The sequence below is a fragment of the Cnephaeus nilssonii genome (assembly GCF_951640355.1).
Source record: "Cnephaeus nilssonii genome assembly, chromosome: 6".
Lineage (NCBI taxonomy): Eukaryota > Metazoa > Chordata > Mammalia > Chiroptera > Vespertilionidae > Cnephaeus > Cnephaeus nilssonii.
Window position 1 is genome coordinate 28782961 of NC_137077.1, and position 144179 is coordinate 28927139.

General features: G+C 40.3%; 1 protein-coding gene across 2 annotated transcripts; it reads left to right on the top strand.

Annotated features, from left to right (window-relative positions):
* Nucleotides 1-947: 947 nt before the first annotated feature.
* Nucleotides 948-99615, top strand: AEBP2 (AE binding protein 2). Of its 2 annotated transcripts, none has more exons than XM_079775592.1 (9): nucleotides 948-1214; nucleotides 58794-59001; nucleotides 67658-67765; nucleotides 76813-76999; nucleotides 79878-80002; nucleotides 84115-84182; nucleotides 91856-91969; nucleotides 96325-96351; nucleotides 96871-99615. In XM_079775592.1, exons 2-9 carry the CDS (start codon nucleotides 58810-58812, stop codon nucleotides 96914-96916), a joined length of 867 nt encoding a protein of 288 aa, XP_079631718.1. In that variant the 5' UTR covers nucleotides 948-1214; nucleotides 58794-58809; the 3' UTR covers nucleotides 96917-99615. The 2 variants fall into 2 exon arrangements, with proteins under 2 accessions (XP_079631718.1, XP_079631717.1); XM_079775591.1 differs by lacking the exon at nucleotides 948-1214 and adding an exon at nucleotides 37061-37897.
* The last annotated feature ends 44564 nt before the right edge of the window (nucleotides 99616-144179 follow it).

Below are 144179 nucleotides of genomic sequence, written 5' to 3' on the forward strand. Positions count from 1 at the left end.
AACAAAAAACAAAACTTGACTCAGTATTTCTAGATGACTTTTTTTTTTAAATATATATATTTTTTCTTATTGATTTTAGAGAGGAAGTGAGAGGGAGAGAGAGAAACATCAATGATGAGAGAGTATTATTGATCAGCTGCCTCCTGGATGCCCTCTACTGGGGATCAAGACCGCAACCCGGGCATGTGCCCTTGGCAGGAATCGAACCCAGGACCTTCCAGTCCGCAGTCCAACACTATCCACTGAGCCAAACCAGCTAGGCTAGATGACTTTCTTGACTGCGTCATCCCTCTTGGCATGAAACACCCTCCTTTGTGTCCTTCCCAGCCTTAGCTTCTCCCCTATCAGGGCACATGGTAACCTTGTGAGTTCAGCAACTGCATGTATCACCCTTGTAGTCCCACCGCCTAGCCGAGTGCTTTGCACACAGTGAATCTTCACTGAAGGAGTAAGGACGTAATAAATGTGGTTTTTTTAGTAATCGAATTTGATTATCTCCCTCTGCCCCAAGGCTACAGGAATGTGGGGTCACAGATAGGGAAAGAGAACAACTTTCTAAAAGTCTGACCCTAGATTTAAGAGAACAACACATTCAAGTGGGAAGGTGAGACCCACCAAGCTCCTCCTGCTCCAGGTAGAGCACTGATCCCGGCGCCATCAAGATAATCTTGTCTTTTCCTATCTTCACAACAAGGCCGAAAGGGAAGTACTGAACCTCCTTCAGGGTGTGCCTGGATGGCTCTTTAGACTGGGGGTGGAAGCTGTGATGAGCCATCGCTCCTGTGATTAGGTCACATTTATAAGGAAAAGAGAGATTATCTAGATGGGCCTGATCTCCCTAATGAGCCTTTTGAAATCGTGGCTCCTTCTCTGCTGAGGAGCCGGAGAGATCAGAGAGGTCTCCTGTTGGAAGGACTCAGGGCCACGCTATTGGTGGTTTGAAGATAGAGAGGCCACGTAAGAAGGACTGTAAGTGGCCTGTAGGAGCAGAGAGCCGCCCCGGGCTGACAGCCAGCAAGAAACTGCAGCCCTTGTTCCCACAGCGACAAGGACCTGAACTCTGCCAGCGGCGTGAATGAGCTTGAAGGAGAATCTTCCTCAGAGCCTCCAGCTGAGAGCCAGCCCGGCTGGTAACCTTGAGTCTGGCCTTGTGAGACCTGAGACTCACAAGGAGGACTCAGTGGAGCCCACCAGGACGTCTCACCTACAGAACTGTGAGTTAATACCTGGGGGTTGTTTTGAGCCAGTAGATTACTAATACCAGGAATAGAATTCTAAATACAAGACTCAAAGTTTAGTATTTAAGTTTTTGGGGAGGACTTGATCAATCAGTTACCTATTCTTTAAAAATAATTCTTTATTGTTGAAAGTATTACATATGTCTCCTTTTCCCCCTGCATTGACATCAGTTACCTATTGAATTCACTATAAAACTGCAAAAGAGAACCCTTTATCCCCCCACAACTCTAAAAAGGAGGGGCGGGGGGGAGAGAGAGAGTGAGAGAGAATGCTTCCAAGTTAAATGATTCTCTTCTACTAACTTAAGAAAACAACAAGACCCTTTGCCCCCGAGGCAGGATGCCTGTTTACTACTCCGCTGCTCTCTGGCAACACTGTTCAATTTCTCATAATCAATATATTCTTCCATTTCCTCTTGCCTTCCAAGTGAGCCTTTCACCCTATGCTTTCCGAGCCCCGAATTAACCAGAGGACACTCCTGAGGAATCCTACAGCGCCTGAGACACATTTCAGCACCTGACAGCTAACCTTAGTGGGTCAGCTTGTCCTTATTGCATAGGGCCTTTTAATTAAGAGAATAACCAAATTCTGAGCTATTAATGTGAGATTAATAATCGATTTCTTGTTGTTGCTGCTGGAATTACAGTAGGAACTCACGACCCAGCACTTGCTTCTGTCATATTCCAGCAACGGTGCTTAACCGTCCAAAAAAAAAAAAAGAACAAACTCAACTTGGGGTTGTGAACACCCAATGTAATATACAGATGACGTATTATAGAATCGTACACCTGGGAGCTATATAACTTTATTCACCAATGTCACCCCAATAAATGTAATAAAAAAGAAAACAATGAATTCAAATGATGACCCAAATCTGTTTACAGCAGTGGTGACACTGACATTATACATATGTCTTAAATGATGTGAATGTGAATCTATTCCAAAAGTCTCCTTTTGGCAGCAGCAGGAACATCACCGGGTGTTAGATGGTGGGGTCAGACTGGACTTGGGTTCAGCAACCTTGGTACTTGGGTTCTGGCTAGGAAAACATTCAGAGCCAAGACTCAAACTATAAGAGAACATTTATTTGGAAAATCACAGAGGTAGAAGAAATAATTTGTAGAAGAAATGGGCTTAGGAAACAAGTTATAAAGGTAAAGGAAGAACCCTTGGAGCTTAGAAGTGAGGAAGGTAAAGATGATGGGGGGGAGTGAGCGGGGGGGGGGGGGGGGCGGAATGGGGGGGAGGTGTGGGCATGCTCCCAAGAGAGAGAACAAACTGGGTCCTCTGTCCTAAGGGTTTTAAGGATGGAGATTTTAGGTGCGGTCCCTGGGGAAGATCCCAATAGAATATTCAGCAGCTTTCCAGGTGTGTCCTTTCAGGGTTGGGGTCTCCCCTGATTGATTGGTGGGTGCCAGGGCAGGGGGTCATTATTCAATGCAGCCGGTTCTCAGGTCAGCCATGGGTTGCTGGTCTGGTTTTACTGCTTCTCTGGGCCTGGAGCTGAAATACAACTGAGGCCTAGATGTTATCTCTAAGGAGGAAAGGTCTAGGCATTCAGACCGCATGACCAAAGATATGCTAGGGGAGGAAAGGTCACCCTGGGGACAAGGTCCCACCCTACAATTGTCCGTTGCTAGGCACCCTGGGCTTTCCACCCTGGTACAGAACCTGACCCTTTGTCCTTGCTCTACTCCTGTCTGTTAACTGCCTACCACACTTTGAGAACCCACCGTGTCTCCAGCAATGTGCTCTGTGTTGTACAGGGTATGTGAGACACAGTTCCAGCACGACACATTCTGTTAGTACTGCTGCAGCACGGGGGACACGCACAGCTTCGTTACTTTTCTGTACCACCCGCTCCAGTTGTACAACCCCGGGCCCTCCCTTTCTCCCTTCCTACCAGAGACCAGTTCTTCAGCAGGGAGAGCGGCATGACTCAGACAGTAGTCCCTGCTGACAGTTTACCCAACCATCTGCCTCCCCTCAGACAAGCTTCTCCCAGAGTTTCCTCATGTGATTATAAAGAAAGTGGGAAAGTGACCCACCCAGGTCTGGACCTGGCCCTAAGGAGACTCTCAAAATGGTAGTTCCCTTTTCCTCCTTCCCATCCGCCTAAGGCTGTGAACGAGGGAATGTGTGTTCAGGAAGTTGGACTCCAAATTCAAACATTTGGTAGACTAAATGATACTGAGTAAAAGGGAAACTAGACACTTAGGAAAAGAATGCCTTTTTTGCAGAAACATAGCTTTTGGGTTGTTTAATGATTGTGTAGGTTCCATGGAACTACATATTCTGTTCAGGACAGAGACCATGTGATTTCTCTAGAGAGAGAGGGCCATGAAAAGATGATTTCTCTACCAAATTCTTATTTTTCCCTCTAGAGATTACACCCCACCTAAAACATCCTGCCTTTGCTAGCTGTTTCTGCTGCCTGCTAAATCTTGCCTACAAAAATGTTAAACAAGTTACATGTTAATGAATCCCAGTCTTGCTGGATGGGAAGGTGAGAATAGCATGAGTTATAACATGGCTTTGAAACTCTGGTTGTATAGCAGTTAAATCGATCAATCAATCAATCTCTGGATGTTTGTGGTTCCCAATGGTCACCTGCTATTCTAACAAGGAAATAGACTCATTAATGTGGAGACAGATTTGGAAATTAGAGGAAAAGCTCAAGGATTTTTTTCTACCCTTACCATCTAACTTACGTGAAATACAGTAATGGGATTTAAATGAAGAATCTATGCCAACTCAGTTTTTTGAACTCTGGTGCCAACGAGGCCAGGGGCTTGCCCCAAGGGGGCCAGGAGATTCAAACAGGTAAATTTCCTCGCATCATCAACACCCCTAATTCTGCTGTGCCTTCTCAAAAATGAATGCTGTAAATTCCCAATGACTTTTAAGGAGGCAGTGTAGACAGAGCCTTTTCAACACTCCTGAGCAAAGTGTGTCTGTGTATTTTTTTAATGTATCAGTAGCATCATCCTTATATTCAAGGGGTTGCTCTATCTTTTTTTTTTTTTTTTAAGGTTCTGCTTTATTGAGCAGGTCAGTGTAAAACTAGGAAAACGGGTTGCTCTATCTTAAAAAATAAACTTGAGAAACTTAAATTAAGTGGATAATGTTGAAGTTCATGTTCAAAGGCAACATGCCTCTTGACAAAGGAGACTTGGGACACATAAGAGCCTCACATTTGTGCTTTAGATCCTGATTTCCTTCTAGGTCACAGGTCTCTCTTCCCTTGCCAACCTCATACATAATCCAGTGACATCCGCTTTTGGTGAAAGCTTGATTGATTTCTTCTCTTTCAAAAGCAATCACGAGAATGAAGCAATTCAACTTAATAACACACAGTAGAAAGAAAACAGCTCTGTTTGTGTTTTAGTCCTACCTCAGAAAGATCATGTGGCTTTTGCATAATTTTAAAGAATTTTATGACAATAGTTATGTGGTGGGTTGTTTTTTGTTTGTTTGTCTGTTTGTTTTTGTAAACTATTAATTGAATCAATCTGTCCAAATATCTCACAATTTATGAAGTTAAAGTGTTCTTAAGTAATTGAATAAGAGGGTTCTTAGTAGGATATTAAAGGGCATTTCAAGTGAATAAGGACAGCATTGTAGACATAACTTATGACTTGGGCTCATCTTACAACCTAATGTCATATTCCTTTCTAACTGATATAGAACAATAAATTATCACTCATTTTAATCAGCAAAGATTAATAAACTTCCCGAAATGTGCCTTTAAATTTTTAATTAACTTCCTCATTTAGATGTTCTTACTAATCGACCTGCACATATACTCCGTAACTAGTTCTTCCTTGTCTTTATTAATCTGCCTGTGTTATACATGTTATAAGAATATGGAAATATTTGTTGTATACGAAGTGGAGCCAAATACATAAAATCTACATTTTATTTCTGAGTCTAATTTTACTCCAAGTTTTAGAAGTTTGAATTTGGGGTTTTCCTACACGGGAAACCCCTAAGTAGTTCTTAACTCTGAGCTACTTCACATCACTTTACCAATAAATATAATCCATCCATTTAGGTAGAAAGTTAAAAAAATGTTAAGAGGTATTTTGGACCTTCTAGTGGGTGTGTAGCTGGAGAGGATGTAGAGCAACAGAAACTCAATTCATGCATTGCTGGTGGGAATACAAAGTGGTCCAGCCACTTTGGAAGATGTTTGGCTGTTTCTTATAAAAGTCAACACACTTTTACCATATGATCCAGCAGCTATGCTCCTTGGTATTTACCCCAATGAAGTGGGAATTCATGTCCACATAAAACTGCACATGAGTGTTATAGCTGCTTTATTCAGAATTGTCAAAACTTGGAAGCACCCTGCTCAGTGTGGCTCAGATGTTTGAAGCATTGTCCCTTACACTAAAAGGTGGCAGGTTCTATTCCTGATCAGGGCACATACCCAGTTTGCTGGTCCAATCGATATTTCCCTCCCCTCCCCTCCCCTCTCCTCCCCTCCTTTCTCTTCTCCTCCCCTCCCCTTCCTTCCCCTCCTTTCCTCTCCCCTCCCCATCCTTCCCCTCCCCTCCCTTCCCCTCCCCTTCCCTCCCCTCCCTACCCTTCCCCTCCCCTCCCTTCCCCTCCCCTCCCCTCCCCTCCCTACCCTTCCCCTCCTATCCCCTCCCCTCCCCTTCCCTCCCATCCCCTCCCCTCCCCTCCTCTGTCCTCCCCTCCCTTCTCCTGTCCTCCCCTCTCCTCTAAGAATCAATTTTAAAAAACAAAACACAGCAACACTTGTTAGCAACCATAGATGTCCTTCAGTAGGTGAATGGAGAAATAAACTGAGGTACATCCAGACAATGGAATAGTACTTAGCACTAAAAAAAAAAATGCTTTCAAGTCATGAAAAGATGGGAAAAATCTTAAATGATTTCTACTAAGTGAAAGAAACAAATCTGAAAGGGCTACATACAGTATAATTCCAATTATGTGATATTCTAGAAAAGGCAAAACAAGGGAGACAGTAAAAAAGGTCAGTGGTTCTCTGTGGTCTCGGTGGCAGAGCGAGATGACGAAGGGGACAGCATTGCTGGGCAAGCGCCGCAACAAGAGGCACGCGCTGGGCCAGGGCCACTGGGGCTTGAAGGCCTACCACCTTCAGAAGCCCACCTGCGGCAAGTGGGCTGCCCACCGAGCGCAAGAGGAAGTATAACTGGCCCAGCCAGTGTGGCTCAGTGGTAAAGCGTTGACCTTTGAACCTGGAGGTCACCATTTGATTCCCAGTCAGGGCACATGCCCGGGTTTCGGGCTTGATCCCCAGTGTGGGGCGTGCAGGAGGCAGCTGATCAATGATTCTCATCATTGATGTTTCTATCTCTCCCTCTCCCTTCTCTCTGAAATCAATAAAAACATATTAAAAAACAAAAAAGAAGGTCTCTGCTTAATTCCTAGCTCCACTACTCTTAGCGGCATGCTTTGGAGCCGGTTACTTAACTTCTTTTTGACTCAGTTTATATACATCTATAAAATAAATACAATAATATATAGAGAGTGGGCAAAATTAGGTTTACAGTTGTAGTATAAATAAATAATACAATAATTAATAAATAATAATACCAGAATAAACTCCATATTTACCATACTCACAAATGTAAACCTACTTTTGCCAACCCTTGTAAACTCCTTCACAAGATTGTTGTACGGAACTAGAGTATGTAAAACACTTACTGTAGTGGCTGACCTACAGCTGTGCTAAGTAAATATTAGCTGTTGTTAGTAGTAGTAGTTATTCAGCAAACAGTAGTTCTACTTGCATAAAAAATATTAGGTTTTATTTACCAGTTCAAAATTGCATGTCAATTCAGAAAGAAAATGTAAGTCATTCTGAAGGAGACTCCAGATAGAAGATATATCTAATAAAAAAGACATTTGTTTTCAGTTGTCCTATCCAATAGGACTAACCATTCAGAAGTTCAAAAGAATGTAATAAAGAAAAATCTGAGTCACAATAACAAGATAGCCTCTAAAATGCCTAGAAATAAACTTAACAAGAAATATAAAATATCACTGCAGGAAGTAAAAGAAGGTTTAAACAAGTGGGGAGACATACCCTACTCCTAAATTGAAATACACCAGTTTGTGCGATGAAATCAGCCTATGAATTCAATGCAAGTCCTCATTATTTCTCATAAGAATTCTTTTTTAAAAAAATATATTTTATTGATTTTTTACAGAGAGGAAGAGAGAGGGATAGAGAGTTAGAAACATCGATGAGAGAGAAACATCGATCAGCTGCCTCTTGCACACCCCCTACTGGGGATGTGCCCGCAACCAAGGTACATGCCCTTGACCAGAATCGAACCTGGGACCCTTGAGTCCGCAGGCCGACGCTCTATCCACTGAGCCAAACCGGTTTCAGCATCATAAGGATTCTTTATGATTATTCACACGCTGACTCTAAAATTTATTTGGTGGAATAAATGACAGTGAATAGAAAAGCAATTTTAGACAAGGAAGATGGGTAAGGAAGGTTTGCCCTGTTAGATATTGAAACAGTCTGGTACTACAGTCATTAAAACTATAAAGGGATTGGTATTGGGTATAACAAAATACAGCCACAAAGCACAACAGCATCCAGGAAGAGGGAGCCTTTGAAATGGATAAAGAAAGGGTACTGCCCAGCGGCGGTGGTTCAGTGGTTGAGCATTGACCTATGAACCAGGAGGTCATGGTTCAATTCCCGGTCAGGGCATATGCCCATGTTGTGGGCTCAATCCCCAGTGTGGAGTGTGCAAGAGGCAGCCGATAAATGATTCTCTCTCATCATGTTTTTATCTCTCCCTCTCTTTTCCTCTCTGAAATCAATAATTTATATATATATAAAAGAAAGGGTGGGCATAGTTTTATAGCTCATTTCTTTTTAGTTCTAAATAATATTCCATTGTCTGGATGTACCAGTTTATTTACCCATTCACCTACTGAACAACATCTTGGTTGTTTCCAAGTTTGTACAATTATGAATAAAGTTGCTATGAATATAATATTGAAGGAAAAATATCTTTCTCACACTGTTCCCTAAATAAATTCCAGATGGATTAATGATCAAAAAGTTAAAATCTTACAGAGCAGGAAATATAAATTACTCATGAGAAAAAAAATGTTTGAAACAGATAACATTTTTTGAGCCTATCAGATTGGCAAAGATCCAAACATTTGATAAAACACTCTTGTGAGTTTGTGGGAAACACACAGAAACTCTTTCATTTTGCTGATAAGAGTACAAATTGATACAACCTCTGTAGAGGCAATTTGGTGGCATCTATAGAAATGACAAAGGCACATTTATCCTAAATATATACATGTATACATGTGAAATGGCAGACATTGTAACAATATGGTTTGCAATAACTGCAAAAGATTAGAAAAAAATGCTTAAACTTAAATGTCCATTGACAAGAAACTGGGAATATAAATAATGGCACATCCATAGTGTCAATGTAAGAATCGTCCAAACCTGTAGAGAATTTTTATGAGTTTATTTGAGCTAAACTGACAATATATTCTGGAGAGAAAGATCTCAAATACTTCAGAGAATAACAGTTTTGCAGTTGATTTTATGCAGTTGAAATTAAGAAGGGGATGTAAGGAAGACTGCATGAAGGTGGGAGAAAATAAGGCAGGGATTAGGTTACAGGATGACTAAAATTTGCTCTTTGAGGGCAGTTATGTCTAAAAAGGAGAACGAAGTCTGAAGGAGTGATTCACACATTACAAGACAGGAACTGAAAAGAGGCATTTCAAAGGTGTGTTAACCTAGATGCACAGAAACAATGGACAAGGCTTGCTTAAGGCAAAGATAAACCTTTGACTAAAAAGTTATAGGCCTGGCCTGTGACTACCCACCATGACCTGTGCAGTTAGGAATTTATGATTTATTACAGCACTCCCTTTTCATCACAATAGCATAGACCTACCAAGTGGATTGAGAAAAACTTAAAATGCTGATACAGAAATATCTCCAAGATATATATCCTATTTTTTTTTTTTGGTTAAATTTTAATAGACTATTTTTTAGAGCAGTCTTAGGTTCACAGCAGAATTGGGTGGAAAATACAGGGAGTTTATATATACCCCCTTTCCCTGCACATGCACAGCGTTGCCCACTATTCAGCACTGCTGTGGTACATTTGTTTCTCAATGAACCCATATTGAAAACCTGTGGTTTATATTATGCTTTGCTCTTGGTGTTGTACATTCTGTGGATTTGGACAAGTATACAATGACATGCATTCACCATTATAGTATCATACACTATAGTTTCACTGCCTTAAAGTCTCCTGTGCTCTGTCTATTCATCCCTCCTTCCCTCCTCTAACCCCTGGGAACCACTGAATTTTTTAGAATGTCCCATAGTTAGAATCATACAGTATAGAGCCTTTTCAGATTTGCTTCTTTCCCTTACTAATATGCACTTAATTTTCCTTTATGTCTTTTCATGATTCTATAGCTCATTTCCTTTGAGTACTAAATAATATTCCATTGTCTGGATATAACACAGTCTATCTACCCACCTACCTATTGAATGACATCTTGGTTGTTTCCAGGTCTGGATAATTATGAATAAAGTTGATATAAAACATGCCTATGTAGGTTTTTGTGTAGATATAAATTTTCTACGCATTTGGGTAAATACTAAGGAGCACGATACTGTATTTATTATCTGGTAAGAGTATGTTTAATTTTGTCTTCCAAAGTGTCTGTACCATTTTGCATTCCCACCAGCAATGGATGAGAGTTTCTGTTGCTCCACATTTTTGCCAGCATTTGGTGTTGTCATTGTTTTGGATTTTAGTCATTCTAATAGGTATACAGTGGTATCTCATTGTTGTTTTAATTTATAATTTCCAAATGATATATGATGATAAACATCTTTTCATATGTGTACCTGCCATCTGTATAATTGTCTGGTAAGATGTCTATTCAAGCCTTTCATGCGGTTTTTAATCAGGTTGTTCATTTTCTTAATGTGAAGGTATTTTCCCCCTGACATCAAGTATATGGTGTCTTTTCCAACACCAATCGATTCTCTGGCACCAACTGAGTGTCCAACAAATCGGTTGACTTCTGGCACTATCTACCTGGAGCCAGTCTCAGATCCCACAAGTGAAAAGGCTCAGTCTCAGAAGTCTGCCTTCACTTCAGATGCCAACTACTAATGAGATGCCCACCTGTAGAGGGCCGCCTGGGAAGGCACATGGGCATTTTCCTTAAATTGTCAGCTGAGTCCGAGATGACTGGCAGAGCCGCGGCTCGGATACACATTTTCCCAAGATGGCGGAAAGTGTAATCAGCTTGGCCTTCATATCAGCCCAGGTGTCGGCAGGGGCGGGACTAGATATGTAAATCCAGGCATGCTAGGGCCTACTTAAGAATGCAAATAAGTCGGTGATACTTCCTGGTATTGGGGGTATAAAATAAATGCGCTTGGAGGGGTCAGAGTCCTTGTCATGCTGCCTCTCCATCAGAGAGGATGGCGTCCCACCCAGCTCCCAGTTTTTAAATCTATTTTTGCGTCTTTCTTTCTTTCTATTATTTCTCAATCCCTGGCTGCCTCCACTTAGAACCGGTTCATTCATCTTTTTCCATGCTGGACGCGGAAAAGGGAGATCCCCACCACGTCTGGCCCCCGCCGCATCTGCCCCCCCACCCCCGCACCCACCTACCCACACTTTTGCTAGATAACTACATCTTAGGGGTTCCCACGAACCCCTCTCAGGTTCATTCATTTGCTGGAATGGCTCACAGAACTCAGGAGAACTCACAGACTTATGTCTTTTGCAAATATTTTCTCCCAGTCTGTGGCTTGTCTTTTCTTTTGTCAGTGTTTGGTGTTGTCATTGTTTTGGATTTTAGTCATTCTAATAGGTATACAGTGGTATCTCATTGTTGTTTTAATTTATAATTTCCAAATGATATATGATGATAAACATCTTTTCATATGCGTACCTGCCATCTGTATAACTTGTCTGGTAAGATGTCTATTCAAGCCATCTTTTTTTTCTCTTTCTCTCCCTTGTTTCCTCTCTCCCTCCCTTCTCTCTCCCCAAAACCAACCAATAAATTTTTTCACTGAGCAGACTTCTTTATTTTTTAAATGAAGAATAGCATTGCTGTTTTTTTCATGGATTGTGCCTCTGGTGCTATGTCTTTTTATCCAAGGTCACTAGGTTTTCTCCTATGTCATCTTCTCGGAGTTTGATACTTGTGCATTTTACATTTAGGTCTTCTCCAGTTGAGTTAATTTTGTGAAGGGTCTGTGTCTGTATTCTTCTTCTTTTTTTTTAATGTGGAGAGTCAGTTGTTCCAGCCTTTGCTCCTTTGTCAAATTATATATATTTTTAGTTTAAAAATGTAAGTCATGGCCCTGGCTAGGTGGTTCAGTTGGTTAGAGCATTGTCGAGATACACCAAAGCTGTGGGTATGATCCTTGGTCAGGGCACATACAAGAAGCAACCAAGGAATGCATAAATAAGAGGAATAACAAATTGGGTTTTTTTTTTTCTTCTCTTTCTCTCCCTTGTTTCCTCTCTCCCTCCCTTCTTCTCTCTCCCCAAAACCAACCAATATTTTTTTTAAAAAGTAAGACAAATGGATATTTTGCTATGTTACTCTTTGTATAAAAATGAAGATTAGTATTTAGAGAATATATACATGTAGTTACTTAAGTATCAAATGTCTGCTAAAGAACAAAATTCCATAAGTAAATCTGAAGATCTAATTGGCTTTATGAAGTGATTCATGAGTCGAACAGACTTCCATTTAGCAACTAGAAGGGCACTCTGAGGAGTTGTACAAAATGGAAGATTTTCATCATGTCGAGGTAAGAAACGTCCAAACCCATAGAGAACTTTTATGCGTTTATTTGAGCCAAACTAACAACAATTGCTGGGAAGCAAAATTTCAATGGATTGAGAAAATGCTCCAGAGAATGGCAGTTTGCTGGTAGATTAGGGAGGTGGGAGAAAGCAAAGCAGGTAAATCTCTGAACTTGGATACAAAGTAAAATGGAGAGGTAAATGCTTCTTTTACATTGGTGGGTGTAAGATAATTAACACGTCTAGCACAGAGATGGTATTTGGCAACAAGATAAGATCTAGTGGGAGATTGTGCCCGAAGGGGTCTGGGAAAAGGGGGTTACTCTGACATTCCAGAGGCATGTTACCTAGATGCAAAAAGACAATAGGAAGGCTCAGATAAGGTAAAGATTGACCTTTGTCAGGGAAGATACCGACCTAGGACATGACTACCCATCATGACTCACTTTTAGTTGGGAATTTTTATGTTCAGACCATCCTATGTGGTTACTTTCCGTCTCTGAGTTTTTAGGGCCCGCCATTCAGGTCTCCCCTGAGCTTGTCTCCCCTTTTTTTCATTCACAATAGGCAACAATAGGGTGGAATAAGAAGTTAGAAGAGTGGGTATTTCAGACAAGGACACCTTCCCTTAGACAGCAGGGAGTCTTATCAGGAAGATTACCCCACAGTGTTGACCAGAAAATTCCAACCTGGTTAGTTTAAAAATTCCAGTCCTGGGTGAGCCCAAAACTGAAATTAGGCCTCATTAACTTTTGGTTTGGTGACATGGGTTAGACAAATTGACTCCACTTTGACCTGTTGTTTCTTTTTCTGCACGTCTCCAAAAAAAAAGAAGGTATACATTTTTTTAGCAAAGACAAAAAAACACACAACACAACAAAATAAAAATAAACTTAAGATATTAGTTGCTCTGGAGCTTGGTCAGTGTGGTTCAGTGGTTGAGTGTCAACCTATGAACCAGGAGGTCATGGTTCCACTCCTGGTCAGGGCCCAGGCACAGGTCGCAGGCTCGATTCCCAGTAGGGGATGTACAGGAGGCAGCCAATCAATGATTCTCATCATTGATGTTTCTATCTCTCTCTCCCTGTCCCTTCCTCTTCAATCAATAAAAATAAAAAAAAATATATGTTAGTTGCTTTGGAAAGGAAAACTGGGCAGCTGAGGGGTAGGGTAGAAAGCCTTTTCCATGTACCCTTCCTTGGTTTGGAATAATGTCAATAAATTACCTATACTGTCAAAAGACAAAAGGAAAACAATTTAGTCATGAGTTTGATGTTCTTTACACAAGGGAGGATAGTCTATGAATTGGGGAAATGCAGTGTCCTGTACACAGCTGGCACTCTTTCCGAGGGATGTTGGACAAGAGCGAGTTTTAGCGTTTTATAGAATGTCAGGAAAGGCAACAGGGGAAATGAAGTGTGATGATTGGCTAGCTGGACAGGATTTCCTTATAAGGCCAGCAGGTCCTATTTTCTAGAAAGATAAGCTAGCTATCTGGAGGATTGTGATTGGTGTATGTTTTTTGACAGGTGTTTCCCTAAGTGCAGGCTGACTCAGGTTTAGATTTGTGATGTGGGCCAGGCCACTGGGGTGGCCTCCATTTGGTGGGTTCCAGTATACAAATTAACTTAATCAATACAAAACAACAACAACAAAACACCCAGGAAATATAAAATATGCAAAAATTTTAAAGTTTTATGTGTTTCTGTTTTAGGAGATATATTTTATGGATGTTGAAGCAAATATGTATATATTCTTTCTACCTGGAATAGAGTTTGGCATAGGATGAGGAGAAAATAGGCAAGGGAAATAAGACATCCCCAAAAGAATCCAACTTGACTATAAAAGCTAGCAGTCTCCAACCAATAAGCTAATTCTCAATTAGCTTATTTAATTTTGCAATACAAAAGCAAAAAATAAAATAAATCTGGTATCATTTAATCTACCTGCATTGTTATTTCTCTGGCAGGTGGTTGCAAAATCATATTAGTTCAGTTATAAAACTTTGCATTGTATTAGGCACAGCTATTCCCCTTGGGTTCTAATTAAACAAGTTGGAATCAACTTTCTGCCTACAGCATTTGTGCTAAAAATATATATATATATAAAAATCCCATTGCGTTATTCCACATACCCTTGGAAAATTTAAAAAAAAAGAGAGAGAGAATAAACAGTTTCTCTGAAAGGGTTAAATTTAGAAAAAAAATTTAAGCCCACTGGAAAATGGCTTCCACATTCCAAAGGATGAGGAAGGAAAACTATGAAATCATTTTGAATGGATTTGTTCAGCAGGGGAAGAGCTAGCTCATTTTCCACGTGAGCTGCCAAGTTCACCAGCCGTGGGGGGTGGGGGGGGGTGGAGAGGATGATTTTACTCTTACTTTCTTACCTCACATACTTGCTTAAACTGCAGTCTTATGGAAATGAAAATCCCATTTGGAGATCAGATTCTTCAGATGGATTTAATTTATGTACCATTTGACCAAGTCAATCAGACCAGACTTAGTAGATGGTTTTTTTCATCAAAATGTTGTAGGCTTAGCTTAGGAATCTTTTTAGTAAGTTACAGAGAGTCCGTTTAGCACATGCTGCCTTTAATTGAAGCTTTCTACCTAATTATATGTGGGCTGTATTAACATTTTCTACTGAGCAATAGTCCTATCACCTCTTTAAAAGCAAATTTTCTGAATCATTATCAGATTTTGCCTTCTAAAATCTAGAGTTTCCACCAGATTCATTGGTACCTAACTATGCTCAAGGGAACTGATTTCAGCCTGTGGCTTGTTTGTGTGGTTGTCAGAAATGTGCAAGAATGGAGCAGACCAGGGCAAGGCATCTGTACAATTAGAACCGCTCTTCTCAGGGATCAGGCTCTGTCTCACTCTAAGATAAGGCCGAGTGTCCTACCTTCACTGCTAAGCTTCCTTTTTCTTACTGTTTGAGAACATAAACAAATTAAGTTACTGTACCTTGCAGCGCTGAAGCCTGTTGGATTTAAGAGACAGCATGCACCCCCACATGTAAATGTGCACCTGGGATTAACTCCCTTCAAGGGAAGGTGGAGGAAAGCAGCCTCCTGATACCTCATTATGTCAGAGGTTAAGAAACCCTCAGAGGGCCGGACCTCCTGGCCAGCCCAGGGGTGTGGATGTGTTGGAGGCGAAACAGCACCAGGTGCTCGACCCAGGGAGTCAGAAGGGGCCTTGGTTCAGCAACCTCGGTACTTGAGTTCTGCCTAAGAAAGAATTTAGAGTCAAAACTCAAACTATACAAGAAAGTTTATTTAGAAAGTCACAGGAAAAAAAAAGAAGAAGAAGAAGAAGAAAAGGTGGGGCAGGAGGAAGAAATTAAAAAAAAAAAAAAAAAGGAAGTCACAGATGTAGAAGTGATCTGTAGAAGAAATGGGCCCAGGAAACAAGTTTTACAGAGGCAAAAGCAGGACCTTGGAGCTTAGGAGGAAGAGCGAGGCCAGGAAAATGGCCTGGGGGGAGGGGGCGGGGAAGGCACGGGCAGGCTCCATAGAGAGAGCTGCACTGGGACCTCTCTTGAGGGTGTTTTTCTGGAGGTCTCAGAGGGAGGATCTCAGTGGAATATTCCGCAGCTTTCCAGGTGTGTGCTTTCAGGGCCATGGTCTCCTCTCATTAGTTGGCACCAGGCAGGAGGGTCATTAGTCAATGCAGCTGGTCCTGATGTCGGCCGTGGCGTCTCTTGTCCGGTTTTGCTGCATTTCTGAGCCTGGGGCTGAAACACGGCTGAGGCCTAGATGCGTTTTATGCAGGTCGGAATCTCATTGTCATGGGAGCTTAATGCTTAAGGGCTATTCTCCCGGCCCCTTGTTCTTCCCCCTCTAAGGGAGGTCTAACCCGCATAATTAGCAACATGCCAGGGGAGGAAAGGTCAGGGGAGGGTCTGAACCACACGGCCAGTGATATGGAAGGTCAGCGGTGTAAAGGGCAGGACCAGAGATGTGCTAGGGGAGGAAAAACCACCCTGGGAGGTGAGGATCTTGTTTTCCCAGGTTTGCCCGTTGCTGGGCGCCCGGGCCTTCCACCCTGGTGACCTCTACCTGGCCCTTCGTCCTTGCTCTGCTCACGTCTGTCTGACTGCCTACCACAGATGGAATGGATTCAGATATTTGAGACAGAACCTGCATCATGTCTGGTTGTGTACAGGTATGTTCTCTAGCTGAGAGAGCCAATGAGAACTCCCCCACTCTCTCCATAGCCTCCTGGTACCCCTAGGAATTGCTTCTCTCGTTTCTAAGCTTTATCTATCCCTTTCTCCAACCAAAAAGAGATTTCTGAAATTTTTGACCCTACAAATCCTAGCACCTAGTAGGTGTTCAGAAAATATTTGTGGAGTAAATACCAATACTACAACGTTATGGCCATAGGGGACGTGTTTGCCAGACTGTTGGAAATTATCTGAACTGTTTCTGCCTACATGGATCTTAATAGCTAAGACTTCTGAGACAGGAAGTGTCTTGAAGGCCGCTCATTGAGGTGAGTTTGAAGAGACCTGTCATTGTTATGTCAATACGCATAGATAGCTGTTTTTGAGGCAGAGGAGGGAAAGGTTAACATGCTTTTCAAGTGCTAAAGTGCATAATTTGTTATGGGCAAACTAACTTTTGTTACTTAAACTAAAGTTAACTTCCATATCAATGACAGAGGAGTTGATGATGACAACAATGATTAGGTTCACTGAAAGCTCTCAGGAATGCTAACAGATGTGAAAAGCGGGCTATTTTGCTGACAAAAGTACTGGCAAGGCTGTTAGAAAATAATTAGAGGTCAGTGTGTGGGAGCGTGAACTACAATTTGGAAGTGGGTCTTCTAAAGCTGTTTAAGTCCGCTAAACAAACATATTTCATAAAACACAAGAGAAATCATCTTAGGATCTAGTGTTCATTAGCTCAAGTGTTAAAATAACTACTGTAACCCGGACAGTGTGGCTCAGTTGATTGAATGTTGTCCTGTGAACCAGGAGGTCAGGGTTCAATTTCTGGTCTTGTTACATACCCGAGTTTCGGGCTCAATCCCCAGTAGGGGATGTGCAGGAGGCGGCCGATTGATGTTTCTCACTCATGGATGTTTCTATCTTTCTCCCTCTCCCTGAAATCAATAAAAACATATTTTTAAAAAAATTACTACAGTATACAGCTGGCCCTGGCCACAGTTGGTTAGAGAGTCATCCAGATACACCAAGGTTGTGGATTCATTCTCGGTCAGGGCACATGCAAGAAATCAACCAATGGAATCAACCAGTGAATGCATAAATAAGTGGAACAACAAAAATCTCCATTTTCTATCGCTCTCTCCCTCTCTCCCTTCTTCTCTCTCTCAAATCAGTAAATAAGAATAAAATATATACAGCCCAGCCAGTGTGGCTCAATGGTTGAGCTTCGACCTATGAATCAGGAGGTCACAGTTCGATTCCCGGTCATGGCACATGCCCGGGTTGTGGACTCAATCCCCGGTAGGGAGCGTGCAGGAGGCAGCCGATCAATGATTCTCTCTCATCATTATGTTTTTCTCTCTCTCTCCCTCTCCCTTACTCTCTGAAATTAATACAAATATTTTTAAAATATATTTATTGATTTTTACAGGGAGGAAGGGAGAGGGATAGAGAGCTAGAAACATCGATGAGAGAGAAACATCAATCAGCTGCCTCCTGCACAACCTCTTGCTGGGATGTGCCCACAACCGAGGTACATGCCCTTGGCCAGAATCGAACCTGGGACCCTTCAGTCCGCAGGCCGAAGCTCTATCCACTGAGCCAAACCAGTCAGGGCAATACAAATATTTTTAATTAAAATATAACAACATAAAAACGTACAGCTTATTTGAGAATTAATGTTAATTTGAGAGTTCACAATATTAGAGATTGGTCAAGGGAGAGGATATAGCTCACCATCAGCATGGGAACCCCCTGGCCAGGCAGTGTGCCCTGACTGATGGACCCCATCTTAAACAGACTCAGGCTGCCCAGATATCCTCCTGGACTAGAGAAGGATAAAATACAAAGAGAGGATTTCTTCTTCTGCCTTTAGTCTTACCTCTTACAGAGCCAGAGGGGCCTGTGGGTGAAAAAGGGATGCTGTAATAAATCATAAATTCTATATTTTTTATTGATTTCAGAGAGGAAGAGTGAGATAGAAACAAAAATGATGAGAATCATTGATTGGCTGCCTCCTGCATGCCCCCTACTGGGGATCGAGTCCACATGCCAGGCATTTGTCCTTGACTAGAATCGAACCAGAGATCCTTCAGTCTACAGGCTGACATTCTATCCACTGAGCCAAATCGGGTGAGGGCAAATCATAAATTCTTTTTTAAAAAATATATTTTATTGATTTTTTACAGAGAGGAAGGGAGAGGGATAGAGAGTTAGAAACATCGAGGAGAGAGAAACATCGATCAGCTGCCTCCTGCACACTCCCCACTGGGAATGTTCCCGCAACCAAGGTACATTCCCCTGATCGGAATCGAACCTGGGACCTTTCAGTCCACAGGCCGACGCTCTATCCACTGAGCCAAACCGGTTAGGACCAAATCATAAATTCTTAACTGGGTAGGTCATCATGCCCTATGACTTAATTTTTTTAAATCCTCACCCAAAGATATTTTTTCCATTGATTTTTAGAGAGAGTGGAAGGGAGAGGGAGAGAGAGAGAAACATTGATGTGAGAGACATCCATCGGCTGCCTCCTGCACAGGCCTTGACCAGGGCCTAGCCCACAACTTACATAAGTGCAGACTGCTCTATCCACAGAGCCAAACCAGCTAGGGCCCTACAACTTTTTAGTCAAAGGTTTATCTTAAGCAAGCCCTGTCCATTGTTGGTGTGCATCAAGGTCACACCCTTTTTTCCCCCTCAATATCATGGCATTATTTTATTTTTCAATTACAGTTGACATTCAATATTATTTTATATTCGTTTCAGGTATACATATGTGGGCGAAAAGGGCCATGTGCTAACCTGACAAGTTCAGGGAAGGCCTGCTTGGCAGCATTTCAAATTCAGAGACTTAAAGTAACCACAAAGGATGGTCTGAAATTAAAACTTTTTAATTAAAAGCAGTTTATGGCAGGCAGTCAAGTCCTAGGCTAGTACCTCCCCTGACAAAAGTCAGTCTTTACCTTAACTAAGCCTGTCTATTGTCTTTTGCATCTATGACAACATACCTTTGGAATGTCAGGGTGACTTCCCTTTTTCCAGACCTCTCAGGGAGCAGCCAATGCACCAGAGCAGAGCTACAAATCCTCTCGCGTTATTTTTGTCCTATTAATTGTTGACGATTAACTATGCTGTATCCACCTATGTAAAAGATGCATCATTTTACTTTTTACCCAGTCCCAGAGGTTTCCCACTTTGCTTTCTCCCGCCTCGCTAATCTATCACCAGTGAATTTCATGTAACCCACTTACACATCTTTTTTTATTGTAATGTATAAAATAAGGTGCAAAACTGCCATTCTCTGGAGAATCCTCTCAATGCATTGAGAGTTTGCTTCCCAGCCATTGTCAACAGTTTGGCTCAAATAAACTCACAAAAATTCTTTACAGGTTGGGCCCTGTGGTTCATTTGTTAAGCGTTGACCCAGAAGGTCATGGTTGAATTCCCGGTCAAGGCACATGCCAGGGTTGTCAGCTCAATCCCCGGTGGCGGGTGTGTGTGTGTGTGTGTGTGTGTGTGTGTGTGTGTAGGAGGCATCAAACCAATGATTCTCTCTCATCATTGATGTTTCTAACTTTCTCTCTCTATCCCTTCCTCTCTCTGAAATCAATAAAAACATATTTTTAAAAATTCTTTACAGGTTTGAATGTTTCATAATATATATTACATACATATATATATTATATACATATATGTGTATATGTGTATATATATGTATATACATATATATATATATACATACACACACACACACACACACACACTGAGTGACCAGATTATTATGATCTCTGAACGCATAATAATCTGGCCATTCAGTGTACTTCTCTTGAGTACCTAATTTATTTGCTATCAAAGATACTATAAATAGTGCACCTGATCGGTTTCCCCTTTGCACTGGCTGATAGAAAGCTCAGGGCAAATAGGTGGTTGATCTCCAGCAAAAGTCTAGAATTACTTTTGGTACTCATTTGAGATACAAATACACTGAGTGGCCAGATTTTTATGCTTTCAGAGATCATAATAATCTGGCCACTCAGTGTATGTGTGTGTGAACACACACACATACACTGAGTGGCCAGATTATTATACACACACACACACACACACACACACACACATATAAAATGTACCATGTTAACAATTTTATTTTTTAAAATATATTTTTATTGATTTCAGAGAGGAAGGGAGAGGGAGAGATAGAAACATTAATGATGAGAGAGAATCATTGATCGGTTGCCTCCTGCACATCCCCTACTGGGGATCGAGCCTGCAACCCAGGCATGTGCATTGACTGGGAATTGAACTATGACCTCCTGGTTCATAGGTTGACGCTCAACCACTGAGCCATGCCAGCTGGGCTGAATGTTTCTTATGTTGACACAGCATAGTGGTTAGACAATTATGTAATTTACAAAGTGATTCCCCCCAACAATTCTAGTACCTACCCGGCACCTTACATAGTTATTACAATATTATTGACTATATTTCCTATGCTGCACTTTACATCCCTGGGGAAGGTTAACACCTTGTCTTTTTATTATTAGTATCTTTTTTTAAAAAAACCCACCTTTTGAAATTCCTTTTTTCAGACCCCTCCTAAGATGTGACCACCCTCAAGAGAGCATGTAATCTTGTTAACTCTCCTGTAGTCCAATCCCTGCCTTGCTTTCACCCTCCTTTCTGCAATCTTCCCTTTGTCTCCTTAATTTCAAATACGTAAAAGAAACTGCAGAGCATGGTAATGGGTTTTTGGTGAGCCCTTCTCTGTGGGCTTCTCATAGCGCACCCATGCCAGAGTAAATGACAGCCTGGAGCCATGGCCCGGCCTCCCAATCTGAGGGTTGGGAGCACAGTGTGGGAAAAATAAAAAACACACACTGCAGAACTCATATTCTGGAGAGTATTTGAAATATTTAAAAAAAAAATTTTTTTTATTTCAGAGAGAGGAAGGGAATTAATCCATGTAAAGCTCGTAGAACATGCCTGGCATAAGTAAAAACTGAATAAATGCTTGTTATTATTATTAATCATCATCATTTCAAGTCCTGCCAGATCTGAGACCTCCACCACTGCTGAAACGTCTCCTAAAGAAAATATATTTATTAAATTTCTATTGAGCATGTGTAGGGAAACTAGCATTTATTTGTTTTTTAAAATTTGTTTTTATTGATTTTAGAGAAAGAGGAAGGGAGAGGGAGAGGGAGAGAGACACTGCCTCCGATGGGGCCCCAAACCTGGGCAACAGCCCTGAGCGGACATGGAACCTACATGGTGAAGGGAAACTAGCACTAACTATGTTATTTTTAATTTTCTTTTTTTTTTAAATTGAGTATGTGTCATTCTTTTTTAAAAACATTTTTATTGATTTCAGAGAGCAAGGGAGAAAGAGAGATAGAAGTATCAATGATGAAAGAGAATCACTGATTGGCTGCCTCCTGCATGCCCACATTGGAGATGGAGCCAGCAACCCAGGCATGTGCCCTAACAGGGAATCGACTCTGTGACTTCCTGATTCATAGGTTGATGCTCAAGCACTGAGCCACACTGACCAGGCACTTTATAATTTTCATTATTATTTTTTAAATTTATTGATTTTAGAGAAAGCGGGGAAAGAAGGGGGAGGGGGTGGGGGAGGAGAGAGAGAGAGAGAGAGAAGCATTAATTTATTGTTTTACTTATTTATGCATCCATTAATTGGTTCTTGTATGTGCCCTGACTAGGGATTAAAACCTTGGCATATCAGAATGATGTTCCAACTAACTAGGGCTTTTAATTTTTTTTAATTTAGAAAGCACTTCTATATATTCCTACTCTTTTACTCCTCACAAGAAAGTCACCATTATTACCCACATTTTTGAGATGGGAAAACAGACTCCACAAGACCAAGTGAGGTAAAGCCCAACGTTTCCTGGCAACTGCTGGCTTGGATTTGAAAAACTCTACCTGTCTCTAAATCTGGTACCTATTTCACATCACCCAGGTGTGAGGGGTCATAAATCCCTGCTGTTCAGGCGGTGCACGTTCTGCACATGCCCAGGCCACTGCCTGCCCAGCCTTTGCCCTCCACAGGGCTGTGTCTGTCCTCAGGGAGTGCCTTTCTGAAGTCACACACAGGTTTTCTATGGACTCTCCACAGACCTGGGAATCTTACATCTTGTGCCAAAATTCAAGTCACCTATGAACACTGTCATCAAGATTGCATGTTTCCATGACCAGTGTGGTTTAGTGGTTAGCGTGTTGGCCGTGCACCGAAAGGTCATGGTTCAGTTCCTGGTCAAGGGCATGGATCCGCGTTGCAGTACCTGGGTTCTTGGTTCCATCCCCAGCACTGGTCTGGATTTCTCTTTCTCTCTCTCTTCCTGCCCCTCCCTTCCTTCCACTATCTAAAAATCAATGGACAAAGTCTCCTAGGGTGAAGATTAACAACAACAAAAGATGGCATGTTTTGATTTCCAACGTTTTTATGAGAGGGAATCTCAAACTGAGTGGGTTTTCGGGATGTGCTGAATGGCACACGTGAAGTGCCTGAGATTTTCAGGGAAAAGGGCAGAGACTAGGATAAGGTGAGAGAGATGCCTAGGACCAAAATTTAGGGAAATGTCACTCTCACATGAACCAGAGAGTGCTGCCTCCTTCTGTTTTCTGTTCCTGGCTTCTCACCTCACCCTCATCCTGGCCCTGCCCGTAAACATTGAATAGCTCAGGATATATGTGTGGGTACAGAAGAGATGGTAGGAAAGTGGTTTGAGGCCAAGTCATAAAGAACCTTCAGAGTCATCCCTGAGAGTTTGTATGTGATATCATGGTGTTTCTCAAAGTGTGGTGTTGAAATCATCTTTTTATTTTTATTTATTTTTATTTTTAAAAAATATATTTTATTGATATTTTACAGAGAGGAAGGGAGAGAGATAGAGAGCTAGAAACATCGATGAGAGAGAAACATCAATCAGCTGCCTCCTGCATACCCCCTACTGGGGATGTGCCCGCAACCAAGGTACATGCCCTAGACCGGAATCGAACCTGGGACCTTTCAGTCCGAAGGCTGATGCTCTATCCACTGAGCCAAACCGGTTTTGGCTAATCTTTTTATTTTTATTTATTTTTTAACTTTAGATAGGACTTAACACCCGTGACATCACAATAAGATATGGAAAATGTGATTGCTCTAAAGTAGCAGTTATTAATATTGTCATCAGTATTAATTTCTAAAAGAATTAGAAAGGCCTTTTCTATAGAGAATACATTAGCTTGGTTGAGTCTTCTTCCTCTTTGCCTTCAGGAAAGGCATAAATAAGATAATGCTGAAAATTTTTAGTAAAGCCATTGTGAGGTCTGGAATTTTCTTTAATATATTGCAGCAAATACATTGTGATGTTGTGTGTGTACCATTTGGATTAATCTATCACCCAGATGCTGCCAGCATTCTGATCCAGAAGGGACAAGCCAGTAACAACTAAATGCAAGGCCAAATTCTTGTTGGGTCTGGTTTTTAAAAATTAACTGTGAAATCCACTTTGGGGACAAATGTGGAAATTTGAGTACAGACTGAGCATTAGAGGATATTAGGGGATTACTAAGTGTGTAATGGTATTGTAATCATGGGGAAATGTACTTAGGTTGTGAGAAGTGCGTACTAAAGTATTAATGGGTGGCCTGGCTGGCATGGCTCCATGGTTGAGCGCTGACCTATGAACCAGGAGGTCGATTCCCAGTTAGGCCACAGACCCGGTTGTGGGCTCTGGGCAAGATCTCCAGTGGTGGGCATGCATGCAGGAGGCAGCCGATCAATGATTCTCCCATCATTGATGTTTCTATCTCTTTCTCTCTCTTCCTTCCTCTCTGAAATCAATAAAAATATATTTAAAATATTTAAAGGTGAAATGTCATGATGTGTCTAACTATATAATATATGAGCAAATATGATAAAATATTAAGACATTAAGTCTTGGCGATGAGTATATGGGTATTCATTATACTACTCTTTTTTCTTTTTCTTTTTTAAAATATATTTTATTGATTTTTTTACAGAGAGGAAGAGAGAGGGATAGAGAGTTAGAAACATCGATGAGAGAGAAACATCGATCAGTTGCCTCTTGCACACCCCCTACTGGGGATGTGCCCGCAACCAAGGTAAATGCCCTTGACTGGAATCGAACCTGGGACCCTTGAGTCTGCAGGCCGACGCTCTATCCACTGAGCCAAACCGGTTTCGGCTACTCTTTTTTCTTTATGTATAAAAATGTTCATAATGAAAAGCTAAAGAAAGGAAACAAGAATGCACAGTCCAGGGGTGGTGGTTTTCTGACACTCAAGCTTTTACAAATGCTTCTGTCACCAGTATCTTGATCAACACTGACACACTTTAATTTGCTTACTAAATGTGAGAAATGGGTTTTACTGGTAAAAAATGTGGCCTGTTGACCAACATGATGAATGCTAGAAGTCAGGCTTTTTCCTAACAAAATGAAACATACAGAGATTTGTGATTATCTAAAAATATCCCAGAGACTGCCAGCTCCTGCATATGCGTGTAGGAATCCCCAGAGGCCCTTAGCAATGATGGCCTGGGCTAAATCCTACAAGGGACCTCTGGCCGAGAACACTGGAAGCTCCTGGATGACTGACCCAGTTCTCCCTCCAGATGTAATCTTGGCTTTCAGTTAAAGAGAAATTTTTTTTTGGCTACTTGTATCTACCAAAAAGAACCTAAAAGTTGTGCATACCCAAATTGGCTCAGGTTAGTTTGCAAGATAGGACTTACACATACTAGGTTCTCAATATTTGCATATTACTTCCATTCCCCAGTTTTGCACTTTCTGTTGTTGTAAATAATCTGATATATATGGTGTCTTCTTAGCTATCTTTTCAAAACAGCAATGTCCCACTACTCTCTTTTACTTACCGTATACTCCAGCTAAACAGATAATTCAATAGTTGGCTAGATCATCTAAATAATTCCCCCATACAATTTCCCTTTATTTGAAATGAAATATTGGACATAATGTAAACACTAATGAACACCATGATGTCCTTGAAGACCCATTCTGTTCATATTTCTCAGAAGTTGATGTCAAGGATGCATGTTTCATTTTCCTTCTTATTATATGTGTCTAGGAAAATCACATCGTGTTTTCCTTAAATCTCACACTCACAGTACTTTTGACACCAGATGTGTGAACCAATTTTCCAACACCGGCTGAGTGTCTTACAATTCAGTTCAGTTCTGATACTACCTATCTGGAATTAGAGTCATATCCCACAGGTTAAGGGCTCAGTCTCACAAGATTGTCCCTCCACTTCACATGCCAATCATAGGTACTTCTGATCTATGGGCTGTAAACCAGACTTCCCAAACCCCCCCATCAGGTTCAATAATTTACTAGAACCGTTCACAGAAATCAGAAGAATATTACCGGAGGGAGGTGTTTACCAACCTGGGAGCTCTCTAATCTCCATAGTTATAGTTCTGGACTTTGACGGAGGCTTCATCACTTGGGCCTGATCAATTATTTACTTAATCTTCAGCCCCTCTCCCCTCTCTGGAGGATGGGGGTGGGGGCTGAAAATTCCAAGCTTCTAGTAATCATGGCTTGGTCTTTCTGCTCACCAGCCCCCGTACTGAAGCTATCCAGGAGCCTACCCAGAGAGTCCCTTCCTTAAAAGATGCTCCTATCACCCAGGAAATTCCAAGTGATTTAGGAATTCGAAGGAACCAGGGTCAAAGACCATATATAAAAACAAAAGAAGTTCCTAGCATCTTTTTTTTTTTTCTTAAATATATTTCTATTGATTTCAGAGAGGAAGGGAGAAGGAGAGATAGAAACATCAATGATGAGAGAGAATCATTGATAGGCTGCCTCTTGCACATTCCACACTGGGGATTGAGCCTGCAACCTGGGCATGTGCCCCGACTGGGAATCGAACTCTGACCTCCTGTTCATAGGTCAGCACTCAATCACTGATGCCAGCTGGGCCCTAGCATCTTTATTGCTTGGGAAATTATCAGGAACCAGGGATGAAAAACAAAATTTATATTTATTATATTATGATATCACGATAAGATATGGAAAATGTAATTGCTCTAAAGTAGCAGTTATTAACACTGTCATCAGATCATCTGTGGGACTACATATACATACATGTATATGATTGCTTATGTAAATGGACCAGAACCTACAGCATTTCAAATGCACATTGATAGTTCTTTTTGATATAAATACAATTCTCTAATACAAATGATTCAATAAAGTCCTGCTTTTACTTTCCTTTCTACCCATTTTACATTCCATTGTCCACTCTCCTGCTTCCGTCTTTAACTTTTTTGGTTCTTTGCCCTTTTGACTTACCCTTCTGGAAACACCCTGATGCTGGAGCAATTCAGTCTGCCTGTCACAGACTTCTACAGGTCTGCAAGCATCTTCATCATCCCACCAAATGAGAATGTAAAGATCCCGCAGCCTGGACAATGCCAATCAATTTTGGCATGAATTCCAGGCTAAGCTAGGACAGTTATAATTCTATCCCCAAGTTATTTGGGGTAAGATTCAGAGAGTTTAGTCAGTTTCTTTAAGGCGAAAGATTTGAGCAAGAGCTGTATTCAAAATATTCAATGACTGGAATGGTATGGGCTCTGGCCATTCAGAATGGTTGCAAACCATGTCACAGTACAAGGGGCCTGGAGGTACCTGGTATGCCTTCTTTTAAATATATGTAAGTATTTATTGATTTCAGAGAGGAAGGGAGAGGGAGAGAGAGACACAAACATCAATGATGAGAGAGATCATTGATTGACTGCCTCCTGCATGCCCTACACTGGGGATAGAACCTACAACCTGGGCATGTGCCCTGACCAGGAATCAAACCGTGACCTCTTGGTTCATAGGTCGACACTCAACCACTGAGCCTCTCTGGCTGGGTCTCATATGCCTTTTGTTGTTCTGGTAGTTGCTGGATCATGGGGAGAACCAGGAGGACCAAAGGATTTGGTAACTTTTAGTTTTTTAAAATCTGTATGTGAAACTTGAAAGCTCTGGTCAGCCATACTCCCTGCCATATGTATTGCATCTGTTATAATTTACTTTAAAATACTTCCTTATAAACCGTGTCATGTGCTTGTGTGTAAATTAACTTTAATCTACACTCTCAGGAAGGTTAGTTATCATTAGAGTTACCTATTAGGAATTCACACTCTAGGGGTGGTTAGTTATAATTTGAAGTACCCTAATCAGAAATCCATACTCCCCAGGTGGCTACTTAAGCATTTCAAAGATCTTCATTGAAATTTACACCAGGAGATCCATTAATTAGCATAAGGGATATTAGAAATACATTTTCATTAGTGAAATAAATGGTGTTCCAGATACATGGCTAGCTAAAAAGATTTCACAGCCCTATCACTCCTGTGAAAAGAGATCCAAGAGTACCTGACCAGAGTGTAAATTCCATGAGAGCAGGGATTTTATTGGCTTTACTCATAACTATAGACCCAGTGCGAAGAACAGGGCCTGACACATCATAGACACTAATATATCCTTTATATGACGAATAAGTTGCTGGAAAGCCCAGTAACCTACTACTTCCTAGGCCTGTTTTATTTGATTCTGTGTTGTCCACCTCTCCCCATTACCTTCTGTTCCATCTACTGACAGACCAGAACAGTTGGGCTGGTTATGCTGTCAGAGTGAACCTCTCATACAAGATATCGGTAGGCATGCTTGAGGACGGAGAGTGAGAATTTTCTGAAACATGAGTAGGTTATACGACTTTCTGCTCACTTGCTAAAAAAAGTTTATATATTTGAAAGAGTTTGGACTCAGTCTTTTTTTTTTTTTAAATATATTTTATTGATTTTTTACAGAGAGGAAGGGAGAGGGATAGAGAGCTAGAAACATCGATGAGAGAGAAACATCGACCAGCTGCCTCCTGCACACCCCCTACCAGGGATGTGCCCGCAACCAATGTACATGCCCTTGACTGGAATCGAACCTGGGACCCTTCAGTCCACAGACCGACGCTCTATCCACTGAGCCAAACCGGTTCGGCTGGACTCAGTCTTGTTTTCCTTGTAATCTACCACCTGATATTAATGTTGGAGGAGAGTATGCTTCTATCTAGTCGAATCAATGGATATTTTTGGTATTTGCTAAAAGGATCTACCAGCTGCTGAAGGGCCAAATAGACTGAAGTCAATTTGCAATACATGGGAAAACTGTGAGACAGAAACATAAGATTTTTCACATTGGTACCAGTATAAATTAAGGGTCCTGTACATCAAGGAGGCTCAGTTTTCTCTGGCAGTGTGGTAGATGAATCCGAGAGCGATCAGAATCTGAATGGATGCTATTTACCAGGAAGACCTTATAGAGAAAGAAGACAGTTGGCTAAGAACATAGACTTGAAAAACAACATTTAAAAAACAGGGAGATCAGGAAGAAACCATGAAAGATATGAACAGTCTATATGAGTTTGGCATCAGAGAAATAAGAGAGGAGAGGAAAAAACGCAGCCAAGCATGCAATGCAGAATTTAGTCTGAGACTTATTTTCATTGTAATGTGATAGTAAGATCAAAACTGAGTATCTTCTACATTTGGCAATTAATTATATTACAGAAAGTAATTAAAAAAATTATATCCAGGAGGGCTGGCTATACTTTTGTAGTGAAGTATACGGGAAGTATACTTTTGAGACAGTGTACGGGAAGTGAAAAAGTGGAAAAAACAAGTATAGTTTATATATTTAGCAGGTTGGAGGAATATGGAATACGTTTATTTTATAAGGATGGAAAGACTTGATTATGTTCATGAACTGAAAAGGAGCCATTATACAGGGTGGGATTGAAGACACAGAAGAGGCCTGGCTATGCCGGGCTTCTTGTCCCAGCATTAAGAAGGGTTCAGCAATCTGGAGAAAGGCTGTGCGTAGATTAAGTAAGAGTCCAAAGACGAAAGATAATTTTGAAAGGCATTGGGGGTCAGAGGAGCTTCAGCTAAAGGAGCTACAGTTCCAGTTCTTAGTCCTTAGTTCCCCTTGTCTCAGGACCCCTGCTTTTTATTAACACAATTTGTCCTAAGGCAAGATGGAGATAATACACTTCAAAGGGTAGGGTACATTGTCAGAATAGGGAATAGCCTACAGCTGTTTAGGTGTTTGGCCAACAGGAGGCAATAACATGTAGATTAAGGTGCCCTGAGCTGTCTGGCAGTAAACAGTCATCCTATTCAGGTTTGGGGGAGATGCTTTTTAACCTTTCCAACAGGTAATTACATATGTGACTCAGCCCTTGTTGAGCCCCCAAATTTCATCAACCTTTTGATAAAACTCTTGTAATTATGACATGCTGGAATTGGCTTCCGGCATGGCTCGTGTGAGTGTCAGCCTATGAACAAGGAGGTCACAGTTCGGTTCCATTCCTGTTCAGGGCACATGCCTGGGTTGTGGGGTGTGAAGGAGGCATTGCAAAATGAGGTCATCTGGACACCTAGGCTCCTTCTCGCTTGTGGCTCTGTCATCCTGTGATGTGGTGCTGATATGCAGGCTCACCCTGGCCACCATGCTTGTACTGCAGCCCATGGACAGAGCACAGGAAAAGTGAGAGAAGGGAGGGCAAAACACTTCCTTAGGAGGATGTGATCCCTTCTGCTTACAGGTCATTGTTCAGAACTTAGTCACATGGCCAAGCCTAGCTATAAGTGATGCTGGGAGGGCTTATGCTCAGCAGGTATATGGGAGTGAGAAAGGTGGAAGATTGGCAGGTTCTGCAAAAATAAAAAATAAAGCAAAACACCACAAACCAACCTAATAAAACTCTCTCACTTCATTTATTTATTTTTTAAAAAATATTTTTATTGCACCTGGGTCCAGGTGAGGCCACGCGCCCCTGGGTCCGGGTGAAGCTGGATCCCGGGTCCGGGTGAGGCCGTGTGCCCCCGGGTCCGGGTGAGGCCGTGTGCCCCTGGATCCGGGTGAGGCTGAGTCCCGGGTCCGGGTGAGGCCGCGCGCACCTGGGTCCGGGTGAGGCCATGTGCCCCTGGGTCCGGGTGAGGCCATGCGCCCCTGGGTCTGGGTGAAGCTGGATCCCGGGTCCGGGTGAGGCTGGGTCCCGGGTCTGCGTGAAGCTGCGCGCACCTGGGTCCAGGTGAGGCCACGCACCCCCTGGGTCCGGGTGAGGCCACGTGCCCCTGGGTCTGGGTGAAGCCGTGCCCCTGGGTCCGGCCGAGACCAAACCAGAGGGAGTCGGACCTGCATTACCACCATTTGTCCACCATCCAGAGCTGAGGGGTCAGTGCCGACATGTACACATAAGGAACTGGTGGACATTGATATTGGGTCTCAAAAGAACTGTTGGTCCAGAAAGAAACTCACTACAGACTGATTCATTTGCCTGTCAGCATAACTATTATTGCTCGTCTCACATTCTGTTCTTATAAGTATATCTCTAGTGACACATGATCTCGCTCATCTAGGGGAAATGATGAACAACATAGACTGATGAACAAGAACAGAACCAGAAACAAGGAGGCATCGATCGGACTATCGGGCCTCAGAGGGAGGATAGGGAAGGGTCGGGGGAGGGGGGAGAGATCAACCAAAGGACTTGTGTGCATGCATATGAGCCTAACCAATGGTTAAGTTCAACAGGGGGTTGGGGCATCTGTGGGGAGGGGTGTGGGATGGGAATGGGGGGATGAGGACAAATATGTGACACCTTAATCAATAAAGAAATTAAAAAAATATATTTTTATTGATTTCAGAGAAGAAGGGAGAGGGAGAGAGAGATAGATACAACAATGATGAGAGAGAATTATTGGACGGCTGCCTCCTGCACGCCCCCTACAGGGGATTCAGTGCGCAACCCAGGTATATGCCCTCACCAGGAATTGAACCTTGATATCCCGGTACATAGGTCTCTGCTCAATCACTGAGCCACACTGGCGGGGTGAAACTCTCTCACTTTAAAAAATAATTTGAGGTAATTTACCAACATGTATAAAGGACTACACAGTTTATAAAAGCAAGTAATGAAATAAGGGAGGAAAGTAAGAGGAGGGCAAAAAGTGATAGTAGTTAAAAGAAAGGTGGGTTCCCTTTTTCTATTTTTGGATTGAAGTGTAGGTAATTGATCCAAACTGCTGATATGCATTTTAAAACATTTCACCCATAAATATTATGTTTAGATTCTTCCCTGACTTTTTAGAGATTTGATGAATAAAATATATATATATTTAAAAAATATATTTTTTGCCCTAACCGGTTTGGATCAGTGGATAGAGCGTCGGCCTGTGGACTCAAGGGTCCCAGGTTCGATTCCGGTCAAGGGCATGTACCTTGGTTGCGGGCACATCCCCAGTAGGGGGTGTGCAGGAGGCAGCTGATTGATGTTTCTCTCTCATTGATGTTTCTAACTCTCCCTCTCCCTTCCTCTCTGTAAAAAATCAATAAAATATATTAAAAAATGTATATGTATTTTTATTGATTTCCGAGAGGAAAAGAGAGATAGAAACATCAATGATGAGAATCATTGATCAGCTGCCTCCTGCACGTCTCCTACTGGGGATCAAGCCCGCATCCCAGGCATGTGCCCTTGACCAAAATCAAACCCAGGACCCATCATTCTGCAAGCTGATGCTCTATCCACTGAGCCAAACCAGCTAGGGCTGATGGATAAAATATTAACTGGTATTGTAATTTGTATGCTACAATAACTAATCCATCAAATTCAATTTTCATAATTGAGAGTTTTAAACATTGAAAAAGTTTCTTGGTTAGCAAGTCAGATATAAAATACATGAAAGGATAAAAAATGTGGTGTGTGTGTTATTCACCTTTCACATTTTGCTTACCCTTTTATTGATAGTTTATAGGAAAATCATTTACTAAATTAAAAACAAGAAATTAGCCCTAGCTGGTTTGGTTCAGAGCATCGGCCTGCGGACTGAAGGGTCCCGGGTTCGATTCCAGTCAAGGGCATGTACCTTGGTTGCGGGCACATCCCTGGTGGGGGGTGTGCAGGAGGCAGCTGATCGATGTTTCTCTCTCATTGATGTTTCTAACTCTCTCTCCCTCTTCCTTCCTCTCTGTAAAAAATCAATAAAATATATTTAAAAAATAAAAAATAAAATAAAATAGTAGAATCATTATTCAGTTGTGTTTTGGTTGAATTGCAATCTACCAACTGGGGAAGCTTTTATTGGATTTCTAGTTCTTTCCAGCTTTCCGATCTTCCTGTAAGATGCTCTGTCTTTTCATGCATATTTTCTTTAGACTCCCAGTCAATCAGAGAATGAGGTCATTATGTTGCTATTGATCCTGCTCAATATGGCAGTATCAAAACGCAGAATGAGGAACCTGAAATAAAGGTGCAAAACGGGCTATCGCTACATAGTTTAGAGACTTTTTCAGAAGTATCTCACGTGTAGTGAGGTGTCTCACATGTGGCAGTAATCTCCGCTTGAATCTAAACTGGGTCTGTTGCTGGGATTCAAGCATGTCTGGGCATGTCTGGCAAGCCGGTGAGTCAGGACAGAAGGAAACTTGCTGACATGGGGGCTGAGACTACTTCCTAGAACAGAACTCATTTTAATGGAAGAGAGAGATTTAGACAGAGAAGCCCTATAAGAAAGACTTAGTCATTGGATGGGGAGTAATAAATACAGCTTGGGGTAGCTGTTACTCAAATCTGTCGCCAATCTAGGCCCATGAAAGCATGTCTGGGTCCCTAAGAGAAACAGAGCTCTGAGTAAAAGCATAAAGAGCCATTTCACTGGAAACTATATGATATTAGGTGCAAGCAGTCTGCTCTGGGGTTCCCCTAAAAAAGGTCCAACACAACGATCTCCATTTCTTTAGCTTACACCATGGCTTTGGCTGTTTTGCTTGTACCACAGATCCTGACAGAGCCTGCAGCACCTAGCGGAGCAGAGCAGAAGGGGCCACTGGGAGAGAGGAGTGTGTGAGCGTATGCGAGACCCCCCACCCCAGGGGCTCCCAGAAAATGGAGGTGTCCTCACTAGGTTAGTAGCTTGATAGGTAGAACCACTGACACAGAAATTACTGTCGCTGTATCTGACCCATTAGTGCTGCAGTCAATGAGTCTGAATGCTCTTCCTAATCAAATAGCTCTTATGCAGTGGTGTGTTCTTGGGGAATTTATAATTATGAATTACCCAGCAAGAAGGAGGGGGCTGTAGAACACTGGTTCTCAATCTATGAAAGACCCGTTTGTTTGTTTTTTAAATTTCCAGTGGACTGATATTTTTGCAAAATACGTAAAAGTGAGTTATCAGAATAATCAAATAAACAGATGAAATAAAAAACCAGAAGCCCTGTTTTTTTTTTTATTATTATTAGGTTTAACAGTCATAAAATTACTCTATCAAGTTGAGGTAAAAGTTTCCAATACTTCTCTAACTGCAGGTCGTGGACGGGCACTGGTCTGTAGAACTGTTTCCCGGTTTTAAGAAGTTTTCACCTGATGCCACCTGCAGGGGCTCCATCACCTGGAGCTCCCGCCTCTAGTCACACACATTAGTGAATGGGATAATGACACTGTGACACTGGGCATGTAGGAGAGTGCCCTTGTTCTAAATAGATGTGTGCGGAGTAATGATGTCTGCAACTAAACACAGAGGGAGAGAGGGGATGGGAGAGAGGGGGTAAAGGGAGGTGAGGAAGGGGAGAGGGGAAGCCGGAGAGGGAGGAAAGAGACCAGAGAGAAGGAGAGGGAGACTGAAGGACACAGCCTGCACATATTTGGCAAAATATTGGTAAATGATGTTATGCAGGTGTTCAGGTGTTTATTACCCAGTTCTTTCAAATTATGAGAAGATTTGTAGTTCAAAAATAAAAAACCACACACACAAAACACAACACTTTCTAAAAACACACACCTCTTACCAGTTTGGCTCAGTGGATAGAGCATCGGCCTGTGGACTGAAGGGTCCTGGTTTGGATTCAGGCATGCAGGAGGCAGCCGATCAAGGATTCTCTCTCATCATTGATGTTTCTATCTCTCTCCCTCTCCCTGCCTCTCTGAAATCAATAAAGATATATTAAAACAACAACAACAAAACTTCCCAGTGATAGGAAACACCCTTTTCTTCAAAAGCCCAGTTCCAAGATAGCTCATTTTACTCTTCAGTATATATATTGCAGCTCGAGCATTCATTTGTGGCTTTGATACCTGCCATTGCTACATGTCTAATCACCATTCACTTTTCACTCTTTTCAGAATATCTCCTATATGTTAGGTATCCTTACGACATAACTTTAATCATATCAGACCTTAAAAAAAAATCTCAGAATGTACCTGTTGTCCTTCAAAGTAGAATGTTTTATTTAAGATTTTCTGCAATCTAATCTTTAACTCTTGTTTTAGCTTCCTAGCTTTGCTTTCTCATGTTAACACCATCATGAAAAATTTTTATGCTTTTCCATGTTATTGCTTCACAGTTCTCGAAATTTCCCCTTACAAAGAATTCCATTCTATACACTCTTCAAGATCAGCTGAAATTAATTAAACTTAGATGTAGTTATATATCTTACTATATACATTGTTCAAATCCTACATTGGCCATGAAGTTTTCCCTGATTAACTCAGCCAAACAGTAACCCTAATCTCCAGGGCTTAATCCAGTCTGGCATATACACTTAGTACAGTGTATACTTTTAACTTCTCTAATAGTTCTTTTTCTTTAAGAATTTTTTTATTAATTTCTGAGAGAGGAAGGGAGAGAGGGAAAGATAGAAACATTTTTGAGAGGGAAATATGGATCAGCTGCCTCCTGCACGCCCCCTACTGGGGATCAGCTGCCTCCTGCACACCCCCTACCGAGGATCACGCCCCCTACTGGGCATGTGCCCCCACCTCTTGGTTCATGGGACAATGCTCAACCAACTGACCCACACCAGCTGGGCTCTACTAGCTCTTAAATTACAATACAGGATGACAATACATTACTTGTCTATCTCAAAGAATGGCTTGGCGGTTAAAATGTTTGAGGTTAGTATTTTGCATTGTACCCGTCAATCATAATGCCTCTTACTATTTATTCTTTCTATTTTTGCTTTCCCTTGAGGCAACTTATGGAATATAAAAGTTGACCAAGGCCTAAGGCAGTGGACATAACACTGGGGTACTCAAGCTGTTTGAAGACTTTCCAAGATGTGGATGAGCACAGAGAATTTGTTTTAAAGTATTCAGTTCTCTGATCCTTACTTCCCATCCGTAGCCATCCCCAAAACTGATCTGCCTGAAAATGTGCCCTGGGGTCACAGTGACAGGACCCTCCTTTCCTGTCTCCCTTATCCCAATTGCTCCTCCCCTACTTTACAAAAGAATGGCATCATTCTTTCCCAGCCCAAATCTTACTAAAGTGTAATACCCAAGGGGGATGCAAAACCTTCAAGACAATAAAAAAGAAACAATGGACTGGAGAAACAGAATGTGTTAACACATCGTTTTGTAAATCAGGTGGTTTTCAGTTGCTTATTTCAAACAAAGTTGAAAGAGAACCTAATCGGAGTTGTCAGCTGATAGATCATTAAAAATATTTTCTCTTTGTTAGACCTTTATGTGGTTTTTTGGGCATATAATTTGGAATGAGTTTCAATGAATGGCATTACTATAACAAAAGTCCATTCTCACCTACTTATTTATATGGACTAGTTTTCTCAATGCTTACGTTCATGGAATTGAGAACTTGGAATAGAATGAATGCTGAGTTCATTCTCATTCTAGTAATACTCATCCACAGATAAAATAGGCTGGTTGAAAAAAAAAAATCATCCAATTCCATTTCTGTAAGATGCATTCCCAACAAAATTTTACTTTTATGTTTATTTATAAATATTTGCAATTTATTTATCAGTTGAAATAATAAGATTTAGAGTTTTATGATCAGGGAATTTATAAACTACCCTTAAATTTCAATTTACATACACATTTTTATTAAAAGGAACTACAAGATGATCAATACAAGAGTTCAAATACAAAATATATTATGATAAAACACTGGAGAGGATGTGGAATGCAAAGATCAATTCCAGAAGATAAAGGATGAAAACTGCCCAAGTATAAGAGACGGTATTTTAAAAAGTAGGGATTTAGTGGTTAATAAATCTCTACGGTATTTCAAGTTCCATTCGCTATATGTTAAAAAGTGTGACGGTTACAAAGTATTTGTAACAAGCTGGGAGAAATGCGGATGTCCCTTTGAACAAAACTGATCCAAAGGGCTCAGGAACCAAAAAGTGTGAAGACCTTGGACAGTCAGGATGTCCTTGTCCTGAGACTGACTTAACTCCTCCTGGAGGGAGTCGAACGCCGGTTGGAGTAAAACCTGTGGCTCCGCGTCGGCGCTTAAGGATTGAGTACCTGGCATTGTATGATTCATTGCTATCATTTTAAATCGCCGCTCCTCCTGAGATTGTAAGCTCTCAGAAGACCAAGGACTTGTTCGATTTCTGGGCTCAGTGCCCGTGCTCTTGGGGACACTCCCCAAACACCCCTGGAATGAATGACTTTTGTCGTGAGAACTCGCAGGGCTGTTAAAATCCCCGCTGGCACTCCGGTTTCTGTGCTGCGCGTCCCGCCCGCGGCGAGGCCAGGCCCGGGAAGGCGTGGGAAGGCCCGAGGGAAACTCTGAGCGCTCGGCGGCCGGGCGGGGCGGGGCGGGGCGGGGGCCGGTGGGGGCGGTGAGGAGGGGGGGGCGCGGGCGCGGAACCGGGGCGGGGGGGGGGGGGGAGGCGCCGCCGCGCAGGCGCGCCGCCGTCTCCGCGTGCGCGCTGTCCCCGCGCGGGCGCCGTAGCGCGTGTGCAGGCTGACGCAGCCCGAGGGCCCTCCTCTTGCTCTGCAGCGGCGTCGGTGGAGTTTTGGGCGTTAGGGAGGGGGCGCGGGAGCCGAGTCGCGAGAGGGAGGCGGCGGGGAGGAGGAGGAGCAGGCGCCGCCATGGCCGCCGCGCTCACCGACATGGCCGACCTAGAGGAGCTCTCCCGCCTGAGCCCTCTGCCCCCCGGCAGCCCCGGCTCGGCGGCGCGGGGCCGGGCGGAGCCCCCCGAGGAGGACGAGGACGAGGACGAGGAGGAAGAGGAGGCGGAGGCCGAGGCGGTGGCGGCACTGCTGCTGAACGGCGGCGCCGGGGGCGGCGGCAGCGGCGGCGGCGGCGGCGGCGGCGCCGGCGTGGGGGGCGGCGAGGCGGAGACGATGTCGGAGCCGAGCCCCGAGAGCGCCAGCCAGGCCGGAGAGGACGAGGACGAGGACGAGGAGGAGGACGAGGAGGAGGAGGACGAGGGCAGCAGCAGCGGCGGCGGCGAGGAGGAGAGCAGCGCCGAGAGCCTGGTGGGCAGCAGCAGCGGCGGGAGCAGCGGCGACGAGACGCGCTCGCTGAGCCCGGGCGCCGCCAGCAGCAGCAGCGGCGATGGGGACGGCAAGGAGGGCCTGGAGGAGCCCAAGGGACCGCGGGGCGGCCAGGGCGGCGGCGGGGGCGGCAGCAGCAGCAGCAGCGTCGTCTCCAGCGGCGGCGACGAGGGCTACGGGACCGGGGGCGGCGGAAGCAGCGCGACCTCCGGGGGCCGGCGCGGCAGTTTGGAGATGTCGTCGGATGGGGAGCCCCTGAGCCGCATGGACTCGGAGGACAGGTGAGTGCCCGGCAGCGTCTCCCTGTCTCCCCTCCCTTCCCTTCCTCCCCTCCTCCCGCGCTCCCGGGCCGGGGGCGGGGGTGGGGGACTCTTGGGCTGAGATGCCCCCCGTTCCCCGAACCCAGGGCCCCTCCCCCAGGCGCTCCACTCGGAAACCTCCCGGCCGCCCCGCCCCTCTGGCTGCGGATAGCGGCTCCCAACTCTCAGACCCTGTCCCCCCGCGCTGCCCGGCGCCGCGCCCCGCACGGACCCGAGGACAGCCCGACTCGGAGACCGGGGCCCCCCCCAAGGAGGCCCGGTCCTCTGTGGGAGCCGGAGAGGCCCCGGGTGCGCACACCCGGCCCACGAGGTTAGCGTCCGCCGTGAGCGCGAACACTTGTCAGAACTGTAATTGACAAGTGTTTTCCAACATGGCTGGTCTCGCCTGGATTTCACAGAACTTCCTTGTTCGGGGAGGAGACCCCCCCCCCCCCCCCAACAACCCCTCTTCTTTACTTAAAAAAAAAAAGAAAAGAAAAAGAAAAGGCTGTTCTTTTCTGTTGAATCGCGGCTTCCAACGTGCCTCCTGGGTAGCCGTTAACGTGGTCTCCAAAGGGAGGTCAGTAACTTCTGTTCGCTCCGCGAACAAATCTGGGAGAAAGTTGAAAGCGAACCAGTCGTTGTAGAAAGGAAAAGATGAATTTATGGCTTTTAAAAATAACTTCGCGGAACCCGAGAGAGTTGGGATGGGAACGAAATACACGCTCGGAGGTACCTACAGAACGGTAGGCGGTTGAGTGTCTTTCGGTGCCAATGCTGCGTGGGTTTAGGTGGTCGTAGCGGACGTCCTGTGCGGGATGGAGAGCTCGGGAGGAATTGGCCTTCTTCCGAAGTTCGTGGGGAGTAACGTGGGGACTCACCAAAAAATGCGCTTCCTTTTTTTTTTTTTTTCCTCGGGACATTAAAATGATTGCCAGAGTGTGTTTCGGTTGTTACTGTTATTTTTGGTCTCTTTGGAAAACTTCATATTTTTAAGTGGTTGGTTCTTAATGTATACTTTTTAACAGCAGCACCGCCTCATTCATGTTGTACGGCTTCTAAAGTATACTAGCATTTATTTTGACCATCTGCTAATGTTTAGATGAGCAGTCTGTTTTTAAATAATCTGTATTGACTTGGATATTTAAAAGTTTTTAAGTATTCTCAAGTTCTAGGAGTAACGATTGTTAACTGATAAAAATGAATGTAATAAGGAATAGAAGGCCCTAAATATTTTGGAAATACAGTATGAGGATCTGTTTGACACTTTAATATCTAGTTAAGACATCTTGGCTGGGGTAAAACAGACTGTACAAACCTTAGAAAAATTGTACCCAACTGTATAGGCATGGCAGGAAGGAGAATGTCTTCAAGAGAATTAGAAATTGACGTGAACTGCACAATGAAGAATGTGTTATTTATCATTTTATTACAACCTCCTTCGTTGGTACCCGAAGATATTTGAAAGTTGGTAGTTTCCACAGTTCTTCTGTTTGGTTATGGACACACACACACACTTGTTTAGCACTGCACAATTTAAATGTTGCAGTCATTTCATTCACAGTTTGGTGCAAACTAGATATTATTTTGACTTCTGTTTACCAGATGAAGAAGCAAGTTGAGTGTCTTCCTAAAAACAGTAAGTATAGAATGGTAGTGGTGAAGCTGAACAAAGGTTCTTAAGTCCCTTGCTTACACTTCACAAGAGTAAGAATATTGCACCTTAAATAACAAGCTGTATGTGTCAGTTTTTATTGTTTGTTTCAGTTAATATCTTGTCCACTGCATCCTTTTATTAGGAGACAATGAATTATTGGTCAAGTAATATTTCAGAAAGTGGAGTTTTGGCTTCATTTTATATTTATTGCATATTTACTTGAGTATCTACTTTTTATATTATACTTCAGAGTAAGGAATAAGATAATTGGTGCCACAAGTCCAAATAAGGTTAAAACTTGATAACTAAGCATACTTGCTTTTCTTAATGCTTAAGCATTAGAGACTACAAAATATGTAGTCATTTTACCATTTCAAGGTAGTAGGTTGATCACTTGTATGAAAAAGCCTTACATTACTAGTGAATCTGGTTGTGGTCTTGATAATCTTAATTCTGAAATGCCCCCTGTTGTCATTGAGTTAAAGAACTATTTTAAGTTTGGAAAGGATTCATAATTCTTATAAATTGTCCTGCAGATTACACGAATCTGTGTGGATTTTATAGATTGATTTCATGGTAGGAAGTCTTTATTTTTGTAACTGATGAAAGGATATTGTGGTTTTAAAGTGCTTTAAAAAAACTTGAGGCGATTCTATCACAACGATTTTATCATCAGAATTTACTGTTTCTCTTAGAATGTTCATTTTTTTCTAACACTTTGAAATTAGGTAGTGTCTTTGAATTTAACATACTTTAGAATTGGTTGAAATATCTTAAATATTTTTAACTGTAAGCTTCTTAAGAAAGAATTAATATAAAGACATAGATTTTGAAGCTTGTGATCCAAGGTGTCACTTTATAATTATGTATTGGAAGTGTTGTGTGGTGAAAACTGACTAATTTATAAAATGATTAAATGACACTTGGTACAAAAAACATTGATTCTTTTCCCCAGGAGAGAGTTATTCAAAACCATGTAAGTGTATTAGTGTTTATTTTAGTCAAGTTAGCAAACTTAAAAGTTGATAGGTAATTTACTTTGGTTATAGAGATAATGAAATTTTCTTTTGGGGAGGGGATATTTAGCTGTGCAAGAACACTAAAAACTAGTTTTTCTTTTACTTTGAATCTAAGCTTAAGTATTTTTAAAAAAGTTACCACCTTTTAAGTTAATTTCAGAGGCTATCTTAAATACAATTTTAGAATTTTAAATGCCTCAAATTTCTTTTAGTTTACAATTTAGTTTTAGCTATTGAATCAGATTTTACTTAAATTGAAAGTACTCTGAGCTACTTATCCTATATAAGTGAATTAATAATAATCTCTTCCATTTTGTGGTTGTCTCTTTTTTAAATTGTCTCTCCCTCCCCCCTACCCCCCAACTAGAGTATAAACCATGACTTATTTTTGAAAAAGCCAAGGCCTCTTTCAGCCACTTTTATTAGTCTTTAGGGATAAATCTAGGTATCAAATGAAAAGTGCCTGCATGAGGATGGGGTAAAAGGGAAGGGCATGTAGAATGAAACTTACTTTAAATGTTCAGCAAAGGTCACAGGCCCTTACCATCTAGTGGATCAAAATTTGTCAAATTTTTGGGTTGTAAACTGAGGTATAATTAAGATTGCTTTGAAATTGGGAAAACAGACTTATGTTTCTCAGTTTCCCTATAGTATGGTTCGGGAAATCTTTTTCTAATATAGAGGCTAAATTTTAACATCAGATTAATACTAGAAGGTTGATGAGGTTATTGTCAAGATTTATTAAGGATCTGTATGTTTGAGGCAATAAAATACTTTTATGTAGAGTAATATTTTGCTCATACTGCATAATAAAACTTTTCACTACCCCTTTCATCTCTGAAGCAGTCAGCTCTTCATAGTCTTTAGAATACCTCTTTTTCACCACCCTTTTATTTTGATTAAATTTAGGGAAAAGCTTCTAATAGGTCTGTTTTCATTGATAATATTGTAATGCTCAGTTAAGGAAGGTATGGCAACAGTAAAAAAAACCCCACAGATTTTAGGATAGAATTTATATAAGGAGATTCTAAGGGATCATTTTACTTTTAAGAAACATTAAGACTGCCCAGCTGGTGTGGCTCAGTGGTTGAGCATCCACCTATGAACCTGCGGTCATGGTTCAATTCCCGTTCAGGGCAAATGCCTGGGTTGTGGGCTCGATCCCCAGGAGTGGGCGTGCAGGAGGCTGCTGATCAATGATTCTCTCTCATCATTGATGTTTCTATACCTCTCTCTTCCCCTCTGAATCAATAAAAATATATTAAAATAAAAAGAAATAGTAAGACTACTTTGGTCAGTTAGGGACTCCTGTGTGTAAGCTAGTTTGCTACCAAATAGGTGGTTACTATGTTCAGGACTCTTCACTGGATATTGTGGAAGATAGGAACACAAAATGATTCCCTCTTCATCCATTTTGTTTCAAATTGCTGTGGGATTTAATTCCAAAGTGTAGGTTTTTAATAAAACATTTTTATTAATTTCAGAGAGGAAGAGAGAGATAGAACCATTAATGATGAGAGAGAATAATTGATTGGTTGCCTCCTGCACGCCCTGCACTGGAGATGGAGCCCGCAACCTGGGCATATGCTCTGACCGGGAATCGAACTGTGACCTCCTGGTCCCCATAGGTCGATGCTCAACCACTGAACCATGCCGATCATCAAATTTTTGATGACTTGAGACCATCTTTCAAAACCCATCAAAATACCACAACAAACCCCTTTCCTGGTCTTTTAAAACTTGGCTTTAATTTCTTTTTCTATTTTTTCTTCTTTTATGGTTCTCTAGGTAGAGGGATGTAGTATATTACAATATAAAGAGCCTGTAATCTGGAGTCAAAGGGAACAGGTCACATTTTAGTCTTGCCTGTATTATGATTTTAAGTAATATCTTTGAACCTTAGTTCCTCAGCTGCAAAACAGGGTTAGATTTTACCATGAAGGTGTTCTAAGGTCCAAATGAATTTTTGTTAATGACTCCTGTGAACTGTTTTGAAGAATCCATGTTATTTGGATGCTTGCTTTATCCTTTTTGTTGTACAATGGTATATTTTTGAGAGCAGGGATAGTTTAGCTTAGGTGTCCTCAAACTACGGCCCGCGGGCCACATGCGGGTGTTTTTGCCATTTTGCTTTTTTACTTCAAAATAAGATATGTGCAGTGTGCATAGGAATTTGTTCATAGTTTTTTTAAACTATAGTCCGGCCCTCCAATGGTCTGAGGGACAGTGAACTGGCCTCCTGTTTAAAAAGTTTGAGGACCCTTGGTTTAGCTGGTTTAGAACTTTGAATTTAACACAATACCTTGGATATGGTGAGTATTCATTTATTAGAATTAAATTGAAAAACCAACAATAGAATTTATATAAATAAACGAGACTGTAAACTGAGGGCCAAGAATTTGATGCCCTTGGTTGGATCATTGTTTTTGGTATTGATGAGTTTAAGGACAGCTTTGCCTGTGACATTGTATGCAAAATTTGTAGATACTTTTCTCTGAGCAGAAACCAGCAACTTTTCAAAAGAGTTGGTCTAAGAATTACCTATTTAGAGGAGACCAGAGGTGCATAGTAAATGTTAAAAGATTTGACAACTCTGAAATGGAAAATTTCTATAAAAATGAGTGTGAGTATGGAAATCTGAAATGGATAGTTACCAGAGGGCTTCTTTTTTTTTTTTTAAACACCACTGTTTAAAAGCACTTACTGTATAAAAATGCTTTAACATTTTATCAAAGTTAATGAAAAATTTGAAGTTAAGGGAAAGAGTATTGGGAGAGAAGTGGGTTATGAGTCAGAATGTTTGGAGTTGGAATTCACTTAAGGTGGGTGACCATGGGATATTTATTTAAGTTATTTAGTGTCTTACTACTCAGGTCTCTTATCTGCAAAAGGGGAATAATAATAGATTGTTGTGGGGATTACATGTAGAGTATTTAGCACAATTTATTAAGTGTTTACTTTGTGATAGGAATTTAACAAATACAGGGTGAGAAACGTAGGCTTACAGCTGTGAGTATGGGAAACAGTTTATTCTTGCATTATTGTATTATTTTCCATGAATGACTGTAAACCTATGTTTGTCTCACCCTGTATATCTATTCTGTAGTTGACCTAAAGGCCTTAATACCTTTTATTTTTAATAGTTTTTAATATGTAAGTGAATCTACTGATCTATTAGTAAAAAGCTTTATGTTTTCTTGTAATGGTAATGGATTTGCAGTGATCTAACCACATGTTGAGTTCATTTTTATAACTAATAGTTTGCATGTGAAAATAATAGTTATTGATCTTAGAACTAAAGGACAATTTTGGGATGGATATTTGAATGTTTAAAAGTAATTATAAATCATGGTTACCATTGTACCCCGTTCAGTGATAAGAAACGCAATGGTACCTCTCCAGATGGTAAGTTTTAAGACTAGAAAAGATAATTCCATTATTTTCTAGTTTATCTGTCAGTTGTTTGTGACACAGTACATAGAAATTAAAATTGGAGAGTATTGCAATTAATGACTGAAGTTTTGGTGCAAGTATGGGATTGGATTTTATGATTAGCTGAGTGATGAATAGAAATTTCTAGAAAGCCTAAATGAAACACACAAAGGAAAAACCGTACCATATTTCTAGACTTTCTGCCTAGATCAGAGAATGCACATTGGAACTGGAAAATAAGAGTTTTAATGGCTGAAGTCGGACCTTTCACACCAACACATGCACATCTTTCTCAGTGTAGGTTTGTGGATCAGAGTCTTTGCCTCTGCTACTTCTGTCTTTGTAACTTGTAGTCATGTTCAGGTCTTACCTTGGACATTTTCTCAGGCAAACTTATTCCTGAAACTTTTTTTTTTTTTTTTAGAGAGAAGGGGTGAGAGACAGACAGACATCAGTGTGAGAGAGAAACATCAATTGGTTGCTGCCCATATGTGCCCCAACCGGGGATTGAACTTGCAACCTAGGTATGTGCCCTGATGGGGAATCCATCCCTGAACCGGCCACCTTTGGTTGTACATGACAACGCTCCAATCAATTGAGCCACCCCGGCCAGGGCTATCCCTGTTTCTTTGTTAGGTAAATTGCTAGCACTCCAAGTTCTTCATTTGTCCTTATCACAATTTGAATAATTACTGTCTGTTAGAAGGTGTGTTCCTGAGAATAGGAACCATGTCTGTTTTGATCATTGCTGTATTCGCAGCACCTAGCACAGTGCTTGACACTTACTTTACTAGTAGGTATTCTTAAATATATTTTGGATGAATGATGAAACTCCTGAAACAGGAAAATTAACTATATGTGGTGAAAGAAGAGAAGGAGGGTTTGGAGCAGAGAGACCAATTAGGAGGTTAGAGGAATACTACAGGTGTGAAATGAAGAGACTTGAGCTAGGATAGACATTTGGGGAAAAGTCATGCTTGGGAAACTGAATCAAAGGAAAAAAACCCAAATTTTCTGAGTTGTCTCTAAGATAAATATTATATTACTATTTCTGAGTAAAGAATTTTTTCTTGGATTTAATTATAACAATAGCTACCCCCCCCCCCCCAGACATATCTATTGCTGAAATAAGTAAAGGAACATTGGGTAGTAAAAAAACATGAACCTTTAGTCAGAAAGACTTGGGTTATTTTAATTTAACCATCTCATAAGTTGTTTCCTTGTAAAATAGGAGAAATGTCTTAGTGTTATGAATAAGTGAAATGGAATATGTGAAACGGAAAAGGGCTCGTATTTAATTCATAGAGTCATTTACTCTCCCATTTCTCATGCATAGAGATGTGGAAAGAATACTCTAGTGGGAATAAGTAATCAATATTGTAGTATTGGTTTTACTAGATCCTGCCTACAGAAAATTTGGCAAATCATTTCATTTCTCTGAACTTAAGATTCTTTTTCTTTAAAGTGAGGGTTTTTGACCGTAATAAAATTTGGAGCTCTCCTTTAGACCAGGGGTGGAGAACATCTGCCACAGCCTTCACAATCATTTGGTCTGGCCCTGCCAAGGCATTAGGGGTGAGTTAGTTAATTAAGTGTTTGACCAAATATAGCAGGCTTAATTTTTAAGTTGATAATTTTGTATGGCCCACAAATGATGTTATAAATATCCAAATGGCCCTTGGCAGAAAAAAGGTTCCCACCCCTCCAGACAAACCGAGAATATTATAGGTGTGGCTTTGCTATTTTCAGGATCTCAAAGATACTTTAGATAGGTTCTTCTGAATTCAAATATCACCAGAATTCTTAATTTATTTTTATGGTGTTATATTGAAATATCATTTTTGTTCGTCTTCTCTAGGCTATAACATTTGTAAGATTAAAATTAGGTCCTGTTTATCTTTTTACTTCCAGCACATACCTACTTATACTCACCTATTGCACTGCCTATTATATTCAGTAACTCAGTAGTTGATTGAATTCGACCAAATATGGATATACCTAATACATATTTTTTCTTTCTCACTGCCATTAGTGTGACTGCATGAAACAAGGACAACCATTCTATGCCTTATATCTCCCCCACCCCCATTTTAAACCCTCACCTGATGTTATATTTATAAAGGGAGAGGAAGATGGAGAGGGAGAGAGAGAGAGAGAAACATCTATCAGTTGCTCCCAAAAGCGCCCCTACTGGACACAGGAATGTGGCCTGACTGAGAACCGAGCAGCAACCTTTCTGTTGTATGGTACGACTCTTCAACCTACTGAGCCACCTGACCAGGGCCCCAATTCCTTTTAACGGCATATGTGGAAAGATTATTTGGAAAAAAGGTGTGAATATTTGAATAATTTTAAAGAGCAGACTTTCCCAACAAAAAAATAAATTTGCATATTATTTTAAGAGAAAACTATCTAGTTTGCTTAAGAATCCAAGACTCTTGAGCTTATAGAAAGGATTTTAAGAAGTGCAGTTCAGCCCGGCCAGCGTGGCTCAGTGGTTGAGCATTGACCTATGAACCAGGAGGTCATAGTTCGATTTGCAGTCAGGGCATATGCCTGTGTTGTGGGCTCAATCCCCAGTGTGGGGTGTGCAGGAGGCAACCGGTCAACGATTCTCTTTTATCATTGATGTTTCTATCTGTCTCTCCCTCTCCCTTCTTTTCTGAAATCAATAAAAATATTAAAAAAATAAAAGAAGTGCAGTTCATTGTATCCTCACCAACAACCAATGAGGTGAGGAAGAGCACAGAGATTATGACTTGCCCAAGTCACAAGCTTCTTGAGAAGGCGCAGTCCTAGCTTTAGACGTGTGGTCTTAGCTACTGTCTGTATGACTGTTTAAACAACCTTGACTGGAAATTTAATTAAAATCGTATAAATAAATGGCTATTTAAATTTTCAACCTTTCTCTTTTGCAAAGAATTCATATACATTTCTGAACCTTCATTTGTAATATTTATATATATGTACATAGATTATTTAGCCCAGGTTTATTTTAAGACTATGAAATATACAAGTTAATTTTTGTGTTGTGATTATTCAGTCTTACGGGGAATAGAAGCTTTATTGACATTTTATTTCTGTTAATACTTTTTGAAGTTTCTGACTTGCTTTTTGGTTTTCATTTATATTTTGAGTTTCTAGAAAGATGAAGTGTTACCAATTTGAGAAAACACGTTTTAGAAGGATATTAGTATTTCTCAGTAAATACATTTGCTAATTCATTTCTAAATTACAAAATTGTGCCATGACTTTTTATAAATATTTGTTAAAGTACTGAGAGTGAATGAATCAGCAGTAGACTTTTTAGTGCTTTCAATTCATGTTGGCAGTCATTTGAACATGTCTTTTGAGGTGTTGAGCACTAGTATAGTCATTTTCGTCAGAAATATTTTTATGATTTAACACTAACTTCAAACACTAAATATGTGGTTGCTTCTGTATAAAATGGGTGGTGGTCCTCATAGCATATTTTTTAACATAACTTCTTGGCATATATAGCCATTTTTCTGTAAACTTAAGGTAAAAGATAACTCCTTATATTGTAATTGTGTTGAAGTAAAATGTTTCTAGTATTACTTCTTTTTGAAGATAGTTGCTTGCTGATCTCTTAAGCTGGATGATGAAAGATGTGGGTGGAGTATCTTAAAGGGCAATAGACTAGAGATGAGAAACAAATTTAAAATGTGCACAGTGCATAGTGGTGGTAGAAGAATGCAACCTACTTGCTTTCCATAGGCTGTATTTCATCATTGTTACATAAAGTCCCTTTTGGCCAATTTAGTGAATGCTGCTGGGTCTTGGGGAAAAATCTTTTGTCTTTATTCACAGAAATAATTGTGGGGACAGAGAATAGTCTTTTTCTTGATTAGAAAAATGCATTTTATCTTTTTAAATTACAGTGATAATAGATTGTAATTATAGTAATAATTGTAATAATACCTTGGTTTTAGCTAATGATTTGTAGTGTGCCTCCAATTAATTTTGATTATCATCTCATGTGACATCCACATATTTTACTTGCCTTAAAAATCATACTTCAAAAAAAAAGGTCATACTTAAATTTGTTACTAAAAACTATTTGAACATCTTTAGGTTTAGGAGTTTACTACAAATGAGATGTTTATATGTGATTCTTAGCACAGATCAGATCATAAGAAAGCAGAATTCCTTCCATCTTAGGTGAGTAGGAAGGGCCTTGGGGAAAATTGACTTGTGTATATGTAACACATGTAATAAAATAGGCACTTCTCTTTACTTTAAAAAAATTGTTTGCCAGTTTAACCTTTTGCACTCGGATGTCGAGTGTGACTCGACATGGTTAGCATCGGTAGCAGCTCGAGAAAAAAGCAAGCGAGTGCAAAGGGTTAAAGACCTAAAAGCCTACAGCACCATAGCAATTTGGGAGGCAAAATGAGTTGGCCGTATAGAAATCTAACGTGGTCTAAATTCCTTAATCCCATTTAAGACCAATTTCATGTTTCTTTTGTTCTTGATAAATAAAAACTAAAATGACTGCCCCTTTGTCTCTGGGATGAATTTTTGGAGTTGGATTTTATGTTGAGACTAGAAGCCCGGTGCACAAAATTCGTGCATGGCGGGGGTTTGTCCCTCAGCCCAGCCTGTACCCTCTCCAATCTGGGACTCCTGGAGGGATGTCCGACTGCCCGTTTAGGCCCGATCCCTGGTGGGACATCCCTCTCACAATCCAGGACTGCTGGCTCCCAACTGCTTGCCTGCCTGCCTTCCTGATTGCCCCTAACCGCTTCTGCCTGCCAGCCTGATCACCCCCTAACCACTCCGCTGCCAGCCTGGTTGATGCTTAACTGCTCTCCTGTCAGCCTGTTTGCCCCCAGCTTCCCTCCTCTGCCAGCCTGGTCACCCCTAACTGCCCTCTCCTGCAGGGTTGATCACCTCCAACTGCCCTCCCTTGCAGGCCTGGTCCCTCTCAACTGCCCTCCCTTGCAAGGCTGGTCCCTCTCAACTGCCTTCCCTTGCAGGCCGGGTGCCTCCCAACTCCCCTCTCCTGCTGGCCATCTTGTGTCCACATGGGGGCAGGATCTTTGACCACATGGGGGCAGCTATATTGTGTGTTGCAGTGATGATCAATCTGTATATTACTCTTTTATTAGATAGGATAGAGGCCTGGTGCACGGGTGGGGGCCAGCTGGTTTGCCCTGAAGGGTGTCCCGGATCAGGGTGGGGTTCCCTTGGGGCGTGGGGCAGCCTGAGCGAGGGGCCTGTGGTGGTTTGCAGGCCGGCCACGCCCCCTGGCAACCCAAGGGGAGGCCCTGGTATCTGGAATTTATTTTCCTTCTACAATTGAAACTTTGTAGCCTGCGGCGGCAGCCATTTCTGTGGCAGTTAATTCACCTTCTACAATTGAAACTTTGTAGCCTTAAGTGGGTGAGCCCGGCCCGGGTGTGCGGAAAGCTTTGCTTCCCCTGTTGCCGCTGGCAACCCTGGCCTGCTCTCTCAAGCTCCATTCTGCCACCATTTGTTTGAATTTGTTTACCTTCTATAATTGAAACTTTGTAGCTTGAGTGGAGGCTTAGGCCTGCAACGGCTATGGAAAGCTTGGCTTGCTCTGTTACCTGGGAAACCTTGCTCTCTGTGGCTGTAGCCATCTTGGATGGGGTTAATTTGCATACTCACCCTGATTGGCTGGTGGGCATGGCTTATGTAGCAGAGTGATGGTTAATTTGCATATTACCATTTTATTAGAGAGGATTGTTAGGCTCAGTTCTGTTTTAGCTCTAAATGTGGGACAAGTTCTACCTCAGGGTAACCATGTTGCTTTATTTATTTATTTATTTAAATTTTTAATTGAATTTATTGGGGTGACATTGGTTAATAAAATTATGTAGGTTTCAGGTGCACAGTTCTATAATACATCATCTGTATATTGTGTGTTCAAATAGTGTTGTTTTCTATGACTGACCTTGAATTAATTTTTTTGTGTGTGTATTTTAAAAAATATGTTTTATTACTACCAGCAGGAGCGGCCTGCATGGGGTGGCAGGTACGCTGGGCTCAGGGTGTGTGTGGTCTGTGAGAAAATGATGATGACTGGAAAGCTTGAAGGAAAGGGGCTGGGGCTGGAGGCCAGCTCCAAGGGTTCTTCAGACGCTTAAAGGTATCATGGCATGCTAATGCCAAGCCGCTGACAAGATTAAGAAATTCTTGGAAATCTAGCTGCCTATCAGAGTTGTGGTCCAATTTCTTCATCATGCGGTCAAGGACACCCGGGTCCTTCTGGTTCTTTGTGAAGGCAGCCAGTTCCGTATTCACGAAGGTTAGGAACTCCGTCTTGGAGAGTGTGAAGCGGTTTCTGTCCTTTCCAGCGTACCTCATGTTGGAGTGGAGCGAGGTGCAGAGGCTGTGAGTGGCGCGGCGAGCTCTGGGTTGAATTAATTTAAAAATATATATATATATCTTTATTGATTTCAGAGAGGAAGGGGGAGGGAAAGAGAGATAGAAACATCAATGATGAGAGAGAATAAGTGATTGGCTGCCTCCTGCATGTCCCCTACTGGGGATCAAGCCTGCAACCTAGGCATGTGCCCTTGACCAAAATTGAACCTGGGACCCTTCAGTCCGCAGGCTGATGCTCTATCCACTGAGCCAAACCAGCTAGAGCTTGAATTAATTTTTTATGACTATATAATAAATTAGCCTTTTATTATATAGTCATCCTCCTATATAATAAAAGGCTAATATGCAAATTGTCCCCTCGGGATTTCGACCGACCAGGAGTTCGACTGCTCACTCTGACATGCACTGATCACCACGGGGTGGCGTGGAACGAAGGGAGGCCCTGGCTGGCAGCCAGCAGCCAGGGGAAAGAAGGCCCTGATAGGTCCTAATCACCGGCCAGGCCTAGGGACCCTACTTGTGCACGAATTTCGTGCACCAGGCCTCTAGTCTATATATGTAAAAGGCTAAGTGACTGCCTGGTAGCTATGACGCGCACTGACCGCCAGGGGGCAGATGCTTAACACAGGAGCTGCCGAGCTGCAGTGACTTAACAGCGGCGGTTCTCTTGGGTGATGCACCCCAGAACCAGAGAGGAGGGAGCCCATTTCCTCGCAGGGCCATGTGATTCCACCTTCAGTTGTGGGTTATGTTGTTGCTGGGGCACTGTCGGCCCTGAATCTGGTTTACTGCACACTTGCATTTGCGTTCCACACCCTGTATGACAGCAACTTTGCAGAGTGCCCTCTCGTACTCTGGGACCCCTCGGGGATGTCGGAGAGCCAATTTCAGCCTGATCCCTGCAGGCCAGGCCGAGGGACCCACCAGCTGGAGGGACCCCACTCACTCTGCAGACACCCTTCTAGCTGCGATGCCACCCCAGATGCGGCCGGCCAGGAAGGACCTCAGGAGGTTGTCTCCAGGGTGTGTCCGGCCTGTCTCGCCCAGTCCCGCCCCGCTGGCCACCTTCTAATTAATTTCCTTTCAACGTGCACAAATCGTGCACCGGGCCATGGTTCTAGTATTTAATAGTTTATCTTGTTATTAAAACTATCTGCCCATATAAATCAAATTGTATGTAAACAATGTCTTGTGTTTGTGTGTTCCATAGATGTACCAAAGCAAAGAAACAAACTTCTGGTGTGTGCATACCAGATGAAACTTGAGTGACAGTTATTTTTATGTATAATATTGGCTCTATTTAATTATTTCTTTAATCAGTAATTTACCCAAATTTGTAAATGTGGCAATTAAATTTTTTTGGCGTTAATGAGTGTTCTTACGTGACTTTGGGCAAGTCACATACTTTTGTGTCTCAGTCTCATCTATAAGATAAGGATACTAATAGTGCTTACCTCATATGGTTATTGTAAGCATTAAATTAGTTAATACATGTTTCAGTTACTGTGGCTACATGACAGTCAACTCAAACATTGAATGGTTTAAAACAAATATTTTGCTTACGAATCTTCGATCTGAGCAGGGTCTCGCCTGGTTAGGTCATTCCACTTGGTGTCAACTTGGAGAAGCATAAAGGCTGGAGACTGCAGTTTATAGAAAACTCATTCATGTATTTGTCATATATGTGGTGCCTGAGCTCAAGAGACTCAAACAGCTGGGCGCTAGAACAGCTGGGCTCCCCTGCATCTCTCTCTCTCTCTTTGAAATTTATCTTCATAGTTGAAAGTATTACAGAGACCCTCCTTTTCCCCCCATTGACTCCCTCTTCCTCACGCCTGCCCCCTCCTCAGGCCTTTACTATTTTCTATATCAGCGGTCACCAACCGGTGGTCCGTGAGGTCCGAAAGGTTGGTGACTGCTGGTTTATATCTATGGGTTATGCATATATGCATATAAATTCTTTGGTCTGTGAACTTTCTTCGCAGGATCTCTTCTGCGTGGTGTCGTCACAGCAGTCAGATTTCTGTACAGGGTAGTTCAGGGCTCCCAAGGTGTGTGTTCTGAGAGAGAGCTAGGCTGAAGCTGTACTGCCTTTATGACTTAGCCGTAAGATGTCTGGTAGTATCATAACTTCTGCAGTAGTCTTTGACCTGCTTTGATTCAAGGGGAGATAATATAGACGACGCCTCCACCCCCAAATATAGAACCCCTCCACCTCTTTTTTTTTTTTTTTTAATGTATTTTTATTGATTTCAGAGAGGGACAGAGAGACAGAAACATCAATGATGAGAGAGAATCATTGATTGGGCTGCCTCCTGCCCGCCCCACACTGGGGATCACCCTGCAACCCAGGCATGTGCCCTTGACCGGAATCGAACTGTGACCTCCTGGTTCATAGGTTAACGCTCAACCACTGAGCCACGCCAGCCGGCCTCCCCCTCCCCCACCACCTCTTGATGCCATGTTGTAATAAGAGCATGTGGAAGGATGAATATTGGTGTAGCCATATTTCATTCTGACAACACAGCACATAGAACAAAAGCAGGATATACAGGAAATAGTAAGCTGTTATGATAAAGAATGGGAAGTCAGATTTAAATAGTGTCTTATTATTTGTGATATACATTTTGATGTAGTGAATTACCTAATCCCTCTTTCCTTAAGAGAAAGTCATAAAATGTAACAGGCCAGGCAGTTTATAGTTTTCATGAAGTGCCTGTTTCTTTTAATGGTTCAGTTTTAGCTTTTAATCCCTTTGTCAATTCCTAGAATAAGGAGCATGGCACAAAATAATTGTAACAAATGGGGGTGAGGAATGGTATGGATAACTCAAAGTGTTTTCACTCTTAAATTGGATAATATCTGCTATACAACCTCAGACTTTTCAAAAACATAAAATCCTCTTAAATGCTTTGCACTGTTTTGAATTTTAACCTTTAATAATTTTGATTGTGTGGGAGAGACAGAGTAATCTTCTGAGTAGTTAGCGGCAAAATTTTTTTTGAAAGATGAAACATTGCCTGTTAGCTTACTTTGCTACCTATACCAATAAAAGAGAAAGATGCAAATTGACTGTACCTTCGTGATGCCCACCAGCCAATCAGGAGCGAGTATGCAAATTAACCCAACAAAGATGGCAGGTTAGTTTGCATACGCAGGCCCCGAGCTGCCGGGGGCAGGACGCTTGTGTCATCACCATGGCGATGATGTAGGCGTTCTGCACTGCCCCAGCCACTCCGGGCCTCTAGGCAGCGTGGGAAGGTGGAAAGGCGGCTCCAGGCTGGAGCAAAGGCAGTGCCGGCAGCCAGGGGAAGGAAGGCCCAATCGTGCACGAAGATTCGTGCACCGGGCCTCTAGTATGATTAGATTAGAACTCTTGTGTATGGTTTTGTTTACCTACAATTTGATAAATACTTTGGAAAACTATACATAGTATATTTATTTCTATCCAAAGCATGTTACCAATTACAAAGATAAACTAAGTTTATAATACTTGCTCTGACTCTGTTAAATATTCCTTAGACCAGTGAAATTACTGTCCCTTTTTTTATGCCACTTTTCTTCATTCTGTGTGGAAGACCATGTTCCAGTCTTAAAACATTAGAATTATAGAATATTTGTTTTAGAATAATTAAGGTACAAATTAGGACTGAAGACTTTTTAATGATTATATTTTTTATTGATAGAACGAAAATAAAACAGCCTGGTCTATTAGAGATTAGGGAGGTTCTTTTGTGGAACCTCGTTCTTTAACTTCCAGATCCTGAAGAAAAGTGGTTAGATGCCTTGCTCGTTCTGTTTTCCTACTACATTCCTTATTTATGGTACATTTTATCCTTTCTGTCACTCTGTATATAAGATAGCTCAGTGGTTTCTAACTTTTTAGTGTGAAAGTACTTATCCCTTTCATAATTAGTAACTTGACAATTTCAAGGTCTATGGTTGAGAAAGTAAACTAAAAACAATTTACAGACTTTGAGTAGTAGATGAAACGTTTTTCCAAATGAATATTTATATGGAACCCAATACAAAAAGACATAATATAGTATTTTATTAGTATTTATTTATTTAAATGTTTTTATTGATTTCAGGGAGAGAGGAAGGAAGGGTGGGGGGAGAAAGAGAGAAACAAGATGTGAGAGACATCAATTGGCTGCCTCCTGCACTCCCTACTGGGCATTAAGCCGAAACCCGGTTATGTGCCCTGTAGGGGAATCCAGCTGTCACATTTTGGTGCATGGGAGGATGCTCAACCAACGGAGCCACACTGGCCAGGGCAGTATTTATTTTTATAAGCTAGAAACTTTATAAAATCAACCAAAAACAGTAAAGCTTTTAGAAGAATTTAAATTTGAAGTAGGGTTTGTTTTATCATTCTGTTTTCTTAATTCTGTTTTGGCTGCTTAGTCATGAAATTTTGCCTTGCAGATAGGTACAGCTCGTCTTTCAGACTCTGTATATACTTTAGTTGTACTGATTGAGAGCTATAAAATAGTATTTCTAGTATAGACATTTTGTTTGAAAGACACCATTACTTAATTATCTTAATTATCTTTACTTCATATCACAAATGCAAAAGTGACCAGCCCTTCAAACTTATGCAACAAAACGTAATATTGTTTCATGTTAGTTAGCTCTTTAATTTGGAACTAGCCATTTGGCTACTCCCCTAGGAGAGGAGAGCATGCAGCAAGTTAATTTGTGAGTCTTCTTGGAAGGTGTTTAATTGGGAAAAGCATAAGGTATGTGACTGCAGACTAATTTTATGAATGGACATGTATAGGCCTAAATTAGGGTTGGGAAACGGGAGTGCAGAGTTGCAACTTTACTAATCAATGCCTTCATAGGAATTGGACATTCTTATATTTTAATTTTTGTGTGTGACAAGAGTAAATTTGATTTCAAATTATGCACCCATATCCTCTTCAGGTCCCTGTTCTCAACTCTTCTTTAAAGTTAGACATTTCAGTAGCTAGAAATTATTTCAGAGCAGGGGGAAAAAGAAGGACCCAAAGTTGCCCAGAAAAATCCACAGCACAAATGAATTTCCTCACAGATAGCTGAAAAGAAGAATGCAAATAAAGCTGTCCCTATCCATGTGACCTCAGAATGAATTTTAAATTCAGCAATTAACCTCAGAATAAAACAAAAATATTCCAGGTCACAAACATACTCCTTCCATTCCAGAGACGGTTAAGCTTTCCTCTCTATATACCAGGGGTAGGGAACCTTATTTCTGCCAAGGGATATTTATAACATCATTCGAGGACCATACAAAGTTATCAACTTAAAAATTAGCCTGCTATATTTGGTCAAACCATTAACTCACCCCTAATGCCTTGGTAGGGCCAGATCAATTGATTATGCAGGCCTTATATGGCCCTTGGGCCGGACGTTCCCTACTCCTGATACATACTCTAGGTCAGTGTTTCTCAAACATTTGCTCTTAAGGACTCTTTTGCTTTCTTAAATATTGAGGAATATGAATTATATATCAATAAAACTGTTAAAAAAGTTACTGAAGAATCCAGAGCTTTTGTTTTATTTTTTGTTAATCCTCACCTGAGGATATTTTTTTCCATGGATTTTTAGAGAGAATGGAAAGAAAGGGTTGGGGAGAGAGAAACATTGATGTGAGAGAGACACACTGATTGATTGCCTCCTCCATGTGCCCCAAGCGGACCAGGGATCAAACCTGCAACACAGGTACATGATCTTGACCGGGAATAGAACCCTCCACCCTTTGGTGCGCAGGCCAATGCTCCATCCACTGAACCACACCAGACAGAGCCTAAAGAGTATTTTTTTTTCAACTATCAGTACATTTTTATTTCTTTTTTTTTTTCAATGACATTTTTTTTATTGAGGTATTATATGTGTACATATCTTACCATTACCCCCCCCACCCCACACCCATACATGCCCTCACCCCCCAGAGTTTTGCATCCATTGTTTATGCTTATATGCATGCATACAAGTCCTTCGTTTGATTTCTTATCTCCCCCACCTCTCCCTAACTTTCCCCCTGTAATTTGAAAGTCTGTTTGTTGCTTTACTGTCTCTGTATCTATCTTTTTGTTCATCAGTTTATAATGTTCTTTATTATCCATAAATGAGTGAGATCATGTGGTATTTTTCTTTCATTGACTGGCTTATTTCACTTAGTATAATATTCTCCAATTCCATCCAAGTTGCTGCAAATGATGAGAATTCCTTCTTTTTTATGGCAGCATAGTATTCCATTGTGTAGATGTACCACAGTTTTCTGATCCAGTCATCTGCTGACGGGCACCTAGGCTGTTTCCAAATCTTAGCTATTGTAAATTGTGCTGCTATGAACATAGGGGTGCATATATCCTTTCTGATTGGTGTTTCTAGTTTCTTCGGATATATTCCCAGAAGTGGGATTACTGGGTCAAATGGGAGTTCCATTTTCAGTTTTTTGAGGAAACTCCATACTGTTCTCCACAGTGGCTGCACCAGTCTGCATTCCCACCAGCAGTGCACGAGGGTTCCTTTTTCTCTGCATCCTCGCCAACACTTGTCGTTTGTTGATTTGTTGATGATAGCCATTCTGACAGGTGTGAGATGGTACCTCATTGTTGTTTTGATTTGCATCTCTTGGATAATAAGTGACTTTGAGCATGTTTTCATGTGTCTGTTGGCCTTCCTTCTGTCTTCTTTTGAAAATATTCTGTTTAGGTCCATTGCCCTAAAGAGTATTTTTTAAAATGTAAAATAACTTTTCCAGTTAAAGAAATAGAAGTGACATTGTTTTATTTTTAATGTCTTTAATGCCTGGCTTAACAGCTAGGTCTCATCCATGCCTCTTGCAATGAATTAGTTTGGTTGAACTATGTGATGAAAATCTGGTCTCATACAAGATACTTAATGGGAAAGGAAGGAGTATTTTTTTAAAATACATTTTTATTTATTTCAGAAAAGAAGGGAGAGAGAGATAGAAACATCAATGATGAGAGAGAATCATTGATTGGCTGCCTCCTGCATGCTCCTACTGGGGATTGAGCCCCCATCCCAGGCATGTGCCCTGCCTGGGAATTGAACCCTGACCTCCTGGATCATAGATCGATGCTCAACCACTGAACCACACCGGCCAGGATAAGACATTTTTTGTAACAAGCATGGTGGAAGAATGTTTTTGCTAGTTCTCGGGGTGCATTTGTTGTTAGACACAAATCATTAAACTTACTAAATAGGTTCAAATTCAGTTTAATTCTTAGGTGTGAGCAAATAAGGTTGAAATGGGATTAGTAAATGTTTTTACTTTTAAAAAAAGTGTGCTGAAATAATTATGGTTGAAGTATGTTTGCAACTTGCAGATGATTGAGAAAAACAAATTACATATAGCCAGTATCAGATTGAGATACATTTTTTTTGTGTCTGAAATTTTCTGTAATAAAAACTTGGGATAGGGAAGCATACCCATTAATATAATACAATTTTTATAATTTACTGGTACTAAATTGCAAGTTGCTATAGATAGCTTTTGATGGGTTTAGTCTGAAAACATTCTTTCCGTTGACTGTTCTGTAATTGAAAATACTTCCACGTAGTTTTCCTGTTGGGAAGATATTTTTTAAAAAAAAACTGATTTGCTTTTAAAATGAATGAGAAATTGTGTTACCTTTCTTAAGATGTGAAATTTTCAGTATTTAAAATTACTCAAATAAAATTTTTGGTAAATAAAAAGGTTACTAACATGTCATACTTTGTTTAGTAAATAAAAAATAAAGGGGATTGATTGGCATTGTCAATTTTTTAGATTAGACTAAAAGACATTTTATTTGGACTTTGGGTAAAATCAGAGAAATTTATTGCACCCAGTTTTTTCTCTTCTGCTTTTTTATTTAGAAGGGAAAATACAGCCAAATTTCCCAACCGATTTGAGATGGAAAGAGGTAGGATGTGATGGCAGTTATATTCTTAGATTAATAAGTCTTCTAGTGATTTGCAAAATTGTAAAGATAATCTTTTGATTCTGATATACTTATAGCTAGAAACTATTCCTCCATTTTGCTTAGAACTATGGAAGGGATGCAAAGTGGTGACCTGTGTGCATATGTATGTGTGTGTGTGTTTGGTTTGTTTTTTGTAGGGTATAGTATTGGGGAGTTCATGACTGCCAAAAGTTGCTTAACTTACCCCATGCATATCTGGTTTTGAGGTACTAGCATTTTTTTTTTACTTTGATTTGTACTTTATTGCCGACTACATAATTTGAAGGAAATTATTTGTTACTTTCTAATGGAAAATACAGGTAGTATGCTTTGTATGGGGCAGAATATCAAATAGTAACCTTAATTAAATATTTATAAGATCATATTCATGTTAGTGAATTTCTAGGAATAACACAGCCTTTTTTCTTCTTTTGTAGCATAAGCAGTACTATAATGGATGTAGACAGCACAATTTCCAGTGGGCGTTCAACTCCAGCAATGATGAATGGACAAGGAAGCACTACTTCTTCAAGCAAAAATATTGCCTATAATTGTTGTTGGGACCAGTGCCAGGCTTGCTTCAACTCTAGTCCAGATCTGGCAGATCACATCCGTTCCATACATGTAGATGGTCAGCGAGGAGGGGTTTGTTTTGTCATTTCTTTTTTTTACTCCCTGTGTTCATTAGTTTTAGTAATTTATAATGGATAGTTAGGCTTTTTCCCCCCTCAAAGTAAAGGCTTTATTTTTTCAAATGTTTTTTTCCACCTTTTATTTGCAAATTTCCACTTGATGCAATCAAGTTAAATAGAACATATGATGTGCTCTTTAATTTGTTCTTAGGTATATTAGACTCTAAAGTATAGTCGGAATATTATAAATGAATATAGTATATTCCAAAGTTCTGATGTTTTCAGTTGAGGACATTTAGGAATTGACACTGTTTACAAATTCTGTTAGGGTGGTTCTAAATTATCCCTGAGGCTGAAATTAACTGGAAAGACCATTGGTATCAGGATTAGTGTATAAGTCCTATTAAATGAAAATCTGCACTTACTATTTGTGAGTGAAAACTGATCATCTTTTCCCAGGTCTTATCAGAGCTGATTTAGATAAAAAGTTCTGATTAGTCAGCCCTTGACTGGAATTGAACCTGTGACCTTTCAGGGCGAAGGCCTAAGCTCTACCCTCTGAGCCAAACCGGCTAGGGCAGTTCTGATAGTTTTATTGGATAGTAAATAAAGGGCTGAACTAATTAGGTGAGTCAAAGTGGAATGGAGCAAAATGTTTAGAATGTTATTTCTACTATTTATACTATTTACAGGTTTATCAAGGTTTGTCTTGAATAATTGCCATGTTTAGTACATTTTCTAAAATTAATGTTACATTGTAAATACAGATAGTTTATTAGGCCACACATTCTCCATCACCCTGCCATCGCTGTTGAGATATACTAAAATTAGGGTTTAAGTGAGTATGCAGCTGTTTCCAAGGTTGTATTGATAATGAGGTTCTATTATTGATCTTTTACCAAAAATACATATAATCATACAAACACCCCTAACATATTTACCCGTGATATTACATTTAAAACTTCTTTTAAGAAGTATTTGCTGTTGTCACAATATGTTGTAATGTGTTAGCAGTCTTTTGAATATTCAAGCTTGATAAGGAAACATTCGTCTTTTTTTTTTAAAATATATTTTATTGATTTTTACAGAGAGGAAGGGAGAAGGATAGAGAGTTGGAAACATTGATGAGAGAGAAACATCGATCAGCTGCCTCCTGCACACCCCCTACTGGGGATGTGCCCGCAACCAAGGTACATGCCCTTGACCGGAATCGAACCTGGGACCCTTCAGTCCGCAGGCCGACGCTCTATCCACTGAGCCACACCAGTTTCGGCTAAACATTTGTCTTATTATTAGATTTAATATATATGGCGTCTGGGTAGATACCAGATGGTATATTAATGAACTGTGCTCATCATATGGTTTTTCACTCTTTAACTATCTCAGTGGTTAGGCAACTTTGGTAAGAGGTTTCTCCACACCACACCTGCCCCTCCCCAATCAGGTTTTTGGTGAGAATTCTCTCTCTCTCTCTCTCTTTTTTAAAATATATATTGTTATTGATTTCAGGGAAGAAGGGAGGGAGGGAGTGGGGGGGGGGGAGAGAGAGAGAAGAGAGGAGAGGAGAGGAGAGGAGAGAGAGAGAGAGAGACATCAATGATGAGAGAGAATCTTTGATCGGCTTCCTCCTGCATGCCCTAAACTTAGAATCAAGCCCACAACCCAGGCATGTGCCCTGACCAGGAATCAAACCATGATCTGGTTCATAGGTTGACGCTCAACCACTGAGCCATGCTGGCCAGGCTGAGAATTTTCTTAACCAAGTTGATTTCCTACTCATTACTGAGTTGCCTTTTGTGAGTTAGTGCTTGATGTCACTTGATATATATCACTACAGTAGTCTTTTGAGCCATGGCATGATGCTTTTTAGTAACTTGACTTAGCAGCTATGTAAAGGATTCCGAGCTATGTAGAAGATCCCTGGGTTTCTCTTAGTAAATGTGGAAGAATTTCCATTTCTAATTCTTGGATTCTACAAGTTGAGTTGGCACACAGCCTTATGAGAATGTTTTCAGCTCTTTACAGATTTGTAGAAAAAATGTGACTTATAGATTGAATGTATCATGTAGTCACTGCAACTACATGCACCTTATTTCTTTTTTAATATATATATCTTTATTTCAGAAAGGGAAGGGAAAGAGAGATAGAAACATGAACAATGAGAGAGAATCATTGATTGGCTGCCTCCTCCATGCCCCTTCCTGGGGATTGAGCTCACAACCTGGACATGTGCCCTTAGCGGGAATCAAACTTGGGACCCTTCATTCTGCAGGCTGATGCTTTATCCGCGGAGCCAAACCAGCTAGGGATACATGCACCTTATTGATACTATAGAGCTAGACATGAAGTCTTGTTAATTTCTATAGTAAGTATAAGTTTGTTGAAATGAAAACCCCTATGTCATTTCTTGCATCCTTAATCATAAAATTACTTTGTTACAAATAATGATTCTTCTCTGGTTAATTTTAAGAGTAATCTTATTTTATATATATATATATGTGTGTGTGTGTGTGTGTGTGTGTGTGTGTGTGTGTGTATATATATATATATATATATATATGTATATATATATATATTGGTTTCTACAAACCAATCATTGGTGTATATACAGACTATGCTTTTAGAATGAAAGTATGGATGAGAATTTGAAAACCTGTGAATCTTGATCTGGTTTTATGCTTAAAAATAGGGTAGCTGTTGCCCTAGCTGGTTTTTCTCAGTGAATACAGCGCCAGTCTATGGACTAAAGCAGGGGTCCTCAAACTTTTTAAACAGGGGGCCAGTTCACTGTCCCTCAGACCGTTGGAGGGCCGGACTATAGTTTTAAAAAAACTATGAACAAATTCCTATGCACACTGCACATATCTTATTTTGAAGTAAAAAAACAAAACGGCAAAAACACCCGCATGTGGCCCGTGGGCCGTAGTTTGAGGATACCTGGACTAAAGGGTCTCTGGTTCGATTCTGGTCAAGGGCACATGCCCGGGTTGTGGGCTTGATCCCTAGTCGGGGGCGTGCAGAAGGCAGCTGATCAATGATTCTCCCATCATTGATGTTTCTATCTCTCTCTCCCTCTCCCTTTCTCTCTGAAATCAATAAAAATATATTTTTAAAAAATAGAGTAGCTGTTGGTTGGAGTGTGTGTGTGTGTGTGTGTGTGTGTGTGTGTGTGTGTTTAAATGGCCTCTTTGAAATTTGGAACTGGAAAAAAATTTTTAAGTGTACACTTCAGTGGCATTAGTACATTTACATTGTTGAACAACCATAATCACTGTCCATCTCCAGAACCTTTCATTATCCAAAACTGAAGTTTATACCCATTAAATAATAACTTCCTTGACTTCCCTTTCCATAGCCCCTGGTAATTGCTGTTCTACTTTCTGCATATAATAAGTGGAAAATAGCAGATTTTGATGACATAATTGTTTTTTAATTTCTTTTTTCTACCATATGTATTAAACTATTACAATGGAATAGAAGCAAATGAGGAAAAAATTGGTAACTCTAGAGGACTTTGTGCTTTTAATTATTGAAAGATAATTTTACTGAAGCAGTAGGTTAGTAAGATTTAAATATTATATTAAATCCTTTTTTTTCCTCATCCCACTTTGATCTTCACTTTGGAAAAAAACAAAACCGTCATGTAACAGCTTAAAAACTTCCTTTTCCCCCTTTAAACTATTTATGTTGCTGTGTCACTTTATACTTACAGTCTGAAGCCAGATGGAGTTAAGTTTTCCTGACCTTTTCATGTGGTTGGATACTTAACTCTATATTAAAAGTTATACTAACCATTTAAATAGCAAATTACAAATATACCCTTTTAAAAAAGAGTCATGAAATGGTTTTCTGCTGTTTAAAAAATAAAAACAGGCGCAAAAAATTAGTCTTTTTTGTTAAATGTAATAGAATTATTACATTTATTTCAGAAAGGGAAGGGAAAGAGAGATAGAAACATGAACAATGAGAGAGAATCATTGATTGGCTGCCTCCTCCATGCCCCTTCCTGGGGATTGAGCTCACAACCTGGACATGTGCCCATACTTTCATTTCCAAAACTAGACTGAGCTGTTTTACTAATCAAATTTCAAACCCCAGTGTTTTGATAGGTATGCAAACTTCATCTTGTAGGATTTCCGTGGTCCATTAAGATCCATTCATCTTCTGTTCTGTTTTAACTATTTCTTACTTTAAATACAGTTGCTAGAAAGAAATATGACAGCTTTTATTAAGTTTGCAATTGTATTCGTTCTTTGGTGTGTTTGAGGGGAGAGGACCAGAGGGTGATTGGGAGTGGGAGGGGGGGGGCAGTAGGATATTATTCAAAGACTTGAATGAGGCCAGTTTCCTTTATGTTATGTAAAATGACATTTGTAGACTCAGGGTTACATCAGATTTCTGCTAGGAGGTGAAATCAATCTTAGGAGGTCACTTTGCGTTTTTTTTTTATCCTCACCTGAGGATATGTTTTTATTGATTTTTTTTGTGGGGAGAGGGAAAGGAAGGGAGAAGGAGAGAAACATCCATGTGAAAGGGAAACATCGATCGGCTGCCCCCCAATTGGGGATCAAATCTGCAATCCATGCATGTGCCCTGACCAGGAATCGAATCCAAAACCTTTTGGTATATGGGACAACACTCCAACCAGCTGAGCCACCCAGCCAGGGCTCACTTTGTGTTTTGATTGTCATTCTGAAATCTCCTGAATACAACATGAGATTTGTCATTCTTTTGCAATACATGAAAAATATTTTAGGTTTTTAACTAAACATTTTTGTCCTCTGTTTTATTACATATCTTTAACAGAAATTGAAAACGTTAATACATTTACTGTGGCTAAAAGTAATGATACAAAATTATAGCTATCATTTTAGACAGATCTTGAAAGAGCAAACTGGTTTGAGACAAAATAGGTATAAAAAATATGCTTCTCTTTTGTATGTTCACATTTTGTAAATGAAAGTATTTTTCCCTGAGAAATATTAGAACTTAAAGGAACCCTAAAATCATCGTCTAACCCCTTCCTGATTTTATTTTTTACTATTTTATTTAAAAAAATATATTTAAAATATGTTTTTATTGATTTTAGAGAGGAAGGGAGAGGGAGATAGAAACATCAATGATGAGAGAATCACTGATCAGCTGCCTCCTGCACACACTCCCTCCCCCACTGGGGATCGAGCCTGCAATCCGGGCATGTGCCCTGGGCCGGAATCGAACTTAGGACCCTTCAGGCCGTATGCCAATGCTCTCTATCCATTGAGCCAAACCAGCTAGTGCTAAAAAAATATTTTTATTGATTTCAGAGAGGAAGAGAGATGAGAGAGAGATAGAAACATTAATGATGAGAGAATCATTGATCAGCTGCCTCCTACACGTGCCTCACACGGGAATTAAGCCTGCAACCCAGGCAATTGCCCTGACCAGAAATTGAACCGTGACTTCCTGATTCATAAGTAGACACTAACCATTGTAAGCACTGGTGGTACGTGTGTATCGCATGAAAAAAGCTTCCTTTTTCATGCACAGTTGCAGAAAAACCTGGTGGCAGTTATTTTGAGAAGGTATCTCCAATGTCTAATATAAACAGTTTTTCTGTTAACTGGTCTTATAGAATATACATCATCTTACATTTTTACCGTGTTTTGGAGTTATCAAATGTGTGTTCGTAGTGTTTGTGATGAAAAAGCAAATAAGAGACTTAGATAAGTGGTTTCTCCCCAAATTACATAGCTGTGAAGTGTGAAAGCTTACTAGAATTTAGTCATTTACTTTTGTTCTATTTCTGTTACATGTAATACAACCTAATATAGCATACATCTGTCATCAGAGGGTGGACTATGAACCTCTCTGCCTCAATGTTCTAATTAATATGGCTAAATAATCTTAATTCATTTTAAGATAGGATAGAGGAACCTTAAGAGGTTTTATTTTCGAACTTTCATATTTGGGTTTAATTCCTATGGTGTTTGGTTTTTAGAATTTTTGCAGTGAGAACGTTTCTAAAAATTAGGTATAAAAATATTTTTAACAAACTGACATCAGAAAAAGACTGAGGTTTGAATAAAGATTCTTATGTCAGATTTTGGACTACCTGTTTTATCCAAGGGATTTTCTAATATAAATTAGGAAAGGAAATTAGGTTTTAAAAATTTTGTGGATCCTTGATGTGGATTTTTAGTGCCATTTTGTGTATCAAGACTGTCCTTGTGCAAGTTTATTGCTTCCTTCTTCTTGCCCCCTAGTTATTTTTCAAATATTTCACAAGTATTTCATCCAAATATGGGTAAACATAATTAGCTTTGGTCTCTTTACACTTAATTTCATTTCCTAAAATATTCACTAGGTTAAATGTTATGGTTTTTCTTTGAATTTGAAGGTGTTGCCCTAATAGTGTTACTAGAAATTATTCCATCTCGAGTCTATACCATACCTACTCACAATTAAGGCTGTTATCTGATGGAATTACAGGAACTGCCATTGCCTCCGAACTTAAGTTTATTCATAGGGGGAAAAAATTAGAAGTTAGAGATTTGTGGTTTCTCTCAAATGTAGTGGTTGGTTAATATTAGGTTAGGGCAGTGTTTGAATATTTTATAATTTTGTACCCAAACACTCGTTTTAAGGCATTTCTGATTTTCGGGTATGATTTGTGAAAATTTTAAACCAAGCTTTGATTCCTATTTATTACCTGGATTAAAAATTTAAGACATTAAGAGTCTAATAAATCTTCAGTCAGGAAATTGATAGAGATAGCATTATTATCTTATGTGATTATCAGATGTTATTGAATTAGTTTCCATAACAGACAGGTGTAGCTTCACATTTTTTTCCTTTTTTTCTGAATTCATTTAAAAGTTAGCTTTTAATTTTGGGAACTTTAGCATTCATTTTATAAATGTGTACTAGGTCAGGAATTTTAAGTATGAAGGAGGAAATGTTAATGACTTATATCTTCTTAAAAAGACTAAAAAATCTTTTGTGGAATAAGGATATAAGATAACTTTCTGAACAGTCACATCAAACAATGTTGCCTAGTTAGACCTATCTGATGTAAAATGGTTTTGGTTTTGAGTAAAAATTGATCTGTTATTTTAATGATTGCTTCCTCAGTTCTGTGTGTTTTTTTTCCCCCCCAAACATATTTTATTGATTTTTTACAGAGAGGAAGAGAGAGAGAGATAGAGAGTTAGAAACATCGATGAGAAAGAAACAGCTGCCTCCTGCACACCTCCTACTGGGGATGTGCCTGCAACCAAGGTACATGCCCTTGACCGGAATCGAACCTGGGACACTTCAGTCTGCAGGCCGACGCTCTATCCACTGAGCCAAACCGGTTAGGGCATGTGTGTCTTTTTCTGTTTATGTGTAGTACGTTATAGTCTTCAACGTGTGGCTCTATTTATAATTGTTCTTACCTCAGAAAAGAACAGAGCTTAAGAAATGGTACTTTGAAGGTGATTATTGCAATAGATTTGTATTTCTTTTTTTAAAACTAAAAAAAAATGATTTCAGAGGGGGGGGGGAGAGAGAGAGAGAGAGAGAGAGAGAGAGAGAGAAACATCAATGAGAGAACCATCAGTCGGCTGCCACCTGCACACTCCCTGCTGGGGATCAAGCCTGCACCCTAGGCCTGTGCCCTGACAGGGAATCGACCATGACATCCGGGTTCATGGGTCTACGCGCAGGCACTACACTGAGGCACACTGCCTGGGAGGGATTTATAATTTTTTTGCTGATTTTAGGAATCTTTTAATATCCAGTGTGATGGCAATATAATCAATTAGAAAATTGATTTTCCAAACTCAGTCAAAAATGTAAGTTATTGTGATGATAGAGTAGCTCATGCCCATTGCTTTTGGAACTATGTTAATTTGACATTTTGCATTAGATTTTGTTTCCAATTTAAGATAATTGAAAATATTTTTAATGAATAGAACAATGTAAGAATAAGTAGTGGGCATGTGATAATAGAAATTTAGGAGCAGGGAATTTGTAATTTGATAGTTAAGTTGTATTATTCATTCTTTGAAGATGCAACTATCAGTATCCACTAATGAACATTTGACTCTTGATTTTTTTCATTGTTTATATCTGTTTTCTTATTTTGGTTAATGCTTACACAAGGATTTTTTTTTTTCCTATTCATTTTTAGAGTGGGAGCAAAGGAAAGTGGGGAGAGACACAGAGAGAGAAAAACATTGATGCAAGAGAGAGACATTGATTGGTTGCCTACCGCACCCAGGTACTTGCCCTTGACCAGGAATCACTCTACCCTTTGGTGTGTGGGCTGACACTAACCACTGAGAAACATGGGCCAGGGGTATGTTTTCTTGATAATTACAGTTAATACATGCCTGTTTCCTCATATAGTAAATACAAAATGGTTCATAGACCTAGTTCCTGGGGATGTTTTGTTAATTTGTATATTTCCTTCTGAATGGTACTTTGGCATTGGTGTCTTAGTTCCTTATTGAGGGAATGGGCAACAGCCTTAAGGGGGAAGGAAGGGTTCCAATTTCTTATACCGGAAGTTCAGTTTAACCTTAAGCATTTGATTGGCTCTTTTTGTCAATTGAAGGCTTACAACATGCTCATTTGAGCTTAGAAGGAATAAAACTGTTGAAATATGTACTGAAAATTATTATTGCTCTTTTTTTTTTTAACAGGTATTTGTTTGCTTATGGAAAGGTTGTAAAGTATATAACACTCCGTCAACCAGTCAGAGTTGGTTACAGAGGCATATGCTGACACACAGTGGAGACAAACCTTTCAAGGTAAGTAAATGTATGTGAGTTTTATTTTTTAAATTTCAATGTAAATTGAGAAGATTCTTAATGGGCATACTTTTGCCCTTAAAAAATTTTTAAAAGAACCATTTGTTTTAACATGTTAGTAGATGTAATAGTGGACAGATCAATGACTTGAATGCATGTGTGGTTTTTTTTTGTTTTTTTTTTTTAAATCCTCACCTGAGGATATTTTTCCATTGCTTTTTAGAGAGAGTGGAAGGGAAGGAGGAAAGAGTTTGGGGAGGGAGGGAAACATCAATGTAAGAGAGACACATCTATTGGTTGCTTCCCATACTCGGATTTTGGGATTCTTTAAACTATTCTCTTGATCTTTTCTTTTTGTAATTGTGATTTTGATTCTTGTGAGTCATCTAATATTAAGCTTCATCATGGCTAAGTTGTTTCAACCCAGTCTTGCTTACAAATACTTACTTAACTGAAAAAAAAAATTAGTTTTATATAGCATGTTTAGTGATTGTTTTGATTTTCTTTATTGTCTATGTGGCTGTGGTTTGTCTGGATAAATTTGTGTGTATATGTTTGAAACTGTTTCAGGTAAGCTCGCTTTTTCCCCGTATTCTGATATTTCTGTTTTGAACACAGTATTTATAGTTATTTAGTTGTCTTGGGTTCATTTATTTACTGTAACTTTTCCTTAGCAACTAGTCTTCTATAGCTCAACATGATGGATTTCTTTCATAATATTGACATTTGAGTAACTTCTCATTGTGATAGAGTAATGATTAAAAAACAGCCTTTCTTTCAAGTCTGAATTGGCCAATCTTTTTAGGTATTTTGGAACTAAGAACCTAACCTAAAAGGTTGAAGAGTAAAGAAATTTTATCAAACCAGACTTAAACTATTATATACTCACTCTAAAGTGGCTTATAGTTGGTGCATTCAAGCACATTCTGGTAATTTGTTGCAGGACACAGTGGGTAATACTAGTATTACATCATTCACTGTGATGAGTGAATGATGAGTGATGAAATAATTTCTTCAGTTCCTTTATGATTTGCTCTATAATGGTAGTGATACTGCTCATGTTAAAATCTTTTACTTATATTCAGCTTTAGTGAGGTAGAATTGACAAAATTATAAGATAGTTAAAAGTATATTGTGACTTGATATGTGTATATAATTGTGAAAGGATTCCCTTCATTTACTTATTGCATCCATCACCTTACACACAACACACACATTGCAGTGAGAATCTTTTGCTTTTCAAGACTTTCTCTGTAATAATATAAAGCTTTAAAAACCCTAATTTGCTATCTTTTATTAATTCTTTGCCGTTTTGTATGTCTGTGTGTGTCTGCATTTGAAGCTCCCATGTTGTGTAGCCTTGGCAGCCAAGTTGTAGGAGGCTCCCACTCAGACAAAGATGGTGTCTATAATCTATAATAATAAAAGCGTAATATGCTAATTAGACCTGCCAGCTGAACGACCTTCTGGACGTCCTTCCGGACGAAGCCAGGGCTGCGAGGGTCAAGCCCCTTGATTGAATTTTGTGCATCGGGTCTCTAGTTGAGTATAAATAAGGATAATATAGCTGCAATGCTCATCATGATACTAAAAAATAAAAAAATCTCTCCTGTCCCCTAAAAAAGAATTGGTCACTGTTGGAGAATGGTAGGAATCTCATTATTTGGAAAGCCATAAGAATAGAGAGGTTCTTCTTTTATTATATGAACTGTGCCACTAGGTATCCAGATCCTGGTGTCTGAGTTGCACCCATAACCAATTAAATGTGATTCTCTGGGGTATGTTGCCTGGCATTGCTTTATTAAAAAAGATCTTTCAGATAATTCCGATGTGCACCCCCACATAAGAAACTCTGTTCTACGAGATACTTCTCTTATGGGGGACCTTATTAGAGAAATACCACCTATGATATAATAGCTACTACTAAACATTTCTCTGATAAATGTGGTTACCAATTCAGTGCTCTTTGAGAGGAAGAAAGGTTTATGCTTTGTTTACCATGTGCATGTTGCATGTGGAATTTTTATTAATTTACTCTTCTCTAGGCCTCCTTGATACCACACTTGCCTGTTTTTCATCACCCCTCACACATGCTCCCAAGCTCAATGGCTGCTCCCTTTAGTCTGCGTTGCTGGCCTCTGCTCTACCTGACTTCTAAATGTTGGAGAGCACTCTCTTAAGAGCTCTCACCCTCGGTGAGAATATAAATAAATACTATTTATATTCTAGTTACTCTTAGATATGTATCTCTAGCCCCAAGTTTCCTTCTTGGATTCCAGAATAGAATATTCACCTTGCAGGTCTAATAGAGCATTTTGAACTTAATTAACATGTACAAAATATTGAGGTTTTCCATTTCAAAAATGGTTCTACTTGAGATTCAGTAAATAGTAAGATCATCCATCCAGTTACACTGGTTTTAAGAGCCCTGCATTATTCTTGACTTCTTTCTAAACTTCTGTATATTCCTTCTATCTGCAGTAGCAGATCCTGTCAATTTGACCTTCAGTACATTTTGAATACGATTGCTACTTCTCACCCTACTCTTTTATCCTCAGTTCATCTTCTGTGGTTGTTATTCACTACTATTTGAAATTCTTGGTAACTTCTCTCTCTTTCTAAATTAAAATTCACATTTAAAAAAAAAATCCTTACCTGAGGATATCTTTTCCATTGACTTTTATTATTATTTTTTCAATGGGATGTATTTTATCTTTTTTTAAAAAAAATCTTTATTGTTGAAAGTATTACATAGGTCCCCTTTTAGCTCCTATTTACCCCTATAGTCCGCTACACCCTCTATTCCCAGGCTTCCACCACCCTATTGTCTGTGTCCATGGGTTATGCATATATGCATACAAGTTCTTTGGTTAATCTCTTTCTACCCACCCACCTTTTACAGAGAGTAGGAGGGAGAGGGACAGAGAGAGAGAGAGAGAGAGAGAGAGAGAGAGAGAGAGAAAGGAAGAAACAGAAACATCTATGTGAGAGAGACACATGAATAGGTTGCCTTGTGCACATGCCCTGACCAGAGCTGGGGATCGAGCCTGCAACTGAGGTACGTGCCCTTGACCAGGAAATGAACCAAACCCGTGACTCTTAGGTCTGAGGGCCAGTGCTCTAACCACGGAACAAAACTGGCCAGGGCAAAATTCACATTTCTTAGCTTGATGCAAATAAGGTCTTCATTCCTGATTCTTGCTTTCATCTCTAACCTCATTCGTTCTCTTACTATATATCTTCATAGGAAATTGTGTTCTGGCGATAGTATGGCTACTTGTAGTTCTCAAATGGATCACACCGTACCTCCATTATGGTTTTTTGTGTAGGCTGTACTTCCTACCTGGAATTTTATTGATTGATTGATTTGAGAGAGAAACATAAATTTGTTATTCCACTTGCTTATGCACTCATTGGTTGTTTCTTGTATGTACCATGCCTGAGGATGGAACTCTCAATCTTAGCATATTAGGATGACAATCTAACTAACTGGGCTCTACCTGGAATTTTAAAAAGCCTTTATTTGGGAAAATTTTTAGATTTATGGACAAGTTGTAGAGATAGTGCAGAGTCCTCCTGTACTTTCACCCAGTTTGTTTCCCCTGATGTTATCATCTCATGTTACTTTGGTACATTTATCAAAACTAAGAAACCAGCATTTTTCTACCTGGAATTTTTGTTTTCCTTAACCTTTTGCACTCGGATGTCGAGTGTGACTTGACACGGTTAGCATCGGTAGCAGCTCTTTTTATACTCTTTGAATGTATCAATAATTTGAAACATAAAAAAATCCAAATAAATAAGTTTGTATGAAAAGAAACTCTAGTTTTTTATTCTACTGCCGCGCTTTGTAAAATCTGGGGTATTTAAAAAATTAAATCTCAAGTAGAATAAAGGAATCGAGAAAAAAGCAAGCGAGTGCAAACTGTTAATATTACCTGTTAATAAATACTGTTATATCTTTTGTGAAACTGGTATTTTCTGCTTTATGTTTCAATAGCCCCTTATGGAGTTTCATAGTACTTCATATTCTTAGTACTGGCAAAGACACTCTTAGTCATTTGAATAAATCTTTTTTTTTTCGGGGGTGGGGGGGTGGGGGAAAACCCTAATTCCATGTTTCAAATTTTAGAACAGCTACTTCACCACAGTGGACATAGAGTGTTTCAGTGGATTTGGGAGATAGAACATGTAAAACATTCAATATCCAAAAACCAGGTTTTTTTCCCTAATTGTTGAAATGGTGCTTTTTCATCAAAACACCATGTGAGATGGCTTAAGTTCCGGGGTCATTGTTGTATGTGTGGGTGAAAACATGAATATTTGAACACTAAAATACCACTCAGTACCATGAAATGCTCATGTTACCAGGAATGAAGGTGCTACAGGCCATTTGAGGCAACAGCAAATTGTCTCGCACCTGTTCTCTGTGACACACACTAATGAGTGGAATATCATTTAGATGACACTTAAATTATTTTCTCCTTTAGGATAAAAGGATTTGTATTTAAGTGAAATGTGTGTGATTGTGATTCTATTATATTTATTTTTAATAAAAGTACTCTTTCTCACTCTAAATTTTTTAAAATATATTTTTATTGATTTCAGAGAGGATGGGAGAAGGAGAGAGAGATAGAAACATCAACTATGAGAGAGAATCATTGATGGGCTGCCTCCCGCACACCCCCCACTGGGGATCAAGCCAGCAACCCGGGCATGTGCCCCTGACCGGAATTGAACCCGGGACCCTTCAGTCCATAGGCCGAGGCTCCATCCACTGAGCCACACAAGCCAGGGCTCACTAAATTTTTATAGATTTGTTTATGGTCCTTAATTGATGAATGATCAAAATCAAAGAAAACAATTTTCTCTTAGAATTCTCATTATTGACTTTATTTTCAGAGCATTGAATCATTGATTTAGTTGTTGATTAAAATAAACTTGTGATATTTACTCTCAGTTCTAGATGTACCAGGGCCTATTCTTTGTAGTCTTGAAGGATCCCAGGAGAAAATGAATCTGCCAAACCTACTGGGTACCTTATAATTAAGGATAATACCAGTAGAATCATACCACAAAATCCTTCTGATTTTAAACCTGAGGGGTTGGATCTAAACTGTTACTGTCATCTGCCTTTTAATTATAGTCAAGTAGCTGTTCTAAAATTTGAAAATGCGGAGCTTTTTTTTAGCAAATTTGTTTGACTAACCAATATTAAACTGAGAACCCAAGGACCACGACTTTTATTTATATTATACGAGAGGCCCGGTGCACGAATTGGTGCATGGGAGGGGGCCCTCAGGGTGGCCTGTGGGGATTGGGCCGAAACCCGCAGTCCAATGCTGCCTATAGTTTCTACCTGCCACTTCCACTCATCCCGGTTCCACTGCACCTGCCGTGGGCTCACACCCAGTCAATCCTTATCAGGAGAGGCTCGCACTACTGCCAACAGCGCTCACTAGCCTTGAGCCCTGTGTCTGGCGTCCTCCTGAGGGGAGTGACCTGTGGGATCGGGCTGAAACCAGTTCTCCGACATTCCCTGAGGAGTCCCGATTGCAAGAGGGCTCAGGCCAGGCCAAGGGACCCCACTAATGCATGATCGGGCCAGGAAGGGACCGCAGGAGGGCTCCAGGGTGTGTCTGGTCCATCTCGCTCAGTCTCGGCCGGAACCCAGCAGCAACCTAACCTACCAGTCGGAGCGTCTGCCCTCTGGTGGTCAATGCATGTCATAGTGACTGGTAGACTGGTCATTCTGGTTGGTCCTCCATTTGGTTGCTGGGCTTTTATTATATAGGATAGCTAAAATCTATTGGATAGTGCAAAACTAACCTATACTAGTAAGTGTAATTCCACTTAAAAAGCACTCTCAATTCAGATGCTAAACAGTTGGTCTATGTTTAGATATTATAAAATTTGCAGTTGCAGAGCTAGAGTCACATACCCAAGTTGTTCAAACATACTTAAAAGTTTTTCAGTAATTAAGTATTGTGTTTTAAATTAAAAATCAAAATGGTTATTAAGAAAATACAAATAAAAACCATAAAGGGCCCTAGCTGGTTTGGCTCAGTGGACAGAGCGTCGGCCTGCGGACTGAAGGGTCCCAGGTTCGATTCCAGTCAAGGGCACATGCCTGGGTTGAGGGCTCCATCCCCAGTGTGGGGTGTGCAGGAGGCAGCCAATCAGTGATTCTCTCCCATCATTACTATTTCTATCTGTCATTCCCTTCCCCTTTAATAATTAAAAAAACAACAAACCATAAAGGCACTACTTCTTACTAGATGGTTTTAATAAAAGAAAAGAAAAATAAATGTTTGGCAAGGATATAGGGCTGATGGTTATACAACATTAATACACAACACTAAATTGTATTCTTTAACATAGTATGATATGTGAATTTCACCTCAATCAATAATAAAAATTAATTTAAATACAGTTAAAAATTTGGTTTCTTAGTTATAGTAGCCTTACTTGGCTCTTGGCTCCTGTAGTCGACAGGGTCGTTCTATGGTAATATGGTAATCTGCAGAAGATGGAAACTTTAAAAAGCGTTATTCTTTCTTGGTACTCAAAGAATGTGTAGTAAATTTTTACATTCTAAGAATTCAGTAACCATTAGATACTAAACTTCTCATGGTTGGGGTCTATAGCTGAACATTCTTGTTGCAGACTATCTGAGGACCACACTATTCATAGGGGCCTTGTAAGAAGTAAATCCAGTATTATTTTAAAGTACGTGATATGGCTGACTGCTTCTTTTCAGGATTCCCATAGCACTCTGTGCCTTACCCCTGTTGTAGTCCTTTGAAATTACTTTATATGTATGTCTTGGAGACCACATGTAAGCACTTTCAGGGTAAAAACTATATCTCAGTCATCCTTATACTGACAGAATCTTGCATAGTACTGGACATAAAATAGACAATGATTTGAAGTAAACCTTGAATCATTCCTCTGCCTCTTAACTTAGTGAGCACCCTAGAATGGGCAAAGATTTTTATTAGTAATGCTGAATAGCTTTAGAGCCCATATGACTCTTGTATTTCAAATAAAAAGAATAATTATTAATGGCATTATATAAGAAGGTTGCTGTAAAGTGTTTTAGCCAGCATTGGTTTTATCAGGTTCCCTAAGCAGTTCATTTCTGCTGATACATACAAATATACCTATGACTTAAAATGAATGGGAAGGTTGAGTTGGGATAAGGATCTAGATATGCAGTGAAAGTGTAAGAATCTCCTCAAAGGCAGTTTTATTATATTATTTTTATTTTTATTATTATTTTTAAAAATATATTTTATTGATTTTTTACAGAGAGGAAAGGAGAGGGATAGAGAGCTAGAAACATCGATGAGAGAGAAACATCGACCAGCTGCCTCCTGCACAGCCCCCACTGGGAATGTGCCCGCAACCAATGTATATGCCCTTGACCGGAATCGAACCTGAGATCCTTCAGCCCGCAGACCGACGCTCTATCCACTGAGCCAAACCGGTTTCGGCCAAAGGCAGTTTTAGAGAGACTTTTCACTTAGGCGGTTTTAGAGAGACTTTGTGAATAAAATTAGGATCTCTACTAATAGAGGGTTGTGTTGTGTTTTTAGAAGTTAAAAATGGTAGAGGTGCCTATTGAAAGACCCTGAAACATGTAGATTTTTTGTGATGTAATATAAATTGAACCACCTGGGAATAATCTGATGCATGTAATTGGTTAAACGTAACAGATTTGTATGGCTGGAGTTTGGTTGTCAAGTCAGAAACTAAGTCAATAAATTACTAATAGAAAATATACCAGACACTAGCTGTGGGTTTTGCTATTTGGGGTTTATTTTGGAACATGTTATTTGTTTTACATAACATTCATTTGTTAAAAGACCTGTAAATATTATTTCCTAAGATCTAATTAGAGATCACCCACTTTTACTATAACTAATTTGTATATTATAATTTTAATGTATATGATAATTTTAGTGATATCCAAGTGTTCTGCATTCATTGTTGGCATAGCAGATCCACCAGGTTGATTTGAATAGCTAACCTTTTGTTTTCTCAATCTTACAAGTACAGAAGGCTAAAGAGGCAGTAATTAATGGAACTTATAGAGAGGCTGCATAAGCCCAACTCTGAGCATAAGTCTTCTGTGAGAGGCTAGATTTAATAGTTTAAAAGTCAGTGTTACTGCCCTAGCTGGTTTGGCACAGTGGATAGAGCGTTGGCCTGTGGACTGAAGGGTCCCGGCTTTGATTCTGGTCAATGGCATGTGCCAGGATTGTGGGTTCGATCCCCAGTAGTGGGCATGCTGGAGGCAGCCGATCAATGATTCTCTCTCATCATTGATGTTTCTATTTCTCTCTCCCTCTCCCTTCCTCTCTGAAATCAATAAAAATATATTAAAGAAAAAATCAGTGTTACTGCCCAGCCAGTATGCCTCAGCTGTTAAGCGTTGACCCAGGAACCAAGAAGTCGCCAGTTTGATCCCTGGTCAGGGCACATGCCAGGGTTGCTGGCTCGACCCCCAGTAGGCAGAAGATCGATGATGATCGTCTTCTCTCATCGATGTTTGTATTTCTCCCTCTCCCTTCTTCTCTGTCTAAAAATCAATAAAAACATTTAAAAAATATCTGAATTATTACATTTCTTTCCTATCTGTTAGAATAGCAGGTTGGTTTTGAAATAGCATATGTTGTAAGATAAAAATAATTTAAAAAATCTGGAATGCAAGTAGTTGGTAGGTATCTTAATTCTTTGGTGTAAAGTAACTTATTGCTCCTCTTACAAAAGTGGTTAATTCAAAACCAGATTTTTCTGGAAAGAAGGATCCACTGTTTTTGTCTTGTGTATAGTGGGAGGAGCAATAAACTGGGGAATCATGAAACTTGAGTTTTATTTTCCAGCTCTGCCACTACCTAATGTATATGACTTTGGGCAACTTATAAAATAAAATGAAAGGGTTTTTATTTCCTGGAATGAGTTCTATAGCTTGCTGATTTACTTCTGAAAATGTACTTGTTCCCAATACAGCATCCCTGATATCCTTTTTTATTTTTATTTAGTGTGTTGTTGGTGGCTGCAATGCCAGCTTTGCTTCTCAGGGAGGGCTAGCTCGCCACGTACCCACACACTTCAGTCAGCAGAACTCCTCAAAAGTTTCTAGCCAGCCAAAGGCCAAAGAAGAATCTCCTTCTAAAGCTGGAATGAACAAAAGAAGGAAATTAAAGAACAAAAGACGACGCTCATTACGTAAGTTGTTTCGCTGAAAATCTGTGTGTATTACATTGCTTTTGTTTATATCTTGTTCTTTCATGAAAAACAGGTTTTACTGTTTTATCTACTTTTGTTAACAGTAATAAACAGGATAACTGTGGGACAATGAGAATTCAATGACAGTTTTATCTGTAGTAGCTAAGAGTGTGAGTCTCTATGGCTTTAGAATACAAACTATATAGAATTATATTTTGAGGGCAACTTTGATTTTGTTCTAAGTTAAGAAAATTTAAAACATGGTGGCAGTGTTGATGTTTCTAAGAGTTTTTCTAAAAAATTGACCATGTTAAAGGTAAAGTACAAGTAAAAGTTAAGATAGGTTATACCTGCTCCAAAGTGATGTGTGTGTGAATAGCAAAACTATTTTTGTGTTTCAGCACTTCACAGTCTATTGTAACACACACATACAATTGTTATGTGCTTAATTACTAGATTATGAGATAGATCCTGGATATTTAGGATAGAACACAATTAGATGACAAGACTTGTAAATGTTGGGAGCAGGAATTGACTTTGAAACCCCAGAGCCCTGTGTGGTTCTTAGTGTCAACTAGCTAACTAAATACATCTTGAATGAAGAAATATGAGTGAAGCTGTTATTGAAACGGGAGGCCACTGCAAGGGTGAACTAGAAAGAAAAAATGATTGCATCTTATTTTTTCTCTTGGGATTTTTGAGTAGAGTGTAGGAGAAACTCCAGACACTAATCCAGACTATAAAGCAGACAATTATCTCTAAAACATTGAAATTTTTTTTGTTACTACAAAGCTATAGTGGACAGATGAACAAACGACAAGTGAAAAATAAACCTCTTTAAACTCTTAACTTTCTTATTGTTGAAATTAAACATTTATTTTTCAAAGTTCTACTGAATTTAGGTTATGGATCCAGTTACCTTTTGATTATGAGGCTCTTCAGTTAAAAAAAAAAATGCTTGTGTACATAATTCTAACATATGTGTATAGTATATACGGTAATACTGTTAATGCACATCATAAAACAGTTACCAAGAAGGACTATTGAAAAGTAGCGAGTTGAAAGTGATATTTTCTTCCCTTACTCTAATGGATCAGGACACTCACCTACTTTGGAGACTGTTGTTCAAGTTTAGTATTCTTTTTTGTTGTCGTTAATGCTCACCTGAGGATATTTTTTCCATTGAAAAAGTGAGAGTGGAGTGGAGAGAGGTGGGGTGTGGGGGGGGGGAGAGAAACATTGATGTGAGAGAGACACATGGATTGGTTGCCTCCCACATGTGCCCTGACTGGGGCCAGGGATCAAACCTGGAACCCAGGTACATGCTCTTAACTGGGAATCAAACCTGTGACCAACAGTAACCACTGAGAAACACCAACCAGGTCAAGTTTAGTATACTTTGATACTTTAATAGTGGACATAACATGGTTAAGGTCTGAATAGAATAGAATCTTAAGTTTGAGGGCGCCTTATAAATTTAATTCTAGTGATGACATCTATGTTTGAATCTTGAATGAGAAGTGGTAGATTTGAATGATTTAGGGGAAATTATTTTTCTTTTTTAAACTTTATTGTTGACACTATTACAGATGTCCCCTTCCCCCCGCCCACCTTCACCTATTTTTATTTTCTCTAAGTGCTTATCCTTCCCAGGAAAAAGCATATTTGAAGAGCATGGAGAAAGTACACTTTTTCCCCAGTAGTCACAGATCTAATGGGAAGCGGGTTTGTTTCTCAGCATTAAGTAAAATCATAACCTTTTTCTCTTATAAATGTTAAATATTTTTTTTCTTTTTGATTTTTCATCACTTCATTCTTGGTCTTATGGGTTCTGCTAGTTTGTTACATGTTGGTTTTTGCTTATTTCTTTCTGAGAAAAATCCAATGACAACAGAGGTATCTAGGTTGCTTTGTGAATGCCAGCTTGTAAAAAACCTCTGCTCCCCCCAAAAGCTCTGGTGGATTAGTGTAGATGTTCTGACAGCTCCATGAATGGTGGAGGTAAATCCACTACACACAGTAGTAAATCAGAATAGTGTGGTAAATCAGCTACATGTAATTCAGAATATGCTGTACTGGGAAATCAAGCCATTTCTTCTGTTGTCGGTAAATTTTAATTTTTAATTACAGATGATCTTATAAAATTACACGTATTAATAAGTTCCATAGTTGTAAAACAACACATTAATTTTCCTTATTTTGAGCAATCTTCTAATTAAGAATAAAAATAACATAATTTGTAATATTGGTGGGATGAAAACAAAAATTTTTTAAAATGTTCTTACCAAATTAAATCTTCAATGTATAAGTTTGTTGTGAACACACTAAAAGATTGTTTTAGAAGTTATTTATAATCAAGAAATACTTACCCCAAACCTCCAAACAATATTACCACTGTTAAATTTGGGAAAATTTTGATTACATATTAATGCAAAATGTTCTTGAAGTGCATTCTATATGTATTTGATTGTGGTGAATGAGATCTCAGTGTGTTACATAGATGGAGGTAGTCATCAGATTGTTGAAAATGCAGAGTGGTGCTGGGAGAGAGACTGGAATAAAATACAAAATTATATGAAAAATATAGTAGCTGAAATGTGGAATCATAAGTTCTGAAGTTAGAACCTCACACACCAAGAGGCCAAATTAACTCATATGCACTAATTAGTTGGGATTTTGCTTTTGTAACATCCTTATCTTGTCAGCTAGACTCTGTGTTTTGAAAGCAAAGAAAATTTTGGATTTAAATACTAGATTTATATTTCTTAGTTGTTTCCATCTTTCTTATTACATATTTTTGTGGAAAATGGACTACATGGCTGTTTAGCAGACTTGTATTTATGTACATATTCTTTATCTCTTTTGTATTGATTTTTAGCACGACCACATGATTTCTTCGATGCACAAACACTGGATGCGATAAGACATCGAGCCATATGCTTTAACCTCTCAGCTCATATAGAAAGTTTAGGGAAGGGACACAGTGTTGTTTTTCATAGTACTGTAAGTATTTGTTTTTGATTTTTGGTTTTCAAATTATTTGCATAGGTTTGTGAAAATGTGTATTTTGACTTTCATAATAATATTTCTAAATTGCTCAAAATTTACAAAAATACATTTTAACAAGAAAAATAAAAACTTTTTGCTTTACAAACATTAAAAAATTTTTTCCTATTATTGGTTATAAAACTTTATTGTCTACAAATTGACATTTTATTATTAGGTTGACTATTTTAGCCTTTAATTTGAGCTATTTGGGAATATTGGGTTGGCATTTGGGCCACTAGGCATAGTTGGTGTCTTTTTTTTTTTTTTTACTTGGTTTTTTCATTTGTAAAATTAGAACATTAGACTTACCTTTTAAGCTCACATCCCTGTATACTGCATGTTCCTCCCTCACACCCAAACACACATCTAAAGTTTGTGTTAAACAGAAAATGGATAACGGCTATCAAATCAAAGCTTTGTGAAGGGAAGGGATTTTTGTTCTGTTTTGTTCCACTGATGAATCCCAACTTTCTCCATACTAGGTACTCATTATAGTCGCAGAATTATTATGTTGCTCAACATAGAAAAAGAAAGCTATCAAATTTGAAAAAGCAGTATACAACGTATTTTTGGTTGACTAGGAGTTAATCAAGTGTTCTCTCTTCCCATGCTACTTGACATTTTATTGTCTGGTCTTCTTTAAATTACTGTAGTTTGGTGACAGTAAGTTAGTAGAAGTAAAAATTTTAGACCCGACTCTTAGTGATTTGAATCCCTGGAAAAAGAGTTTGTTTAATTTTGGCTGTTGAAATATAAAATACACTAAATTAAGGTTGTATTTTCATAGTTTAATTAAAATGCATGAAAATTTAAATACAAAATGTCAGTATTGATATCAGTGACTCCACTGGTTTGAATCTGTATTTTTCCATCTCCTATAATAAATTTCCAATTTTGATTTTTATTTCCAAAATTAAAGGCAGGAAATTAAAAGATTAGACAAAAGAAAGGGAACCTTTTCTGAAATTGAAACACATGAGAGATGTGAGTTTGGGTTGAAGGAAAGGTACAGTATTCTTACACTCTTTTAAAGAACATTAGAAATGTAGTTATAGCCGAAACCGGTTTGGCTCAGTGGATAGAGCGTCGGCCTGCGGACTGAAGGGTCCCAGGTTCGATTCCGGTCAAGGGCATGTACCTTAGTTGCGAGCACATCCCCAGTAGGGGGTGTGCAAGAGGCAGCTGATCGCTGTTTCTTTCTCATCGATGTTTCTAACTCTCTATCCCTCTCTCTTCCTCTCTGTAAAAAATCAATAAAATATATTAAAAAAAAAAGAAATCTAGTTATATAAATAAAGATGGAAGGGTTGAAAGGAAAATTAGAGGGTTTGAAGACAAAGTTAAAGTGCTTGTACTGGGAATTTTATTGGAATTCAGCAAGATTAGGAGCTTGGGATTGTTGGCTGTTCTTTGAAGTTTCATAATGTAGGTTTATGATTTGGTAGGTCTATAAATTGTTCAATAAGATGTGGTTCCCAGGCACATAGTGTAGCAACTGGGATAATTTATTTGCTTAAATATTGAGCACCTACTGTGTGCCACATATTATTGATGTAGCAATGAACAAAACAGGTTAAAACAAAACAGCGAACCATGCATGCCAATACTCTAGTGGAAGAGACAGGATAAACAAATAAATTAGTAAAAATGTAAGACTAAAGAAAGTGATGGTATGGGCTATTTAGTTAGATTCTGGATATCTTTTGAAAGTAGTATTGATAAGAATTATGGATGGATCACATGCCAGATGTGATAAAGAAAGGAAAGGATGACTTCAGATTTTTTTTTTTGCATGGGCAGCTGGCCAAAGGATGGAATTGCCATTTAAAATAGAGGCTGTAGTGGTGAGTGGATCAAGGGAGAGGGGAGTATTAAGAGCTCTAATTTCAGCACTTTCTGTAAAGTCATATAATTGCCTGTGCCACCACGTAGGGAGATGGACACAAGTTTGAACTTAGAGGATAGGAGTGGCTACAAATTCAAATGAAGTCTTCAGCATAATTAGTGATATTTAAAGTTATCAAACTGGATAAGATCACTAGGAACTCTTTAAGTATAAATAGAAAAGAGAAGAAATTTAAGGACCGAGGTTTGGGGCTCATTAACATTTAATAAGCAATAAAGCCAATGAAATAATGGTCTAATAATGAGCAAGTGTTTCTGCATATTAGGGAATAGGGAGTGGTGATGTGATAAAGAAGGTTGTATTTTAAAAAGTGAAGCTCCAACTTTTACATGCTTTCATTAGAGCAGCTCCTGTGATAAAATCCTTAAGTTTACTGTGGAGAAATTGAGATGATCAAAAAAGAAAAAAATGAAGGAGCTAACAATAGTGGTGATAATATAAGGAGTTTGGAAGAAATTTAAAAATTTACTGACAGTCAAAATAGTCTGTGACCTTGAAAATAAGTTTTCTAGCTGTAGAAAACACCTGAGAGGTTTTAAGAACATGAAACCTATCTTTGTCATAAATTTAAGAAACAGTGATAAGAGTGACTGACTTGCCACCCCCAAGTGACACTGGGGAGGTAGAGGTACTTGGTTGAGGGTGGAGTGTGATCTGGAGAATGCTTTTTTTCCTTGGGAAAGTGGAAGGAAGAGACATCCATAATGGGAAAAGGTGTTTGGACACAGTAGAAAGGAAAGGAGCTGTTTTTCGAAGTTCCATGCCTGGGAAGATTTTCATGGAGGCAGTATGTGTTAAGCATAATCACTTCTGTTAGCAGTCAGATTTTAAGTTTCCTAGTTATTAAATTAACTTTTATAGGACATAATCATACCGATAATTAAAACATTTGGAGGAAAATGTATCTGTGAGGCTCTATGCTGTGCAGTTTACCTAATTTGTCTTCTTTAATTGAAACATTTTCTTTCGAGCCTTCTCCAGAAGAGGTCAGCAGATTCCTACAGTCAGTCAGCTTGCTGTGCTTGGTTGGTTTGCATTGTTTTCATATCTTTTTTTTTTTTTTTTTTGTCGAGGTATTTCAGCTCTGTCTTTGTGCTTTTTAATTAATCTCACTGTCAAGTCTAGAATTGGCATATTGACTAGGATTTTCAGAATGGAGATAGAAAGTGTTTCATTTTTGCATAGAGTGCTGTTGTTACTTAGTTCTAATATGTTTTGAGGATGACATAATTTTGTGTGGCTGTTTAGAATTTAAACTTGGTAAAAATATTGAGATTTAGAGTATTAAAACACTAACGCGCTAATTTTGTTAATATGGAAATTGTAAGTTACAAAATACCATCTTGATCTGTTTTTATTTAATTTAAGTATTACCTTAATTTTCAGAATCTGGTAATGAATGGCAAGTACGTTGTTTTTCTTACCCTTCTACAGGTCTTTTTGTTCAGGTTAATCCACCTTTTATGTGGATTCCTTAAGATTGAACCTAAACACTCTTTGGCTGATGTTCATTTAAAATAAAACCAACCAACCAGGCAAACAAAAAATATCTCCGTTGTAAATTATAGACTTTGACCTTCCTAGAAGTATTTTTTCTTTACTGCTTGTTATTTCAAAATATTCTAGCCAATGTAGAACCTTGGTAGCATTCTAGCTAAGCCACAGACTTAGGAGATAGTAAGTAGCATTTTCAGTCCCTTAATAAAGATAGTATGTTTTTTCTTTTTAAATATATTTTTATTGATTTCAGAAAGGAAGGGAGAGGGAGAGAAAGATAGAAACATCAATGATGAGAGAGAATCATTGATTGGCTGCCTCCTGCACGTCCCTTGCTCGAGATTCCTGTGCCCTGACCAGGAATCAAACTGTGACCTCCTGGTTCATAGGTTGATGCTCAACCACTGAGCTACACCGGCTGGGCTGGTTTTTCTATTTGGCTATACAAACATTGTCTTCAGTTCCTTTTTTCTCTTTCTTTTGTGAAAGTACATAATCAGAGGTAAAATTGGGGAAAAAAACAAGGCAGAGCAAGATGTGGTGGTGGTGATATATAGTTTAGGATACAACACTTAAAAGTTCTTAATTAGGATTAAAAGTGCCTTTTAATGATATTAGAAAAAATGTGTTACAAATCATTTTTATGATTTCTTATCATTACTAGGTAATAGCTAAGAGAAAAGAGGATTCTGGAAAGATAAAACTTTTGCTTCATTGGATGCCTGAAGATATGTAAGTATTTGGAATACTATGTGTAATTAATAGACTAATGTCTTTTATTAAAATCTTATACTCGCTTGGTTGGTGTAGCTCAGTGGTTGAGTGTCGACTTATGAGGAGGTCATGGTTCGATTCCTGGTCCAGATACATGCCCAGATTGTGGGCTCAATCCCCAGTGTGGGCGTGCAAGAGGCAGTCGATCGATGATTCTCTCTCATCATTTCTATCTCTCCCTCTCCCTTCCTCTTTGAACTCATAAAAATATATTTTTTAAAAAATCTTATAATACTAAAAAATTACTTAATATTGGATTCAAATATAAAAGAATTACGGAAATTAAACTATGAAATATTTTGAGGTCAGGATTAAAGAGATAATCTATGAAAGATTTTTAATTGGATGTGGTTATTTTTAGAATTTTCAATGACCCTCAAGTAGTATGCAAGTAGCCTTAGTTGGCCCTTTGTTTGAATCATTTATTTAATAAAAATTCTAAACATTATCCAACCCACAGTGTTTTATAAGAAAAGCAGTTGACCAGGTTTTCGGCACCATTACATTTTTCTTTGTGTTTTAGTACCTTTTAGCGCTCATCTGACCCAGATGTTCCTTAATTTAGATTTCAGTTTTAATTTTCTTTTTATTAAAAAAATTTCTCTTATTATAATAGGTAATAGAGGTATATTGTAGAAATTTTTAATGGAATTGATAAGCACCAAGAATAGAATAAATTTTTAAAAAGAATCAAATTGTGTATACTTATTCTTCAAAAATTAGCAATATGTGGTAATATTTGTCCTGGATTTTAAATCCTTTTCAAAATTTTGTTTCATAAACTCTGTTTAAGAAGATGTTAATGAATGTGATGTGTATTAAATGTTCTTAAGTAGGTTTGTTAGTTTACAGTGCACATATGTATGTCAATGTAAAGAAATCTATTTAGGTATTTTTTCTTTTTTTAAAAATTATTTTTTAAAATTTAATAAATCTTTATTGTTCAGATTATTACAATTGTTTCTCCTTTTTTCCCCCCATATCTCCCCTCCACCTGGTTCCCACCCCTCCTTTTGCCCTTACCTCCTCCCCCCCGCAGTCCTTATCAATAGGTGTATGATTTTTGTCCAGTCTCTTCCTGTGCCCCCCACACAGACACCCCTTTACCCCTGAGAATTATTAATCCACTCCGATTCTATGCCCCTGATTCTATTATGTTTACCAGTTTCTTCTGTTCCTCAGATTTTTAATTCACTTGACTTTTAGATTCACTTGTTGATAGATATGTATTTGTTGTTCATAATTTTTATCTTTACTTTTTTCTTCTTTTTCCTCTTTTTAAAGAATACCTTTCAGCATTTCATATAATACTGGTTTGGTGGTGATGAACTCCTTTAGCTTTTTCTTATCTGTGAAGCTCTTTATCTGCCCTTCAATTCTGAATGATAACTTTGCTGGGTAGAGTAGTCTTGGTTGTAGTTTCTTGCTATTCATCACTTTGAATATTTCTTGCCACTCCCGTCTGGCCTGCATAGTTTCTGTTGAGAAATCAGCTGACAGTCGTATGGGTGCTCCCTTGTAGGTAACTAACTGTTTTTCTCTTGCTGCTTGTAAGGTTCTCTCTTTGTCTTTTGCTCTTGGCATTTTAATTATGATGTGTCTTGGTGTGGTCCTCTTTGGATTCCTTTTGTTTGGGGTTCTGTGCGCTTCCTGGACTTGTAAGTTTCTTTCTTTCACCAGTTGGGGGAAGTTTTCGGTCATTATTTCTTCAAATAAGTTTTCAGCGTCTTGCTCTCTCTCTTCTTCTGGCACCCCCATAATTTTGATGTTGGTACACTTGAAGTTGTCCCAGAGTCTTCTTACACTATCTTCAACTTTCTGAATTCTCTTCTCTTCTTGCTTCTCTGGAGGAGTGTCCTTGGCCTCTTTGTATTCCAAATCTTTGACTTGATTCTTGCGTTCCTCTAGTCTGCTGTTGGGTCTCTGTATAATATTTTTTATTTCAGTCAGTGTATGTTTAATTTCTAGTTGGTCCTTTTTCATATCCTTGAGGGTCTCATTAAATTTATCGGCCTTTTCCATGAAATTCTTGAAAAACCTTATAACTGTGGTTTTGAACTCTATATGTCCATTCGTTTGTTCTCCTCCATTTCTTTCATTTGTGATCTGTTTCCTTGCTTCCTCATTTTTGGCTGCTTCCCTGAGTTGGTAGGGTACCTTTGTGTACTAGGTGTCCTATTGGTTCAACATGTCAGCCTCCCAGTTACCTGAGGTGGACACTCTTGGTGCACCCCTTTATGGACTGTGTGTACAGCCTTGTTGTAGTTAAGTCTTGATTGTTGTTGGTGTCACTGGGAGGAATTGACCTCCAGGCCAATTGGCTGTGAGGACCCGCTGTGTCTATAATGGAAGAATTGCTGTGCTGGAGACACGTTTATGGGGCAGGACTTGTTCCAGTAGGGCTTTGGTGCTCACTGAGTCTGCCTCTTGAATGTGTTACTTATGAGAGTGGTTGAAATCTGGGGTCATCTCACACCGACAACTAGATACACTAGTTCTGGATCTCCAATGGGGTGCAGGTCAGCTACTGTCTGAGGCCACCCAGCAGGAGCTACAGCAAGAACTACAGTTTTCTCATCTTTGCTTGGGCTTTGGTGGTTTTGGAGCAGTCTGACTGGAGTTGCAGTTTATTTGGTTAAGCTTCCACAGAACAGGCCATTTATATGCAAAAGCCGCTGTGTGGAGCCTGGGCGGGTTTGTAGAATGTGCGGGGCGGGGTCTCAGGGCATCACTAGGCTAGGGCGTGGCAAACAGCGATGGCTGCCGTCAGCCGTCTCTGCCTTTCCGCGTTTCCAAGTCCCTGCGTCCCATGCTCCAGCGCAGTAAACGATGATTGCTGGGCGCACCTCTGGAAAAAAGTCACTCTCACTTTCTGACCCGATGGCCGAGAGTCCAGCTTCTCCCCGTAGGCGTCTAGGTCCCCGCGTGTCCCCAGAAACTGGATTTCAGAGTGATCGGGAGCTTGTCTATCTTTGGGTTGAAAAAAAAGCCACGCACCCAGTTGCCCGCCACCAGCCCGATTCGCGTGCCTCCGTACCTCAGCTTTTCAGCGTTTGTGCTCCTTTCTCTTTTCTTAGTTGTAAATCTTCCACTCAGCCAGCTTTCCCGTGGTTCTGGGTTGTAGACGTTTTGTCTTTTAGTTGTAGTTTTGAAATTGTTGTGCGAGGCGGCAGTTGTTTACCTTTGCCGCCATCTTGGTTCCTCTCTGCAGTTCAACTTTTTTTCTATTTAGTTTTTTTTGAAATCCTGTGACTAGTAAGCTTATGTTAATGTAGAATATATTTAACACCACTTTCTCCTCCTTCCCTTTCAGTTTTTTTCTCTTTTATTTTTTATTTATTTTTTAATTTAATAAATCTTTATTGTTCAGATTATTACAATTGTTCCTCTTTTTTCCCCCCATAGCTCCCCTCCACTCGGTTCCCACCCCCCCCTCTGCCCTTACCCCCCCCCCCACTGTCCTCATCCATAGGTGTATGTTTTTGTCCAGTCTCTTCCCGCACACCCCTTTCCCCCTGAGAATTGTTAGTCCCCTCCCTTTCTATGCCCCTGATTCTATTATATTCACCAATTTATTCTATTCATCAGATTTTTTTTATTCACTTGATTTTTAGATTCACTTGTTGATAGATATGTATTTGTTGTTCATAATTTTTATCTTTACCTTTTTCTTCTTCTTCCTCTTCTTAAAGAATACATTTCAGCATTTCATATAATACTGGTTTGGTGGTGATGAACTCCTTTAGCTTTTTCTTATTTGTGAAGCTCTTTATCTGCCCTTCAATTCTGAATGATAGCTTTGCTGGGTAGAGGAATCTTGGTTGTAGGTTCTTGCTATTCATCACTGAATATTTCTTGCCACTCCCTTCTGGCCTGCATAGTTTCTGTTGAGAAATCAGCTGACAGTCGTATGGGTGCTCCCTTGTAGGTAAATGTTTTTCTCTTGCTGCTTTTAATATTCTCTCTTTGTCTTTTGTTCTTGGCATTTTAATTATGATGTGTCTTGGTGTGGTCCTCTTTGGATTCCTTTTTTTGGGGGTTCTGTGTGCTTCCTGGACTTGTAAGTCTATTTCTTTCACCAGGTGGGGGAAGTTTTCTGTCATTATTTCTTCAGATAGGTTTTTAGTATCTTGCTCTCTCTCTTCTTCTGGCACCCCTATAATTCTGATGTTGGTACGCTTGAAGTTGTCCCAGAGGCTCCTTATACTATCTTAATATTTTTGGATTATTTTTTTTTTTGCTTTGCCGGTTGAGTGTTTTTTGTTTCTTTGTATTTCAAATCTTTGACTTGAATCTTTTGATCCTCTAGTCTGCTATAATATTTTTTATTTCAGTCAGTGTATGCTTAATTCCCAGTTGATCTTTTTTCATATCCTTGAGGATCTCGCTAAATTTATCGGCCTTTTCTAGGAAATTCTTGAAAAACCTTATAACCGTGGTTTTGAACTCTATATTCAGTTGTTTGCTTTCTTCCATTTCTTTCATTTGTGATCTGTTTGTCTCCGCATTTTGGCTGCTTCCCTAGTTGATAGAGTGGCTTTGTGTGCTAGGTGTACTATAAGGCCCAGTGGCTCAGCCTCCCCAGTTACCTGAGGTGGACACTCTTGGTGCACCCCTTTGTGGGCTGTGTGCACAGTCTTGTTGTAGTTAAGCCTTGGTTGTTGTTGGTATCACTGGGAGGACTTGACCTCCAGGCCAATTGGCTGTGAGGATCAGCTGTGTCTACACTGAGAGAACTTCTGTGCTGGAGACACCCTTATGAGACAAGACCTGCTAAAGCCTCTGTGCTCAGCTTGGATGGGGCGGAGTCTCAGGGCAGAGCAGACAGCATTGGTTTCCCGTTAGCCCTGCCCTGATAGGCCCCTGTGCGTCTCAGTATCCCGTGGTAATCGCCGCAAGTACCTCTGAGAGAAAGCCACCCTCGAGTTTTGCCCCTTGCCAGACAGTCCAGTTTCTCCCCGAATGAGTCTGGGTCCCCAGAGTCTCGCCCGGAACTGGAGTTCAGTGCAGTTGGGAACTTTTGTCTCCCTCCCGCTTGAGAAAGCCAGCCACGTACTCAGTTGCCCGCCCTCTCCGTGCGCGCACGCCTCGGTACCTCTGTCTTCCACAGTTCCTCTGAGTCTCAGTGTGCTTTTCTCTTTCTCGACAGTCCAGTTTCACCCTGTATGAGTGTGGGTCCCCAGAGTCTCGCCTAGAACTGGAGTTCAGCGCAGTCGGGAGCTTTTGTCTCCCTCCCGCTAGAGAAAGCCAGACGCACCCTCAGTTGCCAGTCCTCTCCGCGCGCGTGTGCCTCTCAGTACCTCTGCCTCCTGCAGCTCCTCTGAGTCTCAGTGAGCTTTTCTCTTTCCTTCTAGTTGCAGAATTTCCACTCAGCCAGCCTTCCTGTGGTTCTGGATGATGTCCATTTTGTCTTTTAGTTGTAGTTTTGAAATTGTTGTGCCAGGCAGCAGTTTAGGTGTTTACCTATGCCGCCATCTTGGTTTCTCCCCCTTTCAGGTTTTATGGAAATTAAACTGTAGGACATTTAAAAAATAATAATTTAAAAAGTTATCTTTATTGTTGAAAGTATTATAGATGTCCTCTTTCTTTCCTTATGGATCCTCTCCATCCAGTTCTCCCCTCCCCCAGGCCTTCATTGCACTATTGTCTGTGTCCATGGATTACACATATATGGGTTATGTATATAAGTTCTTCGGTTAATCTCTTTGCCTCCATTTTTTATTTAAATCTATACAATTCTTAAACATACATTTGTCGTCCTACTAATTCCACTCCTACTTAAAGAACTTAAAATGCATTTTTTGAATAGTTTTTAAAAATTGAATTTATTGGGGTGACATTGGTTAATAAAATTATATAGGTTTCAGGTGTACAATTCTAGTGTACATCATGACTATGTATATTGTATTATGTGTTCACCACCCCAAGTCAAGTCCCCTTATATCACCATTTATACCCTCTCCCACTCACCCCTGGGAATTTCCATGCTGTTGTCTGTATCTATGAGTGTTGTGTGTGTGTGTGTGTGTTTTTGTTTTTTGCTTAATCTCTTCACCTTTTTCACACAGCCTGGCAACCCACCTCCTGACAGCTGTCAGTCTGTTCCCTAATGAGTCTGTTTCTGTTTTGTTTGTTAATTTATTTTGTTAATTAGATTCCACATGAGTGAAATCATATGGTACTTGCCTTTATCTGACCGTTGTAAGACATTGTCAAAATGTCCTTGAAGCCCGACTGGTGTGGCTCAGTGGATTGAGTGGTGTCCTGTGCACCAAGAGGTCAGGGCATATGTCTGGGGTTCAGGCTTAATCACTAGGGTACATGTAGGAAACAGCCAGTCGATTGTTGTTTCTCTCCCACTTCCTTTATCTCTATCTAAAAATCAATAAAAAGTTATTAAAAAAATAAATACATGGCCCTGTAAAATTTATTTAATGAGCTGTTTTTTTGCTGAACATTGAAGTTACCCATTTTTCTTTACTGTTAAATAAAGATATTCTAAAGTCTACTAATATACAAACTATGCAAAATGTTACAGTTTTTGATAAGTATTGCTCTCCTGAGTTTTTAGCAATTTCTAATCCCATCTACTACATTAGAGAGCTTTTTTCTCTTTATTATCAACACTGGCTATTACATTCTTAAATTTTTCATTTCTTTGATTACAAGTAAGATCATTTTTATTTTTTGTTGTTTGTTTGTTAATTCTCACCTGAGAATATTTTCCCATTGATTTCTAGAGAGAGTGGAAGGGAGGAGGAGAGACAGAGAGAGAAACATGGATGTGAGAGAGACACATCAATTGGTTGCCTCCTGCACCAGGGCTGGGGCTCGAGCCTGCAACTGAGGTTCATGCCTTGATTGGAATTGAACCTGGGACCCTTCAGCTAGGGCAGTAAGATCATTTTTAAATTGTTCGTATCTTTGGTAAATTGATCGTTAGTGTGCTTTGTCTACCCTGTCCCTCTATCCCTAATGAATGTTCACCTCTTTCATACTAATTTGTAAGAGCTATTTTTATATATTAAGGTCATAAATATACAGGGTAGGGCAAAAGTAGGTTTATATTATATTTTTCACATGAACAACTATAAACCTGCTTTTGCCAACCCTATAGTTTCTTTAAAAATATATATTTAAATGTCTGTATTCTCAGTGTTCTGGAAATTGATCAGTCCAACCATCAAAGTGCTTTTATTTGAATTTCTTTATAGGATTACATTTCTTTGATTTTGGAATTTTGATTACATGTGCATTTTTTAAAAAGTGGAATTTGGTGGTGGTTTTTATTTCTTATTTCTTCATGAAGAAACTCAGTGTCAAATTTCCATCATGTCAAGCTCAAATGTGAATTTCACTCAGCAAGCTAAAGGACAGGCAGTGTATTCTAAGTTTGATATGACTTGGCCACCAAAAATTCCTAATGCATCCCAAATTTGTGCCTAAAATTTCACCCTGCTATTTCTCCTCATCCCACTACCTAGATTGTTGAGTTCATTTGGCTTATGAGAAGCTTGTTAACCTAGGCAGCCCTGTCAAACTAGCAGAAATGGTTGGGTAATATGAAGGTAAATGAGGGGTAAATTTTAAATTAATGTTATTTTATGTATGGCTTGTTTTTTAATTTATAGTCTGCCTGACGTGTGGGTGAATGAAAGTGAGCGACATCAATTAAAAACTAAAGTAGTTCATTTGTCCAAGCTACCCAAAGATACTGCCTTGCTTTTGGACCCAAACATATACAGGTAATTTAATTGTTGATTTGATGTTACTTTCTGAATTTTAATCTTTAAATCTTTCTAATTATTGGGTGTAAGGTTAGGATTTATTTTTTAAGTACTGAATTCAGTACCAAGCATAATCTTGTTTTCTCTATAGCTTTCTGTATGGCAGTTACATCACAAAGATTTATAAATTACAGAATTGAGAAAGACAATATAGTACTGTTTGTTTTTAAGAAGTAGCTCCCAGTGTTTACATTTCTAATAATTTTCTGATTTGACCTTTCTTTTAGTGTGCTGTGCTTATGAAGGTATGGGGTGGGTTAGAGGTGGGGAAAAGAGATGCAACATTTCTGACTATGTGCTGAGTCACTTTGCTAAGTGCTTTACATATACTTTACTCACACAGCAGCCCTTTGAAATAGGTGTCACTGTCTCTGTTTTACAGATTAGAAAACTGAAGCGAGAGGTTAAATACCTTGCCCAAAGTTACACAGATATTATGTGACTGAACTTAATACTGCCTCTACCCAAATGACATACACTCGGGTAATTTCAAAAGTGGTGAGCCCTAGCTGGTTTTGCTCAGTGGATAGAGCATCGGCATGTGGATTGAAAGGTCCCAAGTTCGATTCTGGTCAAGGGCATATGCCGGGGTTGTGGGCTTAATCCACAGTTGGGGCGTGCAGGAGGCAGCCATTCAATGATTCTCTCTCATCATTGATGTTTCTATCTCTCTCTCTCCCTCTCCCTCTCAGAAATCAATAAAAATATATTTTAAAAAATGATGAAAATGCTTTAAAGGCACTCTTTTAAAAAATATTTTTTTAAATTGATTTCAGAGAGGTAGAAGGAGAGAGAGAGAAACCAGTAATGAGAGAGAATCATTAATCAGCTGCCTCCTGTACACCACACACACACACACACACACACACACACACACACACGGGATTGAGCCTATAACGCCGGTATGTGCCCTGACTGGGAATTGAACCATGATGTCCTGGCATAGGTTGATGCTCAACCACTGAACCACACCAGCCTGGCTAAAGGCACTCTTAATGAATAAAATTTCTATTTTTTAAAATAAATTTTAATTAAATATGTATTTTATAATAGGAATATGTTGGATAAGAATAAGAGGACATATAAAAATTCAGGATAATCTCAAATGTGAATTTTAGTTATCAGAAGGAGACTGTGCCAGATTTTGAAGTAATTAACACTTTGAAGGTTCAGTTCATTCCATGACAACGCTTTTTGGAATGTTAGTCAATGCAATAGGATTTCTATAATTTGAGACATCTTCTGAGAATGAAATTCTAACATAATGGGCCTTGTCATGTGGAAACACTGAGACTCAGTTTTTCCTACTCCAAAAATAAATTTTAAAATATCTTTTGGTGAAAGTGCTAAGTTCAGTAAAACCTTGTTTTTGTGGACCTAGCTGGGTTATCAAGAAATTAACTGGTATAGAGAACAATGAAATATCTTAAGGAAGAAGATTGAGGTAAATCCACCACCGAAAATACAGAAAAGTCACTATCTATACTAATAATCCTACCTAATAAAAGAGCAATATGCAAATTGACCCTAACTCTGCCACGCCCACAAGACAATCAGGTGCAAATATGCAAATAAACCCAACCAAGATGGCTACAGCCACAGAGAGCAGGAGGGAGGCTTGGGTTTCCCCGGTAACAAAGGAAGTCAAGCTTTCCACCTGCCGTTGCCGGCCTAAGCCTCCACTCAAGGCTACAAAGTTTCAATTATTGAAGGTAAACAAATCCAAACAGAAATGGTGGCAGCCACTGAGCTGGAAAGAGCAGGAGGCAAGGGTTGCCCCTGGCAACGGAGGAAGCAAAGCTTCTGCAGCCCTGGCTGGCCTAGGCCTCTGCTCCAGGCTACAAAGTTTCAATTATAGAAGATACATCAATCCCAATAGAAATGGCTGCCGGCCGAGCAGCAGGAGGCTTGGCTCCCCTCCAGGATACAAAGTTTCAATTGTAGAAGGTAAATAAATCCCAGATACCAGGGCCTCTGTTTGGGTCGCCAGGGGGCGTGGCCGGCCTGCAAACCACCACAGGCCCTTCATCCAGGCCTCCCCACACCCTAAGGGAACCCCTACCCTGATCCGGGATACCCTTCAGGGCAAACCAGCTGGCCCCCACCCATGCACCAGGCCTCTATCCTATCTAATAAAAGTAATATACAGATTGACCATCACTCCAACACACAAGATGGCAGCCCCCATGTGGACACAAGATGTCCACCACAAGATGGCCAGCAGGGGACGGCAGTTGGGAGGGGCCAGGCCTGTAGAGGAGGGAAGTTGGGGGTGACCGGGCATGCAGGGTAGGGCAAATGGGGGGGACCCAGGCTTGCAGTGGAGAGCAGTTGGGGGTCACCAGGCTGGCAGGGGAGGGCAGTTAGGGGTGACCAGGCCTGCAGGGGACGGCAGTTAGGGGCAAACAGGCTGGCAGGGGAGCAGTTAGGCATCAATCAGGCTGGCGGGAGTGATTAGGGGGTGATCAGGCTGGTAGGCAGAAGCGGTTAGGGGCAATCAGGAAGGCAGGCAGGCGAGCAGTTGGGATCCAGCAGTCCTGGATTGTGAGAGGGATGTCCGACTGTCCGTTTAGGCCCGATCCACTGGGAGTCGGACATCCCTCGAGGGGTCCCAAATTGGAGAGGGTGCAGGCTGGGCTGAGGGGACCCCCCCCCCCATGCATGAATTTTGTGCACCGGGCCTCTAGTCCTATATAATAAAGAGGTAATATGCAAGTTGACCCTCACGCCCTTGCACAAGATGGCTGCCACAAGATGGCCAGCAGGGGAGGGTAGTTGTGGGCAATCAGGCCAGCAGGGGAGGGGAGTTGGGGGGGGCCCAGGCCTGCAGGGGAGGGCAGTTGGGGCGATCAGGCCGGCAGGGGGGGCAGTGAGGGGCAACCAGGCCAGTGTGTGGGGGGGCAATTGGGGGAGACCAGGCCGGTGGGGTGGGGGTGGGGAGTTGGGAGCTACCATGCTGGCAGGGAGGGGCTTTTGGGGGCGACCAGGCTGGCGGGGGGAGGGGGGTACTTAGGGGCGATCAGCCTGGCAGGCAGAGACAGTTAGGGGTGATCAGGCTGGCAGGGGAGCAGTTAGGGGCAATCAGGCAGTCAGGCAGGTGAGTGGTTAGGAGCCAGCTATCCTGGATTGTGAGAGGGATGTCCGACTGCTGGTTTAGCCCCGATCCTAAACCGGCAGTCGGACATCCCCTGAGGGGTCCCAGATTGGAGAGGGTGCAGGCTGGGCTGAGGGGACTCCCGTTCTCCCCCCCCCCTCCCCCGCACAAATTTCATGCACTGGGCCTCTAATTTAAGAAATAATTCAGTATTGTTTATTTACTGTTACCTAATTTAAGGTTATTTCTGCCTACTCTTTGAAGGGAGTAATTAAAATTAGCATTCTAAAAGAGTGATATTTTGGGAGAGCCACCCCTGCTATTACAACTGGTTGTAAACATCTCCTAAGCAGAGAGTTGACAAAGGGGCATGAATCTTAATTATATGATTAAGACTAACTTCAGTGTTTCTGCCCTGCCTTCTACTTCCCCCTCTCTAAGGGTCTCCTTTCTCAAAAACTAGCTCCCCCCAACCCCCCATTCTTGTGCTCTATAGGAAGCAATTTAGATATTATAGTGAAAGTGACTTAAAAAAATCGTTCACGCTCAGAACCGATGATGTTATAAGTGCATAGGAATTGCATGTTCTCATTGTAATTCTACAGTACTTACTGATTACATTTTTGGGTAATGAAGATGTTCTTAACACATATAGGTACTTCTGTGGAGGTATTTTCTTTTTAACTACCTTAATCTTAACATTTAATTTTGAGTCTAAAATTTCATGCTTCTGCTATTCTGAAAGTTAGAATTATTTACCCTAAAGTGGTACAGAGTAATAAATTTATTGTGGTATAGTATTAACAATGTTTTGGATTTTGGTAGGGAAAACCTGTGAAATTAAGTAAAAGGGGGAAAAGCAGTTATTATAACTAGTTTTATGAGAAATAATTTGTTTATGCACATTTCAAAATGAAAGCATAGCAAACCTTCTAAAAATATCTTAAAAAGACTAAAAGGAACCTATTTATTTGAGATTTTAAACATTAGTTTCCATAGTACTAGTTGGTTAAAATGTATAAAAAGGATTAATTAAAAGGCTAAACTATGTAACTAAATTTGCATTCATTATGTGTGAATGCTTTGGAAATAAATTTTAATGATCATCAATGATCATCACATTGCCTATATTTTATAAATATTTTTAATGTCTCTTGAATTACTTAATGTGTTTTTGATATAGTTGAATAAAAGAATATTCCTTTTTCTCTTTTTCTAGAACAATGCCGCAGAAGAGGTTGAAGAGGTAAAAAATAAATAAATACATAAAAAGCAAACAAGCGGGGACACCTGCAGTCTTAGTCACTGACAATGGGTTTAGTAAAAGTTGCACATTAGACTCAACCCCCTTCCTCTTTTTTAATCCAATATTTAGAATAATATTTATGCTTAGTGTAAACATTCTGTGAATGAAGTAGGCTCTTCTGTGGAATATATTAATATATTACTGTATGTCCACATTTTCATGGAATGGTACTGTGGGAGACTGAGCAAACACTCTTTTGGCAACTTAGTAGAACAGCTTCTTAAAGGCTTTGCATGCTTGCTGCTTTAAGCTGCTTTTTTTTCCCCCTTTAGTGATTGCAGTAGTTTATATTGGAAAGAAAAACAATTACAACGTGTGCCCATACAAATACCAAAAGCACTGTGAGGATATTTATCTTGACAGTGCCTATTGATTTGAAGTCATATTAGGACATAATAGGCAATGAAAATTATCAATTATAAATAGATGTGATTGGTTGCCATTTGTGTTCTTTTGCAGAACTCTGATAAGAAAAGTGTTCAATTTGTATTTAAGCAAACAGTGAACGACATTTGCAATCAACTAAATATTCGTCTTTCGAATTAGGGCTGCAAATTTCTGTTAAAGAGTGTTGCCGTATGTCTGGTGGCTCCCTTTTCAGGACTAGGGTTTTCTCATGGAGTACAGTATGTTAATATTTACCTATATAACTAATCTGTTAACGGTTTTTGAAAAACCTTTATTTCAAATATTTTAATAATCCTCTATTTTCATTTTAACCTACATAAGCCTCTAATTTTTTTTTTTTCTGAGGAAAGCATTTGGTTAATTAGTTTTTTCTTAACGTAAGAAAAATTGTATTTTTTTTTAAGTGTTGTCAAACTGAATCCTTTATGCACCAAAGTTGGTTTTGAAAAAAAATAAAATCACTTTCTTGCTTGGTTAAGCAAGAAGCCATATGGATTTTTTTTTAACTTACAGAAATGGAAATATGTGTAACTTGTTAGTATTGTATCAAACAAATGTTGCATAGAGATAATAGAACATTGCTTGTAAATAATTCAGCAGATTTGTAATATATTTTTATATTATGAAATGTACTGTAGATGTTTTTCTAGAGGCATGAAAGTTAAATGTATATATTATGGGTAGAAATAATATTGAAGGATATTGTAATTCACTAGTGCTGCCAGAGGAATTGTTAATAAAGCACCTTCTTTAACAATAAATGTCTTTTGCAGACTTAAAGGGACTATGTACTACTGTTAATATCTTTAAGAACAAAACACATTGAACATCCTTCCAGAAAGTCTTTGAGGGAGGACCTATACCCATAATAGAATTATGGCACTCATTTCTGACAGTGACTGTGAAATCAATCATTTCCTTACTGTTGGAAGGACATATTGTAAAGTATGTGGTTATATGCAGTCAAACTGCAGAAAATACTCCTGATTGAGGAGTTTTCACTTTACTACAGTGATATAAAAACCAGCAGTTTTTACACTAAATTTTTAAAGAATAGACAAAAATATAGAACTAAGCCTTTGGTTCCAAAATGGGAAAGTTTCATGATACATAAGTCATATCTCATTTACTTTAAAATATTTTAAAATAAAAGTTATGGGGACTTTATTCGTAAACAATGGGGTAAAGAGCTATATACATGAAATGAGTCATATAAAATGAAATGAAGTGCAAATAAAAGCACTGGTACTATAAGACATTCTGGAATGGTTGTTTAATAAGGGTATTATCCATATGATCTGTAGCAAATGTGATTTTATTTTTAAAAAGAAAAGCAGTGTGTTTTCTTACCGTTTTTCTTTCTTTGCTTAAGCACTTCATTAATTGCTTTATTCTGTATCTGGAAGTAATCTGCAATCTTCTTCTTTTAAAATTTTGGTTTGTTAAAAAATTGCCAAATAGAAGTGTTTCAGATATATAGTTTGTACCTGTATTTTTTATTTTATTGCCTCATGTTCTTGTAAGTCATTCTTTATTGACCAATGATTGTAGACCTTGCTGAGTATTTTTTCTAATAAAACAAAAGCAAATCACATTTAGCTTCAAAATTGTAACAATTCAATTACATTTTAAAACAACATCTGAAATATACATCTAATATTTTCTTTAGGGATCCATTAAATCAAAGTTCTTTCATTGTATAGAAATATTTAGATGTCAAAACCGTATTTCATGGTTATTGATTAGCCTCCGAGTACTCACTCATGGTACTTCGCTGTTTATCTGAGTTTGGTCTGATTCTATTAACACACCAAAAAATATGGAATGAAAATGAATTAAAGTGTATTTAATTGTTATGTAAACATTACCATCAGTTATGATTGGCAAGTAAATGTGAACATTTTTTTTTTTAATCCTCACCTGAGGATATGCGTTTATTGATGTTTAGAGAGTGAGGAAGGGGGAGGGGAGCGAGGGAGAGAGAGAGAGAGAGAGAGAGAAACATCCATGAATCAAACCCACAACCTTTTTGGTGCATGGGATGACACTCCAACCAACTGAGCCACTTGGCTAGGGCCTACTTGTGAACATTTTAATTTATGTTTCGTAATGACGTCTATCCATCTATATTGTTCTTCCTAACTTCCATATATGATGTATTTATAATATGGTACCTGAAATATAATTAGTCTCTTATTCAATATCCATTGTTTAGCCCAGCGTGGTCAAACTGCAGTCACAGGCATACCCATTCATTGATGTGTCTGCCACTTGCTTTCCTCCTGTAGTGGCAGAGTTGAGCAATGAGACCGTCTGGCCTGCAGACCTAAAATATTTACTCTCTGATCTTTTAAGGAAAAACTTGCCAATCCCTGGTACAGATGATAAAATTTTTGGAAAAATAAACCTAGTCCACAGAGCCTGTATTTTAATAGAATAGTTTTAATCTTGGTAAAATGAACCAGTACATTACATTTCAGTGAAAGCTGCTTAGTATACTTTAAAAGTGGCCATTTTAGGTAACTGCAACAAATGGTATATTTTGCTTTTTTGCTATTTTTTTTTACACTTTCACATTGGATTTCTTAATAGTTATTAATATTTCACCTTTGTTTTTGTGTGTTTTGTTTTACTAAGTAGGACTAAAGGAAATTTTATAAATCAGGTCTTGTTTAAACCACAAGGCACATATTGCTCTATCTAAAAGAATCTTGGAAGTGGAAAATATTGTAAAATTTAAAATTGTTTATTTTTTTAAAATAAACTTTTCATATATAAATCTTCCCTAAAGTGGACACACATTGCTTCTGAGTTTCAGATGAAAGGAAATTAAGATGGGGAGTAATGAACTCTAAATCTGTATTTTAAGATTTGGTTTATTCTCATTGAAAGTGATGATAATCATGTCAGTAAAGTGCTGACTATAAAATTATTTTTTTCATTTACACTTGAATGCTTTAAATATTTCAAGTACTCTTAAAAGGATATAATTTGCAACGATTAAGTCATCTTTAATTGTTTGCTATTTGAAATTTTAATAACATAGTTAACAAAAGTTAGATACTTGAATAAAATATAAAAATGGGAAAATATGGTCAAAAGTCTTTAAAACAGTTCTCTAAAAGGCAAACAAATTCTTATATTGTGAAACTGATATGTTTATCTGTATAACAAAGACTAGGGTTTTGAAGACAAGTACATTTTGGGGGATTTCAATGAAAAATATGTTCTAAAATGTGCAGAAAATAATTTCTTTTTTATTTTTAAATATATTTTATTGATTTTTCACAGAGAGGAAGGGAGAGGGATAGAGAGCTAAAAACATCGATGAGAGAGAGACATCGATCAGCTGCCTCCTGCACACCCCCCACCGGGGGATGTGCCCGCAATCAATGTATATGCCCTTGACCGGAATCAAACCTGGGACCTTCCAGTCCGCAGACCGACGCTCTATCCACTGAGCCAAACTGGTATCGGCAGAAAATAATTTCTTAAAAGGACAAATTTTTGTTAAAATTTATGTATGTAACTTTTTTGAATCCTTGTTTATAAATTATTATTTTTTTTATTGACTTCATTGAGAAAGGGAGAGGGAGAGAGGTAGAAACATCCATAATGAAGAGAGACTCAGATCACCTGGGTGGCATGGGAATCTAACCGAGACCTCCTGGTTCATAGGTCAGCACTAAACCATTGAGCCACACTGGTTGGGCTGAAAGAATCATAATTAGGGCCAAGGAAATCTTAACCACATTTTGCTCATCTTTTTCTTTGAACAATTTCCATTTATTAATACAACTTTTATAGCCCAGTGATTGAAATTGCTTCTAATTTATGACAAACAACAAGGTAAATATACAAAACCATTTGAAGTATCTTATCCTCACTTATTCCTTCTCTGAAGCTCTGCCTTGCTTTATGTAGATACTGATGTGGTTGAGAAAGGGGCAACATGTCAAACTTAACAAGCTTAGGTCCTACATACTCAGAAACCAAAAATAGCCACATAGGATAGTATGAACATAAAACTTCCTAACCAAAAATGAGTCATCCTAGGGCTCTAGTTTCCTTGACAAAGGTCATCCTTTACCTTAAGGGATCCTGTCTATTGTCCTTTTGCATCTAAAATAACAAACCCTTGCAATGTCAGAGTAAACCCCTTTTTCAGGACCACTCCCCGCACCAGGACAGGAGACCGCAGAACCCCTCATTGTTGTCTTGTTCCCCACGTACCATCTCTAAGTGCTATAAATGTTAATTATCCTACACCCACCAATCTAAAAGAAGTGTCTGTTTTACTTTATATCCAATTCCAGAGATTTTGCTGTTTTATTTTCTTCTGCCTCCCTAATCTACCCGCAATAGATTTCATGTAACCCCCTGACGTCTCCTCTTTTGATTCTAATGTATAAAGTTGTAAAACTGCTATTCTTTGGAGCATTTTCTCAATCCGTTGAAATTTTGCTTTCCAGCAATTGTCATCTTGACTGAAATTAAATCAAAGCTTCTCTACGGATTTGGACGTTTCTTACATCGACACTGACCTATATATCTTTTCCTTCTCTCTGAAATTATATTTCTTGCAAGGCATATCTGGCAACAAATTCTCCCAATTTTTGTTGTCTGAGAAAGTCTTTATTTCTCTTTCACTTTTGAAGGATGGTTTCACAGAATAAAGAATTAATAGGTGTTTTTGTTTTTCTTTTAATACATATTTCACTTTCTTCAATTGCATGATTTATGAGGAAATGCCTGATGCTATTCTATCTTTGCTCCTCTATAGATATGGTATTTTTGCCCCCTTCTTTCAAGATTTTTTTTCTTTTATTTTTCTGCAATTTGAATATGATAGACCTAGTTGTACATTTTTGGGAGGAGGGGGGCATTTATCCTTATTCTGTGTTTAGCTGTCTGACGTTAATTTGGGGAAATTCTGTCATTACTGCTTCCAATATTGCCTCTGTTCCTTTCTCCTCTTCTGGTATTCCTCTCACACATACGCTAAACCTTTGTAGTTGTCCCGAAGTTTGTGTCTATTCTGTTCTACTTTTTCTTAGTCTTTAAAATTTTTTTTTGCTTCTCTGTTTTGGAAATTTATTTTTATATATTCCCAAGCTCACAGACACTTTCCTTAACTGTGTCCAGTTTAACGAACCCATCAAAGTCATTTTTTCATTATTTCTATTATCATGTTTTTATTTGTAGGATTTCTTCTTGAGTCTTAATTTCTATCTTTCTGCTTACATTGGCCATTGGTTCCTGAAAGTTGTCTACTTTTCCATTAGTATGTTAATATGTATTATCTTAGCATATTGATCTAATTATTTTAAATTCCTAGCCTGATAATTCCTACGTGCCTGCTGTATCTGCGCTTGCTTTTTGTCTTTGAAATGTGTTTTTTGCATTTTGGCATCCATGTAGTAATTGTTGAAAGCCAGACATGATGTCCCTGGTAAAGAACCACTGTAAATAGGCTTTTAGTGATGTGGGAAGTGCGTCGTGTGTGTGTGTGTGTGTGTGTGTGTGGGGGGGGGGGGGGGGCGGCGGGGGAGTGAGCCTGTGGCCCTGGGCTATGACCTTCACAAGAGCCTCTCAGGTTTTTGTGGTGGTGGTTTTTCACCAAAGGGGAGGTTTATTAAGGTGAAAGTAACAAAGCTCTCCGCTGGAGGAGTCCCAAAATGGGTTGCCAGGCCTCTCAGTTTTTCCTTCCTTAGGTGGAGCAGGGCTGGAGGCGGCTGTAGTTGGGTATTTGCCCTTCTCCCACCTGGAAGACTTCTCCCAGGTCAGTTAGGCCCCAACAAAACTTCAGTAGGGTTAGGTTCTGGGAAATAGTTTCCCTAGAGGACAGGCCTCCTTAAGAACGGCAGGATGTCCCACTGGTGTGTCTCAGAGGTTGAGCAAGACCCATGAACCAGGAGGTCATTGTTCGATTCCCAGGTCAGGGCACATGCCTGGGTGTGGACCTGATCTCCAGTAGGGGGCGGGCAGGAAGCAGCCAATCAATGATTCTCATCATTGATGTTTCTATCTTCCCCTTCCTCTCTCTGAAATCAATTAAAAAACAAAAACAGCTGAATATTTTGGGTCTCTTTGAAAATGGCTACTTTCCCCTCCTCCTGCTAAAAGCAGGAGGGGACTTTTTCCTGCCTTTGCTGTGAGAATCTGGTAGGACTCCTGGGGGTAAAACACAAATTGTGTGTGGGGCTGGGTGTGTGTTTTTGTGTATGACTGGGTCCCTTTGGAGTTTTTAACTCAACCTTACCTACACTGAGCTTTCAGCAATTCGCCAACTACAGTTTAGGTTTTCCTACCCCACTACTGGTTCCCATGGAGGTTCTGCTCTGGTAGGTGGTGATTCTCTGTCTCCTGTCTGGGTCTCTGGTTTGGGGGCAGTGATTTGCCTTGTGACCTCTGTACTCTGATGGATCTAAGAAGAGTTGTTGACATACAAGTCAACTTCTACCTGTTAGGGCAGACGACTTACGAGCTCCTTACATTCCAGATTAGAAACCAGACTTTCAAACCATTATGAATAGTAATCTGCTATTGAATCATCCATTTTCCTGGCTCCATTACTGTAAACAAGAGTTAAGCCTATACAAGGATCAGGGATGTGTTTTCAGACTGCATTGTAATTTATTTTTATTTTTTTGTTAATCCTCACCTGGGAATATTTTTTCTATTAAAATGTTTTTTTACAGTGGAAGGGAGGAGGAGGAGAGAAAGAGAAACATCGATGTAAGAGACCTCAATTGGTTGCCTCCCGCACGTGCCCGGACCAAGGCTGGGGATAAGCTTGCAACCTTTGGGATTGAAACCGAGGCCCTTCAGTCTGGGCTACTGCTCTAACCACTAAGCAACCAGCTAGGGCCTGCAGTGTAATTTATATCATCTTACATAAAGCATTTTCAGGCAAAATTAAAGTACAATCTTTCTGTTTTTCCTCAACTTCACTCGATTCAAAACAGGAACTCCAAAAGAAAAAGGAATCAAAGCAGCAATAAAGGAGGGATCAAGGAAATGTATTAATTCAGTACTTACTCAATTCTATATTATGTTCAGTGTTTTTGGGGGACGCAGGAATAGATAAAGCAAAAGGCCCTGTTCTCATGGAACTTAACATTCTAGTGGGGAGGGGAGGGATAAGACAATAAACTAAAAGATGAAGTCAGTGAAAAGGACCATGAAGAAAAGCAGAGGAACTAGAGAAAAAAGGTAGGGTGCTGTTCAGTCGGCACAGTTGGAAGTTAGAGGTGGTAATGGTTGAGCAGAGAGACCTGGCAGGTGTGTGTGTGTGAGGAGTGTGTTTGGGGCAGATGTGGTAAGTAAGAGGGTCTGAGAAGGGTAGGCTTGGCCTGCTGCATGAATAGAACGCCACCAGTGTGGCTGGAACATGGGGTACCAGTGGGTGGGGGTGGGGGGGCGGTTAGAGGCACATCATGAAGGACGGACTGGCACACTTTGTTCTGTAAAAATAAATTAGTTGAAATATTTTTTTAGTTTTCAATTATAGCTCACCTTCAATAATGCTTTGTTTTAGTCTCAGGTATGCAGCACAGTAGCTAGACAGTCATACGTTTTCAGAAAGTGCTTCCCCTGATATTCCCAGTACCCACCTGGCACCATACATAGCTTTCACAATATTATTGACTATTCCCTATGCTGTACTTTACAGCCTGTGACTATTTTGTAAATACCAATTTGTAGTTACCTCTTTTCACCCAGTCCCCCAATCCCTTCCCCTCTGGCTATTACCAGTCTGCTCTGTGTCTGAGTGTTCCAATTTTTTTTTTATTAAAAAATATTTTTATTGATTTCTGAGAGGAAGGAGAAGGAGAGATAGAAACACCAATGATGAGAGTGACTCATCGATCGGCTGCCTCCTGCACACCCCACACTGGGGCTGGAGCCCGTAACCCTGGCATATGCCCTGACCGGGAATGGAACCGCGACCTCCTGGTTCATAGGTGGACGCCCAATAACTCGGCCACACTGGCTGGCTGAAGAAGTATTTAAGTGGATGAAAGGTGATGCTGTTATCAGGCTTTTAATGTTAGACTTTGTCTCTGGAGAATTCTTTTAAAATTTACAAATATCCTAAAACCATTATGGGCGTTAGTGATCAAGAATGGAGATAATTACCTGTGGAAACAGAAGTGGAGTAGGCTAAAGTTTCTGACAAATTTAATTTGCCTACTTGCTTTAAACAACAATTTTTATATACAGCCATCGTCTGTGCAAACTGCTTTGGTTTTATGGTCATAAATTTTCACTCTGTCTCCTGAGAAATAGCTGAATCAATATTTACTAGGTGCCATACAGCTGGCTGGGAAATGTTCCTTTGGCCGTGATTAGGAGGAGGAATTTGGGGATAACTTTTGTTTTTTCCCAGATATGGCCAGATAGAAATAAGGAGAAAACTTAGAACAATATTTAGAAAATTGGTGAAGAAACCTCTTAAGTTGTTCCCAATCTTACCTGCACAGAGTATTGAACGGAAGATTATTTCAGTCCTAAAGCAATTACTGTTTCACAAGACCCAGGCAGACTGGTCAGTCCTAGAGGAGTCTATATAGAATGTCTGAAGGAGTACCTAATTTATAAAGAGGAACTATTTATAAAATCTGAATTTAATTTGTATAGCAACCCCACCCCGTTTTTTTTTTTTTTTTTTTAGAAGACATACAAATTTCAGAAGAAACTGTAGTACTCTAATAGTTAAATTGTTATTTAATAGCTGGATAACATACAAGGACTTCATTTTTAGCATCAGCGTTTTGTATTGCTCTTTACTTGAACCCTTTGGTAAAAGAAAAATAGTACTATGAGTAATTCTTGGTCAATACAGTACATTTTCTAAAAGTATCAAATAATTTCCTTGAAAATTTTCCAAATATGTGACATACATTCAATATAAAGATTTAGAAAATTCATACAAAATTACTTAACCTTTTGCACTCGGATGTCGAGTGTGACTCGACACGGTTAGCATCGGTAGCAGCTCAAGAAAAAAAGCAAGCGAGTGCAAAGGGTTAAACTAAAATCTAATCATATTTTAAAAATCACTATTAATATATTAGGTGTCAATGTATGAGGATATTTTCTTCTATCCACACAGAAAAGATTTTTTTCCAGATTGGTTAATAATGTATCATGTATATGCTGAGCATCTCTACATCGCTGGACTCCTAGTACAATGTAACATCCCGTTGTATGTGTGTGCCATACATACTTTTGTTAGCTGGTCCCTTATTGTTGAGTATTTTAGTTTCTACTGTCTCACCAGTGTAAATAATGCTCGAACTGAAAACTTGGAGCGTGTTTTGTTATTTGTATTCTACAAATGGTATGTGGCCTTGTGCCCTTCCATTCCTGAATACTATCATGAAAATAAAAAAAGTATAAAGGACAGCTTATGGTTTTAATTTATATTTATGACAATAAAGCCTGGGTATATTCTTATGCTTATAGTTAGTTGACCATTTCACTGGTCGCTATGACGGACACTGACCCCTGGTGGTCAGTGCACTCCCACAGTGGGAGCACCGCCTAGCTGATCGATGGGCGCCAGTGCGAGCCTCTCCCACCTCCGCGTCAGCGCTACCGAGCAGTGGCGGAGGCTGGTGCCTTGGGGATGAGTGGGAGTGGCGTGGTGCCCAGCAGGGGCTCAGGCTCCTCCCCGGCCGCCTGCCGCCTTGTGCACTACTATATTCCCCCCGGGGGATGTCGGACTGCCAATTTCAGCCTGGTCCCCGGGGATCAAGCTGAAACTGGCAATCTGACATCGCCCAAGGGGTCCTGGATTGTGAGAGGGTGCAGGCCAGGCTGAAGGACCCCACTGTTGCATGAATCCATGCACCGGGCCTCTAGTGTAAAAATATTAATCCTTTTACATGTTGCAAACAATGTCCAAGTTTTGTTATTTTTATACAGATTTTTAAATTAACTCTCACAATCTTTTTCATTATGAATCTTTTCTTGGTTAATGTGGAGAAAGTCCTTTCCTATTCAATGTCCAAGTAAGTTATTTTCTTCAGGTTATTATGTGGTTTTATTTGTAAAAAAAACAAAACAATTATGTAAAATTCCAAGCGTATTTAAGAATACGGAGAGGAGCTTAGAGAACCTGCTTTAACAATACATGGCCAATCTTGTTCCATCTATATCTGCCCCCTTGGGATATTTTGAAGTAAATTTCCGACATCTGAGGATCATTTAAGCTGTTGATTCTTGGGATTGTATCTCTAAAAGATAAGAATTTCACTTTTAAAACATAGCCACAGTATCACATCACAGGTAAAAAATTTAACAGTAATCCCTAGTATCAATTATTCAATATCACTTTCCTGATTGACTTAACATTGTTGTTTGTTTTTTATCTTTTATAGATTAGGTTTTATTGAAAAAGTAATGCATGTACTTCATACAAAAAGTTTCAGAGTACAAAAGTGTATAACAATGAAAGCCAGTCTGCTTTTGCACATACAAACATAAGTATATACATACTTTTATCAAAAAAGGCTGAGTAACATATCCTCCATTGTGAATCTTCTTCTTTTTTTTAAGGTATGAGAATTTACTTATTTTTTTGATTGTTTTAATCTTTATGGTTGAGATTATTACAGATGCCTCTCCCCCCCCCCCCCCCCTTGCTCTCCTCCACCCAGTTCCTACCCCGCCCCAGGCCTTCACCACCCTATTGTCTGTGTCCTTAGGTAATGCATATATACATATAAGATCTTTGTTTAATCTCTTCCCACCCCCACCCCCTTTCCCTCAGAGAATCATCAGTCTGTTCCATTTCCATGCCTCTGATTCTATTTTATTCACCAGTTTATTCTGTTCATTAGATTTTTAAAAAATATATATATTTTATTGATTTTTTACAGAGAGGAAGGGAGAGGGAGAGAGAGTCAGAAACGTCGATGAGAGAGAAACATCAATCAGCCGCCTCCTGCACACCCCCCACCGGGGATGTGCCCGCAACCAAGGTACATGCCCTTGACCGGAATCGAACCTGGGACCCCTGAGTCCGCAGGCCGACGCTCTATCCACTGAGCCAAACCGGTTAGGGCTCATTAGATTTCTTATTCATTTATTTTGATTTTTAGATTCAATTGTTCATAGGTATGTATTTGTTGCCATTTTGTTGTTCATATTTTTGATCTTTTTCTTCTTCTTCCTCTTCTTAAAAAATGCCTTTCAACATTTCATGTAATACTGGTTTAGTGGTGATGAACTCCTTTAGCTTTTTCTTGTCTGTGAAGCTCTTTATCTGACCTTCAATTCTAAATGATAGCTTTGCTGGGTAGAGTAATCTTGGTTGTAGGTCCTTGCTATTCATCACTTTGAATATTTCTTGCCACTCCCTTCTGGCCTGCATAGTTTCTGTTGAGAAATCAGCTGACAGTCGTATGGGCATTCCCTTGTAGGTATCTTGCTGCTTTTAAGATTCTCTTTGTCTTTAGCCCTTGGCATTTTTATTATGACGTGCCTTGCTGTATAGGAAAAAAAAGGGAAATGTGATCTGGTTACTTGTGGTCAGTGCTGACGTGTCACCTGGAAAAGGAATGCAGACAGAAGACAGCAGAGATTTCTAAATGAAAATGTTACTTCTCCGTCCATATCAGATCCAATAAATGGAATAACATACCTGTTTGCCTAACACTTTTTTTTAAAAATATATTTTTATTGATTTCAGAGAGGAAGGAGAGGGGGAGAGAGAGATAGAAACATCGTGATGAAAGAGAATCATCGATCGGCCTCCTCCTGCACGTCCCATTGGGGATTGGGCCCACGTTGGGGATTGGCCCACAATCCGGCACATGCCCTTGACTGGAATCAAACCTGGGACTCTTAGTCCTAAGGCTGACGCTCTGTCCACCGAGCCAAACCAGCTAGGGCCTAACACTCTTTTTGTGGAGGAGTAAAATAAATTTCAAAACACAGCCTGGAACACTGCATTTCTCAATGTTTTGTATCAAATCGTTTGTTTGACCTCAAAAGTCTAATGACCATTTTGGGTGAAAAGCAGGAAAGAGAGGGAACCGTCAGCGTGGCGATGAGCTGGCCCCTGTTTCTCTGGATCTCTGCACATCAGAAAGTGGGTTAAAGAAAGAGAGCATCTGCTTTTCTGTGGATGGGCGAGGTCATTATTCCCATCAATCACAAATCAACTTGCTTCTAGTTGAGAGTATGCTGCCCAAGGCCAGCCATGTCTCCACCTTCTTGTTTACCTGGAAAGAGAGGTTCCAGAGGCCGGCGATTGACGGGCAAGTGACGACGCAATGAAAGGCCTTTGATTTCCACTCCAGAGAACTGGGGCATGCGTCTGCTGGCCAGCCAACACAGTTTTCGGTGCCATAATCGTATTTCCCATTGCTGCAAGAAACACTGTTTATGATTTTAGCACCCAGAATCAAAATTGTTTTCCTATTAGCCAAACAAAAATAAAAAAAAAATAATTACCACCACAAAATATTGACCAATTCAGGCGAAGCAATGAAGATGTTTGTGGTAAGTATAATTCAAGCTTCCTAAAGCTGGGGCGTGGGCTCCCCAAACGCAGCTTTGTTGGGATTGCCGCGGGTTCCAGGAGCTTGCTCTCTGTCTGTGGGAGGAAAACCTGCCTTTTGAAGCAATGTGGCGCACACGCTCTTCGTAGAACATGAAAGGAAAGGCTCTTCGTGCCAAGAAATCACTCACGTGAGATGGAATTCTCCCCCCCCCCCCCCCCCAAATAAATCTGGTGGCAAGCTTTTCCCCGAAAGCTTCAGGGAAGAACGAAATAATCTGAAACTGTGTTCAGGGCAGGCACCATCAGCCTCTCAGATGGAGTTTGCAATGCCTGTCGGAAAGCACAAACTCAGCTTGAATTTTTTTTTTTTTTTTTTTTTTTGTGTGTGTGTGTGTGTGTGTGTGTGTAGAGTGAACTGGTGTGCAAAGGCTGCTTCTCTGGCTAACTGGATAGCTTCCAGGTAGTGGTGATGATTTTTAGATTTATGACAAGCTCTAGGTCCGCCTAGAGACACAGCATGTTTGAAAAACAAGGTGTTAAGTACGTCCGGGTGGGGGTAGGGGGTCTAAGGGTAATAATGTTCAAGTTCAGCACTGCACCAGCAGGCAGTTCAGCAATGAGGCAAACAAGCTCCTTTGGAGGATTTTTACAATTAAATTTAAAAATGTTTCTTATAACCAGGGGCAACTTTTTCCTCCATCACAGTTGGCGCCGTAACTCTTTCTTGCTGCTGGGAGCTTAGTCACGTTCCGCCTTTAGTCTTTGAGCCTCAGGAAGACTCCACCCAGCTTCATAGTCGCAGGTTTCCCCCAGCCTTTACAATGGGAAAAACACCCTGCGGCCATCTCAGCCCTGCCTGCTTGACCTTTCACATCACTGGTGATTTGCAGAAATCAAAAGGCATCGCCGCCTCTGCATTCTTTTCCCAATTTGAGGCTTTTCTCCGTTTGGAGAGACGGGTTGCCTGTTGTTAGCAAGGCCCCTTTGACCTTTAACCTTTGGAGAGAAATTCAACAAAGGCAAGAACTCAGCCAAGAAATTAAATGGGATCAAACTTCTGAAGAGTCCAAAACACAATCCCGGGGCTTCTATTGCCCTGATCAGGACCCAGATAACCCCTGGAAGTTACTGCCCTCAGCGACACAGCGTGATAGGCAAGATGAGGATGTTACTATTTTAACATTTCTCTCTTTTTTTAATTTAATAAATCTTTATTGTTCAGATTATTACAATTGTTCCTCTTTTTTCCCCCATAGCTCCCCTCTACCCGGTTCCCACCCCACCCTCTGCCGTTACCCCCTCCCCCCCCCCCCCCCCGCCCCGCCACTGTCCTCATCCATAGGTGTACGATTTTTGTCCAGTCTCTTCCCGCACCCCCCAACATTTCTTTTTAATAAGTAATATCCTAGGGCAGTGGTCGGCAAACTCATTAGTCAACAGAGCCAAATATCAACAGTACAACGATTGAAATTTCTTTTGAGAGCCAAATTTTTTAAACTTAAACTTCTTCTAACGCCACTTCTTCAAAATAGACTCGCCCAGGCCGTGGTATTTTGTGGAAGAGCCACACTCAAGGGGCCAAAGAGCCGCATGTGGCTCACGAGCCGCAGTTTGCCGACCACGGTCCTAGGGTGAAGAAAAGTAATTATTTTGTTCCTATTGGAAGTTCCTATCATAAATCCCCCTTGTTTTCTTTCTTTTTTTTTTCTGACTCAATAGAACATAATTACATTCGAAGTTTATTTTTGCTGCCATCAAACACAAAATTTAGCTCTCTACCCAAATACGTGGAAACTGATTTTGGATTTATGACAAATCCTAGACTTGTCTCGGGTAAAGAATCTATATTTATTTAAATAAGAAAAGCAACCTCTTGAGAGCATTGTGTGGGAACCATGCTATTTAAATATTCTTGTGCTGGAAAGGCTATCTTTTTCAAATCCTTTTTGGCTTCTAGCCCTGGAGAATGCAGCCTTATTCCAGAGGGACAGGGGAGAAATCCTGGATTAAAAATAAAGAGATGTAGCTCTGGCCCGTGTTGCTCAGTGGTTAAAGTGTCAGCCCCGGAGGAACCAAGATGGCGGCAAAGTTAAACAACTAAACTGCCGCCGCGCACAACAATTTCAAAAATACAACTAAAAAGACAAAACGTCTACTACCCAGAACCACGGGAAAGCTGGCTGAATGGTAGATTTACAACTAAGAAGGAAAAAGAAAGGAGAACAAACGCGGAAAAGCTGAGAAGTATGCTACTGACTTTGTAGCTTTTATTATAAGACAAAAGAGTCAGGAAGGAGGTTGTAAAAAATGAAGGAACATATACACACATTTTCTTTAAATATAAAAAGTGACAAAATTATGAGTCTCAACCTAGTAGAAGAACTTCAGACTACACAGTCAGCATTAGAGAACTCATTGGAGATTGTAGACAAAGGAGGTTTCAGATTTCACCAGCAAATGAAGAGCCGAGTCAGGACTACAAGTGGCCCCATCTGCCCACCAAAAAGAATTAACTATTTTGGAAATAAAATAATGCCATGAGGAGTCAGAATTTCCAAGCACCTCTCAAAAAAAAAAAAAAAAAATGGTAGAGACTACAATTTCTCCTAGATTTTACATTCTCAGAGTCACGATGTGAGCAAGAAGATTTATCTTGAGAAGGCTCATTAACAGGAACATCTTATACAATTCCATGTCTCCTTAGGGAGACTATTAAGTGACTTACACAAACTGGGTGTTCAATAATGTTGTTGAATAAATAAAACAATGTCAAGAGTAAAAAAAAAAAAAAAAAAAAAGTGTCAGCCCCTACACCGAAGGGTTTCTGGTTTGATTCCCAGTCAAAGGCAACGTTCCAGGGTTTCAGGTTCAATCCCAGCCTCGGATCAGGGCAGGTATTGGAGGCAACCAATCGATGTGTCTCTCTCATATTGATGTCTCTCTCTGTCTGTCTCTCACTGTCTCCCTCCTTCCCTCCCTTCTTCCTTTCCAATCTCTCTAAAAATCAATGGGAAAAATATCATTGGGTGCCCAGCCAATGTACTCAGTGGATGATCTTGACCTATGAACCGGCTCCATCCCCAGTAGGGGGCGTGCAGTAGGCAACCCATCAATGATTCTCATCATTGATGTTTCTATCTTTCCCTCCACCTGCCTCTCTGAAATCAATAGGGATACACACACACACACACACACACACACACACACACACACACCCCTTGGGTGAGGATTAACAACAACAAGAAAAAATCAAGAGACGTAAAAGTCCTAGCTCAATATCTACTGCGAAAATGCTTTGTTATCTTGGCCGAGTTATTTTTCTCTCCCTCTACACTTCAGTGAAACCATCAGTAACGTGATGGAGTTGAACTGAGGGTGAATGTAAACTTGCTTCTTTTATTTTTCCCCACTGCAGTGTCCTATCAAACGTAATTTCACATCACTCCTGTATACAATATAGACTATCACTCTATTTTGTTAGATACTATATGAATTCTAAATCATCACCTTATTTAAGTTAGGCAATGAGAACAGAGGCCATTTGGGTATTCTTAAACAATTGCAATGGGAGTTGTTTCCTCCCATTTAAAGCCACCAGTTTGTTACCGCAAACTGGTGGCTTTAAACAACAGAAATTTATTCTCCACTGACCTGGAGGCTAGAAGCCCCATACCCAGTTCTAAGGGAGAAGACGCCTTGCCTCTCCCAGGGGCTGGTAGCTCCAGGCATTCCTTGGTTTATGGCAACACAACCCCAGTCTCTGCCTCATTTTCTCATGGCCGTCTTCCCTCGGTGTTTGTGTGTCTCTGTGTCTTCACACAGCGATCGTCTCCCCATGTCTCTATATTTCTCTCTCTCTCTCTCTCTCTCTCTCTCTCTCTCTCTCTCTCTCTCTCTTTGCTGCAAAAAGATTTATTGTTTCATTTGGTCGGATGCATGGGAGAGGGCTTTAGGTGGTTAAAAGAATGTCAAGCAGTTTTGGGGAGAGGCTCAGGTAAAGCCAGACACCAGGGGATGCAGGGGGCCTCAAAGGTCTCTGGGCTCCAAAGGCTCCTAGTCACCCTTGAGGGTGAGCCTTTGGAAGAGATACCCGCCCAACCCAGCCTGGGGGCTGGCCAGCCTGCGAGGTGAGTCAGGTGTCGCCCATCTTCTTGATGAGTTTCACCCCCTCCCCTCACCCCGGAAGCCGTTCTGCAGGAGTCACAGGATGAGGGCCTGCTGTGGGCAGAATCCAGGGCCTGCAGCTCCAAAGGGCCTGGTTCAGGCCCCTCTCCAAGGCCAGGGCGGCTTCCATGGCCCTGAGTTTTGCCCACTCATCCTGGGAGGCCTCAGCACGTCCTGGAAGAGAAGGTGGCCACAGCGCTGGTTTTGCAACTTTGAGAGCCGCTCAGCGCCCTCGCGCTTCTTCTCCACCAACTCGCAGAAGAAGTGGCCCCCGCCCTCGAGAGCCACATCATCAGGCGAAATAGAAGCCCAGAGAGAGGTAGGTGTGGGAGGGAGGGGGGGGGGGGGCGCAGGTGCAGGCTGGCCAGGCGGGTGACCGCAGCCTCCACCTCGGTGGAATAATTCTGACCAATTTGGGAGCTCATGGTTGTTCGGCAATAAGGAGTTAAGGTAGAAAAAAACCCGGTGTGTTGGCTGGTCCCGGAGGTGGTTCTGAGGTGGTGACTGGATAAGATGCAGGAGAGTGGCCGGAGGCTGGGAGAAGGGGCGTCCTTGGGGCTGTTCCGTCCAAACTCTGTTGAAGCAACAGACACATCCGGCACCGCCGAGGGCACTGCCTGTTTTCTCTTTTTATAAGAACATCAGTTACTTGGTTTAGGGCCCATCTCAATTCAGTACTGTATGGCCTCATCTTAGCTTGAAGGTATCTGTTTTCTAAATAAGATTACATTTATTTCTTTGTTTTTAGAACAAGAAACACCTTGATTACATGAGCTAAGATAGGGGGGCCTTTCCGGGCCTTGATTTTCCTCACCTGGAACTCCAGCATGTGACCATGTGCGCGGCCACACGGGTCTTGGAGCGAGGCCTGCAGGAAGCGGGCTTGGTGCTTGGTGCTCTCTGGCTAGAAGACGGCTGCCGCTGGCATGCTTTTTCTTTTCATCATATTTCTTCTGAATTTTCTTTCATTGTTTATTTTTGGTTTAAATTCTCTTCTTCCTCAGGAGTCAGGTTGGCCCCCTTCTCTGACCCAGGGCGGTGCCTAGTGGGACTCGTACCACTGTCGGTACGGTGTGTTGTCCGTGAGCACCATTCATTTGTTTGCTAGGGTCTTGGTGGGTACCCGTTTGTTGTTGGATGCATTGTAGATCACATCAGTAATCCTTGTTTTGTGCCTACAACACTCCGAGCCCCAGGGGAAGTTGCTCACATCTGGCCTCAAGGCTCGGTCCTTTTGGCCTTCCTGCACTTGCACTGTGTGTGTGTGGCTGGGGCCAATCTTCGTGTTGGCAGCAGGGCGTCCCAGCTCAGATTATTGCTTCTTGCGATGGGGCTTTCTCTTGCCCCTGGTCTTGCAGCACATGTGCCAGTTGTCCCAAGAGATGCCCATGGCTCAGCGCCCTCTGGAGAGAGCTAAAGAAGATCACATTTATAGGTACTGGGTGTTAAGATTTCAACATATCATTTGGGGGATGTGATTCAACAGTAAGAGTTATAGATGACAATTGCAGTGCCCTGTTAACATCAGTACTTAATTTATTTCTGTATTTTATTTGGAGGCACAATATGAAGAGAAAGCTTGGTCCACACTTATAAGAAATCATTTACAATAATAAAAGCGTAATATGCTAATTAGACTGGGCAGCCTAACAACCTTCTGGACGTCATTCCGGATGTCCATCTGGACGAAGCCGCCGCGGTGGGGGCCGAGGCAGTTAGGGGCGATCAGGTAGGCAGGCGAGTGGTTAGGGGTGATCAGGCAGGCAGGCAGAGGTGGTTAGGGGTGATCAGGCAGGCAGGTGAGTGGTTAGGGGCAATGAGGCAGGCAGGCAGTGGTTAGGGGTGATCAGGCAGGCAGGCCAGGGATTAGGAGCCAGTGGTCCCAGATTGTGAGAGGGATGTCCGACTAACGGCAGTCGGACATTCCCCAAGAAGTCCCAGATTGCAAGAGGGTGCAGGCCAGGCTGTGGGACCCTACCCCCTCGTGCACAAATTTCGTGCACTGGGCCTCTAGTAAATTATAATTAAAACTTTTTAGAACATGTAATCTTGCAATCTCAACCTCAACACCTTCTGTTAAACTGATCATGAGGTTTGAAAGAGCCACATTAGGAAATTTACTTTTCCATGTTAAATTACTGAGAATGTCCTAAAAAACACTCTCCTTCCTTACTAGAGAGTGTTTACTTAAGAAAAAAGTTTTTATTGATATCAGAGAGAGGTAGGGAGAGGGAAAGAGAGATAGAAACATCCATCTATGAGAGAGAAACATCTACTGGCTGCTTCCTACATGCCCCCTACTGGGGATCAAGCCTGAAACCCCAGGCATGTGCTTTGACTGGGAATCGAACTGGCTACCTCTTGGTACATGGAGACAATGCTCAACCAACTGAGTCACACCAGCCAGGCGAGAGGATTCACTTTTTAAAAGGCCTCCTGAAGAGCTTAAATCACCATTATATTGGGCTGACAATGTGTTTTTAAATGTCACAATACCCTGAATTATTCAGTGGTGCCATTTGAAAACATCTTGTTAGTGGTGCATTCTGTCTGGCATTCTCTCAAAATTTCAAATGAGTTAAAATAGTGTTATTTTGTATTTGGAGTCTAAACTTGGTTTCAGTTTTATTGCTGGCACTTTCTTTGCTTTTCTGAGCAGTAACATGGGGGACTGGGAACTGTCATAATGAGCCCCTTAAGCTGGTAAAAATAGCATGTAGATACTCCAGCTGGTACAACTAACTTACAGTTGAGAGATGTTTAATTAAGGGAGTTTTCTTAAACAAAAAAAGTTATTTATATTTTTATTTGACATATCTGTTCTAGGACCTTGTCTTGAAACTACTAAAAACTTCAATGTAAACATGTACTTTCTGAAATGCACTGCCCTTATCATGAAAATAACTGTAAAGTCCCCAGTTTAAAGACTAAGCCTTAGTAAATTTGACAATTTTTATGACTTGATCCAACTTCTTTCAAAATGTTGCATAGATAACTATTTAACACAAGTATAATGACCACACACATATTTCAGCAACTGCTTTCATCCGAGCAACTCTTTTCATATCATCAGAATAGACATGGCTATATCTTGCACAAAGTTATTCAATGGCATGATTATAATCTAATCTACAAATTAATTTTTTTTCTCCAGTTTTGTTTCATCTGATACTAGTAGAAAATCTTCCTTGGGGTCATTTGCGTGATTCTGTAGGGAAACAAGCAAAACATAGATAGCAGCAAATAGACATTTTCATTCAGCTGAATCATAAAACCTAAGCTTTAAAGGAATTCCTATACATATATTTTAACTTCTCACCCGAGGATTTTTTTCCATTGATCTTTAAGGAGAGTGGAAGGGAGGAAAGAAGGTGAGAAGGAGAAAGAGAATCACACACACACACACACAGAGAGAGAGAGAGAGAGAGAGAGAGAGAGAGAGAGAGAGAGAGAGAGAGAGAAACACTGATGCGAGAGAGACACATCTACCCATTGCCTCCCGCATGGCCCTGACCAGGAACAGGGATCCAACCAGCAACCCAGACATGTACCCCTGACGGAGTATTGAAACTGAGACACTTCAGTCCTCGGGCCAACGCTGTAACCACTGTGAAATACTGGCCAGGGCCAGATGTGTATTTTGAATGTGTATTTTGGGGTTTGAACAGGGATGCTAACCAGTGTGTATGGGCCCCCAAGGATACTTGGTAATATGTAGGGGGCATGTTTGGTTGTCTCAAGACCTAAGGGTACAGCTGGCACTCGGTTTCCGTGAGCCAATGATGCTAAGCGATCTGCACTTGTCTCACCTTGAAGGCCAGCAGAAAAGGAGGGTGATCATGCTTTTGCAAATGTCTGCTTACCTAATGTAGCCCAGACTTTAATAAGCTTTTTCTGATAGAATTCGTCTTTTCCTCACTTTGGATGGTCCTATCCAGGAGCTGTCCTTGTCAGATTTAAATTTTGTTCACATAAACTTTTTGTTGATAGAACTTAAGTAGTTGAATTAGGCAGGAACATCTCAATCCATCGATGTTTCTCTCATATCGATGTTTCTCTTTCCTCGCTCTAAAAAATACATAAAAGAAATAAGTAAATAAAAAATAAAGTTTCCCTTTCTTAAAAAAAAAGATTTTATGTGAAACTTAAAGGCAATTGCTTTCATTTCATATGTTGGTGCGAGAGTGGTGTGGTTAAATATTAATTGAACTAGAGGCCCGGTGCACGAAATTCGTGCATGGGGGGTGCAGGGGGGGGGGGGTCCCTCAGCCCCGTCTTGGTCTGAAAGGATGCCAGCATCCTTCACCCCGGCTTCTAGCTAGAGATTCCTCCCCTCCTTCTGCACAGCCTCTGGGAAGATGCTTGTCCCGGGGCCTCCTCAAGGCCCTGGCCCACGACGCCCTGCAGTTCGGGTACTCGGGGGCTTGGGCTTTCAGGTCTGGCTTCCTCACCTGGCATGGTGAGCATCAGCTGCCATGGGAGCCTTGCCTTAGGAGTCACCCCCTTGGACCATACTACTTGCGAGTGTGTGTGGGGGGTGGCCTCGGTGGCAGTGATTTGATGTCTGTAGCATGCCCGCTGACACCCACCACCGCGGCGCAACACTGGTCCCATCTGGACTGCTGGCAGGGGGCTTCCAGTCTGTGACTGGGGCTGATGGGCTGCAACTGGAGGCTGCAGGTGGAGGACCCCGGCACCCATGGGGCTGTCAGCATCAGGAACTGGAAAGATTCATTTTTCTGGTTCCTCCCCTGCCACGTGGATGCTGAGCTCCAGGCCCCACAGGCCCGTTCACTCCTGCTGCAAGGACGCCCGGGGCGGGGACATGGGCTCGCTGCCCCAGAGGCCCCTTCTGTGCCGCAGCACAGCCATGGCGCAGACGCTGAGCTCGCGCCGCCGCTGGCGACGCGAGCTCAGCGTCCCGCCAGCACCACTGGTGACATGAGCTCAGAGTCCGGCCGGCCCCATTCAGCCGCCGCTCAGCGGCACGGGTGCCGATCGCGTCAGGCCGGAGGCAAGGGCAGGGGGCGGGGATGCTCCGTACCCGCCGCCCACCCTTTGCCTCCCGCCGGCCCAATTGGCCACCCGGGCCACCCCGAGTCCCGCCCCCCGTGCTTCCCGCCGGCCCAATTGTGGGTGTAGCAGAGTGATGGTAATTTACATATTACCCTTTTATTATATAGGATATCACTTAGTGCCAAATTGGCACTTTTCATCATGAGGCAATCTTATTTTACTGATTGTATTTTCTCCTTAAATTTAATTTTTAAACCAATGATTCATTTCTACTTTTAGAGATAATTACTATATCTCACCAGAAAATTAAAAATAAATTAAACAAAAGTATCTAAAACTTACCATAAGACTTAAGCTTAAATAATTATCATGACATATTTTACTTGTTATTGTATGGCTTTCTGACAAGAGCAAACACTGAGAAGAAGCGTCTGAACCTCATCTAGCATCTGATTGAACTGGATTAATATGTTCTAGGGTAAGTCTGCTCCCCCAAATAATTTTATGGGAGAGGCCATGTGCAAGTCTGAATTAAAAAGAAAAGAAAAGATTGGTGCAGCATTACTACCTATTAAGTGTATTATATGTATATTAGAGATGGCTAAAAAGCTATCATTCAAGGTCTGCATACAAATGAAGAAACCTGATTGGAAGGTAACACAATGGTGGTCTCCAGTGTGTTCAAAGTTGGTGTTTTCTTAACAACATTTAAAAAATAGTTAAATTCTGCCCTAGCTGGTTTGACTCAGTGGATAGAGCATCAGCCTGTGGACTGAAGGGCTCCGGGTTTGATTCTGGTCAAGGACACATGCCAGGGTTGCAGGCTCTTTCCCCAGTGGGGGGCGTGCAGGAGGCAGCCAGGCAATGATTCTCTCTCATCATTAATGTTTCTATCTCCCTCCCCTCTCCCTTTCTCTCTGAAATAAATAAAAATATATTTTAAAAAATAGTTAAATTCTATAGTGACCGATTTCAGACCAGCCTGAGCTCTCAGCCTATGGTATGCAGCTTGATCCAGTTAGTTTCATCCTTTTCTTTTTTCTTAGTCCAATCTTTTTTTTTTTTTTTAATATATTTTTATTGATTTCAGAGAGGAAAGGAGAGGGAGAGAGAGGTAGAAACATCAATGATGAGAGAGAATCATGGATTGGCTGCCTTTTGCACGCTCCCCACTGGGGATGGAGCCCTAGCCGGGAATTGAACTGTGACCTCCTGGTTCATAGATCAACGCTCAACCATGCCGGTCAGGCAAAAAAGGGGGGATATTAAGTAACTTATACTCTGCTAAAAGAATTTTTTATCAATAAAGATTAAGCTTATGTAAAAACAATATCTACATTTTGAAAAGATCATAAAATGTAAACAATAAAATGTACAAGAGTTGGTTATCAGTACAATTTTTAAAAAGAAATTTTAATAATAAAACTGTCATGAAAAAGATTTGTTACTTTGATATTGATGCATGTTTTATATAAGGTAATTGGAAGAAGATATTTTCTTCCTGATCAGAATCAACAGATATGATGTCAATAGATATGAAAATATCTTAAATAGCTGTCTAAATGGTCTTAACAAGACTTAAAATGCTTTTATCTAATTCTTTCCCCTTTTGTTTAACCCACACATATTTCAGAGAAAAGTTCATCCAAACATCAGATTAGTCTTTTAATTCATAAGAATGTTGATTTGGAAAATTGAGTGTTCTGTGCCTAAATATCTTGTTTATTAGATATTCAGTATTCATTCTCATGTTTTGATAAGAAAAATCACTATTAAACTTCCCATGGCTATAGTTGGGAAACCATGCCCTCTTTTCATAGTGATAAAAAGGTCGTGAAACCCTCTAAAGGCACAATGTCTTGGTTCAAGTTCAATGAATTTTTATGAAGAGAAAAGGGACAGGAAGGGTTATGTAAGAAGATCTCGCATGAAAAGAGATTCTAAAAGTCTAGAAACCAAGAAAAAGAAAAATTCTAGGAATTTACATAACTCAATGTAGTGATTTGGTAATATGGCAATATGGTAGTGTTTAACTGGCAAAGCTCTAATAGTTGTATATATATATCTTTGATTAATAAAAAAGGGAGAGCAATAATTACTCCTATTAAAAAATAAATTTAAAACACAACTCATGAAAGCCTGTGAAGAATGAAGGAGGTGGTCTTCTAAGACCATGTAAAGTGATGAATTGAGACTTAATTTTGGCTTAATTAGCAATTAACACCAAATATTTACTTGTTGGCAAAAGGCCAAGGCAAAACATGCACTTTGTTAAAAGCCTGTAGTCCTTTTACTCTGGTGCAAATAATCCTCCTATATAATAAAAGCCTAATATGCAAATCAACCAAACGATGGAATGACCGGTCACTATGATGCCCACTGACCCCCAGGGGGCAGACGCTCAACGCAGGAGCTGCCCAAGTCCGCAGGCCCCAGGCCAGGCAAGGCGGATACCAGTGGGGACCCCTCCCGACCACCCCACTGGTCGCCCCACAGATTGGGCCTTGATTGCCGGCCAGGCCTAGGACCCTACCCATGTATGAATTTCGTGCACTGAGCCTCCAGTGATAATATAATTACCAGAGACAGATATCATTCTTTTTTTTTTTTACACTTATCACCTATTTTTATTTATTTTAGAGAGAGAGGAAGGGGGAGAGAGAGAGAGAGAGAGAGAGAGAGAGAGAGAGAGAGAGAGAGAGAAACATCGATTGGATGCTACCCATATGCTCCTGGACAGGAGATCAAACCTGCAACTTAGGTATGTTCCCTGACTGGAAGTTGAACCTGCAACACTTTCTTTTGGATGTATGGGATGACACTCCAACCACCTGAGCCACCCAGCCAGGGCCAGATACCTTTCTTTTAAACATTTTAATTTTCCCCTAGATTTTGATACTTTGGCTGGTAACATTTAGCAAGTCAGTTGAATACTTGTGTAATATGACACATGGTGTCATTTAAACTGAAAATATTGAATTTTGTTGAGTTTAAGAACTTGCAACTGTATGACAATGAAAAGGTTATATTTTCCTCCTTTTTAAAAATCGATTTCAGAGAGGAAGGGAGAGGGAGAGAGAAGTAGAAACATCAGAGATGAGAGAGAATCATTGACTGGCTGTCTTCTACACGCCCCGCACTGGGGGTTGAGCCCACAACCCGGGAATTGAACTGTGACCTCCTGGTTCATAGGTTGATGCTCAGCCACTGAGCCACATAAGCTGAGCATATTTTCCTCTTTTATGTCTCATTTGTTCAACATAGAAAATGAAATCAAACTTTTGTTGTGAACTGTTTTCATCCAAAGTTTTTTTTTTTTCTGTGTTCTCCTCTGACTGGATAATTTCAAAGGTCCTATAATCTAATTTATATTATTTCTTCTGTTTCATCCATTCTTTTAAAAAAATATGTGTGTGTGTGTGTGTGTGTGTGTGTGTGTGTGTGTGTGTGTGTGTGTATATTGATTTCAGAGAGGAAGGGAGAGGGAGAGAGCCCTAACCAGTTTGGCTCAGTGGATAGAGCCTCGGCCTGCGGACTGAAGGGTCCCAGGTTCGATTCCAGTCAAGGGCATGTACCTTGGTTGTGGGCACATCCCCAGTAGGGGGTGTGCAGGAGGCAGCTGATCGATTTTCCCTCTCATTGATGTCTCATCGATGTTTCTAACTCTCTATCCCTCTACCTTCCTCCCTGTAAAAAAACCAATAAAATATATTTTTAAAAAAATGATGAGAGAGAATCATCAATAGGCTGCCTCCTGCACGCCTCCCACTTGGATCGAGCCCACGACTGGGCCATGTGCACTTGACGGGAATGGGATCTGGGATCCTTCAGTCCCCAAGCCGAAGCTCTATCCACTGAGCCAAACCGGTCAGGGCTCCTCCAAAGTTTTTAATGTGTATTCATTTAAAAAGACAACAATTCAGTTGAAAAGACTAGAAATTCTTAGTCTATGCTCCCAAAGATAGGATGGTTGTCAGAAAAAAATCAAAGGTGAGGAGATGAAATCATGCTTGTAACCCTGCTTGAGAGTTAATCATTAAAAAGTTCCGAGGAAAAGAGAGCCTGCTCGTTTCCCTTCAGAGGGTAAGAGAATGATTTTGTAGAGACCTCCACTTTGGGTAGCTTTAGTTTGACTTGCCATTCACAGTAGAGCTGTTTTAAGACTTTGCTCTCCACGCACATCCTCCTCACCTAGAACAGCAACATATGGTCTCCAGATCTTGCCACCTGAAAAATGACTGTGAACAACAGCCAGATCTTTCCTGTTCTATACAGAAAAAATTTTTTAGATGAACATTTTTTTCTCCTCCATTAACCTTTTCTCTTCTGAAGTTTTATATGAAGAGAGACATTCTCTAAATCATTCATCTGAATAAATGTATCATTTATAACACACAGTCATAGAAATGTCTTCTCAAGAACTCTACATCAACCTCTAAGAAGTTGCTGCCCTGCTTCTTTTCAAAAGAATAAAATATTTAATGAAACAAACCAACCAAAGAATGAAACAGGATTTTATATTATGTTCAAGAGTAATTCTGAAACATGCCTGTGGAATGATCTTGCTTTAAGGCCTCACCAGATTGATAAGGTAGGGGAGTGGGTTCTAGAATAGTCTCTTCACGAACTCACTGTGTAGCCTGCTTGTGCTCTCCAGGAGTGAAGAACACTTTGATGATCTTTACAGTGTTTCTAGTCATGTGACCTAACTTCATTTTCTACATTATCATCAAATCTATGTTCCTATTCCTTGCCACCTGACAATTATTTCAGGTATTTTCCAACCCAAACTACCTGAAAACTTAGTGGCTTAAAAAAACAAACATTTTTGCCCTGGCTGATTTGGCTCAATGGATGGAGCATCGGCCTTCGGACTGAAGGGTCCCGGGTTCAATTCCAGTCAAGAGCACATGCCTGAGTTGCGGGCTTAATCCCCAATAGAGGTGTGCAGAAAGCAGCCAATCAATGATTCTCTCTTATCATTGATGTTTCTATCTCTCTCTCCCTCTTCCTTCCTCTCTGAAGTCAATAAAAATATGTTTTAAAACAAACAAACATTTTATTATCACTCGATTCTTTGGCTTGACTATGACAACCTGGATTCTTCTGTTCTATGTGATGTTGGTTGGGGCTGTTGGCATATAAAGGTTCAAATAGTATAGAACCGTGGTCGGCAAACTGTGGCTCGCGAGCCACATGCGGCTCTTTGGCCCCTTGAGTGTGGCTCTTCCACAAAATACCATGGCCTGGGTGAGTCTATTTTGAAGAAGTGGCGTTAGAAGAAGTTTAAGTTTAAAAAATTTGGCTCTCAAAAGAAATTTCAATCGTTGTACTGTTGATATTTGGCTCTGTTGACTGATGACTTTGCTGACCACTGGTCTAGAATATCTAAGGAATCTTCTTCATGGGTGCTAGCCGTTGGCCTGGGGCTCAGCTGGGTTGGTTGACCTTGATTCTCCTTAATTTGGTCTATCCAGGTGGTTTGGGCTCCTGTGCTTCAAGTGGAAAAAGGTACGATTAGCCATTTCTTTTAAGGTTTGTAAATTCTGTAACATCACTGCTGCTATATTCTACTTGAAAATGGGCACGGAGTGAGCTTAGATTCAAGGGGAGGGAGGGGAATTGAACTCTTCCTCTTGATGAGATGTGCCATATGCACACAGGGAGGGAAGGAATTGATGGTGGCCATATTTGAGACTATCTGCCACAGCCAATCCTCTGGAACAAAAATCCACATCCCTCCCACATACCGAGTACAATCAGTCCTCCCTCAAACGTCTTATTACAGCCTGGGCTGAAATTTTAGAGTTTCTTTGCCTGATTAGGTTCAGGCATGCTATGGACTGAATGTGTGACCCGCACCACCCCAAATTCCTATTTAGAAGTCTAATCCCCAAGTCTAATCTCCCTGTCATAAGGTGGAGCCCTCATGAATAGGATTAGTGCCTCCATAAGATAAGAAGAGAGCTGGCTCACTCCTCTCCTGCCTTCTAAGGGTACGAGGAGAAGTCAGCTGTCTACAACCCAGAGGAGGGCTTTCCCTGGAACCTGACCACACTGGCACAGGGATTTTGAACTCCCAGCCTCTGGAACTGTGAGAAATGAATGTCTGTTGTTGATTGGCCACTAAATTTATGGTATTTTGTTGTAGCAGCCAAGAGAAGACCAAGTGTGGCTGAGATTCTTGGGGTGTGGTTCCTTAGGAGCAGAGCCCTGAAAACAAAAGACACAAGTTGTCTGGCACTCCTGCGTCCAGCGTATAATGATAAAAGAGGTTCTTAAGAATAAGATGGCCTCATCTGTACTCTTGAGGAAACCAGAGGAGAACACCTGGTCTGGGGGGGCGGGGTTAGGTGCTGCTTACAGGAGATCAGAGTTGGGGGGGGTGGGAGATTCTCACCTGGGGAGGTCCCAGTGGAGATGAGGTTCCACATTAGGAGCATGATGAGTTTCACTGGGGGCTATCTTGAAGCTTGTAGATTGTTCATCATCCTTCAAGGGCACATCACGTGCCCGTGTGGATTGTACTTTAGCAGGGCAGCTGTCCAGACCCTGAGACTTTGACAAGCTCTACTGAGATGATCTTGTCTATATAGCACTCTCTGTTTTCCCTCTCTTTTCTCCAATAACACGGGGGGGGGGGGGGGGGAGGCGGGGGGAGGAATCTGAAGATTCAGAAGGATGAGTTTTCCCCCCATACAGTAATAAGCAACCTATTCTTTTCCCGTTAATCAATTGATATCACCTATAAAATTTACACATATAGTGGGCCTTTCTTAAATGGGCAGCCACCATCCTATGTAATAAAAGAGTAATATGCAAATTGACCATCACTCCAACACACAAGATGGCTGCCCCCATGTGAACACAAGATGGCCACCACAAAATGGCCAGCAGGGGAGGGTAGTTGTGGGCAATCAGGCCAGCCGGGGAGGCCAGTTGGGAGGGACCAGGCCTGCAGGGGAGGGCAGTTAGGGGTGACCAGGCCTGCAGGGGAGGGCAGTTAGGTGTCGATCAGGCTGGCAGGGGAGTGGTTAGTGGGTGATCAGGCTGGCAGGCAGAAGCGGTTAGGGGCAATCAGGAAGGCAGGCAGGCAAGCAGTTGGGAGCCAGCAGTCCTGGATTGTGAGAGGAATGTCCGACTGCCCGTTTAGGCCCGATCCTACTGGATCCCAGTGTGGAGAGGGTGCAGGCTGGGCTGAGGGACACCCCCCTCCGCCATGCACGAATTTCGTACACTGGGCTTCTAGTTTAAAATAAGAGGCCTCAGACTTTCCCTTGTTTACCATGACAGCTGAAGGGTAGGAAGGGAGAAGCCGTGGAACATCTCACACTCTTCTCAGTGGCCTGAAGAGGGCAGGCAGCACTGACACTGCAAAACTCCTCAGCTGAGCCTGCCGAGGTTTTTAACATCTGGTGGATTGCTCAAATGGAACTTCGTAAACTTGGGTGGAGCAGACTGGAGAACCTGGCAAAGCTACCCAGTTAAAAAAGAAAAACAAGCTGGGAACGGAGCAGATGGGTTACCTAGAAGTTTCTCGAATTTTCTGAGAACATTATGGGTTAAATGGGCTTTTATGAACCTGCTGGGGAAGCTAATGATTATTTCTGTGAGAAAATGTAATCCAATTTTCAACTGAGGATATCTGGAACACACCTCCATTTATCACAACTCCAGAACGATTCCCGGGAATTTCAATTTCCTTTTACTCTGATCTCAGAGGTGGGAACTCTACCCTCTCAGCCGAGACTCCACAGACAGGAGCAGGAATAAGCCAACCCAAATCACACATGGTGGATGGGAGCGGTGACTTTTATCTCCATGGAGAAAGGGCATTTCACAGCAAGGAGAGCAGGGTGTCTGGTGCCTGTGTCATATCCATGTGCATCGTTATGAAAAGTAGAAAAGCTTGGAGAACATGAAGACAGAGCCCAGAGCACAGGACTTGGCGGGAACACAGGCTAGAGCTCCCCTTCCGGCATGTGCAGTGAGTCCTTACTTCCTCGTGTTGGTCAGGGTGCAAGTGGCTGGTAATGTCACCGAATCCCGGACTAACTTGAGAGCCTGCCTAGCACACAATGTCATATTGATGGAATATCTCCTTTCCTTTTTGTTCTGGGGGCAGATGGGATGGACTTGCTTGGGTACATCCTGTGAACTCGTGGAACTGAATAGGGCTAAGCTTGACCAGCACGTGTGACAGGTTCTGTCAGTGGGAGTAGTGACCATTGTTTCTCACTGACTTAACAGTTAAGAACATGAGATGAAGATAGCATTTGATCTGTCTTGCACAGACTTGGTTCAGAAAAACTTTAAAAATATAATGAGCCCTGACCGGTTTGGCTCAGTGGATAGAGTGTCGGCCTGCGGACTGAAGGGTCCCAGGTTCGATTCCAGTAGGGGGTGTGTAGGAGGTAGCTGATTGATGTTTCTAACTCTCTGTCCCTCTCCCTTCCTCTCTGTAAAAAAATCAATAAAGTATATTTAGAAAAATATAATGAAAGTGACTAACATTTTCTCTACTCTGTTTCCTAGATGCGATAATTTTGTGTTGGAAAAAAATATTATCGACATTTAAGCACATAGAAATAGAAGTATTTGGTGTTATGGAAAAACAGATGGATAACCTCTCTCTCTGTCCACCCCACACCCCTTCTCTTTTTTTTCTTCTTCCCCCATTTTCTCCTTTTTAAAAGTTAATTTGATGAATAGATTAAGGACATCTTTAAATGACTATAAAAAATAAGGTTCATGTTTAGACAATTTTCCCAGCTGGAATGCTCTGCTTAAATGACTCTGTTTTCATGGCCTGCACTGTTTATTTTATATTCAGAGATGTGGGCACGTGGGAACCATTTGCAGAAAATATCTTTGTTTGCTTCTACGATTGATATAATACAGAAGCAGAGGGTAGAAGTTCAACAGGCTGCCTTTCTAAAGCCAGATGTACAATCTTTCTTTTTATTACTACTGGCAAGTACATTTATAAGAAAAAAAGATGGAAGTTATGCAAAATAATGAAGAGATAAATCCATTCTGTCTCTGAAAGTGTACATAACACCCAAGATTTATAGAAACATGAAAGTTCTCAGTGATCATTTGTAGTTGAATTCTGGTGGAAATGCCCGGAATCATTTCACCTACTTGTGTTGAAAAATAATAATCTATGATAAAAGTGTGGTGCCTTAGTTTAGGCCCTCAGCACATCTACTTACCAATGATTGATTGCAAGAGCCTTCAAACTGATCTCGGATATTCAATTTCTATTTCTCCTCCCCGCAGTCAATCCATTCTGTATTTTGGCACCAGAATAACCTTTAAAACTTCAGATTTGGCTATGGCTCCCCTTTTCCTTAAAATGTTATAATGGTTGCTTCTAGAGGAGGTGAAAACCTGGGGTCCATTGGCTGAAGCTAGCTTTCAAGCATATATATAATGTTCATTTGACCACATACCGTGAGACTGAAAAAAAAAACAAAACATGGAATAGTTGCCAACATTTAAAAATTGGAGAATTTGACAGAAAAACCTGGACGTTCTGCTATTATTAAAAAGCTGGAAGCTCTGGAAACACTAACCTCGCATTCTGTATGAAAATAATCGGACTGCTCCATTAGGAAGGGCACGATTTCCCCAGTTTCCCACGGCGTCCTGCACTTCCTGCCTCCCTTCTCATTTACGCGATCTCATTCTGCTCATTGACATGATCTGTTTGGCATTTACAGGCACTTGAATTTCCAACTACTGGACTGTGGGCTCACGTCCAGCTCCTCACCTTCATATACAAGAACCATCTGACTCTTATTAACTTTTTAGGTCCATTTCTCACATTTTCTCCTCTTGAACTTTACAATTCAAAAATACAGTTTCCCTTAATACACTGTGATTTTCACCACTTCCAGGCCTTTCCATCTATCTGAAGAGCTTTCCCCTCTTACCAAACAACAGTATTTTGTTCCTTCTGGAAAATGTTTTCCTGATATCCTTAGCGTTAACCATTCCTTCTTTGTGGTTTTTTTCTTTTCTTCTTTTCTGCACATTGATGATATGCTTCCATGATTGCTTTATGTCATTCTACATTTTACTTATTTGTGTAAAATAAGAGGAACTTTCTCTTATGAGCAGCGAGTATAAAATTCCTTGTGGGGAGGTGCAAGTCCTTGAAGAGGGGTCAGGTCACTTTGACAAGCTTGCGCAGGAGCTGAGCTCCAGGGCTAAGCAGCGTTGTCCCAGGACTCACAGGTCCTCTTAGGGAACAGACCGGAGTCCGTGGTGGGGCTGGAGGGCAACACTGAGAAGATGAAGAGGAGAGACCTGAAAGGAGGAGAGACATTTCAAATGGGGGGAGAATTGTATTTTCTAAGGATGATCAAGACAGTATATCCTCTCTCACTTAACTTTAAAAAAAATTTGCTTTATTATGGAAAGAAAACACCATGAAATCTACCCTCTTAACAAATGTTAAAGTGTACAATATACTATTGTTGAGTATAGGTGCAATGTTCTACAGCAGATCTCTGGGGCTTAGTCATCTTGCTTGACTGAAAATGTAGGCCTGTTGCTTAGTAACGTCTTATTTCCTTTTCCCCGTAGCCCCTGGCAACACCATTCCAATCTTTGATTCTATGAATTCAACTACTTTCGGCACTCCATATAAGTGGAATCATGGAGTATTTATCTTTCTGTGACAAGCATATTTCACTTAGCATTTTTTCAAGTCATAGTTTTAAGAAACTTGCCATTCTCCTATCAAGAGGAAGAGTCTTTGTCCCTTCCTCTTAAAACTTGAAGGGCTTTTTTTCTCTTTCTTTTTTTTTATTAAGGTATTATATGTGTACATATCTTACCATTGTCCCCCCCCCCACTCCCATACATGCCCTCACCCCCCCAGTGTTTTGCATCCATTGGTTATGCTTATATGCATGCATACAAGTCCTTCGGTTGATCTCTTTGAAGGGCTTCTTTTTCATTTGGGGGGTGGGGGAGAACCACTTTTTAAAAATTTCTTTAACTTTATCACTGAAATTTTCATCTGGGATACAGGCAAGACTGTCTCACACACTGATGTCATGAGCAATTTGATCATGCAATCGTGCTCAGATACCAACAGGTGTATCATGATTCTTATGGCTTTATAGCCGAGGAAATAAGTAATGTAGTTAGTGTATAACCAGAACACAATTCTCAACAAGTTCAGACTTGAGCCTGCCTCCCACCCATTCAAGCATCTGGGGTTGAAGCAAGCTCTTTCTCTAGCCTCCTGCCAACTGGTGCCTCCGGAAGGCAGAGCCAGATGCTGGGATCAGGGGGGGTCACTGAAGCTTTGCAGCAGGGGCCTCCTGGCCATCAGCAGTGTAATTACTTTGGGAATTTAAATGTGGCACAGAGAACTGTCACAAACCGGGAAGTGCTGACGTGGACTATGCGAATTAAAGTGACTGGACCTCTGGCCTAAGCCTAACAGCTCCCTCCTTTCCCCTCCCAGAATGGACGTGCAGAGCTGGCTGCACTCATTGACTGTGATGTCGCTTGAGCCAGAGAGTAAGAATGGGCTCCCTCCATTGGGGTGATGCTAAACAAGTAGGTACAAGAATAGAGAACCCGATGCCCAATACAATCTTACATACACGCATTAGGTGCTTAATAAGTGTTTGCTTGTTTATCTCCGTGTAGGAAAGTACACACTGAGTAAGCTCAATAAATTATCCCAGAGTAAAGATATTCTGGCAGGCACAATATAGACCAAGGAGTAGGACATTATCAGCAACACAGAAGCCTCCCCAGAGCCCCCTGGAGTCACTACCTCCTTTTCTCCCCAAAGGTAAATGTTATCCTAATTCCTAACATAATAATGTATTCAGTAAATAGCCATGACACCTCACACCTGGGGGATAATAAAATATTCTACCACCATTAGATTTGCCCATTTTGGGGCAATTGTACAGTATGCATGTTTTCAAGGTTCAATCATGTTGAGGCATGTAGTTGTAGTTGAGTCATTCAATTGCATGCCTAAATCATGATACATACTAGTATACTTTTTCTACTGTTAAAATATTTTGATTGTTCTCAACTTTGGGCTATTACAAATAATGCAGCAATTAGCATTCTCTGGCATGTCTTTTGGGGTATATATGCATATATTTCTGTTGGGTACATATCTACAGTGAATTGCTAGGTCATGGGTATATGTACATTTTTTTCTTTTTTCCCTTTAATTGAGATATATTTGACATATAAAATTGTGTTAATTTTTCCAGTTTTATTGAGATATATTTGATATATAAAATTGGTTTACAATATGACTTGATACACATATATATTGCAAGGTGATTACCACAATAGGACTGGTTAACACCTCCATAACCTCATATAATTACCTTTTTTTGTGTGTGGTGAGAACACTTAAGACCTACTCTCTTAGCAACTATCAAGTATATAACACAGTATTATTAGCCCTAGTTACCAATGCTGCACATTAGATTCCCAGAATTTATTCATCTTATAACTGAAAGTTTGTATTTTTTGGCTAACATCTCCCCATATCTCCCACTTCCCAGCCCCTGACAATCACTATTCTACTTTCTGTTTCTATAAATTCAGCTTTTTTTTTTTTTTTTTTAGATTTCACATATGAGAAGATATGGTATTTAGTCTTTCTCTGCCTGACTTATTTCACTTAGCACAATGCCCTCAAGGTTTATCCATGTTGTCATTTATGTCAAGATTCCATTCTCTCTCATGGCTGAATAATATTTCATTGTATGTATAAATACCAAATCTTTTAAAAAAATATGTTTTTATTGCTTACAGAGAGAGAAAGGGAGAGGGAGAGAGAGATAGAAACATCAATAATGATAGAGAAACAACTATTGGCTGCCTCTTGCATGCCCCAAACTGGGGATCGATCCTGTAACCTGGGCGTGTGCCCTGACAGGGAATTGAACCGGTGACCTTTTGGTGCATGGGTTGATGCTCACCCACTGAGCCACACAAACCACGCTACACCAAACTTTTGTTTATCCCTTCATCCATTGACAAACACTTAGGTCCTCTCCCCTCTGCCCATAGCTTGAATATGGTAAGTAATGCACCAATGAGGATGGAACTGCAGATAACCCTTTGAAATCTGGGCCCCTCAATTGGACCCTGATGACATTTTCTATGAACCACTGCAATTATTTCCTAATTGGTCTCCCAACTACCAGCTTATCTTTCTGCTCATTCTTCTGGTGACCAGATTGATTTTTTAAAAATATACACATCTTACCAGATCAATGTCAAGGTTGTATCCTTCAGTGGATAAAGGTGTTAGTGGTGCATTATTTTTCAAGACCAGTCTACGTTGAGGAGGGGAGAGCAGTGCTCAGCAAGTGTCAAGTGACTGACAGGTGATAGAAAGAAACGAGGGTCGAGCATGCCTATGGACATGTTTGAAATGACTGAATTCCTGTCTTGTGCAAGGGTTGGAGGGTGGTATGGAGAAGCAGAAGAAAAAGATTGATCTTGAGGCTTAAAAATGAAAAAGGTGAGATGAAAGGAACATGAGGTAAAGGTTGGAAAGAGAATAGAGAAAAATAAAATTGGAATCATAACTTCTGCTTCTATTGAGTTGGGAAGTAACAGAATTTTTACATTAATGCGAAGGAAATTATTGTATAAATGCCAGAAGTGTCTGTAACAATTCCCTAAAAAGATGTAAAGAAAGAGAGCCCAGTTGATATAGTAAAGGAGGGGAAAAATGTAAATCAGGAAATGAAATTGTGGTTCCTTTTTGAAGTTCAGGAGAAGACCAAACAAAGTTACAAAAAATTTTTGCAGGGTTGCTTTTTTTTCTCTCCTGTGGGTTTAATATCACCATTTTCATGAGTCTGGAGGGCAGCTTCTGACATCTGTTAAATGATCTTGAAACAAGAACAGTGCAGGCCTGGCATGATATAAAGTGCAGTTTATAGATTAAGCTTGCCTTCTAAAGGTTAATTCTGGTACATTTGCTATTTGAAATGAGAATTAACAGTAAAATAAAAATTATGGGAAATTGACAGCTGATAAAAGACAATGTGCTCCCATCTCTATTAGAAATAGCTATGGGTTGACTTGCAAAAAATAACAAAATAGAGGCAAAGCAGGGAAATTTACCTGTTCAAGCAAGATGGAAGGTTTATGGGAATGAGGTGGTAAATCCGTTCGGAATTGCCTTGCCCAATGCTGTAAACATTTGAAGACAATAGTGATAGAAAACATAAGCCAGTAGCTATCATAAAATAGCTATTTCATTGAGATATGAATAATGTGTTGCTGCCACCAAAAGCCACCCCAATAATGCTTTGAGTTTAAGTATGTTATAAAAGGTCAAAAACAAAATCAGAAAAAGAATTTTTATAGCATAAAAATGGATTAGAATTAATAAATGAAACCCTATGCAATTGAAAGACAAAATCAAAAGGAATTTGTGAACTTCAGTTTACGGACAAGCTATACCAAATCACACTGTATGTATGCCCACTGTATATATGGATGATTGGGTGGGATGCGCTTTACACAGACTCACCTGGCCAAGGTGGCCTGCACTAAGGGGGCTGCCCTAGCCAGGAGGAAGGAGGTCTCTTCTCATTTATTTACTCAGAGGAAATTACTTTTTGTGATTCATCCACCAAGAGGGGGCGCATTTTCCTAATTCATTAAAAGTCTTGTGCAGAAAAAAAAAAAAGTCTTGTGTAGAGTTAGTATAACAAATCAAGAGCAGGAGGAATGCTTGGGTAGATGTGATAGAACAGTGGTCTGGAACAGTGGTCGGCAAACTGCGGCTCGCGAGCCACATGCGGCTCGCGAGCCGCGGTTTGCCGCTCTGTTGACGAATGAGTTTGCCGACCACTGGTCTGGAATTATGTAGGCCCAAGGGCAAGTCCTTCCTGCATCACTGACCATGAATGTGGCCTTAGCTTCTCTAAGTCTCGATTTCCTCATTGCAAAATCACCTAGACTACCTCACAGTGCTGCTGTGAGCTTTCAAGGTGATAACATATATAAAAGTGCTCTGTAAACTGTAAAACACAATTTAGTCTTCATTCAGTAACAGTATTGAGCACATACTGTGTGCCAGGCACTTTGTTAAGCTCTGCAGATAGGAATCTGGAAAAGTGCACAGTCGCACAGTCCTTATCCTCAGAGAGCTAACAACATATGGAAATGGCAGATGAACCCATAGTCATAATGCATTGTGATCTAGAACATAAAAAACGCTATGGACTTGGCTCAGTTGGTTGAGCATTGACCCGTGAACCAGGAGGTCACGGTTCGATTCCCAGTCAGGGCACATGCCTGGTTTGTTCGATCCCCAGTGTGGGGCGTGCAGGAGGCAGCCAATCAATGATTCTCTCTCATCATTGATGTTTCTATCTATCTCTCCCTTTCTCTTCCTCTCTGAAATCAACTATATATATATATATACACACACACACACACACACACACACATATATATGTATGTATGTATATATATGAAAATCAATAAAAACATTTTAAAAAATCATACTATGTATGTCAGGATAGGAAAATAAATACACAGGTAGGGGGCCACCTCTAGCATAAAGTTCCCATTGTGCAAATTAGAAAGAGAAACCCCTTCTGTGCAGATAAATTGTGAAATATGTTCCCTCTCCCTTTGCAATGACCAGTCAGAAAAAGGCATCCTGACCAAGTCAGCCCGGGGCAGGACACAAGGCCTAGTGGTCAGAGGGCCAGATTCCCGCCATCTCTTACACACCCCATTGGCAAGAAGTTACTGTGTCAGGCACAGCCTGGATCACTGACTATGGTGGCCGGGCAGGGGTAGGTTTTTGTAGTTCTTGCTGTTGAAGATTGCAATTAAAAAAAAAAATTAGAGCAGGATACAGCACATGCACCCCATCTATGTCTGCAATTTAGGGGAAGAGTTTAATTCTGGGGCTTACAGAGTGATATTCTCCGGGGAGGGACGGGAGCACTTCGCCAGCTTTCCTGTGTGAGCTCGAACCGATTTTGTAGACGTGCCTCAGGGCCCATCAGGAACACAGACACCACCCTGAGGAGCCAGAGGGAGTTTAGTGTGGGAACTGGTCACACAGCGGATGGAACTGCTGAGTAGGCAAACAGGGGGCGGTGAGCCAACCCCGATACTGGCAATGGCAGAAAGTTAATGTCACTCTGAGGGCGGAGTTAGTGTTACCAGAGCCTGGGGGCAGGGTCACCTCTCTGGACAGTGAAGCCACTGTAGTCTGGGCGGTATGAGGTGACACTACAGAGGGAGGTGGGCAGGGAGGGGGAGAGATGCCCCGTTCTTTCCTCCATGTCTCCAGTCTCCCTCCGCACCCCTCCTGGCTGATTCAGATCCTCCCACTATTGGGGACCCCAGGAAAGGGAAGTGGAATGACATTTGAGGGCTCGCGGGCTCAAGCTTGGATCAGGAGAGAGAAGAAAACATGAGGTTAAACCGATTAACCAAGAACTATACGAAGTTCTCATTATAAAATAGTTGTTTAGAAAGAAGGAGCATGCATGAAGAGGGGGTTAGGTTTGCAGTTAAAATACTGATGTACAATGACCAATAAGGCTGTATATCCCACAGCAGAAAATGGCAAATAAGATGAACATAAACATTTAAAACATGAAGTATGGAAATTTTCAGTCGATATCACTGAGATTTGGTGAAAAGGGCCTGAATTATATGACAAAGGAGTACAGATTTTCCAGTGGAGAAATTTCCCTCCTTCATTTTGTAACAGGTATCAGCTGCGTGGAGTAACATGGAGTAACAGCCTGGGTGAAAGACAAGGATGGTCTCATTCTGTCGTAACTGAGATCAGCCTAATGATGAACTATGACAAGAGCCCCTGCCCAAGTCTCTCCCTCTAGGTCAAGGGAAGGAGTGATACATATATTTTTAATACTCACCCTAGGGTATCTTTTTTTATTGATTTTTAGAGAGAGAGGACAGGAGATTGAAACATTGATGTGAGAGAGAGAAACAGTGATTAGTTGCCTCCCATTCATGCCCCAACTGGGAATCGAACCTGCACCTGGATATGTGACCTGACCAGGAATTGAACGCACAGTCTTTCAGCATAAGGGAAGGAACGATTTTTGAGGCCTCCCCGAAAATGCCTGCTACCCCGGTGTGAGCCCTTCTGGCCTTTAGTTCTTCCAGATGCTGAGGTGAAACCAGGTTACTCTAGGTGTGAGTCTGGGTGCCTAGTGCCAAAATCAATAATCCTGTTATTTGGGACTCTTACTGCCTTTCTTTAGAGTATCCTTTTGCACGCTCTCTGAGGATATGTCTTATTTTATTTTATTTTTGTTAATCCTCACCTGAGGATATTTTTTCCATTGATTTTTATTTTTAAATTTTTTTTCTTTATTGATTAAGGTATTACATATGTGTCATTATCCCCTCCATTGATTTTTAGAGAGGGTGGAAGGGAGGGAGTGGAGAGAGAGAGAAACATTGATGTGGGAGAGACACATCAATTGGTTATCTCCCCAACATGTCCCGACCTTGGCCAGGGATCAAATCTGCAACCCAGGTATGTGCCCTTGACTGGCAATCAAACCTGCAACCCTTCCCAGTGCAGGCCGATGCTCCAACCACAGAGCAACACCTGCCAGGGCATAAAATGCTCATAGCAGCTTTTTAAAAATAATATTTAAAAATTGATATTGGAGAGAGAGGAAGGGAGAGAGAGAGAAACATCTAGTCTGAAACCTGGGCATGTGCCTGACCCAGAATCGAATCAGCAGCCACTTGATTTATGGAATGATGCTCAACCAACTGAGCCACACTGGCCAGGGCCCCAGATTATGTTTTAGAGACAGGAAGGGAGAGAGAGAGAAACATCAATGTGAGAGAGAAACATCGATCTGTTGCCTCCTGTCCGCGCCCTGACGGGGGATTAAACCTGCAACCTGGGTATATGTCCTGACCGGGAATTGATCCTGCAGCCTTTTGGCATATGGGACGATGCTCCAACCAGCTGAGCAACCCGGCCAGGACGCCCAGTTTGCATCCTCGTATGTAAGCATCTTCTAAGACAGTGCTGTCCAATAGATTTTTCTGTGATGATGTAAATATTCTATGTCTGCATTGTTCAAAAGGGTAGCCACTAGCCACATGTAGCTATTAAGGACTTGGAATGTGGCTAGTATAACAGAAATTGAATTTTAAGTTTAATTTTTTAAAATAATTGAACAACTATCTATACGAGGCTAGTGGCTATCCTTCTACCATGTGGGGTGGTGTATCTCTGTGGTATTGAGACTGAGCCTTTGGATGATTTCACTGGTTTATTCCACAAGGGGAAGCAATCTTTCCTTTGTTTGCCAAGTACTTCCTGGAATTAAGATAATTAACTCAGACCACCAAGATAGACTGAAATTTCACCGCAGCCCCAGACTGTTGATAATTCCATTGTTTATGTCCCCAACACCCCGTGCAACCAAGGAGATTCCAAAGCTCTCTTCCTGATGAAGTCAGGAGAGATGAAAAGACTTGGGAAGAGCTTCCTTGGCCAATGTGAGTATAGGGAGAGAGGGCCCAGGGCAGCCCTTTAATTGTCCATGGCCGCCTAGTGGTGTGGAAACTCATTTGAAAGTTCTTTTTTGCCCGAGAGAGAGACACACACAGAAAGGCTAGGAAGATCTATGACATCTCTCAGAGGATGCCACCAAACAAAACAGCCAATACCAAACTAAAACAATAACAATAACAAAAATAACAAAACCAGGATGAGATCTGTCCCAGAGGGTGCCAGTGGAAGGCAGAGTCTGACAGTGGACGGGAAGCCTTCTAGCCATACAAAAGGATGACCTCCTGCCCTAGCCGGTTTGGCTCAGTGGATAGAGCATCGGCTTGAAGACTGTAGGGTCCCAGGTTCGATTCCAGTCAAGGGCACGTACCTCAGTTGCAGTCTCCTCCCTGGCCTGGGCCCCGGTCAGGGCTTGTGTAGGAGGCAACCAATCAATGTGTTTCTCTCACATCGATATTTCTCTCTGTCTTTCCCTAAAAATCAATGAAAAAATATTGTTGGGTGAGAATTTAAAAAAAAAAAATGACCTTCTTAAGTTTATTCAAGTTTCCAGGGCTAAATTAATTAACTGCCTTAAAAACAATGTCAGAAATTATCATACCAATTGGTTGCTTAAGGAGACATGAATGGGATGAGGTGCTGGGCTGGGACAGGGTAAGAAGATAAATGAGGTATGTCCAGGTAGTTGGGTAGACTACAGATAAAAATTTATAAGTCATTAGTATGCAGATTTCTATGTTTGATCTTAAAACAGGTCTTAAAACTTCTCCCTCCACTTTAAAAAAATATTTTACTGATTTTTTACAGAGAGGAAGGGAGGAGAGGAATAGAAAATTAGAAACATCGATGAGAGAGAAATATCAATTCAGTTGCCTCCTACACACTCCCTACTGGGGATGTGCCCGCAACCAAGGTACATGCCCTTGACCGGAATCGAACCTGGGACCCTTCAGTCCGCAGGCCGACACTCTATCCACTGAGCCAAACTGGTCAGGACATCCCACCACTTCTTGTAATAAATAATAAACTTCCCAGTCGTCACCCCTGCCTTTCCTTTATCACCATGTTTAGAAGAGAGTAGCATGTTAGGATGGCATTAATTTGGAGTTCTATCTTTTTTCATTTTTCCCATTTTTGCAATGACTTCAGTGGACAAAGGAGTGAGTGGAACTCCTACCTCCACCCATTTTTTATATATTAAGAGTGCCTTAGCATTACTGCAGCTGTCGCTACCACAGTAAGCTGGGTTACAGATGTTTTCCACTGAGGGTTGCATGTGCTATAAAAACACACAGCCAAACTCCCCAGATGACACTTGATACCCTTTATTATGAATAAAAACTATCCCCCTACTGTTCAAGTGAGATGTTTTATCCTTGCTTCATTGCTCTCATTTACTTCCTTCTTAGGATGGCATTAATTTGGAGTTCTATCCCATTTTTGCAATGACTTCAGTAGATGGTGCCAGACATCAGAGAGTGTGGAGATAAAGTTTGTTATCCAGAAAGCACAATAAAAAGTTATCAATAGCATACATGGGACCAAATCACACACTTGGAAAAGGGATGCCAGCTTGTTTTGAAAAAGAATTAAATCACACATATTCCTATGTGATTTAATTCTGATTCACAATAAAAAACTTCATGGGCACTCAACCATCTAGTTCTCTGCTTTATTCCCTGATAATGAGGCCCAGAAAGCATATATTTTGTGACTTTATACTTTTCCCCAGGTTTGCTTATTTCAGTAAGTAGAGATGAAAAAGAGTATTTTTGAGGTACTTAGATAGCATTTTTTATATCTGGGATATTTTAATATCACCAAAATGTATCCAAATTAAGATGCATATGTTACCATGCTGAGGGCCATTCAAAGGAATATAAGTTGGCATCCTGCTCAGTAGACCTTCCCAATTATGCTCTGTGTCACAAGCCTGTACTTTACTGTTTAGGAGTATGAATAACTTTCTCTAGCCCGAAAAGGCTAAGAATTGAAAATTACATCTCTAGAGGAAAACAGTACTTGGGTAATTCTGCAGACTGGCTCAACTTTCCATCCCACTTATTCAGTTATTACCGAGTGCCTAATTTGCGCCAGTCATAGTGATTGTGAAGACGATGAACTAATAATAGACTCTTCTTTGGAACGCTTCATTAAGGCTCTAGTTCAGTTGGTTTCCTGTGTCACTATGTTTATCGTCATTGACTTTCTATTCATGCTTCCTGATCCCTTGGACTGCATATGCTTTTGTCCCTAGTTGTCAATCTGAAGTGATTTTCTTTTCATAGGAAACGCCAGATCGCTGTCTGGGGAGCAGTAAACAACTTTATGGTTATTGTATTACGAAAGTGTTTTAGGCAAGGAAATGGCCTGAAAGTGGTCACCTCGTCTTATTTTGCTTGGCGTGCTTATCATTTGTCTTAGTCTTGAAACCAAGAAATCTCCATATCCATCTTAGTGTGTGGTCTCTGGTTTAAAAGAAATGACTTGGCAGGACTTATACTAGAAAGATTAAGCATCTCTTTGGATCACTTACCTACTCAACATAATGGAAAAATGACACCAAGTCCTCTTTGAAATGGCAGCTAATTTATAAGAATAACAAAGAGGCATCTACCAGGAAAGAGCATCTCACCACTTGAAGATAATTTAGCTTTCAAAAATTATGTTAAAAATTAAGTCACTAACCACAGCAATTCAGCAGTATTTCTACCAGGACAGACATTTCTGATTAATTCCTTGGCCATTAAACCCTGCAGGTCAATTCACATGAGCAATAAAAATGTAGTGAGAGAGCAGTGATGGAGAAAGTTTTACTTTTTTGACTGTCAGCATTACTGGTAATATTTTTTTTTCACTCTTCTGAGTAGTAAACTATGGACTGCCAACATGGCTAGGGAAAGATTTTAAAGTATTAAATACTCTCTCCATGGCTATTAAAATAAAAACTCCATCTGTATGTTATAGAATTAAGTGATTCTAAGGAAAATATTAGCTCTTAATATTCTCTCAGTAGTGTTTTGTTGCATTAACTTCCCAGAAGGAGGACTTAATGACAGTGTCTGAGCTTGGCTAGAAAGGAGAAACATGTCTCTAATTTTCTTTCCAGAAGATGATGATTTTGGAACAGGAACATTTATTTTCCTTGTGAATTGTGTACACAGTCGCTTCTCCAAGAATACCCAAACGGAATATTTTTCATCCCTATTTTCCTTCCACTTTCAGGGCATACAATAATTTGCCTTCCATAATTACAGATGGATAAAAGCTCTTTTCTTTCCCTTAATAATCCTCCTTGAATTCTTAGCTTGGATTAATCTTCAACTGAATTTGAAAAGGGATTCACTGTTTTGCAGCTGGTGGCTAACAAAGCTGCAGTTTCTACTGCTTTTCTCATTAAAATGGTGCCAGAAATGACTGGAATTGAGGATCAGTGGCTTCCACGGCATAGATAGGAAATATCCAGGATTGCCCCGGTTCCATGCCTGCCCGAGGCAACAGCTCTCGTGAGTGCATAACAATAAAAGCGAGTGCCTAACTTTTGTAAGTTCTTTGTAGCTTATAAGGCATATTGACATACGTTATGTGTTTGCATCTTGACAACCCTTTGAGGTAGGCATGATAGGGACTACTGTGTCCTTTGCAAGGATGAAGAAATTGCGGTTTGGAGAGGTTGAAATACTTTTCTAAGGTCGTTCATCTAGTAAGTGGTGGCAGCTCCTGAAGCCTCTCAGGCTTTTTCTCCCCCATTGAACCACATGAGCTCCATGCCGCATTGCCCCAGGGCTGCAATGGAGTTTTCAGAGACCCAGAAAGATGGTGCTTAGCATAAACTAGAAGTTCAACAAAGGATTTGGGATGAGAAGATGTGGCTCCAGGTGCAACTCTACTACTTGACCTTTTAGTCAAGAGAATCTGCTTCTCTCCAAGGTGAGTGTTCTCCTCCATTCCCCAAACAACAACATCAACACCCCCTTACCCCCCTACTACTGTTATGAATTGTAATGTAAATATTGCTACTGTTATGAATCGTAATGTAAATATTGTAAATATCTGTGTTTTCCGACCCACAGGTTGAGAACCGCTGCTGTAGAACCTAAGACCATCGGAAAACAGATATTTACATTACGATTCATTAACAGTAGCAAAATTACAGTTATGAAGTAGCAACGAAAATAATTTTATGGTTGGGGGTCACCACAAAATGAGGAACTGTATTAAAGGATCACGGCATTAGAAAGGTTGAGAACCACTGCTCCAGAGTTTCACGAGCATTTTATTTTTTGACCTCTGGGTTGGAAAATCTGACTAATTCATCTTTGTTATTCTCATGAAGGATTTTTAAAAAATATATATTTTTATTGATTGTAGTGAGGGAGAGTGAGAGAGAGATAGAAACATCAATGATGAGAGAGAATCATTGTTCGGCTACCTCCTGCACATCCCTCACTGGGGATCGAGCCCATAACCCGGGCATGTGCCCTGGCCGGGAATAGAACTGTGACCTCTTGGTTCATAGGTCTATGCTCAACCACTGAGCCACCGCGGCTAGGCAACATGAAGGATTCTTGATAGAAAATACTGGCCATTCTTAGTCAAAAAAATCATGACTCTAGTTTTAAATACTTACTATCTAATGAATAGAATGATTCTTTACTATATTTGAAATTCTTTTGACCCTGTAGTTTGGTTATTATAATTACTTCATTTTATGAATCAAGAAACAAAAAAGCTTATGACTTTTAAATGTGCTAAAGTTCATAACAGTAGCTTCTAAACTTTTTTTGATTAATATGTACTGTACTAATATATTATTAGTGTTACATACAGAAATGGAAATTCCAAAGAATGAGGAAAAAATATAAACAGTATTTTCATGTTTTCTTTCTCAAGTACATAAGTTAGCTTATTCTTGGGAGTATGTGCAACCCAGATTGGAAATTGCTGTTCTAAAGAATGAAAAAAATATCAATAGCAGACTACATTGATCAAGACTATATGAAATCTTGTCACATGCTTGGTGAATCATTCAAATCAAATGTTGATTTCCAAGTGCACATGTTAAGAATTAGAGCCCTTGGACATGCTTCACTTTTAAAAGACAATTGATATAATGGAGGAACTTGAGAAGGTTAAAGGTACTAATACTAAACAATTATGAGGTACTGTAATATGCAGCATAAAGACAAAGTCCCTATGGATGAGACTCTCACGACAACAATTGTAAGTATCTAAACCTTTCTCTCAGGAATTGTTTTAATGACTTTCATAAATCAATGTGAAAGAAAGTACCCAGGAGAACATGGAGAAAATTAAAATTTTGTGGAGAATAAAAGTGAGCTCAGGTATAATTTCTAACGCCATTCATAGGATATTTATTCATGTTAATGTTCATATTCATATTCATATATAATTACATGGAAGACTCAGCCAAAACCTTGCATAAAGGTAAGAAATATTAACCATGTTTTTTAAGAAAAATGCTTTTTTCCTAATTCTAGGTAGAAATGCTAATTATTTGAAAGAGTACATTAAAGAAGTTTAATTATCTGAACAGATATGAAGGAAGAAGAGATGGAACTGGTGACAGTTTTTTTTAGATAATTTCTCTCTTTGAATGGGGTGTAATTTAAAGAAATATATATATCAGCAGAAGCCCTTAACATTTTAAAACTCAACTGTTACTTCTGTAAAATGGGACCTACCCATATAACTTGGACTTTTCTTTTCTGTTGCTCATTTATTTATTTATTTTATCTCCGTGTTCCACTCTCATTTTCCTCATCCATGACCACCCACTCTGAAATAGCTTTCAGTTTTATATATTCTTTATTATTATTGTTTTCTGATCAAAAATTAAATTTTATCTCTAATAATTCCCTCCTTTATTTTACCTTAGTATTTTTTAAAGTTATATTTTTAATTTCTTAACATTTAGTGCTTGTTCTGAATTTTAACTAATATTAAGACATTTAATGGTATAATTTTGGCTTTGAGTATACCTTTACTTATGGCCCACAGGTTTTGGCATCAAGTCATCTCCTTTTTGTTACTTTTGAGACAACTTAAAATTATAATTGTGAAATGAACAGGCTCCTCTGGAGTAATGATTTATGACTCAAAGAGTGGCACCAAATAATTTCTTAAGAAAAATTTGGATAATTTATAGGTCTTTCTGAGACTCTTGAGTCAAACTTTTCACTCAGAATCATTCTAAAAATAATTTATAATAATGATAATTCTTAATTGATTTTTTTTAGACAGAGAAAGGAAGGGAGAGGGAGAGAGAAACACTGATAGGTTGCCTTCTGCATGCTGATCAGGGAATGAGTCTGCAACCTAGTCATGTGCCTTGATCGGGGATCAAAACAGTGACCTCTTAGTGTATGGTACTGTGCTCAACCAACTGAGCCACACTGGCCAGGGCTAATAATTTTAAAAAAGTGCTTGACATAATCCTAATCCAATTCTGGGTCAGTAGACATAGCAAGTCAAGCTGGCACTGACCTTTGAGGAAATGAACACTTTGGTGCCTCCATATTCAGGATAATTGACTCTGTTATATTGAGCTCAGTGTTCTAACCCACAACTGTTTTCATCCTGTAGAAATATATTTTGACCCTTTATACACGAATATACACATTTTAGCAGACTTATACAAACATTGAGAACTTTCATTATAAAATAGTTTTTGGAGCAAACTCTATTAAACAAATTAAATTTCTGTCCATGTTAGCCTTACTGCTTATTATGTTTAGCAAGTTAATCCTGTCTCTTGTGATTAAGTGACTCTGTTGGCTTCTTCCTCCTAGGATCTCACAATCATTTTTTTAAAAAATCTTCACCCAAGGATATTTTTTTTTCCCATTGATCTTTAGAGAGTGGAAGGGAGGAGAAAGGAGGAGGAGGAGAGAGAGAAACATTGATGTAAGAGACACATTGACAGGTTGCCTTGAACAGTGGTCAGCAAACTGTGGCTCGTGAGCCACATGAGGCTCTTTGGCCCCTTGAGTGTAGCTCTTCCACAAAATACCACGGCCTGGGCGAGTCTATTTTGAAGAAGTGGCATTAGAAGAAGTTTAAGTTTAAAAAATTGGGCTCTCA

What these genes read in the sequence shown, in the direction of transcription:
- AEBP2 (XM_079775591.1), top strand. Translation starts at nt 37,209, where the DNA reads ATGGCCGCCGCGCTCACCGACATGGCCGACCTAGAGGAGCTCTCCCGC. An exon ending in CGCATGGACTCGGAGGACAG is followed by an intron (nt 37,898 to 58,793) that starts GTGAGTGCCCGG and finishes CTTCTTTTGTAG; the next exon opens with CATAAGCAGTACTATAATGG. An exon ending in TAGATGGTCAGCGAGGAGGG is followed by an intron (nt 59,002 to 67,657) that starts GTTTGTTTTGTC and finishes TTTTTTTAACAG; the next exon opens with GTATTTGTTTGCTTATGGAA.